Below are 142219 nucleotides of genomic sequence, written 5' to 3' on the forward strand. Positions count from 1 at the left end.
GTCCTTGAAACCATCAATTGACAAGTGGAGGGTTAGGTCATTGGAGAGATGACAAATGGCGAGAGTCGATTCCGATCCTCTACGGCTGGGCACTTGACGAGTACAGAGAATGTTCACATACGTAAGCGTACATGAACAATTCACACCCGTTCAAATGGAATCTATTATGTGGGAATGTTCCATTTGAACGGTTACGAATCGTTCACATACATAAACATTCACCCCCCTTGCAGACGATTGGCCGTTTGGCGGCCTCACATAAGCAGAGGCGAAATGACTGCCCCACCCATTGCCCGAGCATCCTGTTCAGGTGGGGTCCACTCCCTGGCTGTGTGAGCCGCCAAACGGCTGCTCGACTGCCCAACCGTAGAAGATCCAAATTATACGAGCTGGATGTGAGTGAAAAATGGAGAACCCATGTTTTTATTGGTTTTGGTTTGGTCCTATGGTGTGGTGGATAGATATCACGTGTTAAAAATTTTTCGCTCTAGCCATCAAACTTGCCAAACACATGAACGTTTAGTTCAAACTACCAATTGCTACCAAACCTAGTTATATATGAGATAAAAGGGAAAATGCTATGTAGCCCTCAAAGTTTGTACAACACTACAAGCACGGGCTGTCCTAGTCTTGACTCCTCTAATCCTCCTCGTGAAAAATGGTGGGATCCATTGTGGCTATCATTTCAAAAATTGGAATTGAATCGTAGAATCGTTTGGGGGTCAGACATGGCTGATCTTTGGTCCAAACTCCAAAACCGTTGAATCGTTGAATTTTCTTATCTGAGAGTTGATTCTAGGGTTTCCATTTTGGGGACTGAGCCGATTCTAAATCTGTGTTTTGGATCCTAGATTGTGGTGTGCCGATTCTACTCGATCTATTGATGAAAAATATTAATAAAAGAAAAGGTTCTCTACGCCGTCAAGGGAGGGTATGCTAGCACCCTTTCTCTCTGTCTCTCTCCTCCTCATATGGAATTACCTTGTTGCCTTCTTATGTATGAATTTATTCCTTTACATCTCATTGGTGAGCTCTTTTATGCCGCTTGCTCAGAGAACCCTCTCCTTAATATTAATAATAGAAAATGAGTTTTTTTTTTTTTTTTTTTAATTAGTAAATTATATGGGAACTAAAATTTGGTGGGCCAGATGGAACCTCAGGTTCCTTATTCACATGTTAAGTTTGAGTAGAATATATCATGTGGTAAAATCGAGCAATAAATTTTTTTGAACTACCAAGAGAATGCATAGATCATCAAAGGATAAATAGATGTATGCAGGAGTATAACTGTTTGAATTTGGGTTTGAAATTTGATGCATAAGCATTCATTTATGTATTTATCACTTAGAATTACCACATCATCCTTGGTGTGTTATGAAGAGGATTATAGTTGACCCAACTAAGAACCTTTTTGTTGAATAATTAATTTTAAATAATAATAAATATAATGTTTTGACTTGGGATCCCTACTCCCCCTAGTGCCGGCCTCTCTAGTAATTAATTTAATAATAATAAAAAAACGAATATAATTTTTTGGATGAACATTCTCTATAGGGGGAGTGCATCCCTTATGCACTCATAGGGGCTAATGAGAGGACATGCTGGAGCATCATGGGAGGCGAGGTAGTCATTTTGCGCCCCACTGTGGTAGGCATGGGTAGTACACTTACACGGTACATTCCCATAGAAAACTTTTCTCCTAATTTTTTTCTCCCATAATGAAGGAAGAATCCCCTTTCAATCACTGATTCACCATTGCCATTGTTCTGTCTAATTAAAGTGGAAAGAAGTTTTTGATAATATGCAATATGATGCGAGAGTCTGCGACAATACAAGAGTCCAATTACTAAAAAGTCAAATCACCATTGATAAGAGGATTCTTCCTCGTCTACGGTGAGGAAAACTTTGTCCTAAACATAATGCTTTGACTTGGGATCCCTACTACCTGCTTCGTATTATTGGTATGAAAATGGAATCTGAATGCCACTCGATTCCGGCATGTGCTAGGGACCCACTCTTTATATTCCATTTTAACGGTGATCATAGGTTATTTGTACGGACAGCGTAGTAGGCATAAAGTTGTCACATGTCTGCTGGCCATCTCATTCTTCTGATCGCAGACACAGTGTTTTGAATATTCTTCTTCTGATGGGCTTCTCTTCTTGAATGAGAAACTCTCCATAATTGGCCAACCCGGCAGCAATCCTTCTGTTTCTCCGTCATCCTCTCTGAATCAGAATCGTAAATGGCGCTTTCTCGGCTGCGCCAACTGGTTATCTCACGGGCTTCTCCAGTCTTCAGGATTCGACCTCTTGTCACCACTTGCAGGTCCCTCACACGGTACTTCTCTAACCCTTCAATTCGATTCATGGCTTATCCCTTTTTTTTTGGGTGGTCATTTCCTGAAAATTCCTAAGGATTTTGCTGGAATTGTCGTCTTTTTCTCTTTTCTTCCACCGTCTCTGCAACTGAGAGATCCATAATGTGCTTTAGTGATTCCCTCTGCTGCTTCCATTTCTCTTACATAGTTTTGAAATGATCCATCTCTTATATTATACGACATAGGTGCAATCGACGGACCAGAGATTAAATTAGAATCACTTCTGAATCCTCCTAGAGAGGTTCTTTTGATGGATTGATTTTGCCTTGGGGGGTAGCCGGGGCAGCAAATCCATTAAATGTTATCGAGAGAAGGTGTATGGAAAATTCAATGTCAAGAGCAATTAAGGAATGTTGTTTCACGTAATTGATACTTCTATAGGATAACAACGTTTGGACTGGACAACACCTTATACATCATAGGTAGCCATAGGCATTTAATTCTCAACTGCAAACAGGGAGGGAATCAAATTTTTTAACCTTTTGCGTGGGTCTTTTCACTGTGAATTATAAACATCTTGTCCAACTTAGGGAGAATTTAAGCCATGCCTACTTATTTCTCGAGAACCAGTACTATTACCTTCGAGAGGGGGCAGATCTACTAATTTATCATTTAACTGATAGGTGGGTCATATATTGGCTCCTTAGTTCACAGCTTCTAGACTGGCATTCAAAATTGTTAAGACCATTATTGCAATTCCTTTCATGCTTTGGGCTGCTCCAATTAATGGAGCGAGGGGAAAACCAGCAGAAGGAACTTGATGCAATATATGTCATTAAAAGCTTCAGTCCAAGGGGGTTTCTCAAAACTTAATCCCAGTATTTCACTGGTATCTTCTGTTAGACCATTGGTCCTTCCACTATTAGAGCATTTGACTTGGACCATATTATTCCCTTTTTATGGTGCAATTGTTGGTCTTGTGTTCACATGACATGGAGGTATTGCTTGACTTGCCTTCATCTTTTACCTATCATTTCTATCACAAAGGTTCTCATAAATTAATTCAGTTCTAATTCTATCCTCTAGTTTTTTCCACCCATTCATCCCAAAATTTTTGCTGCACACACTTCTATGCATGAGTTGTTCTTTGCTTATTCAGAATTTCTTCGAATCATGGTTTTTATCATTGCCATCCTCTAAGTTTCTACTCGTTGTATGTATCAGTCATAAGGTGCAATAGAAGCACCTCTTTGCTTCATCCAACCAACTTTAATTTGATGGGGGAACCTTTTCTTTCTTTATATCCCTCAGGTATTGAAATTGCTTTGGATATCTCTTGTTCATCAATCTGCGCCCTTTTTTCTGTACCTTTCTTTGTTAGAATTGCAGTTCGTACAAAAATCTCATACTAGGTAAACTTCAGGTCAGGCTTACCCAATTACATTCCTTAAAAAATCCTGCGACATAAAGCAAATGCATCTTAACTTGGTCCCCATTTGCATCTGATGGGAAATAAACCAAGGGGACCTTGGGGAAGAATTGGAGGGGGAAGAATTTCTTTAAACACTTGCTATGTGTGTCCTCTTAATCTGACAGGTCAGTAAAGGAGGCAAAATAATAGCATGGTGAAGGAAAGCCAGGTTCTTGGTATATTTTGTTATTAATTTTTAAAATTCATAAATAGATAGGTGAAAAGGAAAGAACATATTTGGCTTACCGGTCATGTGTGAGGACGCACCTGAATCAAATAGTCAATGATCCAGGGAATGGAGGGTGAGGAAGCGAGACATGTGGGTAAACCTAAATGAGTCAATGTGGCAGTTGATGTGGTAGGGTGTAAACCTAAATGAGCCAATGTGGCAGTTGATGTGGTAGGGGATGTGACACACTCCACTCCCTAAACCTAGAGTAGTGTGACTAGGATGCGTACCACTATCCTATTTGACCTCTTAAGATCTCAAATGCAGTACCTTAACATCACATTCACCATTGAGAATCATAATAAAACAAGGCAGTGAAAGACAAATATACTTATCATTACCAATTCTCATATCTGGGAAACTAAGAATGATATTAATTACAATATACAAGTTTATTCTTGTTTCCACCAATAACCACAACATAATAATATTTAATACAACATTGTATCAAAATAACAAAAAGTAGACGCCTCGTCCTCGAATCATTGTGCATTATATGCATAGTCATCACAAGCACAGTCTGGACCATGCTCCTCGGACTCGGGCATCCACCAATCTTCGCCTACATCAGCAAAGGAGGGAGAGGCCGGTGCTCATGGACATCTCACTACCTGCATCATCATATAAAAAGAGCACACACGTGGTGTGAGCTTCACTAAGCTCAATGAGGGATGGGGGCATGTAAGCATACACAAATATTCTATGATGCGGTGTATGAGTTCATTTCATTATTATCCACATAACAACAAATCTAAGTCAGGTTGGCAATGCTACTGTAACACATTAGGATGTATCCGTGGTCCTTGAATGCGACATAGGCGACCCAACGATACATACCTTAGTTGCGAAAGGGAGCTTGCCAGTCCCTGAATGTGTCATGGATCTCCCAGCAAACTCCGTTGACCCCGCCGGTCTTGGAATTACCATCGGTCACCCGACTCGTTCCACCTCCGGCAATAATCACCTCGTACTACGGAAGTGGCATTTTTGAAAATCATCATCAAACATATCACAAAAAGGCCTTCCAACACGTAACCCCTGTTGGCTAGGGGTTTTAGCATAAGGTCAGTTATCCTAGCCTCATATTAATCTATATGGCAGTATGCTTCGTATATATACGTATATGCTTAAGGCCGACGATTATAGTACCGGAATCGTACATCGGCCACACTGTCCTCCTGTCTCCTCAAGCATACACATACACATACTATTGAATATGGTGAATACGGTACCGGAATCATACATCGGCCACACCACAATTCATTTCCAACCCTAATGCAATCATACAATTCTAATGCAGCAGTTCGTATGGCGAATACGGTACCGGAATCATACATCAGCCACACCGGATCCCATTTCCCACACATAGCATACATTTTAATCATTTACAGTTTAAAGCATACATGGTTCAATGGATAACAATTTATAATTGAAAATGCATGAATGCAACATTCAACAATAGAAAATAAGAAACACTCCTTAAAAGAATTCACACCCACACCCACTCACCTTGTCAAAAGACTCGATGAATATTTCCCAAGTTATCACCTGATGTGACCCCGAAAGATCTCACTGTGATAGTTGTCTTTGACCTAGTTTATGTGTATCAATATGTTAGATTAGGTCACTAAGAGTCCCACTGGAGTTTTCCCCAAAAAGGCCTGAGAATAACCCAGTCTGTGTCCACCGGTTGATTAGGCAGGTCCGAGGGTTTATGACACTAGTCCACCGATAGATGTCACTGGTAGATGGGGATTGGCCGGTGGTGATCAACCGATCATGGAGTCAGTAGACTCCAAAATCTAACTTTACTCCCCGGTAAGGTTCTAAAACTCGGGTTTCGACTAGATTTTGACCAGCCAGAAACCAAGTTCGTCTCGGTTTCGACCATATCTCGGTCGAAACCTAGGACTTTCTCCAGGCTAACTCGAACCTTGGTTTCGAGGCCCAGAAGTTTTTTTGCCCTGATTCTTCTTGTGCTGCCTATTTTTGACATTTTAAACCCAATCCATGCATTAGTTTCACATAGAGAACACTAAAAATATTACTTGTGGTTTTGATCCAAGTTTGATACTGTATATTGTTCTTGGACATGGTATCGAATAAGGTTTGACCAAAACATAACTCCTTCAATATAAATGAGATTTAAGCAATTTTGGATTTGTTAGAAAGCTTTGTTTTGATAGCTTTCCAACAAGTCCAAGATTGCTTAAATTGATTTATATTGAAGGAGTAATGTACTGGTCAAACTGAATTTGGTGTGCGTGAATGTTGTCAAAATTGTTCTGAATGAAAATATTTTTTTGGACATCAAAACAAATGAATATTTTACCGCACTTTTGGTTTTTAGTAATGTTTTACCATATTAAGATTTATGGAATTTTTAGATTTGAGAAAAACCCCAGCATTAGAAAGTTGAAAATTGCACCTACCGTCGAAAATCTAGTTTTTGTTCTTGAACTGGGGGGTTGACTTTTTTTCCTTTTGGAATTTGATTTTTTAACTATTTTTTATTGGATTCAAATAGGGGGTATTTGCTTATTTATGAATAATATCTTAAGTAAATGAAATACAAATACAAAAACATTTTCTTAAATGATATTAGACATAACTAAGTGTCTGTCCTGGTTTCTGGCATAAATACCTGTCTGTCCTAGTTTCGAGACCCAAGTTTCCCCTAGTTTCGATGGGCATATGTGTTGAAACCACTGAAATATGGTCGAAACCATCGAAACCGGGTCGAATCCAGGGATTTTATAAAATCCCCCTTCAACTCGTCTCGGAAACCTGTGAAACCGAGTTAACTCGGTGGTTTCAACAGGTTTCGATCGTGTTTTTCTTCCATGCTCACCGGTGATCCTCCCGTCTGATGGTGATCAACCGGTTGGGAAATATGGGTTATGGAGTTAGTAGACTCCAAAACACAAATTTGCTCATCGGTGGATCCCGCCGATTGATGATGATCAACTTGTTTGGATCGACCAGTTGGAGCTCCGAGAACTGTTCTTTAGTTTAGGTTTTGACTAACCTGAACTTCAGATCAATTCCATTCCATAGAGAATGTAGAGGATGAGTCCACCTATCTTTTGAGCCTAGCAACTAGGGGTGCAAGTTTGGCCCTGTCGGCCCGAACCCGCCTTGGCCCGCCCTAAGCCCGAACAAGGCCTACGCTGAGATATCTTGCCCCCAAGGGTGGGTCAGAGCTGGAAATTTCTAGCCTTGAGTCAGGTTCGGGTTGGGCCAGGGTTGAGGCCTCGGCCACAGGCCGACCCGGCCCTGTTTTAAGTTATACTATAGCATATGTATTGATATAATATATATATTATAAACTCTAAATGTCACCCACATTTTGTTATATATATTATATATGAAGATAATAAGTGATATCATACATTTTATTATAGTGTTATTTTACGTGAAAGTGACAGTTTTCTCCCCAGCCCAATCCAGCCCATGCAACTCCCTTGCCCCTTCCCATGATCAGGGTCAATCAGGGTTAGCCCGGCCCGACCTTGAGGGTGGGTTAAGGTTGGATTTTTCAGGCCTTGAGTCAGGGTCGGGTCGGGCCGGGCCTGGGCCCAGCCAAGGGGACTCAGGGTTGGGCTAGGGTTTTATAAAGCCCGGCCCAACTTGACCCTGTTGCAGCCCTACTAGCAGCATTGAGTTTCACCAGATGAAAATGGAGATACGAGCGAATCTCCGTTCGAAACCCTAAAAGTTAGGGTTTGGGCAGTTTTCATCCAAACCACTTAAGATTCGATTTGTAACGGGTTTGGGAGTATGCAAGAGGGTGTAGAATCCTTACCCAAACATACTCCAGCTGGCCTCAATGCCTAGCACTGGGAAATCCTAAATCCTAGGTTTAGAGAAATTGCAAAAATATGGAGAAAGAGGTGGGAATCGATGTTCCTACCTGGAACAAGGCGAGGGCAGCAAGTCCAAGCAACTCGAGCTCCTTCCTCTTCTTCTTCTCCTTCTTGGTTTCTTTCTCTCCCTTTGCCGGTTTTTGGTGTGAAATGAATGAGCTTGAAAAGCTCATTCCTTATATAAGCAAGAGCCACTGAGGCATGTTTGTTTGCGCACCTTAACCCAGCCAAACTCATTAATTTCCAGTTTGACTGTGTGGGCCCACCACCTTGACTCCACACTGGCTGTGTAGGGGTACAAGGGTAGCACAACATGATGGGACGCATGAAAGGAAGCTCGACCAGAAACACCGGGTCCCACAGACAGCAACTCCACACTGGGTGGTTCAACAAGCCACCGGCTGGTGTCACAGGCAGATCATTGATTAGCCTGTGATGATCAACCGGTTGGTCACACAGTGCTGGTTCAAAATGGATTTTCTCCACTGTTACTCACCCACTCTCAAGGGTGTTTAAGTAAGGTTTGTGCACATTAATGTGGGAATATTCTACCATGCATGAAGAGATTAAAATAACATGGTTAGGTTACCTATGACCACACATCAGGAAGTGGATTCGGATATCTCCTCCTACTTCCTTTGCACTATGAACACAAACATGGAGGATAGTCCACCACTCTACCATAGTCCAAATATCTGCTTGGTTCTTGACTGTTATAGCCCAAAAGTCATTGGTACTAACAGCCACAGGAGTAGTACCTACACACCAAGTTCAAGTTAGACCAGATTTGGGCACAAGTGTAACAGGATGTCTCAAGCTGTTGGACCTGTTTTAGTAGTTGATTGAACATCTAATCGCAAGATGAGACACCATCTCCAGACAAAGAACTCTGATTAGTGTCATGAGGTGACACTATTTCAGTACTCCCACCAGGGATAGCAGTATAAGCAAATTGTTGTTGTGCCCATTGGGGCTTACCATGCTTAACCAAACATTTCTCAACTGTGTTATTATTGAGACCACAATGAGTACCTTGTCTAATGAACTCATCTGATTGCTGGCCACCACAATCACCCATACCATATCCATGATCTGCCCCTGAACCATGACCTCTACTAGGAAATCTAGTGCCACGACTGCGGCCACCATTAACAACAATAAAAGTAGAGTTGTCTTTAGAGGAAGTGGTGGATTCATATTTAGACAAGCCGGGGGGGCGGGGGGAGAGGACGATCAGGTGAATCCTGCAGTAGGCCTCATTCATAGAGGGAATCTTTTCACCAGCTAATATTTGACTCTTGACAGGCTGAAAAATTCAGATAAAAATTTTGCACCCAAGCATTCAGCACGTTGAGATTTAAGAACTTCAATATTAGTAGAAAGAGGTTGGTACACATTGAGTTCTTCTCACAGGCCCTTTAGCGCACTGAAGTAGTCGCCAACTGATTTGCCATTTTGCTTAGAAGAGAAGAACTTCTCATATAACTCACTAAAGTAAGACTAGAACCAGTAACCAGTTTAGGTCTAATCCCAGGCAGGATCAAATAGAAAACCCTCCAATAAACAAGAAATCATATGAGGGAACCAAGAAAACAATGAGAACTCAAATGAGGGAACAATTTCCTTGGTTGAAGTAACAAATAAAAACCCACAAATTTGTAACTTGTTGAAGCAGCAATGATCTTGGTGTGGTAATCTTCAAGAAATCGATGTGACAATCAGTTAAAAGAAATCCCAGCAACTTGTAGAATTCTTGAAGTCGATTGGACAGCTTTAGGGTTTTGAAGCCTTGAATCGATGAAAGGGGATGGGGGGAAGGGAATGGGTATCTCACCCTAGGTCTCTCATCTATCCTATCTCAGGATTTTCACAAAGGCTGAAGCCAATATTTCATTAATCAAATTCGTTTACAATGCTGGCCTTTCTTACAAACTTAAATAGAACACTCAAAAATAAACTTGGACACTACAAAGGAAAGGCCTAATCCAATCCTTAACTAATAAGGTATCCTAGATTGACTAGGAAAGTGAAACAATAAAGAAAACAGACTCAAAATAGGACTCTAACCAAACTAATGAAGCAAATCCCGTTTCCCTACTTTCTACCCATATTTTAGGCTCAAGAATTGGCCAATTACAAAGTAAACCCATGGGATCAAAAGCCCAACACATACATAACCCAACCCAAAGCTTTTTTCCAATAAAATAAGCCCCGTAGATGACTTATTTGCATCAATCATATACTTAGGACATAGTCTTATCTTGAGAATAACTTTCTTTTAGATCTCTTCCCAGACACCCTTGGTTATGGTATGAAAATTGAAACGTTTCATTTGGCAGCCGCAGAAGGCTCCATACTGTTCCACAACCAATAAAGTAATGTAGCATTCTCCGTCTTCCAGTCCTTATACTGTGCAAAAGTCATAGCAGGTGGAGACGTAGTCAGATAGTCCATCTTCCATTTGGTGGTGATATGAACTTTAACTGCCTGTGCCCATGGAAGATAATTGGAAGCCCCATTCAGTTTAATAGATGTAATTTGAACGTTGACGTTATCCGTGAGAGGCTTAGAATCAGCCATAATGTTGTAGATAGTAGAATTCTTTCACAAAGAATAAACCAGATGCAAATAGTCACCAAAGGCACCACCAATAACAACAACCAGCAATTTGGAACAATAACCAGAGGCACGAGGCTCAAAGACAGCAGCCAAAAATCCCAAAAACATAAAATCGTTGAGAGGGTTGAAACCCTTAAATAGTTAAATCACAGATGCCAAACCCTTGAAATCGTAGATGGTTATGATTATCAGTTTGGTTTGAAATTTTGACCACAGACAGTATAGTACAGGGAGAAAACATCCTCCAAAAATCACAGCGATCAAATTTTGAAAAAAGTAGGGTTTTGGCAGGAATAAGGAAAATCTGGTCTTCCACAGAAAACGAACATGATCTGTCTATAAAAAGTATTTACAATGATGTTTGTGATTTACTAAAGGAGAAGAATAACCATCATCTTCTATCAAAACCCATACGAAGGCAAAACCCTAGGCGCTTGCAGAGAAAAACCCTATGCGCATAGGTCAAAAACAACAAAACCTAGCATGCTATTAGGGCACTTCAGATAAAGAGCTTCCTCCTCCAATAACTTCAGTAACAATAATGATGCAACCCTAGTTGTGCATGTTCAAGAAACTAGGGTTCTAATAGACAGAAAACAACACTGGTGGTTGTACACCAAAAGGTAGGGAAAACCCTAACCACACTCAGAACAGGAATCGAGAAGGAATCCCAGGTACTGAAATCAATGCTCTGATACCATTTAACATTAACAGAACGAATCAGTACTTGGTCATAAAAAAGAAAGAAGAGAAGAGAGGAGAAGTCAAAGAGAAGAAGAGAAGATGAGAGAAGGAAAGAGAACACAGCCCACAGTTTGAGTAATAGGCAGATTACTCAAACTGTGGGTAGGAGATTGTATTTATATTGAATAAAAGAAACAAATTTTAACCATGGGCTTCGGTGCAACGGTAAAGGTTGCTCCATTGTGACCAAATGGTCACGGGTTCGAGTCCGGAAACAGCCTTTCTGCGAAAGCAGGGGTAAGGCTGCGTACATTATGACCCTCCCCAGACCCCGCAGTGGCGGAGCCTCATGCACTGGGTACGCCCTTTTTGAAATAAACAAATTTTAAAAGGATCACCGGGTCCACAACTAATGACTAACTTTAAGACTTAAAGACTAGACATAAGTGACTTTACACTTAAATAAGGACATTACAATAATACTCCTTAGAGAACCGACACACTTAACAGAATGTATGTGCTAGAAAGCATTCATAAGTAACTTGATCAGGAGTGGCTGGAGGATGCTGATCAGGTGTCTGTTGTGCGGTCTGGTTCTGGAAGGTGCATACCAATTATTTTTGGGATGTCTATCTGTGATGAAGGTATGTTGAATGTTCCCTATTCTCAGCTGGCAAAGATGGAGGAGTGGGAAGGAGGCACCGTGGAGTGGATGGAGGCTGATGCCATTTGCTTTATGTTGGAGTATTTGGAAGGAAATGAATGCTTGTGTCTTTCAAACTGGGGTGTGTGGCTTTAGTAGTGGATAAAGGAAAGAGGCTATTAGCCAGCTAGAGCGCCATGGTTATAGATTTTAAGGGGGTGTCGATACTATTCATATATGGGGTAAGAGGGATGGATTTTGTGAGAGTCTGTATATGTCGTGTGGGTTTTTTTGTGTAATTAAAATTTTTTTTTTGTGTGTGTGTGTGTATGTGTGTAGGGTCCACTTTAGACCATAGCAATTATATAGCACCCTGAGGATACAAGTTGCTTTTTTGATCCTTCGTAATACAAAGATTCTTACCTTTTCAACCTGCCCTTGCACCCTTCCCATACGAAAGGGAAAAAAAAAGTTTATGGTAGGAGTGGGATTTGAAGCTTTTGAATTGGTTTCAACTCCAATAGTCTAAGATTTTTGTATTTTTTAGGCTTTAAACATAGCTTTTCACTAACTTTGTCTCTTTTTACTTTTAAGTAATTTCTTGGTTTCCATCCTTGTGTCTTCGTTGTTTTGTTGTTCATCTTTTAGAGTTATATTCTCTCAGCATGGCCCGTTCCTGAAAAATATAAATAGGTGATCTTGAGCATAAAACTGTTCCAGCTCTTGTCAGGTGGTAGTTTTGGCTATGTCCATGTGTTAAAATTTTCATTTCATTCTCACGATGAACCTTTTGTATTTTCCTTTATGTATGGTTAGTTAAATGGACAGGAGCACATTAAATTATTCTAGTAGATTAGGACTTGATATGGATCATAAATGGCAACGAGAAATGATGCGTTCATGTGTCCTATCATTTCTGAACTGACTTGATTGTGCTAATTCAATTTTTATTTTTGATACCAAATGTGTATTGGTGCATAAGAAATTTACAAAATTTTGCATCGACTTCTGGTAAAACTGCATAATTTCTGATTATATGCTTGGTTATTCTTGCTCGTCAATGCAGCCCGACTGATGTACAACGTCATTTTGTTGAGGATGATTGCACTCTGCTCAGGTCTGTATCTGATTATTTTCCTTGTTTTCTTCCTTCTTAAAACTTGTTATGGGTGTCCAATCTGTATTATCATAACTAACATACAATTTCAGAGTCAGTTTGGTGAAATGTGCTGAGCTGTTAATAAAGTTGGTGTTTTTCTTTGCTTCTCTAATCTCTAATAATGCGGGAGAAACAACTCTATAGTTTCTTGACATTGACTGATGGAAGATCATTTTGCGGAGCTCGCACTCGCACCATATATAACTTTTTTTTTTTGGGGGGGGGGGGGCAGTACTCGTTTTGCTTTCTGTGTCTCTCTTTTGTGCCTTTTTCCCCCTTCTTGAATTTTTCGTGTCTTTCTTTTTTATCCCACTATTTCACTAATAGTTAACTTAACACCAGGGGAATAACATTACCCACAATTAATGGAGTCTGTGCAAGTTCGAGGATCCTCAAGGTCAGTCTAAGATATGTTGTTAAAGCATGAGTTATTCTAGAAATGCTGGCTGACCTCTAACATTGGGTACTAATTTCAGTTGCAGCTTGGTGTTCGGAATTTCTCATCTTCTGGTATAGAATCTTACTTTTCTATTTCAAATTCCTTGTTTTATCTGTAATTACTGTTGGAAATCTTACGGATAAATTACTTAAAACAAGCTTGCTTAGTTTTCTCTTTCTTGTTTTAATTCTTGGTGGTGCTTATAGTGCAGCTGTTTGCTGCCTTTTGATTAGCCTGACAAGAATAGCGACTATCTGGCGCTAGTCCTGCTTTGCATTTCTCACAAGTGGCTGCTCTCAAGAACCCGTACCCCAAACCATTGCACCTAACTGCTGCTCCTGTTGGAATGTCTGTAGGGTACTCTGGGATTGTCACATAATGGGGGTAGAAAAGGAAAGAGTATTATGTAAGGACATTATTGTACTTACCATCTTTTTCTTTTTGAAAAAAAAATGCATAAAAGAAAGAAGGGGGCAATTGAGCCCGGACTCTTCTTTTCTCCATCTCACCTTTATCCTTCTTCTTTTCCAACATTGCTGGTACATTCTGCACTCTAAAAAACAGTTCTGCTCCAACAAACAGAACTGAACTGCTCCAAGCATCTGCCACCCTAGCCTCCTTAGTTTCTATGCTTGTTTTGGGAAATGATCCTCTAGAATCTTTGAACTTTCTTTTTCATGGTCTTGAGAGATTTGTTACCCAATGAAATCCATGGTTGGACCTGGAGTTTTGTGATGGCCCTTTAAGAGTTTTGCTTTTGCCTTGAGAAGCCAGGCCTTATAGTTTTTTTTTTCCCCACTAGACACCTTGTTAAACCAGTGCAAGCCAATGAATTGATGGATTCCATACTAAATGTCATTTTATTTGATCAAAGTTGTTTTGGTTCATCGTTGTAATTGTCCTTTCATTTGGGACAATGATGCTTTTGTTTCTGCCCCTTATTTGGTTTAGTGATATAGTGAGATTGTATTTCTTCCTTGGGGAGGGAACTTGTCAAGAAACTCTTTCAATTGTATTCCAATATCAACAATAGAGAGATCTGAGAATTTTGGTTTGTGCTGTTTTATTTGGACCATAGAGGTGGATTTCTGCCATCCCTTCAAGCCTTGCACAGATTTGAGAAGTTATATCTTTTTACCCAAAGCCGATTTCAGACACTGATAACCTGAAGTATAATTCTCATTGATGGAAAATGTTGCAGAACTTTTAGGCCATAAATTCATGATGTTTGACCCTCACCCATACTTGAAAACATATCTCAACAGTTTGCACTTGTAGTATGCTACAGCAACAATAGAAGTCAAGAAGAGAAGAAAGAAAGGAGGAGGAGGAGGAGGGAAAAGGAGAAGATGAAGAGAGGAAGAAGAAGAGGTTGCACAGAAAAGACTTAGGGGGCATTAGACGAAGCCTCTCCCCGATAGTCACTCACATTAGATGAAATAAAAGTAAGATTACATAAATGCCCTTTACTAACATGTAATACAGATTTGTGCTTATTTCCCATTCTACCTTCTCAATATGTACTCTTAACACTCCCTCTCAAGCTGGAGAATAAATGTCATACATGCCCAGCTTGCTCAAGAGGGTATGGGATTGCAGTGAGTTGATTCCTTTGGTGAACACATCAGCTAGCTGATTCCCTATCTTCACAAAGGGAGTGCAACTGCAACCGGAGTCAATTTTTTTCTTGATGAAGTGTCGATAACTTCAATATGTTTATACGATCATTTTGCACAGGAGTATGAGTTATGCTAATGGCAGCCATGTTGTCATAGTACAACCATATGGAACCCTTAGTCTCAATCCCCAATTCTTGAACTATTTTCTTCAACCATAGGGGTTCTCAGACTCCATGTGCCATGGCTCTAAATTCTTCCTCTGCACTTGATCTAGCCGCCACAGATGACTTTTTACTTCTCTAGGTAAATAGGTCCCCACTTACAATGGTGCATTATCCTAATGTAGACCTTCTATCCGCAAAAGAGCTTGCCCAATCAGCATCAGTGTACCCCTCAATTTTCATATGGTCATGTCTAGTGAACAACAATCCTTTTCCTTGGACTGTACTTCAAGTACTTGATAATCCTATACACAACATCTAAATGTCCACTCTTATGTGCATGCATGAACTGACTCACTACCCCAATAACAAAAGCAATAACCGGACGAGTAAGGGACAGAGATCAACTTCCCCACCAATCTCTGATACTTCCTTGCATCAATTAGAGGATGTCCACTGTCATCACCTAGTATATGATTTTGATCAATAGGTGAGTCGGCGGGTTTACGACCCATCATCCCAGTCTCCTTCGGAAGGTCTAACACAAGCTTTCTCTGACAAATAGTTATGCCCTTTTGTGACCTTGACACTTCAAATCGCAAGAAGTATTTGAAGGTACCAAGCACCAAGGTCTTTAATCTCAAACTGTTGAGCTAAGTAGGATTTGAGTCTCTTTATTTCCTCTAGCTCATTCCCAATTACTACAATTGTATCCACATAGACAATTAAGGCTATAATATTACCGCTATTTTGACGGATGAACAGTGTATGGTCAGCTTGACTCTGGTTGTATCCATTCTTCAAAATTGTCTGTCTAAACCTCTCAAACCAAGCATTTAGAGACTATGTAAGACCGTATAGAGCTTTCTTAAGGCTGCACACTTTACCTTCCGCTGTGGGAAACATGAAGCCCGGAGGAACTTTCATATAGACTTCCTTTACCAAGCCCCCATGGAGAAATGCATTCGTTGCATCCAATGGATACAGAGGCCAGTCCCAATTGGCAACCATTTATAAAAGAACTCTTATCAAGTTGTGCTTAGCCAATGTCTTCTGATAGTCAATTCCATGCACTTGACTATATCCTTTGGCTACCAACCTACCCTTATACCTTTTAATGGTTCCATCTGATCGGTAGTTGATTGAGTAAACCCATCTACAACCCTTCTGGCACCCTTACTTTTGGAAGGTCAACAAGATCCCAAGTACAGTTCTTCTCAAAAGCCCTCATCTCCTCACTCATAGCTTCCTTCCATTTGGGACTAGTCATGGCCTCGTTGACATTCTTGGGGATAGGAGTTGAGGAAAGAACGGCTGAATAGGCAAGACATGTAGGAGAGGTTGCATCATAGGAAACAAACTTGGTTGTAGGGTTAGTAGGGATCTAACTCGGAGGGAAGAGAAGAACTGTTACCTGATTCAGGAACGAGAGTTAGTGGAAGTGGGTTTGAAGAGGATTGTTGGCAGATCTTCCTCTCTTCTTTTGTATACGAGTACCTCCTCCTGCTTGTCATCCCCCTCAAGGCTAGGTTCCCCTTCTATAAAGCCCCTTTGGTTTTGATGTTTTCATATCCTTGGGTTTCCCCACATCATAGAGAAAGGGAGGAATAGGCAATGGGTGATGATCAACCACCTCTTCACTTTCACACCCACGCTCCCTTGAAGAGGTAGTTTGGAGGGAGAGCAAAAAGGAATTGACTCAAAGAAGGTGACATCCCTGGAAACAAGCCTCTTTCGGGAAAAGGGGTGGTAGCATTTGTAGCCTTTTGTGGCAAGGGAGTAGCCAAGAAAGATACATTTGAGGGCCTTCAGATCAAGCTTAGTACACACAGATTTGTTATTGTAAACATAGCACGCAGACCCAAACACTTGAGGCGGGAGAGTAAAATGAAGGCAGTGGGAGACAAGATTTCCATAGGGGATTTAAAGCCAAGAATAGTCGAAGGCATACGATTAACCAAGAAGGTGGAAGCAATAAAAGCATCAGACTACAAAGTCTTAGGGACATGCTTGCCAAACAACAAGCTTCTTGTGGTTTCTAACAAATGACGATTTTTCCATTCAGCCACCCTCATTCTATTGGGAGGTATCAACACATGCAAGCTGATGAACAATGCCATTATCAGTAAAAATAGGTTTGAAGGCCCCCATACATGTATTCATCCTCATCAGATTGGACAATCTAGAGCTTAGTGTCAAATTGGGTGCATACCATATGGTAAAAGTTCTTAAAATCATCAGAGACATCATTCTTGTGTTTCAACAGAGATACCCAAGTAGTACGTGAATAATCATCAACAAAAGTCACAAAATAGCGATAACCAAACAAAGAAGTGGTGTAAGAAGGTTCCCAAACATCAGTGTGCATAATATGAAAAGGAGTTGTATACCGATGACCATGATAAGGATAGTGTGACCGACTATGTTTAGCAGACAAACATGGTTCACATTGAAATACATGGGAACTAGAAACAGGAGAAAACAAGTTGGGCAATTGTTTTTCATAACTGTTGATATATGGGCTAGAATACCGTGGGGGTATTCTGAACATTTTTGCTCATTATTTCATTGTTTTATGTATGTGGTTTAGTCCCACATCGCCTATGTACTGTTTTTATTCTTTTCTATTCATTATAAATATATGGCTTGGGGTCTGCCTTAGACATCCAAACATCGAGTTCTAAATCTGGTCCTCTTAACAATAACAAAAAAGGAGGGATGTCCCAAATGCCAATGCTAAAGCATCACAGTATCAATAGTATTACTGTCATGACGCCCACAAACAAAATGATTGTGCTTCTTTTAAAAAAAGATGGCCTGGGATCAAGAAGGTAGTGCTCGTTTTCCTCACGTCCACTGCCAATAATCCTCTTTGTTAACAAATCCTATTACAGACAATGTCAATGAGAAGGGAAGAAGGTAACACAACAGTTTAAAAATTTGCTTAAATGAATCATTGAGAAAAGATTAGTAGCAACATTTGGGACATGAGAACAGAATCAAGGGATATGGAGGAAGTAACACGAACACTACCCTTACCAGAGATAGAAGAAAGGGAACCGTCAACAATTTTAACTTTAAGGAGAGAGGCCAAAGACCTAACTGAGTGAGAGGAAGATGTAGCTGTGGGAGAAGAGCTGCCAAACTGTGTCATAACCAGTTGGAAGGCTGCAGTATCATGTTATGCGAGGGACACTAATCCATTCTTCTCACATGATATAGCCTCTTCTGGAACCCTCACCTGTTCTATGGTTCCGAGTCTAGAGGCAAAGGAAGAGAGAGTAATTGCTGATCGACTCTCAAACCCGCTCTGATAGCAAGTGCACACTTGTTGTATGCTACAACAACAATAGAAGTCAAGAAGAGAAGAGAGAAAGAAGGAGGAGGAAGAAGAAGAGGTTGCGCAGAAAAGAGTTAGGGGGCATTAGACGATGCCTCTCCCCTATATTCACTCACATTAGATAAAATAAAGATTGCATAAATTCCCTTTACTAACATGTAATACACATATGTGCTTATTCCCATTCTACCCGCACAATATGTACTCTAACGTCAACATCCATTGTTATATCAAAACAGCTTGATTTATATGAGCTGACTACCCAAACAGAAGGAGGTTACTGCGGTGACCAAGCAATGACTGCTACACATGCACGCAAGATTAGATAGATTAGTGAGTCCCTTCCCGTAACTACCCCCGTGGACGGAATAACGTATAGAAGTTGGAGTGCTCTCTTCCGATTGAAGAGGAGACGAAAGAGATGAAGAAGAAAAGCAAATAACATAACGAGGTAGTTCATTTCGAGATGGATGTTAGAAGGTGCAGAGCGTTAGAAGCAAGTGGACCTCCGGCCTCTACTAGCCCACATTGGTTGCGGGGGGTATCTGTGAGAAGGCCGGGCAGGTTCGATATAGGCGCCCGTGCTATTCCACTCTCGGCTTTGGAATTAGAGTAACCTTGTTTGTTTTACGAGCTTATCGACGAATAAAATGAGCTATCAGCGCTCTTTAACACCATGGATAGGATTTAGGTACCTTTCTTCAAGTGGATTAGAAGCAGTTATCTCACGTTTTAACGAGCTTCTAGCGGGTTTAGCCATCATTCTCATAGGAGTGTGCAGTTTTGGGTGTTGTGACGCTTTATGTGGTGGTTTACAATACGAACGAGTAGCTTCTAGCCCTCTCCTGTTCCTTCCCAATATGCCCCTATTTTTATTATGCCAATTGAAGTGACTATTGACTTTGCTTCTTATTTATACTATGAGATGAGACGAGCTACTCCATTGGCTTATCTAAAGTCTTAACTAAACCATTCTGTGAACTATTTAACTTATGTACCAGAAAGGATGTTGGTCCTAACAATCCAAACCAGTACTTACAACAATTAACAATCGATCGTCCGTGCGGGAAGAATGACTATATGGAGGCTGTCCAGGGTTGTCGATCACAGGTGCTTGGAGTTTCAGAATAATCTGGTCTGATTACAGGTGTTGGAAGTTGCATGTCTTAGGCATCTACCTTGCAACTCAAGAGATACATGTGCACCACTTTTGCCTCGCACTACGTCGTTGAGGCATCTGTCTTTTATGTGCCTGTGTACTATTGTGCACCTATATCGTTGGGTTGTTCCATTCAAGCAAACAAAGCGTAACTTTACTTTAGGGGCTTGTTATAGTTGAGCATAAAAAGCCTGCTGTTAATATTTGCAAATTGGTTAGGTGATGAATCTTAGCCCTTAAGCTTTTTTTATTTTTTGTGTTTGGTTAATGTATTTGTCATTGATTACTTGTAATTTTGAATAATTATGTGATGTTATTTGCCATACTGTTTATTTGAGCCTCAGTTTAATTAGATGTGTCCCTGGCCTGGTGCTTTGTGCCTTTGGCATTAAGAGGTCTTGGTTCTTTGCATGTTCCTCTCACTTTAACTGTGGTGGTTAATAAACATTAGTTGGAGTGCACCATGGGCTGGTTCACAGAGCTCATGATGGCAGATGTTAGGAATTATTGAACAAACTGATTTTTGGTATGTGGTGCTCTGGATTCATGTAGGGTTGGTAAAAACATCCAAAGCGTTAACAAGCTAAAAGTTTGCCAAATATGTCCCTTATAAAGGTTTCCCTATGCTGCATGTAGTAGAAAACAAGGTTCAAAAAGGTGGATTTCGATCTCGGACCTTGGTTGAAAATGAAATATTTCACGAAATGGAGAAATTTTGGTTGAAATATTGCACATTTCGGTTATGTGCATTTGGGGGTCAAACAGTTGAATTTTGCCTTGAAACTTTTGGGCTAGCCTAATTAAGCATGAGTACACATATGCAAACCATTAGATTGAAACACACACACAAAATGGTAGTTTGGCTTCTGACCCTAGGTTGCTACTTACATTGTAGCCTACTGGATCTTTTCTCTTATATAACCTATTTAACTTATAATTTATTACTAGAATACACAACATTAAATAATAGCAATTGAAATATGTATTAAGAATGAAGAAAAACCATTTAATAGTACCCCATTGTCAAAAAGTGTTTACGACATAAGGGTTTGAAAAACAAAATGAAGGCCATCCTATACAATATTTACCCTCTTTTTTTTTTTTAGCAAAAATTAATTTTGGAGAAAAATTTTACCTTTAAATTTGAATCTTGTGCACATCTTCACTCAAATCTAGCAAATTATCCATGTAGATGCGTTGTACTACCCCACAATGCATTGATACAGCCAAAGATTGGAGTGTTTTTTTTTGCAAAAAATTGGATTTCCAAGGATCCTGAGAGGTTTCAGTTGATCGTTATGAGGTATATATCATAAGGGTTTGTAATGTTTTGCCAAAACTGCTGAAACATTTCGGCATTTCAACCGAAATTTTTATCAAAACTGTGTAACATGTGTGATGCCAACGTTGTTTCGTTTCAAGCCAGCTCCAAACCAAAATAATTCGTCAACATTTTGGTATTTCAACTGAATTTTCAAACCATGGTAGGAAGTATGTTATTTTTTAGCACCAGTTGATGCATCCAGTTTTAAGAACTTTCATCAGTTACAGAGGGAATGTTTTTTCTTAGTTAGACAACTTGATTGTTCTATTTTTAAGATTTTCCACTGAACTGTTTTCTTCCTGCAGAACTTCCTCCGCATAATGTTCTTGGAATGCCAGCACTATCACCTACAATGGTATGAAAACTGGGAAAAGTGCTTGACATGAAATTTTAAGCATGGTTCTTATGTTGCATTTCCTCTGAGATTTTGTTTATGTGTTAATCTGCAGAATCAAGGTAACATTGCAAAATGGAGGAAGAAAGAAGGAGATAAGGTAGTTAAATGTATAATATGATTAACTGCTAAGTCTTCCTTGTGATTGTGTATGCACCACTTTTATGTCTCTTAAGTTAATCTTTTTCTTTTCTGTGGATCATTTATTCAACCTAACAGATAGAAGTGGGTGACATCCTATGTGAGATAGAGACAGATAAAGCTACTCTTGAATTTGAGAGTCTTGAAGAGGGGTAATACTCATTTTACCTACTATGAGCTTCTATGCTGGATAGTACATACTACAAGGTTCATTTTAGAGATTAAGGCGTACTCTGGAATGCCATTGTTTCCTTGACAACTTGGTTGAACATTAATGACAAGAATGTTTTAGATGTTGTTTATATCAATAGCTCTGTTTCTTTTTCTTTTTTTTCACTTTGGCCACTATGTGATACAATACTCTCTCCCCCCCTCCCCCAACACCCCCATGGGTGAAAAGGACAAAAGGCTGTTGAGTATAGTGATTAAGTCTGTTTTCTTTCACTCCCTCTTCAGCATACAATTGCTTTCTTTTTTATCACTTTCTCTCTACCATCCAAAATTTATTGAATTAATTGGCGGGTTGGTGTTTTTCCTCCAGAATAGATATGAGTATAGCAGAATTAGTTGGTGAAGATTAAATAATTATCATTTCCGACGTTAGCCAACCCCATTTAGTTGGGATAAGGCTGAGTAGAGTTGTACCATTTTCAAAGTGAAATAAAGATAATTAATTGTAGGTGTCATTAGATAGATCTTGACCAGAGGTTTCCAAGGTTACCAGTTGTGCTGCAAAGAATTAGAGGTCAATAATTTCTATCCTGAGAAACTTTACTTTTGTGGAAGAATGTATACCACAATACTGTGGGGGTATTCTGGACTTTTTGGGTTTATTTTTTATGTACTGCCGACTCTATTAGTAGAGTTGGTTAGAGTAGGGCCAATTCTGTTCTTTGTAACTTCTTTCACTTATTATAAATAAAGGGCTTGACTGATCACTCTGATCATTCAAGCATTCAGTCTTAAATTGTTCTGCTAATATGGTATCAAAGCCAATTTTCTGATCTAGGTTACAGAACACTCCTCCCCATCGTCTCACTTCCTTCGCTCCCTCTTCTTCTTGATCTCTTCTCTCTCTCTCTCTCTCTTTCCCTTGGTTCTCACCATCCACATAGGGCAGCACTAATGAGGTGATCGAATGATCTAGTTGCTGCCCTCTAGCATACCTCTTCAACTAATGATCTAAAACGGGTGTTTCAATCGATAGCTGCTGCCCCTCTCTCTTCGATTTTTTTTAGTTCTCCCCTTCTTGAAGATCAAGCCTCTATCAGTGTTGGAGATTGATTTTTCTTGTTGGAGATTCGTTCTAGCAGCCTTGGACAGCATCTATCAAAGTTTTTCATCATCAACTGAAGACATCTCCCCTATATTGATCTCCCTTTCAGGGTTTTTCAAAACCCTGACACTTATCAATTTTGTGATTCAAGGTTTCAGCCATTGCTGATTTTTTTAGGGCAATTTTATCCATCATAAAGGCGTACTTGACCCTGCTTTCAGCTAGATTTTTCAAGGTTATCAGGTTTCTCTTCCAAGGATTGATTTTTGCAGGCATCGATCCCTTGCTGGTTTTGGTAATTTGACTATGTCAGTATGGCTTACCTTACTACTGCTACCTCCGGCATTGAAGGACAGCCAAGGAATGAGTATCTCCCTTTCGCTGCAGCTATTAAACTCGACAGGACAAATTACTTGATGTGGTCCAGATCCACTTATTTGACTGTTGCTGGTCGTGGCCTTATAGGACACCTCATTGGCACTGCTACAAAGCCATCTGACCCTGGTCCTCTTCAAAACCGATGGATTTCTAATGATGCTATGGTGATGTCTTTTTTGTTGCATTCCATGCAACCAGATCTCTCTAATGGATATTTACTATTGGATATAGCCAATCAGATTTGGACTGCTGCAAAGGAGACTTATGGACAGGTTTGGAATGATGCTCAGGTGTATGGAATCCAGAAAAGGTCCATGACACCATACAAAAGGAACTATCTATATCCCAATACTATGCTATCCTCAAAAGTTTATGGCAACAATTGGATCATTACTTTGATTTTCAGTCTACCAATCCAGCTGGCATTGCTGCCTATCGAAAGCATGTTGATAAGATTCGGGTCTATGATTGCTTGGTAGGTCTGAACATTTAGTATGATCCTATTCATGTGCGAGTTCTTAGTAGATCTCCTTTCCCTACACTGGAGCAGTCCTATGCTTTGGTACATACTGAGGAGACTCATCGGGCTGTTATGCTGCATATCCCACTGTAGATCGCTCTGCTTTACAAGCTGGTTCCTACCCTACTCCCATAACTGATGGATCTCCGTGTTCCAATACTTCTTCCAAAGAACTAGTTTAGTGTGAACACTGCAACAAACCCTATCACACTAAGGTTACCTGCTGGAAACTACATGGGAAACCTGCTGATTTTGAGGCCAAACGTGGTTGTAGCAAAACTAAAAACAAGGCTAATCACACTGAAAGTGTAGCTATAGCTCCCACTACTAACAATGGTCTCTCCTAGGAAGAATTATAGGCTTTTAGGCGTATGTTACTGGCTTCTGCTGCATCTACTACATCACTTCCTGCCACTTCTTCCACTCCTTCAGGTTCCAACTTTGCCCATTCAGGTATTTCATTTGGTGGTCATTGTGCATCGGCTGTCTCCACTCCATGGATTATAGACTCCGGTGCCACTGATCATATGACAGGCTCTTCCAGTCTCTTTCACAAATATTCTCCCACTTCTGGTAAGAACAGAGTCAGGGTGGCTGATGGCTCCCTCTCATCCGTTTCTGGAAAGGGATCCATTAGTTGCTCACCTTCCATTACTTTATCTTCAGTTTTGCATATTCTTAACTTTACTATTAATCTTCTTTTCATTAGTAGTCTTGCTAAAGATCTGAATTGCAAAGTAACTTTTTTTTGAACCCATTGCGTTTTTCAGGACCTGGTAACGGGGAAAATGATTGGATGTGGTAAAGTGCATGGTGGATTGTACCTGCTTGATGATGGTTGTCTTCCTCTAACTGCATTTTACCTTCTCAATTATGTCAGACTTCCTCATTCTCCTTTGACTTACACCAATGGCATTTTAGATTAGGTCATCCCCCTTTAGGAACTTTATCTCATTTATTTCTAGCATTAGTTAAACAATGTAACAAGGAAGTTTTTTTTTTTGTGAAGCTTGTGTTCTAGCCAAACAGACACGTTCAACTCATTCACTCTCTAATAAAAGATGTTCTTCCTCTTTTCATATGGGTCAGCCTGATGTATAGGGTCCTAGTCGCAAAGTTTCTCTTTTTGGCCATCATTATTTTGTTTCCTTTATAAATTGTCACTCTAGGAACACTTGGGTCTACCTGATGCATACTAAAAATGAAGTTTTTTTTTCTCTGTTTTCAGCACTTTCATAAAATGGTTCAGACCTAGTTTAATGCCACTCTCAAAGTTTTGAGGAGTGACAATGGCAAAGAATATATGGAAGGTTAGTTCCAAAAATACCTTGATGCCCATGGGATTATACAGCAGACCCGTTGTGTTGATACACTAGCCCAAAATGGTGTAGCTGAAAGGAAAAATCGCCATCTTTTGGAGGTGGCTAAAGCCCTAATGGTTGCTCGGCATGTTCCCTCCTACTATTGGGGGTATGCTATCCTCACTGCAGCCTACTTTATTAATAGGATGCCTACTCGAGTTCTTGACTCTTGTTCCCCAGCTGAGCTCTTACATGGCTCCTCCTCCTTTATAGTTCCCCCCTAAGGTTTTTGGCTGTGTTTGTTATGCTAGGGATACTAGATCAACTAGTAAGCTTGAGCCCTGTGGCCTCCGTTGCATTTTCTTGGGTTACTCTACCACCCAAAAGGGGTACAAGTGTTATTATCCTCCTACCAGACGCACTATGATGAGTATGGATGTTGTTTTTCATGAACTTCTTTCGTATTATTCATCCCCACATCTTCAAGGGGAGAGTTTTAGTGAAGATGTGCTGACTATAGAGCCCCCACTTCAGTATGTGCATGATGAGTCTGCTCCTGTTCCTCCCTCTACCTCAAGGGGAGGGGTTCCTGTACAGGGGGAGACTACAGATAATGGTAATAATGAAATTCCAATTCAAGGGGAGCTCACTCCAGTTCAGAAAACCATTATTGAATTTCAGAGGAGAATTGATGATTCTACTATGAAGGTCTATACAAAAGAGTCGTACCAGAAATAAGCAACTTCAATCCACTAGCACCAGTACCCATCCAGTTGCCAAACCCGGATCCAGAGCCTAGTTCTCCACCTGGTAAGACTTTTTCTCTCGAGTTAACTTTTGCTGTTCACAAAGGTGATAGAGCTTGTACGCAGCACCCTGTATCCCATGTTGTCTCTTATGACTCCCTTTCCCATCTTTTCGTGCATTTGTTTCTTCTCTTTCTTCTGTTCATATTCCTCAGAATTGGCAGGAAGCTTTAACAGATGGAAAGCGGAAGACAACAATGATGGAAGAAATGAAAGCCTAGAAGAAAAATGATACATGGGAGCTTGTGGTTCTTCCACCAGGGAAAAGACCAGTTGGATGTAAGTGGGTGTTTGTGGTGAAACAGAAGGTGGATGGCACTGTGAATAGATATAAGGCATGACTCATGGCAAAGGGGTTCACTCAGACATATGGGATTGATTATCAAGGAGACTTTTGCACCAGTTGCAAAGTTGAACACTGTCAGAGTTTTGTTATCTTGTGCCTTTAATCTTGGATGGGATTTATAACAACTAGATTTGAAGAATGCATTTCTCAATGGAGAGCTTGATGAGGAGGTATATATGGATATTCCACCAGGGTTCTCTTGTGACAAAACCCAAGGCAAAGTTTGTAAATTGAAGCGTGCACTTTATAGGTTGAAGCAGTCACCTCAAGCATGGTTTGGTAGGTTTCACAAGGCTATGATTTTTGTAGGCTATAATTAGAGTATTGTTGATCACACTCTGTTTATAAAAAGGGTTGGTAAAAAAAATCATGTTCTCATAGTCTACTTGATGATATTGTGGTAACCGGAAATGATGGTGATGAGATCAGTCGTCTGAAGAATTTTCTTGGACAAGAGTTTGAAATTAAGGATCTGGGAAAATTAAGGTACTTCCTTGGAATCGAAGTTGCTAAGTCTTCTAAGGGTATCTTTCTCTCCCAAAGGAAGTATATCCTGGATTTGGTTTCAGAAACTGGTTTGTTAGGGTGTTACCCTTCAGATACTCCTATGGATGCTAATGTCCGTCTTAAAGAAAAGGAGGGTGAACCTGTTGATAAAGTCTGGTACCAAAGATTGGTAGGGAAGTTGATTTATCTCTCACATACACTCCCATACATTGCTAATAGTGAGCATTGTGAGTCAGTTCATGCATGATCCCTACTCTTCTCATGTAGAAGCTGTTCTTCGTGTTCTTCACTACTTGAAGTCAGCTCTAGGAAAAGGCATTCTTCTGTCCCCTCATGATCACCTATGGATAGAGGCCTATACTGATGCTGATTGGGCTGGTTCTCCTGATCGAAAATCTATCTATGGGTACTGTACTTTTGTAAGTAGGAATCTTGTCACTTGGCGTAGTAAGAATTTGAATGTGGTTGCTCATTCTAGTGCTGAATCAGAATTTCGTGCTATGGCACTAGGTATATTGAGTTACTATAGCTCAAGGGTTTATATAAGACCTTGGTGGTTCCTATTCGTCTCCCTATGATATTGTATTGTGACAACAAGGCTGCCATAAGCATTGCACATAATCCAGTACAGCATGATCGTACCAAGTATGTTGAGGGGGACAGGCATTTTATCAAAGAGAAGTTGGAAGGATTAATTTGTATTCCCTTTGTGAAGTCTGCTGATCAGCTAGCTGATATTTTCACTAAGGGACTATCTGGAAAGTTGTTTCATCCTGCTTTAGTCAAGTTGGGCATGTTTGACATCTATGCTCCAACTTGAGGGGGAGTGTTGAATAATGTATACTAGAATACCCCCACCGTGGGGGTATTCTGGACTTTTTGGGTTTATTTTTTATGTACTGCCGACTCTCTTAGTAGAATCGGCTAGAATAGGGGCAATTCTGTCCTTTGTAAATTGTTCTGCTAACAACATCCTTAAATGTTTGGAAGTAATCTTGCAAACGGTTTGGTGGGTATTAGTTGTGAAAATAGGAAAGGTCTGTATTACTGAGAAGATGAGCAGGACTTAATGTGAAAAGTCATTGTTTAACATCACATAGGAATAGCTTATCAATAATAGCCTATCTTGTATTCCATGATCCCCTTTAGAAATCAAGCCAATGATTAAAAAGCAACACCCATATGGAGAACCCTATTTGAATTAGGATTAGAGAGTCATGAAAAAATAATACTTCTCAAGTATTAAAAAAAAAAAAAAACCCTTAAAATTTAGAGCATTGTACTTAAAAATAAATCATGTAAAACCAATCAAACAGACTGAGCTTGGGGCCTACGGTTGTATTGGTCGCACTAATAATGGCTTGGTTGTGTTTGCCAATGCTGGCGCTTGCACATCTACAACATCGAAACAGGCTGAGCTTTTTGCCATCCTCATTGGGCTCCAGACTGCCCTCGACATGGGCCATCTCGAAGTAATCATCTTCTCCAGCTCCCAGGCTGTGGTCGATTGTATTAACGGGTAGGCGTTGACTCATTGGGAAACTTGGGATATTCTACATCATATCCAGTATATAGCTAACTCCTTTCGCACAAAGTCCTTCCATTTTTGTTATAAGGAAGGAAACCACTGTGCAGACTGCCTTGCAAATTATGTAGTCTCCAGCTGAGATTGCATTATGTATAGATTCCATTCCCTCGCCCCTGCAGCACCTTACCTCTAAGGATGCTACAGGTTAATTTTGCTTAGGTTGTAAATTCCTTCTATTAATATAATTCTTTCCTTATTCCAAAATAAATAAAAAAAAATCAAACCAAATGTGAATTAACATAATCATTGAAGATTTTGGTGAAATGATATTAATGTGTCTGGTTGTTTGCATGCAGAGGTAAATTTCTTGTGCACATGTACTAGTGCATGTGTGTGTGTGTGTTTGTTACGAAAGAGAGGAGAGGGGAGGGGATTGCTTGAAATTTTTTGGAGTCTGTATTACTGAGAAGAAGCTTATTGAACCGTAAACTATGGAAAACATTTACCAATTATGGTTAAATATTCAAGAGGCAGCAAAAATAATATTTGTAAATAGAGCCCAGGGTGCTGAGTTGGTTCGACCCAATTTGATTGTTAGATCAAATTGGCTCAGTGCCAAGAAATCAGGAAAGCAGTTATGTGTACTTGTGTTATTAATGGGGTCTCAATTCATGATTAACCTCGTCTTTTTTATGATAAAAAAATGTACACTAAATCCAATAGTAAGTTAAATTATATGTACCCTAAGTCCCAGTAGTTACTACTTTTCTGTCATTCAATAAACTAGTCAACTCAACTAAACCTTATCCCTACATGGATCTTCTTTCTCCAATCAACTCTATTCAAAGCCATTCTTGTTACTAGTCCTAAGCCATGCATGTCTTTCCTTATCACTTCTCCTGGAGTCATTTTAGACCTACGTCTGACACTTAAGTTCCTCCAATCTGAATCATACACCCTTCTTTTCTGGAGCATTCAAAGGCTTCCGTTGCATTGTCCTTAGCTCCTCCAATGACTTTCTCTCTATCAAGTATCGGAGCTGCTCCTAAATTAGCTCTGACTAGTTCATTTCTTATTTTATATTTTCGAGTTTTGCCGCTCATCCATCTCAACATCATCATTACAGCTATACTAAGTTTGTTTATCTGTTGTTTCTTCACTGCCCAACATTTTGCTTCATACATCATTGCTGGTCGCATAGCTGTCCTATAAAAATTCCTTCAAATTTAAAGGAATACAGATCACATAATACTCTGGATGCACCTCTGCATTTCATCCACCCTGCTCTAATTCTTTGTGCAACATCATTCTGTATTTCTCCTTCTTTGTTTATGTTTGAACCTAAGTACCTAAAATTATCACTTTGCGGTACTTTCACTCCTATCTTACCAATTACTCACCACTTTAGTGGGCGAGCCTTGGCGCAACAGTTAAGTTGTGCCATTGCAACCTGTTGGTTGTGGGTTCAAAACTTGGAAACAGCCTCTCTGCGAAGCAGGGGGTAAGGCTGCATACATTTGCCCCTCCTAGACCCTGCAGTAGTGGGAGTCTCGTGCACTGGGACACTCTTTTTTTTATAGTTTATTTTTGTCTACTTATTTTAAAACCTATTGATTCCAAGATGGATCTCCATACTGCTAACTTGGCATCAACCAAAACTATATCTTTTTTTCAAAGCACCCAGGGACCTGATCTTGAATGTCTCTAGTCAGCTTATCTATGAATAAGGCAAACAAATAAGGGCTCAAAGCTGATCTTTGATGTAGTCCAATTGTAATGGGGGTTTCTCTACTTTGGCCCTCCCACAGTTTTTACTGTCCTTAAATGTAGATATGAATTCCTAAACAGGAGTTCAGACCTTAAAATTTTTAAAACTATTGCATTTATGGTCCATTTAATTAAGGTACCTTTCAAAAGCTTGAAAATGTAATAATCTGTTACTTAGGTATTGATTAATATCCATCAATCAAGGGCCTAATTAACAGCCCATTAATCGAAGAGGGAAAGCTGAAAAGTATTATCTTCATCCCCCCCCCCCCCCTCCCCTTTTTCCTTGAAAATTTTTCAAAGCAAATGATATCTATCATGGCCTAACCCAGGCTGAGTGGTTCAACCTTCCAGGGTAAGCAGTTCACCATAAAACTGGACAGTTTGATTGGTTATTGGGTGGAATAACCCCACTTACCCAATGGTATGTCAGGTCGACAGTTGGATTGGTCTCATTTTCAAAACAGTGTGTAGTAAAAACTTGGCCCCGACCAAGAACCAGAGGAATTTCCTTAGGAACAATAATCTTTGATTTCATAATCAGGGAACTTTGAATCACAGTATTTCCACTTTTACTATTAATATTGGTACCTTGATATTTAATTTCCAATCCAAGACTCCTAAGATGATACAATAATCCCATGAGGGCTTAACATTTTTTTAAGGAAATTAAAATTTCAACTTAAAAATAAATTCTAGATCTAATTTCTAATTAATATAAATTCATAAGCTAAAAATCCTGTCATAGATTAACACCCTATCAATAAATTTGTCACAACTTTCTGATACAACTTGGAATAACTTGATCTTGGTCTCATTGGGAAGGTGACTGAATAAGCTTTCTCAAAGCACCAAATTCACGCTAAATGGACAAGTTTTGATCTGTCAAAAAAAAAAAAACCAAAAAGAAAAGTAGCAGAAACAACCCATATAATAACTTGAAGTCAAAAAGAAACATCCATGTTTTTTGCTTGAGTTGAATACAGGCTTCTTAAAGAAGAAACATCATGGTTTGAAACTTGGGATGCATCACTGACTTCACATTGACCTAGTTGCATTTTATTTTTGTTTTATACAACCTTTTATGTATTTATTTTTTTTTTTAGGGAGAGAGCATGCTGCTTGGTCACATGGCCCCTGCACCAGCGCAGGGGCCAATGGGAGCACATGCCCAGGCATCGAACATGGGGGTTGCGGTGGTCATTTCACAACCCCTTGTGTCTTGGCATAGGGGTGCATGACCAAGCAGCGTCATCAAGTCAATTGGTTCCATAATTTCTATTTGAAACTCTTGGACTTGGAAGAAGGCGTTTAACTCTTGCTTTAGAGTAGCACTAAAAGTCAACAGAGAGAGAGACTGAGAGTTATTCTTGTGGAAAGCATTTCCTCTGGATTTGTCCTCATAATGGAGTCGTGAAAAACATTGAATGGGTACTTTAGTAGATACACAATGGAGTCACAAAAATTTTAAATTGCTGTTTACCAACGCACTAAAACTTATTTCATGGCCCAGAATAGGGGCAGCATCAACCACAATACAAAAGGAGCAAAAGTATCTGCATTATTTATTCTGCCCCTCCTCTCCCTACACCTCTCTCTCCACCCCCCTTCCCCCCGAAAGGAAAAGAAGATAAAATTCTTGGGCCTGCGATTTCTATAATCCCTTATATATGTTCTATATTTTGATAGTTCGGCTTCTACTTGATTCTACATGCTTCAGCTACCCTTCAGAATTGTATTGATTTTTTGAGGAAATTTTTGGCAGGTTCCTTGCTAAGATACTAGTGCCAGAAGGTTCAAAGGATGTCCCAGTGGGAAAACCTATTGCAATAACTGTACGTTATGATAATTATTGTACAAATATTACCTTTTCCCTAGTAATTTATTCTTCTTTATCATGGAGTGTTAATTGCAGCAACTGTTATTTCGTTGGTCACTTTACTAAAGAAGGATTTGCTTGGAGGAGTTATGACTGCATGGATCTTTTTTATTAGAATACACTACTCTTCTATGTTCTCTACCTATAATATGTATGAGGTCATGGGCGTTCAAGGTATCTGACATGTTTTAAACATTAACTCCTGCTGGTTTACAAGGTTGAGGATTCAGATGATATTGGAAGTGTCTCTGCTTCTGTCACCAGTAGTTTCAATGCCAAAGAGGAGAAATCAACAGAGACACCTGTCAAGAATGAAGATAAGGCACCCAAAACAAGTTCTCCCGGGTTCAATCCGGCAGAGCTTCCTCCACATACAGTTCTTGGCATGCCTGCACTATCCCCCACAATGGTGAGAAATTGGGAAAATAGTTTGACATGGGGACTTCTGCTACATTTTGTCATTTGCATTTTCTTCTTTTTCTTGGAAGCTTATACCACACTTGCATCTCTGCCTTTGCAGAATCAGGGAAATATTGCAAAATGGAGAAAAAAAGAAGGAGAAAAGGTCAGTATGTCTAAATTTGATATTATATAGAGATTATTGCAGTTTGCATTGCAAGTACTTAGGCAGCCTTTGGTGTAGCTTTTCATTTCTCATTTGGGCCGGGAATGGCTTCTGGGTCCAAAATAGATTCTTTATTGCAGTTTTTTATTGCTCATTCTGTAAAATGGAAATTTAAAGGCAGTCAAAATCATTCATTCTCGGAATTGATTTAAAAATGACTGTTGATATTGTAGAGCTGGTTCTGCTGGGTGCAATCTACCTCAGCCTCACACATGCAGACTTTGAAATCCTGGACATGGCACTCAGGGAGTTGGCTTTGCTGTTGGAAGCCCCTCTTAGGACCAAGCCTGGGATTCTGAGGGGGCTTACCATCTATGAGGCTGAAGCTATTGTTATTGGCTGTGAGGGTGGTAGAGCAGTTGTTTAGGAGGGAGATAAAGATGGTGTCAGAGGGATTTTTGTTATGCTGCAGGAGCAGTAATGGTAGTTGATAGTGCTTTTGGTGATGGGATGTGGGTGGGATAGTTGGAAACGAGCAGAGGTGTCTTGGGCAGCCCCCAGCAGTCAGGGTTGAGTGGAGAAGGTGTATACACTTCTGCTGTCCTTGAATCCCACTTGTTCTCTGGTCAGATAAAAGTGAATTCTTTGTTAGTATGGCTGAGATCGATCATTGGCAATAGGCCTTAGTTTTTGGTGAAGTGTAGAAGTGGAGGTTTAGTCTTTTGGGGAAGGGATCGGGAGATGGCTCGCATAAAAGTTTTTGCCTCAAGGAGGAATCCTAGAATTCCGTCTGAGGAAAAGGGAGTTAGATCCATTTTTAATCAAAATTCATTTTACATTGTAACTTCGACCATATAAAATTTTCATTTCAGGAACTTTTTTGCATAGTATTCATTTTAGATAATGAATGAAAGTGAAGAATGGGAAATGGGAAGCTATAACAAACACTTCCTTAGTCTTGCTCAGGAGGATAGCTAGATAGTGGTTGCTATCTTTTTCTATTGATTTTTTGGTTGTCACAACAGATAGAAGTGGGAGATGTGATATGCGAGATAGAGACAGACAAAGCTACTCTTGAATATGAAAGTCTTGAGGAGGGGTAATTATGTTTCTTATTGCTTTAGCTTATACATTGGACATCATATAAGGTTCATGTTGTAGGCTACTGTGCTACTTGCTCTGGTCTCTCAAGTCTCAACTTGCTTCTCCATTCTTCAGATTTAACTTGAACCATACATATTGAGTGTTTTTCCATCGGCAGTTTCTCAAGATAAATATTTTACAGTTGTCTTCTTCCTACTTAAACTTGAGATGATATGAGGAATTTTTTTTTTTCAGGTTCCTGGCTAAGATACTAGCACCTGAAGGTTCAAAGGATGTGCCTGTGGGAGAACCTATTTGTATAGTTGTAAGTTTTGATCATTTAATGCATGCATGCCCTCATGAAAGACTATGTGCAGTTATTCTCGGTTATATTGAACTGCAAGCATACTATTTCTATTAATTTATGTTTGACCTAATCATGGTAAGAGTCTTTATCTGTCCAAAGCATCATATAGGTTTTAAACTCTATCTCCTGCTGGATTGCTACTTGCCAGGTTGAGGATCTGGATGACATTAAAAAAGTTCCAGATGTTTTTACCAGTGGTTCAGGGGCTAAGGAGGAAAAGGCAACTCATCAAGATGAAAGAAATGAAACAAGAGAACAGAACACAAGTGCTTCTAGGATCAGTCCATCTGCAAAGTTGCTTATTACAGAATTTAGATTAGATGCTTCATTATTGAAGGCAACAGGCCCTCGTGGAACACTTCTAAAAGGTGATGTTTTGGCGGCAATAAAGTCAGGAATCGGATCTTTAAGAACTTCATCTTCCTCCAAAGAGAAGCCAGTTTCATCACCTCAAACACAACCACAAACTTCCCATGGACCATCTTTGGAGGCACGCTCTCCACTGCATTCGGATACTTATGAAGATGTGCCAAACAGTCAAATTCGCAAGGCAGGTTTCACAAAACTGTTAATCAGCATTGTCCAGGTTTCCTTATATGTAGTAGCATGTCACTATCTTTTTGCATTTCTTTATCTTAGTACATAAAGAATAGAAATCGAGGCCCTGAAATACCTACAAGGTGACTGCAAGTAGGCTATACAAGACTCTAAAAGGTATCTAAAATGCGTAAAATCCAAACAAGGTGTTCTCACTGGTTCAAATATTTGTAGGAGGTGAACCACCCAGTTCTTGGCAATTAGCCCCTGGAAACACATCAAATCCATGGCCCATTACTTCATAGAGTTCTGGTTCCCTTTTATCAGTTAGAGCTTTCTACCAGTGTTGGTGTTCATGACCTATACGTATGTGGCATGAGGTCTCATGTTTCTAAATTGTGCAAAGCAAGAACACGGAGAAATATATATATATACTAGCAAACTTACATGTGCAAATGCACATGTGGTCTTTTATGGAGAGAGAGAGAGAGAGAGAGAGATAAGATGGTAGTTGAGGACAAATTGTAGGGATTTGTTAGAGGGGAAGGTGGACGAGAGAGATGTAAGAGAGGGAGGTAATGTTTCATTGAGGGGCTTGTGAGTAGTGTGACCAATAGAGAATACAAAGTAGTACTTTATAATCCACATATTTGGGTTCTTCTAAGAGATGAACAAAGTTTAGAAGTATCAAGGTATCAGTCAATAACAAGAGTTTAACCATTAGCAGTAGTTGTTTTGCTGGATTATCTGCCAAGTCCTGTCTCTTCAGACTGTAATTATTCTTATGCACTAGTCAAAGATGCTTTTACCCTTGGTTATGAATGCTGTTCTGGAAGTTCACGTTTCTTTCTCCTTGTCAACTTGACATGTACATTTTGCCATATGGAGAAATTTTTTTGTGATGGAAATGCTAAAACTAGATTTACTATAAGTGGAAGGGGGATATTTCTTTCTAGGTTCTACAGTATTATTATCAATATCATTATCCTTATCAATTATCATTATTATTATTATCCTTCAAATCCTTTTGCTGAGTTCCGTAGTTTTGCAGGTGATAGCGAAAAGGTTATTAGAATCAAAGCATGGTACACCTCATTTATATTTGTCCTCAGGTTGGCCACTTTCAGGTGTAGATACTTTTTTTTTCCCTAAAATTTTTATCAACTTTTCAATGACATGGATATATCTGGTGTTTTCTGTCAGATGTTATACTTGATCCTCTCCTAGCTTTTAGGAAGTTGCTTAAAGGTATGCGTTATAAGTGTATTTTTCTTCTGTATATTGTCACTGATCTCCATAAGAGAAACTTTATGGATACTACTCTCGTTAAATCTCTGTGCAGAGAAGCATGATATTAAAGTTTCAGTAAATGACATTGTCATCAAAGCTGTTGCAGTTGCACTAAGGAATGTGCCTGGAGCAAATGGTAAGACACTCCTTAAAATGAATTTGTACTGGAAAAAAAAAAAAGAATGGCACTGGTTGCTGCTACCTGGTTTCTGGGTGTTGAAAATTGCTTGTTGTAGACTAGAGGAATCAAATCATTAAATCCTTACTATTTTGGCTGATTTTCTACAATTGATGTTGTTTGTATGCTTCATATTAGAAATGATACTAAGAACCTGAAGATGTGTAGCCACAGGTCCAAGAAGGGAAGAAAGAGGCCTATGTGGGTCCATGATTCTGAAAACTCAACTTTGTTGACATAATGTGGATACTAATTAATGCTGCAATTGAATCTTGCTGAATTATTGTTATCACCCAAGTTTAAAATTATAAATGATAGGACTGTGGCTGAACTTTGTCTCTGTGCAGAATTCTACTTATTAAAAAAACTTTAGGGTTAAAATTATTAGATATTGTAGCAAGTGTTGTGGACGCAGTAGTACTTACTAGTGGAACTTGAAGAATATGCAGTATTTTGGATGCTCCCATGAGTCCCATCGACTCATCATGTAAAAATCTTTATTTCAATCAATTGAGCCTCATCTCTAAAGCTTCTTAGGTCATTTCATATTGAGGAGTTGAAAGCTGGTTCTTTGGTTCTCTGTTTCCTATCGCTTGCAATTTAATTGCCCGAGTTACTAATGCAAAGAATTTCTAATTTTTTCTTTGTGAAATGGGTTTCAAGGTCAAGTCCTAAATTAAATTGTAGATTGTCATAGCCTTTCCAGAAGTATCGGAGTTTGATCCCAAATTTTTTTGATAGGTAATTTTGTCACTCCATTGTCATATGATTGTAGATGGAACAAGGTTTATGTGTTTATGACCATAGTTGTCATGGTGCCAAGGCGAGCCCAGTCAGTGGCAAGGGTGTCGTGATGCCTTGGTGTCTAGGCGATTAAAGTGTCATATACAAAAGGGGGGAGATTAGATGTAAAATATAAGACTTTGACCTTTTAAGATGTAATTCTTGAGTGGGAGGAGGTATATAAATTAAGAAATAAAACCCATTGAATGGATTTTCATTATAGTTTCTTCTTCCTCTTCGACGCCAGAAGGTGGAGGCAGCAGTGGTCGTTGCAGCGGGACAGGTAGGTAGTTCTTTATCTTCTTCTGGCAGTTCCAGCAGTGGCTGCTTCTCCTCTTTTTTGCTCCTTTTCTTCATCCTTTCCTCTTTTCTTCCATTCCTATCCTCTCTCTCTCCACTCACTTCTCTTTTTTCGATGGATTTTGGGACCTAGGCGCCCAGAGAACTTGGCGGCCAGTCACCTATGACCTGAAAACTGCCATGGCATCGCCTAAGCATCGCCTAGGTGACGACGCCTTGACAACTATGTTCATGACAATGGTTTAGTCAGAGGAATTTGGGTTAATGAGGGTTATGGGCTTCAATTCTAACAGGAGATACAGTAAGGTTGAAACAACAAATGCAGTTAATTGGACAATTTTTGAGTTTGGGTTGAAATCAATTTCTTACAATTATTATCTAGGTCTGGATGAAGTAGCAGAAATGCGGAGGAAAAAAAAACTGAGGCTAGATCTAAAGGTGCATTTATTCAATTTTCTAGGCAGCTGGAGAATTATATATCATGGTTAACCAACTCGGATATACTCAAATCATCAAAGAATATATACTGAACTCATTAAAGCCTTATTATGACAGATGGCTAATAGGATGTGTTTGAATGGTCTAGTATTCAGGTTCATGTTTTATGTGTTTGCGAGCCTTGGCGCAATGGTAAGGTTGCTCCATTGTGACATAGTGGTCATGGGTATGAGTCGGGAAACAGCCTCTTTGCGAAGCGGGGGGGGGTAAGGCTCCGTACATTATGACCCTCCCCAGACCCCGCAGTTGCGGGAGCCTCGTGCACTGGGTACGCCCTTTTTTCATTTGAAGTTTGGGTTGCACCATAACATTTAGCACAGTCTCTAATCTATCTTTTTATTCATCTTTCCCCTTTTTTTAGTAGTGAATCTCTTCTCTCATGGTTCTTTATGCCTTCGTTTGTGGTTTGGATTGGGCATCAGGTGAGGCAAAACTGGTAAAGAGCCCAGCCTCTTGAAATCCCTGTTCACTCCAACTGTGTGGGTAGACCACGAAATATTTTCTGGCATTGCGTTATATCCATGCGAGTCTTTTATGCTAAATCTCGATAGCTCATGTCTTCTCTTGTTCCTATCCTGGTCTTCACCTTAACCAGTTGAAAACCGTACTGGCTCAATGCCACGCAAGTGTATAATTACAATGATTGCAAACTCACTTGTTTTTTGCCTGGTTTAAAAGGAATGAATAGGAGAGAGAAAAATTGGGGAAGAACTAGGAAGAATGTCTTCAGAAAAAAGGAAAAAGTTGTCAGCATGGATGTGCTTCAAATTGTCCCAATTGCAACTTGGGAAGTGTCCAAGGAAATGAATTGAATCTTGTTTTTTTTCAGTGTGAATCCGACATTATTATATTTTATTTTTCCTTTCTTGATCTTAGGATTGGACTCTGAAAAATTGATTCATGTCTTTATGTACCAACAATTTGTTTAATTCTGCAGTGTTGAAGCCAATAACATATTAAGTGTGCTCTTTTAAATGAATACCCTTCTTTTTGTTGTGAAATATATATAAAAAAATTTGGCTGTGCCATCTTTTGGGCATGAAAACAGCTTTGTTAATACTTCTTCGCTGTGTTAGTATTTGTCTAATCTTGAAAATTTAGTACCATGATTTGGTGAGTCTTGCTTTTTTATCAGTTAATTTTCACTGTTATGCTGGTAAATCTTGCTGTGATACGGTGGGAAAATTTTCTTTTGGGACCACAATCTATCATATCTGGTTGGAGTGCAACCTCCGAAGATGGACTTCTAAGTCTAGATCTTTTCAGCAGATTTGGGACTCTATCCTCTTTGATGTTAGATCCAAGCTAGCCATATAGCCCCTTCCCGGTGTGCAAATACCCCTAGAAATAGGCTGACTAATGATGCTTGGGGTCTTTCCCTTCTATTTTACAGGCCGATGCCTCCTCTCCTCTGTAAGGGCAGGGCCTTGTATATTGTATTTTTTTTTGTTGTTTCTTCCTTTCTTGGGTAATGAATTTTTTATTCACCAGGAAAAAAAATTATTCTTCCCTGCTTCTCATCTTTCTCCTTGAGTCCTTGACAATGGCTTCTTGAGAGTATCTTTTCCCTGGATTTGTAGTGTTCCATCTGCTAGACTTGTTCTAAGTCATTCTTTTATTAATTAGATTTCTAACCAGGATCTGACATTCTGGGACAAAATGGCAGCTTATTGGGATGCTGAGAAAGAAGAAGTCATTTCATGCGATTCTGTTGACATATCGATAGCAGTAGCTACTGAGAAGGTAATATTCAAATCTTTTATTTAAGTAAAAAGGGCCATTACCCAGAGCTGGTCCCCGCCTATGTGAGGTCCTGGGATGGGTGTGGTTGGAGTCAGTCCTAATCTTTGGCATTTTTTGCACAAAGTGGCTGTACTCGAACCCATGCATTTTCCCTTGCAGCCTGAACCTTTTAACATTGTTCTAAGCAATGGCTCCTTATCTTTTATTTAAGTTCTTTTTGAAATTACCCAGCTGAAATTCTGAGATGCAGGGCCTGATGACTCCAATTGTGAGGAACGCTGATCAAAAGACTATATCAGCGATTTCCTTAGAGGTAAGAATTTTTTACTGACTTTAATTTTGACCCCTTTGTTTGAGGTACTATATCTAGTTACAGAACTTCCAATTACATTTTGTGCTTGTCCTTTCATTTTTTTGATTGTCCTTTGTTTAGAGAACTATGTAGAAAACCGAGGACCTGTAACCAGTAACTTTAGAGAGGAGAAAAGAGAGAAGAGAAGATGGAAGAAGAACAGATTGTAATGCTCGAGTTATTTAATTGATAGGTAAGCCCCTCTATTTATAATAGAAGGGAAATTACAAAGTGACTAAACTAGGCGATGTGGGACTAAAACCCACATAACCGACATAAACTTAATAATATAAAATAAAATTATCCCAAAAAGACCAGAATACCCCCATGGTATTTTGGATTACATATTCCAACTCTCCCCCTCAAGATGGATTATACAAATAAGAGAAGAAGGAAAATCCAGCTTGAACTACATAAAAAAAAGAACTTCATAATAATGCTAACGCTCCCCCTCAAGTTGGCGCATACAAGGTACTAATGCCCAACTTGAACAAAATGGGAAAAAACTAAGTTGCAGCAGAATCCAGCTTGACATATGAATGCAGCTCCCAAATAAACCTTCAAGAACTTGAAAAAATAGATCTTCAAAACTTAGACAAACATGATCAGCAAACCGGGATTGGAATGTCTTCCAAAAAAGACTGCTTTCAACAATCTTCAATAGCTATGTAGTGATGAATCTCAGGTTGCCATAATGACATGGAATCTTGAAGGGAAATAACTAGAGTCGCAAGCAGCGAAAACAAACTAAATCAAGCAGCGGAAAAAAACTGTATCAACCCAACTGAAAGTCCTCAAATAGGCAACAACCAAATATCTTCAATACTCTTCAATACTTCAATCTCCCCCTTACTGCAAACTCAATCCAATAACGAAGGATACCCAATGGCAATGATGGAGAAAACTGATCTTCTATGTTTTGCACCAATGTTCTTGCAAGTTCTGCATTCTGCAATGTCTGTAGGTGTATTGTCCATAATCCCCCCCTCACGTGTAGTACACATGGACATAACAGAGATGATGTAAGAGATAGGGCAAAAACATAATATTACAGAATTTTCCAATAGGTGCTAAGGGTAATGGAAAAGGAAGAAATGGCAAATTAGAGAATACCATTATCGTCCAAAGTGGTTATGGGTATATGCCAAAAGTATGGGTTATGAAGGGAAATAGAATTATTGAAAGGGAACGGTGTTGGAAAAAAAGGATGGCATGGCTGTAATTTGGTGGAAATCCACTTTTAAATACAATCTAAGCCAAAGGGCAAACTGGTAATAAATCAGAATTTTCAAGGGTCAATTGGGTAGTCAAATAGGGGAATGTATGAAAAAATAATGGCAGTCCCGTAAATAATCAGAATTTTGCAAGGGCTTTTTGGTAAACAAAACGCAATGGGATGCAATCAGTAAAATAATGGCTATGGAGAATGGCAATTTGGTAAATAACCAGAATTGTCAAGGGGTTATTGGAAAATAATGAAACAAGGGGACATGAAGGGAATTAACATTTATTAGTTGGGGAATGGCAGAATTGCAATTAAATTGAAATCCAATTATAAACCCAACTAGGCAAAAGGGTAAACTGGGAATGAAAAGTAAAATAAGGACAAGGGAGGATAAGTGAAGATGGCAGAATTGTAAATAGCACAGTTAAAAGGGATGGCATAGTTGTAATTAACCAAACAGTAAAGGGGAAACCAAATAACTAAAGGATTAGTGGTTAACTACGTAAATCTAATACCATAAGAGGGTGAATAGGACTCTACTCATAGTGAAAATGGGCATACTTGTCATTATGCTGAAGTACCCTTCTTCTCCATGACATAACACCCAAGGCAAACCCAAACACTTTGCTGGAACAGAGGCTTGAACACCACGGCAGTAAGATTGGGGGCGGTAACCAAAGTAGTAAGTGTTGAGGGAATCGAAGCCAACAAGAATCAACCCTTGCAACCAGATCATCAATAGTAGCCATCAACCAATCCTTCAAACCAGGAAATACCAGAGCTATAGCAGCGGCAGCCGGAGATGTAGAACCAGAGGCAGAAACAGCATCTCCTCCTTGAGGTTGATTGTAGCAACGATACAAGGGAAGGATTTTATAGAATTGTGGACCAAGGCAGGGTTCGTGTAGGAGAAGACTGCTTCTTCCTCACGATTTCTTCTCAGCCATATTCGAAACAGACCTGGCGGTAACCAAGAAACCATAAAAAATCGACTCCCTGCAACTGAATCTGGCGGTAGGATAGAAGTTTAAATCTGATCTGTAGAATGATGACCAGAATCAATCTCCACTAACTGAAGAAAAAAACTTCGAATCTGAACAACCGTGATCAGCAACTTGAGATAATCTGCAGAAGTCGATCTTCAAGAGGGAAGAATCGATTCTTGATAAGGCAGAATAATCTTCAAAAAACATACGTTCATCGATCTTCATTGGCTGGCCAGCAGATAAATACGTCTACAAATCCGAAACAGATCTACAATAAACAGATTCTGTGTCTTCAATGAAAAAAATCCAAATTGAATCTGGGAAAAAAGAAAGAACCGATGCTGGCTTTTAATCTCCTCAAAAGGGAAGAATCGATCTTTAAAACAGGGAGCACTTGTAGCAAATCGAATCAGCAACTCCATGTACGAAACCCTAGTTCTTCTTCTTAAACGACTCTCAAAACGGCTATCTTGGAGAGAATCAGTCATTGGTTGCCTAGCTTTGATACCATGTAGAAACCTAGGACCTGTAACCAGTAACTTTAGAGAGGAGAAAAGAGAGAAGAGAAGATGGAAGAAGAACAGATTGTAATGCTTGAGTTATTTAATTGATAGGTAAGCCCCTCTATTTATAATAGAGGGGAAATTACAAAGTGACTAAACTAGGGGATGTGGGACTAAAACCCACATAGCCGACATAAACTTAATAATATAAGAAGAATAAAATTATCCTAAAAAGACCAGAATACCCCCATGGTATTCTAGATTACATATTCCAACACTATGCTTTGGGATTGTATCCTTTGCAATGTAGTAATTGAGCATTTCTAATTTTTCCCTCCTAATGAAAAGTATAGCTTTGATATTTCTGACTTGCAAAATGAAAGCAAATTTTAATTCCATGAATGTATGTAGAAAATTAGTTTAGCCATGCTATGTAATGGTTGGATTTTGCTATACATATTCTTTAACATGGGATTCCTTATAGGTTGTTAGGGGCTGTTTCGGAAAACTAATTTTACTGAAAATTTACTGCTATATTAAATTTTTCACTAACTTAAGCTGGAAAAAAATTTAGGAGTAAAGGAAAAAGGAATTCTTCTTCACTTCCACTTTATCTGTCGAGTAAATTTAACTTCATTCTTTAATCACTAATTAAATTTACCTAATGAAAGCAGAATAACTTTTCTCTGTTTTAAAAGCCTCCAATCTGTCTGGTGTCTGTACTTCAGGTCAAAGAATTGGCCGAAAAGGCTCGAGCATCGAAGCTTGCTCCTCATGAATTCCAGGGAGGAACCTTCAGGTGATTTCATTGTACTGATTCAAATCCCTCTCTGTCTGTACTGATCATTTGTCTTGGAATAGAAGTAAAACTTTTCTTCTACATTATGCAGCATTTCAAATTTGGGAATGTTCCCAGTGGACCAATTTTGTGCAATTATAAACCCCCCACAGGTGCATTGCTCTCTCTCTCTCTCTCTCTCTCACTCGCACACACATACACATGCATATATAATTCAATCAGGGGAAGGGTTGTCAAAGCCCTTCCCCCAATTCATTGCAAATCTGCATCATCATAAGAAACTATGCTACATATAAGTACAAAACTGACATTTTAGTGGCAATGATAAAGGGCATACCCAGTACACAAGGCTCCCACCACTGCGGGGTCTGGGGAGGGTCATAATGTATGCAGCCTTACCCCCGCTTCACGGAGAGGCTGTTTCCAGAGACTCGAACCCGTGACCACTTTGTCACAATGGAGCAACCTTACTGTTGCACCAAGGTCCACCCTCTTTTTAGTGACAGTGATCTGCCTAATTAATTTTCAAATAGATTTACTAAACATATATTTACTAAAAGAGCCAGGGGCAGACCTAAAATGACCACTAGGAGAAATGGTGAGCAAAGACATGCATAGCTTAGGCCTTGTATCAAGTATGGCCTTGAATAGTGCTGATTGGAGGGCAAGGATCCATGTAGCCGATCCCATTTAGTTGGGATAAGACTGAGTTGTTGTTGTTATTGTTTTTATTTACTGAACATCCCTAGCCTATAAACCAATTGAAATTTGGCAGCTGAGTCTAGAACTCGAAGCAACCAGAGGGTTTATGTGCATTGCAGTATACTGGAAATTACATAACCTGTGCATGTCCTCTGTTAAGGAGACAACACAACTATCTCGGTCTTTTCTAATGAAGATTCTGGAGCCCACTTTAAAGACTTGAAGTCGAGGTTTCGTCAAACCTTCCAATTCTAGTTTGGAAGATATAAGTTGTTGCCAATTTTCTGTATCAGACTACAGTTGCTCCAGTTTCTTATGTTCGTTTTCTGTCCTCAATTTCATTTAACTTTCTTCTTTTGCTTTAGGCCTGTATACTGGCTGTGGGCAGAGGTAACAAAGTTGTTGAACCTGTAGTTGACAGTGATGGTAAGATGTTGCTCTCTCAACAGGGCATTATCGTTGATGCTTTTGACCTGATTATAACTTATATGAATTACTTCTTCCAGGAAAAGAGAAGCCTACTATCGTCAACAAAATGATCCTAACACTGTCCGCTGATCATCGTGTTATTGATGGTAAAGTTGGAGGTATGTACGAGTAAAATGAAACAATTGCACATCACAATAGCGAATGCATGTCGGTCATGGCTTCTGTGCACCCTTGGTGCTAAAAACCATGCAGGCTCCTATGTACTGGATCTTTTTCCCATCCTGTTTTGCTGATTCTTCCTTCTATGTGTCAATTGGGATACTAGCAGTAAAATTCAGGTTATTGACCATTGGGGGGGGGGGGGGTGTTGTGATTCACTGATTAATTATCTTGGATTGATGTTTTGGGTGGCACATAAACTGAATTTCCATGCCTGACCGGACTGAATCCTACATTCACCAGATGAATAATAGTCAGATGCCTTGAGCCATCATGCCATGGGTGCTACTTCTTGTTGGTGTCCAGGAAGTATGGTTCACATTTTTTGACATATTTGGCCCTAGTAAAGTTTATGCTACTTTGTTTGCAGGAGCATTCCTATCAGCTCTACGCTCAAACTTCAGTGATATTCAAAGACTACTGCTATAATGACATGGGTAGACTCCTTGCGTCGATGCATGGGATTGCCAAGAAAGTGAGACCATTGAAGTGTCAAGTTTGTTAGTTCATGGAAAATTAAGGCCTCTTTTCTTTTTTTCTCTTTTCCACTTCAGAATTATGTTGTGCAATATCTCAACAAAATTTTGTTATTCATTGGATCCCAACCTGTTTCCTAGATATAAGCCTGAACACATCCAGGTATCAAATTTGAGCTGGGGTTGGGGTTGAGGAAAGGAGCAGGAAAAAAAAAACAGTGAGTTAGAAGAAATAAATTGGGAAAAATGAGGGGTCTTCATGTATTTGTTGGAAGCATCACAGTTTATGTTTGCTCTTCATGAGAATTTCGATAAGAAAATTAGGAGTGGAAACAAAGCTATTGTCTTTTGCATCTGACAAATCATTGCTGTCAAAACATTCCTTGCCCAGTTTTCAAATTCAATAATCAGATCAGCAAATGGTTTGAAGCTGCCGACTGCTTTCCTTCTCCAAACACAAAAAAGAAATGTCGAAAAGTAAGAAGAAAACTGCAAAACTACAATTGATTTCTGTAAGACTCAAATCTTAGACAAAGGTAGAATAAAGCTTGAGTTGCTATTCCGGCCTTTCCTCTCTGACAGCGAGAGGTTCATACCATCGGGTGCCAAACCCGGCAGCTTTCCTGGCCTGCTCGTTGAAAGGAGGCTTCAGTGGACCCCTGAAGTATTTTCTTACAGTAGCATGAAATGTCTCGATCACTTCCACAATCTCATCTTCCCCACCATCACCATCTGCCATTGTTGTTCTTTCTTCTTCCGAGACTCCCACGCAATCTGGTGTGCTCTCGCTTTCTCGGGTTCCACTATCGCTTGATCCCAAGCAGTTGACATCCAAGGTTGAGGATGGTGGATTCCTGGATCTCAAGCAAAGATACTTGAACCATTTTACTCCCGCAGCACAGTGAGTAATCTCTTCTGGGTACACCACGGTCTCCAGTAAAAACGCTGTTTTTTCATCGCCTCCATTGCGGAACCGAGTGATGGTCGTTGGTAGCACGTCGAGTCCTCTGGCCTGTGCTTTGATCAATTCAAATACTATCATCGATCCATTTAGAGACAAACTATAACGCAGAAAGTACAGGGGATGGTTTGATTTGAAACAAATTAGTCACCTCATGGACGCAATGCTCGATCGCTAGACGAGCCAGAAGATTCTTGGAAGTAGCGGTAGCCGAGTCCCAGAGACCATCGTGAGCTGGGAGTGCTCCATAAAATGAACCCAGTTCTTCCAGGCGTGCCACGAGGAGAGTGAAGTGTCGACCTTCGTCCTGAGCTACCTTCACGAAATCGGTGAAGAACTCTCTTGGCATTGCCTCTTGTTTACCGAATCGGGCGATGATATCCTGCATGTGGATATCGATACAAGAGTAAAGACTTGATTCGTTAGAGATGTAGAATTAGTATAGGAGAGGGATTGGTTTTTAGTGATACCCAAGATAAGTCGATGGCCCAGCTCTCCGTATGAACGAGACTATGGACGATGGCTTGTCTGCTCTGCAAGCTGCCGGCCTTGCCAAGCTTCGGCATAAGACTTGGAGAGACCAATTTGACCTGATTTTTGGTTGGCACATTCTATCAAACACATTGAAGAGTAACAGAGATAGCCTTGCCTTCCTGTGTTCGTGTAAATTACTGAATTCAGAACTTACATTGGAGAGCCTGGCGGGTCTGTCAGGGACAACGAAATCGAGAGACGGGTGGTAACGTTGGGTAATAGCTCCCTGGAGCCATCGCGTGGCCGTGACATCTCCGAGTCGAGCCTTCTCGAAAGGATCGGCGGTGTTGAGGACTCTCAACGCCGCCTCAGCCAGCGTCTCCGCGCCTCCGGTCCGGTCTTCGTATTCGTCATGAGGGCTCAAACTCGACCGGCTGCTCATCGGATGCTGCTTCTCTACGTCTCTCTCTCTCTCTCTCACAGATTCGCAGCAGGTGACCTAATAGGTGTGGGAGCCGGCGGTCGGACCAACTGTTGACCCGTTTAGTTAAAGTCAGAGACTCAGAATTAGTCTAATATGCATGCCATCTCATTGTCGTTATGTTGTCCAACCAACTAAACGAATGATGACGATTTGACAAATGAGCTTGGGAGGTTTGGATCGTTTGATCAGTCAACTTCTACTTTCTGGAGTTACCGGACAAAATTGTCCCAAATGTCCAACTCTGGAATATGGATTTTTTTGTTTTTTCCCTTCTCATGTAATGGGGAATCGACTGTCAACCTAATTAGGGGTACAAGTTTGGTCTCGTCGGCACGAGCCCATCCTGAGCCAACAGAACAAGGGCTGGGATACCTTGGCCCTGAAGGCGAATTAAAGTTGGGAGTTTCTAACCCTGAATCAGGTCTGGGTCAGAATTGAGACCTTGGGCAGAGCGCGGCTCGACTTTGTTTTCTGCCCAACCCTTCCATCTCCCTTTCCCCTCCACCGTGGTTAAGGCCAATCAAGGTCAGCCTGGCCCTACCCTGAGGGCAGGTCAGGGTTGAATTTTTGAAACCCTAAATCAAGGCTAGGCCTGAGCCCAGCCAAGGGGACTCAAAGTTGGATTAGGGATTTATAAAGTCTGGCCCAACCCGACCGGGTTACAACCCTACTATCTATCAAGTAGATTGAACCCAAGGACCCCACAATCCATATAGACCTGAAAAAGACTTGAGGCAATGAAAACCCGACAAACTCAAAACTCTACTTCTTGAGGTGTTGTCAAGGTTTTAAATCGGAGATTTGGATTGGAATTGGTTAAAAAAATAGAATTGGCCTTCAAATTTGATAAATTTAATGATTATAAGGTTGTGGATCATGAATTGACCATAATCAAGATTGGTCATGATCAATTACGATTTGAATCGGCGGGTTCACAATTCTAAGTTCCTATTCATAAAACAGTGAGGTGTGCCCCCTTGCAAACATTGTTTAAGCAAGCAGAATTAGCTACGTAAATTGCCTTCATGGATTTCACTTACAATTTAATCAATCCGATCCCAATTTGTATTTTGACTCCATCTTTGGATAATTAAATTTTGGATCGAGTTTTTCTTAAATCACGGTAAATGAGTAAATCATTCACTAAATTCTAAGATGGTATGGAAAACATTCACTGTATGGTGAAGGAAAACTTTCTTTTTATAATTTAGTTGTGTTGATTCTTGAAGATATGGCTGTGTTTTTTTAACAAGTGGCAGCATAGTGTTGGAGGGCTAAAGCATGCCACGTAAGCAGTGAGTGGGCTAAAGGGCCTTTTTAGGGCTTAACCAGCTGCCACGTCTAACTAAGACAAGATATGAAAATGAAAATGTTGAAAATATCAATCCCTCCAAAAGAACCCTATTTTTGGCAAAGATTAAAGACTTTATTCTGGATATGTTGGTCATTTTATACTTGTATATATGAATTACAAGAATTTCCATATAAATAAAGACTCTAGTATAGCAGGGATTCTTGTGGGGTGTGTCAGAAACCTGGACACGCCTCTCTCTAATCCTGTGGATTTCCACCAAACTCAAAACCATGGGCAGCACATTTAAAACCCACTTTTCAATACCAAAACCATCTATTTGCTCTCCCGTTTCCGTCCACTGATCCACTCTAAATCCTGTATATGTTTGATGGTATCTACTTCAAACTTCTTTCATTCATTCATTGTCTCTTTCCCACATTAGTCTCGGGTGATGTGATCCACCAGCATTTTTGCTTCTTATTATATAGCCTCTCTCCTTCTCTTGCTTTAAAGATTTCATTTTTAATGAAATTTTGATCCGGATTTTAGGTGGAATCGTGGGGAAAGATCTTGGAAAGCTGATAAAACCCATTCAATCAGAAACCCAGATGAGGATTTTCTGCAATTCTGGTCAATTCTGGTCTCTGATGAAGATTCCTTAGGACCTGTAGCAGCTGATACATCTTCACTTTCTGGGTTCTGGAGCTAAATTCCATTCTCTTATTATTGTTATTATGGACACCAATAGAATGCCTGGAGGAATGATTCCGGGCATGGCTTCTGGAATGCTGGGTTTAGAGGTACCTCTGCATCAAAATCATCCACAACAGCAGCAACAGATGATGAGCTTCTCCACTCACGACAATGATCTTCACTCGCAATCTCAACAAACAGTAATGAAACAGCAATCCTATCCTTACAACACCAAAGACAAGCAGCAGCAGCAGCAACAACAACAACAATGGAGTGACGAAGATGAGCCCGGCTTTACCGGCGACGATGGCGGCGGAGGAGATGCGAAGAAACGAACATCGCCATGGCAGAGGATGAAATGGACCGACAACATGGTGAAGCTCCTCATCATGGTTGTCTTCTATATCGGCGATGATGCTGGCGGCGAAGCCTCCGACCCTTCCGGAACAGGGAAAAAGAAGTCCGGTGGGTTGTTGCAGAAGAAAGGAAAGTGGAAAACTGTATCCAAGGCGATGATGGAGAAGGGTTTCTATGTTTCTCCACAGCAGTGCGAAGACAAGTTTAATGATCTCAATAAGAGGTATAAGAGGGTTAACGATATCCTCGGAAAGGGAACGGCTTGTAAGGTTGTGGAGAACCAGAGCTTACTAGATACCATGGATAATATATCTCCTAAGATGAAGAAGGAGGTAAGAAAGCTACTCAATTCCAAGCATCTCTTCTTCAGGGAGATGTGTGCTTACCACAACAGCTGCGGTGCTGTCGGTGGCGGTGCCGCTTCATCTGCCCATCAGTCTGCCGCCGAGGCAGCCGTGGAACCTACCCATCATCATCCATCGCAGCAACGCTGCTTACATTCTTCGGAAGCTAATGCCATTCTTGCTAATTCAAGAGTCAGGGTTGAAGCAGAGGGATTGAATTTGAAGGTGGGTAGGGGAGGAAGCCGGGAAGAAGAAGGGGATGACGAAGATGACGACGACGATGATGAGGATGACGACGAGGATGAGGAGGAGGAAGAAGAAGAAGAAGAGACAGAAGAAAGTAGGGGTCACAAGAATCAGAATGGATACAGAGGAGGAGCGGAAGAAGAGGTATTGCGGTCGAAGAAGAGGCAGAGAAGAGGGGTTTTTGGTTCTTCTGCTTCTCCTCCATCTTTGTCGCCTGCAATGCAACAACTGAGCTCGGAGTTGTTGAATGTGCTTCAAGATGGGACAAAGAGTGAGTGGGAGCAGAGGCAGTGGATGAGGAACAAATCGTTGCAATTGGAGGAACAAAGAGTGAGGTATCAATACGAAGCGTTCGAGCTGGAGAAGCAAAGATTGAAATGGATGAAATTTAGTGGTAAGAAGGAGAGGGAGATGGAGAGAATGAAGCTTAATAATGATCGAACGAGACTTGAAAATGAGAGAATGGTTCTTCTCCTTCGTCAGAAAGAGCTTGAATTGCTTGATCTTCAGCAACAACAACAACAACAACAACAACAACATCAGCAACTCTCATCCAACAGAAGGCCTGACCCATCTTCCATCACTGGATGATTTTTGTTCCATCTTCTATTAAAGATTATTTTGTAAACATTTTCTTTCCCTTTTACTTGCAATAGCTGATTACTTAGGCATGAAATTCACGAATTTCAGTACTGTTAATTGAAAAGCAACAGTCAAAACCTGGGAAGAACGGGAACAGGTGAGGGGAAACACAGTGGTTTCAAAAATCAGAATCTCATCCGTGGAATCAAAGCTTTACCCTGGCACGAGGAAGTCCTTTCTTGACGGCTTTGGGGAAAAACAATCCTCTACAATGCCCTAATTTTGTGGTGCATTGTTGTTCGGGCCTAAGAGCTCAATACGTGGAAGGTGCGATATCCAATGATGTCGAGTTCGAGAAGAAAGAAAAAAAAAACTGTTTTGTATCGAGCTCGCATTGTTGGATGAAGTTTCTTCCACGTATTGAGCTCTCAGGCTCATATTACAGTGCACCGTAAGATGCCCGCACTGTAGAGGATTTTAATCCATGGCTATCACTCTACTCCTGGAGTAGACGATATGTCAAAATCTCAAGAGTTAATACAACTCATTAAATCAAATCCTTTAGTATATCTCATACTAAGTTGTCCAATTTAGCGGTCATACATTGGATTCAAACCCCATGAAGCACGCAACAAGATCCTCCATTTTGGATTTAAGGGTGTTTGGTTGCGTAAATCTGTTGGAGCTGTCATTGATTCTGAATGGTCACCCATAGAGTTACCATATGTTGATTCGTTATTCTAGAAAATAAACTGTTTGATTATTATGATTCTGTGACGTGAATCTTTTTGAAAAACTGTTTGGTTACCCTAAGTTTGCCCGTTGGATTCATCCTGAATTTATTTGAAAAACTGTTTGATTTCCAATCCAATTCAGAATCATGATTCCACAGAATTACCATATATGGATTTACACAACCAAACACACCCTAAAATTCTACAATGGGCTTAGAGTTTTTGGGTTCTACATTTGTTTCTAGACTATTTTTTCTTTCACCTAGGGTGAAAAAAGAATCTCTAAATCCATAAGATTTGACATTTTAATTTAATTGAGAAAGAATATTAAGTGAAGGAAAATTTTTGCCCACGTTTGTTGTATAGCTTTTACTTAATTTGGGGGCACAAAATGGAATTTTTATCCGCTGCTGTGTCATCGTGCAGCGCAGCAACGGCCATGTGTGCACAGCGGGCCCCATTGTGCACAAATGGCCACTGCTGCACTGCGCAATGGCACAACAGCGGATAAAGGTCCCACAAAATGACTAGCATTTGTTCCTCATTCCAGGGTATTGTACTTTAAATCCGATTATGTCATCAATAAGAAAATGTATTAATAATAATAACAACTGGTAGTTTTTATTTTGATATTTTTTTCTTGACACCCTTCGTTAAGTCTCATTATATCGCAGGAGAAGTCAAGTTTACTACTCAATTGGAGGCCAATATGTGAATGTTCCGTGAGCTTTCTTTATTTTTATTTTTTATAGTTGCATCTCAATCATACAAATGAATGATTATCCCTTTCAATTCACGGGCACCTCCAATTCCTCTAATAGGGGGGAGTGGATCCCATCTTAGGCAGTGTCTTCGGGTAGGGGGTAGGATGGTCATTTTTGCCCCCATGTGAGGAATTGGAGGAATTGAAGAGAACATCGAATTGGAGGGGATAACGATTCATTATATTCATCGCTTTTAAATTTACACCCTTAAATTTTCAATTGTGGATGGATTCCATGAAAGGAAATAAATGACCCAAATTGAAACCATTAGTTTAGTTTAATTGAGGCCAAACCACGAATGGTTTTATGTTTTAACTCAAGAGCACAATGGAGAAGTAATACAATTGAATGAGAAAGAAAAATGTATAAATGAGGGAAGGGGTTAACTATATGGGAACAATTAGGAAATTTTACATATGACCATTATTTTTTTTTTTCTTTTCTTTTTTTGAATATTAATAATGAATTATATTAGTGCGCCCCATAGAATGTAGATAGGGACCACTTTTCAAAGGGGGAGTCTCCAAGAAAAAAAGAAAAAAAAAGAAACATACAAGGAACAAACAATCTTCAAATAAAATAGTCTCACTTGGCATGTTGGATGAAACTAATTTTTTGTGGCCAAGTAAACTCTAAGGTTTCGTTGCTCAAATGCCAAGTTCAACTCATGGAATTCGTCAAGTGATAAAATAAATCAGTAAAAATTAATGTCTACCAAGAGAATGCATGGTTTACCTAAAGAGAACAAAGACTTCCTTTTGTTTGTTAATGCAAATACTTGTGGGCCACACATATTTTTTTTATTGGGTAGTTCTTTATCTAAAATGGTATAGGGAAAAAGAATTTTGTCCGAGAGTGTGGTATCTACACCCACACATAAGATGGGGTGAAATGCCTGCCCCCCCCCCCCCCCCCCAAAAAAAATGAAAGGTTATAATCTTGTCCATGTTGATGCTTCTGTGCGTGTTTCCATTGGACCCTATGCCAACGTAGGGGTCACAATCTCAGATAAAAAACTCTTCCCCATGCAATTAAAAGGCTTTCAAGTCCTTTTTTTTTTAGGGGGATGTTTTCCCTATACAATCCATTGAGGAAGCTTTCCTAAACGACCTTAAAAATCTTCCATGTGGCATGTTAATTGAATCTCAAATTTGTGGTCATATTGTTAAACATCTCTATTGACATGTATGGTAAGTTTCAACTCAATTGTTACGTGTATCCAATCGTAGGTCAAGATTTGAACGTTTAGGAAAAGAAATCCAATATATTGTGGATCACATTGATTTGGCCATTAAAAATGGATGCTCTACATGGCCAATTGTTTGAGCCATCAAAATCAACCATAATTGTCATTGTAGGAAAACCTTCCTAGATGGGGCCATATGAAGGAGGAGAAAAATTGTTTGAGCCATCAAAATCAACCATAATTGTTATTGTAGGAAAACCTTCCTAGATGGGGCCATATGAAAGAGATTCTCCTCCTCCCCCCCCCCCCCCAACCCCAAGGCGTCCTATGATGGAAAAACTCAACTAAACGGTTGATGTGCCAATTATGATGGTTGGATACATAATCAAATGTTATAGTCTAATTCAATCTAATACTTTCTTGTATATTATTTTACATCCTCATGTATTTGTATTAATACCTATAGTACTTTAACCACAACTGTGCACTCTTTCATATTCTTATTTTAAACCTATATTGTTTACCAAAATCAAAAAAAATAAAAAAACAAAAAAACATGTAAACCTCTATTTGCCACTAAACAAACTATGTTTGGATGAAACTTTATTTGTAAGCATGGGCCATTGGGGTCCACCTATTTACAAAATTTGGGATCCACCTCGTCATGCAATAAATATCATACCCAATAATTAAAACCTACACCTTCCACAATTTATAACTCAAAACTACAAATAGGATTCAAAGGGTATCCAATATATTTGATTTGAAGAAATTATAAAGTTTTTGTGTATACATTTATAATTTTTTTGTGGTTAAATTCAGACAAAAGCATTGAGCAATGTAACAAAATCACTGCATCAACCTTGACCTCTGCATCTTTATGATATTCTACTAATGTATTTGTTTGCATTTGTGTCCTTCAGGTTTAGAGGTGGAAAGCTCAACTTTGAACCACAAAAAAAATATTTGGGTGCTAGAACACATATTAGGGCTAGATAAGGAATCATTAGGGTCAGATAGGACCCAGAAGGGGCCAGCAAGGGGGTCCATTGGGACACTTTTTACTACACTATTATATTAATGCTACTATTTCAAAAAGGGTGGGGATAAGAAGATGAACGCTCAACTTTCTCTGGACTTACGTTAGACCCCACTAATACCACCTACCGCTGAGGTAGAAATTCATTCTTAATCATATCATATTGGTTTAATCAACCTTTCAAACCGCAGAGTGCAAATAAACACGAACACACACACAACCTACCCACCCAATGTGAGACTAAATCCCCATGGCGGGGGGCAAGCCATATCTTTTTTTTTTAAATAATCATATTGAGGTAGCATTCTTGGTATCTCTTTGCTTCAAGTGAAATACGCTATTGTGATATGGGATTATGTATTTGAGGAGAGGGGTCCACATGTTGTTTGCCTATATTAGTATCTAACATGCAAACCCAATAGTAGGGAGCAAGGCATGTGACATTTAGATGTTGGACTTCCCATCCCAACTTTACTTTCCCTGCCCTTCAGGCTACCAACATGTGGGACTCATCCTGACAACTATCCCACTCCACTATCTCTCTTGATCTTGATTGTAATAGAAGGAGATGGTGTAGAGGACACATTAACAAATAGAAAAACCTGATATGCAGATGTTGTCTGGGAACTTTTTCACCCAATTAATCAAACACTTGGAATCTTATCCCACAAAAACCCTTCTAAACAAATAGACTATTAGGCTACATTTCGTTGCAAGGGAAATTAAAGATAACGGAAGTGAAAATTTTTAAATCTAAAAAAATAAAATTTTTTGTCAGGAAAAAAGAATGGTATCGGTTGCATGGTTCATGCACCCTGACACAAAACCGCATGAAATTGTTGTTCAACCCCCAATGAACTACAGTCAGATGCTCTTGTACACGCTCTTATTCCCCCCCGGTGTTGGTGCAGAGGCTACACAATCAGATATTGATATGTTGACCTTTTTTGTATTCATTACTCAGCATGTTGTATAAACTACTTAAATTTATTCCTATATTTAGTAATGATACTTTTAGATGTAATTCTTATTTTACTTTTCAAAACCTCTCTTTTTTCTTTTTCTTTTTTGTAAATTTTTATTTTTCAAACCCAAGGAATTTGTTTTTTTTTTGTTTTTGTTAAACAAAACCCAAGGAATTTAAACGTAAAGTAAAGTGTTTAACAACCAAATATATTATGGTTTGGAATTAGTAATTTTTACCCAAAAAAAAAATTTAGTAATATGATCATATGAGATAATGATTACAAAGTTTTATTTTTTAAATTTAAAAGGGTAAATGACATACAAGGTTCCCAATGTTTAACAAACGGACATTTAGGGTACATCATATTTCAAAATCGACGTTTGAGGTGCCTTCTAAACTGGTTTTAATTAAAATTATTTTATTTTTCAATTTTACCCTTCTATGTCAATGTTTGGGTAGTTGCAACATCACCAAGGCCTAATGGCATTCTCCCTAGCAAACTCCTCCCGTGTGATCCTGGCGATCAAGTTGGCAACCCAAATGGCAAATCTGAATCATCATTAGGGAATCGATGACAACCTGCACAAAATAATTGGAATCCCTTTTGGGTTGAGCAAGGCAGTAGCAATGGCAGTTTGGGCGTGGAGAGAACCTTCTTCCTTCAAGATCTTGAGGAGCGGAGGGACTCCATTCTCGTTAATGATGATCTTCTTGTTGCGATCGTTGTCAAGGGCGAGGGAGGTGAGGGATTTAACGGCCTCGATGCAATAAGGCAAGGGACCCATTTTAATGAAAACCACTTTTGGACCAATATTACAGACCCAACACCTAGGATAGGATTGGGTCGTTGCTAGCGATGGCGCGAAAGGGAGTAGACAATGGGGCCTTGAAAGCACCACTTATGGCAAGGTCCTATCCCACTGTCCCCACCCCTGTCCCGGTCTCTCCTCTATGAACCATAGGGCCCCTTCCACCCCACCTTTATCTGAGTTCAGATCTGTTACTCACATGGGGACGGGTGGAGATAGATCTGAACCCTCCATGGGGGTGTGGGACCCATGCCCTATGGAGGGGTCAGATCTGTCCCCACCCATCCCTTTATCCTCATCCCTCTTCTACGAACCCCCACCCCAAACCCGATGCAACAAACTTCTTCCCCACCCTTGTCCCCGCCAGGCAGCCGGTGTTAGCAAAAGAAGAGTAAGGGACTTGAGGGTGAATAAGAAAAAAAAATAGAGCGTTGAATAAAGAACCTGAAGCGTTAATAGAGATAAGCAATACAGAATAGAGTTCAATAAAAAAACAAAAAAGCCCGTTTGATAACACTCCAAGAAACGTGTTTTTGCATTTTTCTGTTCTAACAAACAGAAAAACACCCGAAATAATGTTTGATAAACTTGTTTCGTTTCTATTATTTTAAAATAAATATTAAAATTTATGGACCAAGAAACAGGTTTGAAGAAAGAAGTTTCACTTGTTTTTTTGTTGCTTGAAACAAATTGAATGAAATTGTGCCTGATAACTCTATCGACTCCAACTCAAGAGATTTTGTGCTCTCTCATTGTCCTCATGCCAATGAAGGAAATCACTGCCCATTGGAGCTCACCGTTGCGTGTCTATATCCACCGTCCAGGTACCCTCTCTTCTCTGTAACGCTCGCCCATAAAATTTCTCTCTCTTGTTCATGCTCCTTGGTCTAATCTTCTTCAACGGAAGAACCACCCTGCTTGCTGTTGATTTTGGCCGACATTATTGGCTTCAACAACCATTCAATGAGATTTGTACGTCATTATTGGCTCCAACTCTGTAGATTTGGAGCATTTCACCCTTCATTCTTATCTCATCAATAACCTTAGAAAAATTAAAGGGATTTTTTTCCCTTACCAAATCTCTAAAATTTTATCTTTGCTTTGTATTGTGACGGTCTGATTTTGTGCAACGGAAGGACTTCGCCACTTATTTGGTCACCATTCTTGACTGCAGCGACCATTCGGTAAGCAATAATTGCGAGTCACCATGAACACAACTTCTTCCTTGGTGTTGCAATTGTATTCTGAAATAGTCTGCGGAATAGGTTTACCAACCACCCCAAAAACTGTTTCTCAGCATAGAAACGAAAAAAATTGTTTCTATTGTTTTCAGCACAGAAACAACAGAAACGTTATCAAACGATGTCAAAGTTAATGGAAATAAACAAATAAAAAAATTGGAGGTTGAATAGAAAAAATAAATAAAGGGAAAAAAAAGAAGTAGGGTGGGATTGTGGGCAGTGTTATTGGTGAAACTTGATTTCGATTTAGAAAGTGCAGTTGGGATCTTCGGAGGGTCTTTTCTGCCTCGAAACGACTTTGGATGGCCTAAAAAGGGTGTAAAACACCGCCAAAGGTTGTGAGTTGTGTTGGGCTCGTCAAGACATTTCGAACTGATATGTTTTAAGACATATGTTATGTTTTGGTCCTACCTTGTCTGGTTTGGCATTTTTGGGTCTGGGGGTATTTCTATACTTTCTTGGGTTAGGGCGTCTCTATGTAATGTTCTTATCTCTGGGAGAGCTGTATGAGAGGTTTTGTAACATTTCCAAAAGATAGTGAATTTTGTTCTATTGCTCGACTGTGGACGTTGCTTCCCATCTTGGGGGTGAATCACATAAATCCCTAGTGTTGTCTGTTGTGTCTTCTTTGTTTTTCGTTTTCTTCTACAAGTCGCCATTCTATGCATTGTTTTCCTAACAGGAAGGACTCAATAGGAGGTTATGGTGATGGTGGGGGTAGAGAGAGAGAGAGAGAGGATTTTAAAAAAGGGAAAATTTTCTCTGTGCCGTAGCGTAGCCTGTGCCCAGGCACATGGGCAGGCTGTGCAAGGGGGCAGGGTGGTCATTGCGCCCACCCCCATGTGCCTAGGTGCAAGCTGCGCTGCGACATAGAGAACAACGCCCCATTTAAAAAAATATCATTTTTCTTCCTTCTAATTTCTCTTGCAACCAATTGGGAACTTAGGCTATGTTTGGATGCCAAGAAAAGAAAAAAAAAATTGAAGAATAATTGATTTATGTTTTCTCTCTCCACAAATTCAATTTTTTTTCTTTTCTTGGCATCCAAACATAACCTTAAGGATTTTACTGCATCTGCATTCTGCAATCTGCTTGTGAATTAATAAGCAAAACGTTACCTACGCGACCTTGTTGAGGGCTCCTTCTCTACACGATTTGGATTATCCCATGCCGAAAATGTACGCCGTACGCGTGGCATGTTGAGGGGGTCCATGGACCGTCCAGACTTTGTGTACTACCACTTGTATAGATAGGTAAAGTCTTATTGTTGCGCCAAGACTTGAAGGCTTCACGCCTTGAAGCCAAGCTTGGTGGAGGACGCAGGAGTGTAGCTTGAAGGCGGGAAATTCCTCTCGTCTTCTTCGAGCTGATCTCCGACACCGAGTCCCATTGAAACGAACCAACCAACGATGCTGAGTTCATTCCAATGCCCACGGACCGAGTCCACTCACTATCGTCTTTACGAGTTCGCTAAAACAGCCCTTATCAAGATTTTCGTCTCCCCTTATGCCACGGTTTGTGCCCTAGGTTCTTCTTTTTCTTCTTCTCGTCCTCTGCTTTTGCTCTCAATTCTCAGAACGTAGTATCTTGATTCCTCTCTGTCTCTGTCTGTCTCTTTCTCATTCGTGTTGTAAAGGTCTGCGATTTGTATTGCGGAGGTGGAGTAGATTTAGACAAGTGGGACGAAGCCCAAATCGGTCACTACATTGGAATTGGTACGCTAACCTCGAAAATTGAATCTCCTGGATAAGTTTTTAATTGAGAAATTCTGGGTTCTTCTTTTTTGTGCATTTGTCTGTCTTTCTGTTTTCGCCGTTTTGTTCCATTTTTAATTGTAGACGGAATGTTGTAGATGTTTCGGTGTCTGGAATTAGCGAAGCTCGCGAGCTATGGGAGAGTCAAAGGAAGTCTTATACTGCAGAATTCTGCGAAGTTGATCCCTGCATGGTGAGCTTTGCATGCTTTTAGCCGTATTTCATAGTGGAATTTATGTTACCATCACTAACTGTTGAGAATGTTGTTGTTAATGAAATCCAATTACAAGCAACTAGTGTTCTTGAGGTCCTAACTGAGGTGGACATTATCTCGAATATGAAATGGACCGCAAGCTGGGAAGCTAACTCTATTTATGTTTGTTTAGCCAGAAATGGAGAGAGAAGAAAACAGAAAAGAGGAGAGAAAGACAGATTTTGTCCTTATCATTTTTTTCTTTTATTTTCTTTACGTTTCTTGCCAAACAAACATAGCCCTAATATCAGCATCTATTATATGCATTGCATACTTGAGCAAAATCCAGAATATGTTCTTGGAGAAATGTTCTCTATGGGGGGAGTGTACCCGCTGCGCCCAGACACATGGAGGGGCGGGGTGGCAAAATTACCACCCTGCGCCCCTGAAAGGAGATAATGACTGCCCTGTTGATGCTGCCGTGCGTTCTTCCATTGGCCCCCACATGCACGCAGGAGCCACGCTCCCCCACAGAGAACTCTTGCCCTATGTTTTTAATTCTCAACTTGTATCATTGGATTTTAATCTTAAGCAATATTGCTATTGCCTATGCCAGCTATCATAATTTTTAATGATTAGCAATGGGTGATAATATGACTGTAAGAGATGCTATTACTTGTTGTGGAAATGGGAGGTAACAAAGCAGAAATCAAATGGTTTGCATATTGATGTTGTCAATAGCAATACTATTCCTGCCCCAGATAGCTCTTGGTGTGTCCAAATCATGGAACCTGCACAAGAGATCACAACATAAAAAAGGGCATACCCAGTGCACGAGGCTGGACGGTCATAATGTACGCAGCCTTACCCTTGCTTTCACAGGGAGGCTGTTTCCAGACTCAAACACATGACCACTTGGTCACAATGGAGCAATTCTAAACAAAACTCTGCATCAACAGGTTTTGGTGTAGCCTGTTCAGTTGACAAAATTAGAAAAGAAAGTCCAGCTGTCATGATGGAATGTGTTTCATTACTGAGTATTGCATTCCAAACTGTGGTACATGTACACTGAGAAATATGAACCATTTGCTATGTGCTCTGTGATTGACTTTTTTATGCTGCCTTCACAGGAAAACCTGGAATCATTGTTGCAGGAAAAGGGTATCCCAGTAGATATTGTCTGCTGTTTGCAACATTTACAGGTGTAGTTACCCTCTTTCGCTATTTTCTTTTCAGATTGTGATGAATTCCCTTATATGCATTGTATCTGAGGAATATCTGTACCAGTTGTGTTTCGAAACTGAGGAGCGAGCAAGGAGGCTTTTGCATAATTTGTCATCTTTGCTGAAACCAGGAGGTTATTTTTTTGGTATTACTCCTGACTCCTCTACCATATGGTATGGAATTAAAGATCTATTCTTCTTTATCGATTGGACTGAAAATTTTAGTACGTCTCTTATTTATGGATCGGGCTGCAAATTTTAGCACTTCCCAAGCATGTGACAGATGTATATATACTTATACCTGTAATTTTAGGCTTGTATCTTCCTGTTTTGATGAAGTAAATGAATGGACACCTGCCTTAGTGAAAAATAAAATGTACAGTTTAATATCCTATGGAAGGAGCAGAACCATAGGATATTTAATGATAACTCCTTGAAAAGAAGAGTTATGAAAATAGTTTTCAGTTTCTTTTTCATTGTCTTCAGTCTTGTCAGGCTTCAGCTCTTTTCTTTTTTATGTCTTTATTTATAAATTATAATTGGGATATGATTTTGCACGAGTCCTATTCTGGTTAGCTTTTGTTTTTAGCCCTGGTTTGGTCGTGCTTTGTTGTACTTGGGAACCTTAGTTGCTTACCTTCCTAAACCCTTGAATAAACATTTTTATCTTATATATGCATGTTGTAAGCTTTTACAACTTTGCATAATGGTCACACACACTTGTAAAGAGAGAAGATATACCTTAGGCCTTGAGCTCTATCATAACTGCAAATACTCAAGGTTGAATTGTTTCTGTCGAACTTTTCCAACCTTAATCCTAGTCTGCTAGGACTTTGGATGATCTATGTTGCTGAGTAGATGTAAAGTACTCTGGATAAAACGTATTTTGCAAATGATGTAGTAACATGTGGAACAGATAATTTTGACCACCTTATATGATGAATTTTGGGTTTCAAGCTTTTTTTTTCTTCCTCTGACCGTTTAGATTCTGGATCCCATTTCTGTAAATCTCTTGTTTTTATGACACTAGAAAATGTTCCAATTTCCAGCTTCTTAAGACAAACAACCATTCTCTATGATTATTTTACACCAACTGTAAATTGAATGCACAAACAAACCTCCAGGATCAAATAATATGTCATCACTGATAAAATCATCTATTCATACTATGCTTTATCTAACATTCTAACCATCACAAAATTAGGGCCAAGTACCAGAAAAATGTTGAAGCATACCACAACAGAGGAAGTGGTATGAAGCCCAACATCGTTCCCAATTGCATTCGGTCAGAGAATTACATGATCACCTTTGAAGTCGAGGAGGAGAAGTATGTATGCTACAAAGTTCTTCAACACAAAAATTTTCCCTGAGGTTTCTGCTTTCTGCTAGACCTTTTACCATGACAACTGTCTTCTCCTAATTGAATGTCCAAAAAAATTTCCAGGTTCCCATTATTTGGAAAGAAATACCAGCTGAAATTCACTAATGATATTGCTTCTGAAACCCATTGTCTTGTCCATTTTCCGAGCCTCATAAGGTTAAAAATTTATTTTTTGCTTTTCCTTCCCTTTATTTGGTTTGGCTGTTTCATCAGGTATTAATTGTTGATTATTTAACAATAAATACAATCCTTGATTATAACAGGTTAGCTAGAGAGGTTGGTCTTGAATATGTGGAGATTCAAAACTTGTCTGAATTTTATGATGATAATAGGTAATTGATTTTGCATTTTTCAATTTATAATTCTCATTTGTTTGGTTCTGATATGCTCTCGAATGTATAACCCCCCCCCCCCCTCGTTTTTTTAAACATCTAGATGTGTTTCAGTTAAGTCTTCTGTTTCCCTTTCAGCTTGGCTTCTAGATTGTGTATATTGATGTCTATCTTGTTATTATAGTGTCTGACTGCTGTTTGAGGTTTTATTGTAATTATGAATCATCAGTTGACTTTGTAAGATTACTGCATTTCCACATGGATCCACTTCCTCAGCTTATTTGGGGCTGAAAGTGTACTGAACTCTGTCAAGTTTGTGAAGGGTAAAGCAACACTACACTATTCCTAGTGTACTGAACTCTATCACATGGACCCTACCATGTATCGCACAAACAAGTTTGTGAACATTAAACTTCACTAGGAATAGTGTAGTGTTGTTTTACCCTTTTTGAAATTACTATGTCAAACTCTGCTTCTCTCAAATGAAAGGCCCTTATAAATTCCTTGCTGAACGAAACTTTATAAGAGGTCTAATGTATTCATGTTTTGAGAAAATGAAACAACCCATGATAGCCGGTAACAGAAATCAGCTTCAAATTAGTATTGAACTCACATCGTGATCCTTAAATCATTCCATAATCTCTTTTTATCCAACCATTTTTTTGTATATCATATAGGAGTCATGCTAGTCTCAATGATGGAGCATCAGTATTAAATTCTGTGTAGGACTTCGACAGTATATCCTTGTATTTTTCAGCCATCCATGGCCTCCCGCAGTCTCAGTATTTTCCACTTAGCAAACTCTGTTTGTGCTGAAACTTGACATGTAGGCAGGGGACCTTGGGATATATCTGTCCACCAAATTGGGGCCCCATCAGATCTCCCATGTGGCAGATATTTGGGCTGGGTCATTCTGGAAACCTAAGTCCATAAAGAGAACTTAACTAAAACAAGAAAGAGTGATAGAAAAGTCAGTCATACAACTTAACGACCACTCCTTACAGAATTCAATAAAAGAGCTTAAAGATAAGCTTGAGAAATAGTTTCCTTCTGACGTTCCTAATGCCTTCTGTGCTGTAATAAACACATGGTAAGTTTCCATCAAATTGAAAATTTAAAGTAAAGTTAGACTGACATGAAAGTAGCTTGGCAAGACTTCTGGTCAATTTATTTTTTTTCAGTAAAAACTTCTGGTCAATTTATTTTTTTTCAGTAAAAACTTCTGGTAAATTATATTCCATCCCCCAAACCCTGCCCTCCTTTGGGTCTTTTTGACCGTTTCCTAATGTCTGTCCATTGCAAAAATTAATTCATGGAATTTTTTTCACACTTTCCTATGATACCCATTGCTATAGTATATACTATTCAGTACTCTTCTTTCATGATCTGCCCATATATTTGATAAGTACATGTAGAACTATGTTGGAAAACAAATTTAGATTAGTGAAGCTTTGTTGCATTAATAACATTTTTCTTAAAATTAGATTTTTCTTCCCATCCAAAAAACAAAGTCGCTTTGGGAATGGGGGGAGTAACCCTTAAACGAAGTCTTCCTTTTGGTTTGATATCCAGTAGCAGATCATCTCCATACAATAAGTGATTTCTCTGTTCCACTTTATCATTATTAATAGAACAAATGCCAATTGGACTTGAAATATACCTTCTGACTTTTGGAAGATAATGAACCAAATATTCATTCCTTAATTCAGTTCTCTTATTGTAAATATTGATGATATTTTCATATTTGCTAAAACAATAGAACACAAGAAATGTCTTAATATAGTTTCTATGAAGAAAAGATCATACATATCATCATCCTTTTTTCCCAACTTGATGATTACACTATTTCAGGCAAAATTTGTAGGATGTTAAATTAGAAATAATATAATCACTCCAATCAGCTGAGTAAATCTATTCATAAATTCCTGAATGAATTTTATAAAAGAAAAAGAAACGAAGTTTTCAGAATGTCTAAACGCCATCTCTGATTGTTAAAACGATTTGGCTCAAGACCAATAACTTTGTACTAGACAAGTTGACATCTTGAAAAACTCCTGCATTATGCTCCACCCCTCATAGTAATGCTGTATAAAGAATCAAGTAGTGTGAAATCATTCATTTGCTTATGCTTAGCGAAGCAAAGGACCATCAGAGTTTGTTTTTATGATCATTATCAACATGATTGTCATTACGGGGCTAGGTTTGCACATCCTAGCCTGGTCCAGGTCTACAGGACCAACTTTCGCCTAAAGGTAGAGCTAAACCCTATGGAGCTTTTTCTACAATTTGCTCAAATTCTATGTTTATTTAATTCTCTTAATCTTGCTTGGTAACAAATATTCTTCACCCTTGGATCACTTTGGCTGCTGCAATCCTCTTGTCTGAACAAGTATTTGACATTTGTAGCATTCTTTAGTTCATTCAGCTTCTGTTATCCTTCATTCTGTTTGAGTTAATTCTACTGTCCTAAATTGAGCAGTTTCCAGCTTCAAGCTTGATTCACTTTTTTCCTTTTTTTTGTTGGAGCTCATGTTCTCAATTAATTTATTTATGGGCATCTCAGTGGGATATAATGGCTGAAGTGTTTTGAATTGTCTCCAAAAGAGCTCAGTTTGCAGGCATGCTCCACAGTTTTGGTCCAAACTTAGTAGATCCAAGAGGAAAACTTCTTCCCCGGTCTTTTGACTTATTAGGTGATGCAGTGAACTTTTCTTTTCTGTAATGACATTTTGCCATGTTTCCATTGAAGACAATTATCCATCCTTTCCTATTCTTGGCTTTTCCTATGTTGCAGGCCTATGTACGACTTTTATATTTCAAAAGCCTGATCCAGATGCAGCCCCTCCAACTTTGACCCCGACATTGCAGGATGGAAGTCACATTCATGAAGAAGCAAGTGTTTCTAATGAATTAGAGCATCATTTTGGTGGCTTTCAAACTTCTGTGTCTCTAATTCTCCCTTCTACTCTTATTATGTCGCAGAGGGAATGGCATGGAAGTGGCTGGAGGCATCAAGCACCTGTAGTCGATGACGAAAAGAGTGGCCATTTGGAGCCACCTATTAGCGTCAACAGCAAGGTACCTGAGGAGGCAAAAGGGATCCTGGGTCCAGGGCCCCCAGATCTACGGTTCTCAGAGCCATTATGACTTTGTGATATTACTTCCTAGGTTTGGGTTTTCCTATGTACCTTTACCTGAAAGTATCAAGTTGATAATGTTTTTCATTTTCAGTGGTGAAATCCTAACTAACAACTACTCGATGTGTAGAGAAACAGAAACATTCAAGACAAATGAAGAAAACATTACTTCAGTGTCACTAGTGTTCTTTGCAATAATGATGGTGAAGGTTTAGTAATGCTCCTATTCTTGTGAACTCTTAGAATTGTTAACTGAAGACTTCTTCCATATTGTTTATTTGAATACAAGCAATGGATACCTCTCTTTTTTTTGTTTTTTTGTTGTATTGTGGAAACCGAACGGATAAAATATCCAATAAAATTTAAAGTTAACACGAAGCTCTCAGATTTACTAAAGAAGAGCTTAGAAATTCTAGATGATTTAGCATAGTCATGAGCTAATTGTGCATGTCACCTGCTAACTTTAGTAATTACAACTCAAATAAGATTACTAAGCAAATGTTTTATATCAGAGGGCAAAACAAAAACATGAATCTGGTACTTGAAGGTGCCTAGGCCAGTTTTGAACGTTTTACGCTTACTTGTTTAGAAGCATAGTGAAGAAACAAAATAGTAAAAAGAAAATTTCATTCACTAGTAGAGAAGGAAGAAATATTTTTCCACGGCAAATGTGACCATATGATTGGATTTTAGGTTCATCGTTAACTTCGACTCTATTGTGCACGGTCACAAGCACCCCTCTTGGGGTTCAATGAAAGGGTTTAGATGTCTATGGTGAGGAAATTCTTCCTTCATTGCAAAACTTGGTACTTTAAAATATGCGAGAGCGTTCTTCGTGGGGGAGCGTAGGGATCACGCATGTGTGGCACAGCCAATGACAGCACGCTGGCATTTTGGGGGTAGAATTTTTGCCTTTCATGGGGGCAAGGTAGTCATTTTGCCCCCCATTGTGTCTAGGCGTGGCCGCCTCCTGCTCCATCCAAACCTAATCCAGCCCAACATTTTCCCATAAAATATATAGAGACTTCTTTTTTTTATTTTGTTTTTTTTTTTTTTTTTTTTTTTGGTAAATAGCCAATCTATTCAAAATAGTGAGATAGATACATTCCCATCAACAAAGACATGGATCGGATAAAGGTCAAGTTGTCTCCTTGCTAAGGACAAGGCCCTTTTGGCAAGAGCATTAGCAAGAGCATTACTAGCTCTTGAAGATACATAATATCTTTAACAATGGGTCGAATTACTACATGAGGGAAAGATAAAAAATTAAAAAAAAACAACTCTCTTTTGAGCTCTAATAATGTTGGTTGTATACTTCTATTAAGAAAGTTAATAGACATTTTAATCTTCGTAGATCATAATTTTGCGACAATGGCTAGGAGCAGTCGTAGGAAGGAATTCTTTTTGTACAATGTTATTAATATGCCTTGTTAGAAATGTTTCATGGGTCCTCTTGAAAAATACTTAAGAATGTTTTTAAGCTATTGTACGAGGAAATAAAAGAAAATTATATTTAGCAAAAACCAAAACACGCCCGGTGGGACTCGAACCCACAATCGCCTGATTAGAAGTCAGACGCCTTATCCATTAGGCCACGGGCGCTGGTTTGATATTAAACCCTTACCATAACATATCTAAACATGATCTATAATCTGTAGTTACACTCGCATAAATTCACAACTGCTTCACTCACACGATGTGATGGTCGAGTAACGGCTAAAAAGGGAAAAATTATCCTCTCAAGTTCTCTGCCAGGTACAATTCCCTAGTGTCTCTAATAACAAGGGGTGGACCCTGGACCCCACCCAAGCAGTGTGTTCGGGAAGGAGGTAAGGTAGTCATTTCCGCTGCCTGTGAGAGGAGCGGGCAGGGACTTGAGAGAATAAAGTTCCCGGCTAAAAGAGCTTAATTTGTTGGAATTTTTATCCGCTGTTGTAACTGGAGCGCTGCTGTGCGCATCATGCGGGGCAGCAGCGGCCATGTGTACACAGCGGACCCCACTGTGCGCACATGGCCGCTGCTGCGCTGCACAATGCGCACAACAGCACTCCAGTTACAACAACGGATAAAGGTCCAATTTGTTGGGCTTGAGCCTTGAAAATCTTAATTTACAAAACAAGAAAAATAGTAAAACAGAACACAGCCAGAGTGTGTGAGAAATCTATCACTTTTTTCGCAAGAATTGTAATTTTGGATACATCAAGTCTGAGCTGCTTTTGATATCTCCAGGATTCAAAGATGTATCAGATTGTTTTGATCTTCCTTTCACAGTTTTACATTTTTAAACCACCGAGAAATTCCCATACTCATTAAGTCCACTGATCAAATGGTCAAATATCCACACATGCTACTAACCGTCTCCCCAAGTCTTTTCCCGGCATAAATCCTAGGTTGTCTTGAGGGCCATGACCCTTTGCCTTCCTTCCTTCCTTCCAAGCTTTTAAGTGTTGGGGTTCAACGCAAAAGGCAGAAAAGTGTTGGGGTTCAACGCAAAAAGCAGAAAAAAAATCTCTCACATTGTATACGAATGGGGATATGATCAGTGGTGTTAATAGATACTTTGGTACCCTCTCCTTAATAACTAACTTTTGACGATGAATTCCACCCAAGTTCCTAACAAGTGGTATCAGAGCAAGGTTGTGATAGGACCAAACCTGAGGGAAAACCTGGTCGAGATACTCCTATGTTAGTAGCTAACTTTTGAGCATGAGTTCTACCCAAGTTCCTACCATTAGGTTGCGACTTAGTTTAACCTTCTACTTGGACTAGAGAAGGATATTTCAAACCTAGAACAACATAGGGGATGATAATGATCCTAGAGTCCAACAATGGCATCACAACACCATTGGTGAAGAGATTCTCTCCTCACTATTTGTGAGGAAAATGTAGTACAGGGGCTAGATAGGTTTTTGGATTTGAGGCCCCAAGTAGTTTGTATTGGGGAGCCTCAATCTGAAGTTTGTACAATTGAGTTCAAAGAGCACTGTAACTGCAAATCACTTAAAAGACATGAAAGCAGAAACAAAATCAATCAGTGCAAGAAAATCAATATTTGAAGACGCAGATTGATTCAATCAAGTAATCAAAGTATAGCGACCAAAGCTTTAAATTATGGTTGAATACTCACTACCTCGGTGTACACCCTTAATACATGTCACCTACAATCTCATATTTTGGCACCGGCAACTTGGTAAGCCCACAACAAAGGTCTACCGACCTCGGACAAAATGTAGAAACAAAGGGCAAAAAAACATAAGACAAGACGTGTAAAATTAGGGAGATGGAAACAGGTTTCAATCTTCAAGCTCAATAATCTTCACCACAGATGCATCCCCAACTTTCTGGCAAACAACAACACGATCATGTGGCTTTACGACACCAGATGCTTTGCCATAATCAAGAGCAACCTTCAGGACCGACTCATTTGTGGAGCTTGTCGACTCCGCCTGAAGAGTCAAATTCATGAAAACCAAATCTCAAGAAATTCTTAAAGGTCAGCATTTGGTTGACAAAGAGATACAAATTACAGTGGATTGAAACCCTGAAAACTCCATGATACATGTTCCCATTTCCCAACTAATGAAATGAAGGGGCAAAAAAAGTATGGAAGTATAGCATTAACAAAATTACAAAACTTCAACTGGTAGACCTAAAGGGTATTGTACATTTCTTTATCAGTGCATTAAGGACTAAAGAGCATTTTGGCAACTAAACACCTTTTTCTGTAAATAGTTGTCGTTGTTTAGCACATGCACATTACCCAATTACTATAACTGCAAGGTCTAGATGATGGGTTAAACCCTTTCATATCTCCATGCAGGAGAATTATCATCAGAAAAACAATTTTTCATAGACTCTAAACATATTTTTATGTGGGGGATCAGAGATAATTGGGGGAGAAAATGAGGAACATAGACAATACATACTAGCAGGCAGATTTATATCACTTTTTTTTTTTTTTTTTGTTGATGAAAGTGTAATCACACAAACCACACACCAATCCCAAAAGGTTAACCGACTTTTAGGACTGTGGAACGGTGGATATACACAACACACACCACACTCACACACCCCTTTTTCTTTTTCTTTTTTGATGAAAGTGTAATCACACAAACCGCACCAATCCCTAGATTTATATCACTTAATCAGAATACATTAACCTAGATTTTGCTTTGCATCAAATAATGGACCAGAGAAAGTAAAATAAATAAAATAAAGGATTTACCGGATGTCGGGGATCTGCAAGCATGGGGAAAAGACCTCTGACTATAAGTGATTGCCTTGCCTGTCCATTTCATTATCAAAATTATTATTCTTTAGTTCAAATATCAACTGGAAATATTGAAATAAATAAAATAACAAATAAACAAATAGATAGAATGGAATAGGTATGCAGAGGATTGCATGTTTTGAATAAAACACGAGTTATTGGCTATTAATTACATTAGTCATTAGAGTACAGTGAGAATTAATAATAATACTCAAGAAAACCACAGGCTTTACAGCTTAAAAAGACCATGTTACTTGCATCAGGTGTCAACTATATGGAAGGTAGGCCTGCAAGGTCAAAGCCCACCACAACGGAGAAGACACAGATAGGGTGGCTAAACACAATTTAGCTACTTAAAGTGTGCTACTTCTTGTTATAGATGCATAGTATATATTGGCAAAGCATAGATTCTCACAATCTACTTCCACACCCCAAGAGAAAGAGAGGATTCCAGCTTGAGAACCGAACTCCCTCGAATTTGAAGGTTGAAAGGAATGCATGGTTGACCAGCCAATGAGAGCATGCTGTTCCTTGTCTGTGGTAAGCCTTTCCATCCACCGTCCAGGAGGTCCAAGGGGTCAAGGAATAGAGGAATATGAGCCCACTTCTCACATTTTCTGGTTTAGAGAATTTGGATTTTCAGTTATGAGTCCCTATCAAAGCACACATTTTGAAATTCAAGGGGCAACCAATACCATATTCAAGCATTAAGACGGTAACCATTGACCCAGTTGCCGAGTACTTACAACATAGCAGGATAAATCAACTCACATAAATTGCATAAGACTAAATTACCAAAAAAAAAATGGAAAGTGGGAAAAAGAGGGAACCCTTCTAATCAAGATTCAAAAAAAGGGGGAGGCTGATAAACCGACCCCTGAGAAAGGTTTCTCAGTGGTAACCCCTCCCCAGCAGCACTTTGAACTAATAAGCCTCATTCAAGCAATCAATATCTCTCCCTTAAAGATCAACCCCCTCCTTCAATTTGCGCAACTTGAGAGACAGAATTCAATGAGTAAGAGCTCGTCCCCACTTACCCCTGGCGCAGCAGCTACATGGGCCCCTTCCTTTCTGTTTGCCAGCGCTTTCCCAGGCCGAGCTGGAATTCTTTATTAAAAGGGGGGCAGGCAAAGCCCAAAGGCTGCTATCCCAATAGGCCAGCGGGCGGAACAAGGAGAGGGCCCAGGTAATCAGTCTCTCTGCTGCCCTTTTCCAATTTGAGTATGCTACTTTGTTTGAGAGTGACGGGGTTGGGACCAAATTAGCTAGCGTATATAGAGGAACTAGCCTGTGACAAAGACGAGCAGGTTACCCTTAACTGGTTGTCAGTTCCTCCGCATTTGGATGAAAGTATATACTTTCGATCTGACTGGTCCAATTACCATGATCTAGATATATGGTCGGGAAACATTTCAACTAGGTCCAAGAGCAAAGGAGTCAAGGTTAATCTGCTGGATTTATCTCATTCTTTTAGAAGTTCAGAATTGTCAAAATCCACGAAAATTGGAGAATTACGGATTAAGTAAATAGTAGAACCAAAGAAACCAATATGCAAATGTACAAGAAACTATAAGTGAGAGATAGAAAACATTCAGCATGCCCGTCCACTAATGGGTGATGGATCAGATTAGGAAATACAGCTAGACATGACATTCTGCTCCCAAAGCAAGTGAAAAGCACAAGTCCTCCATTAGATTAGGAATCTCAGTCATAAGCAACATTTTGCATCCCAAAAAGGTGAAAAATGCTATGGGCAACAAGAAATGAAGCAGCGCAGTGGAGTACCTCAAAAGCACCAGTAAAGCTCCACTTGAGTTGATTTGTTTTCAGTCGAGGAATAACAACTGATATAGCAGGCATTGTTGGCCTATATTTCGCAATCAATCTGCATGCATGGGAATTTTACATTAGGAATTCTCATCACAGAATATGCACATTGAGAACTATGTAATTCAGCTGACAGAAACATGCACATATGACAACCTGTCCCAAAGAGACACACAATAGGGATGCATGTTTTTTCAGTCTTTGCACACAAAGAAAAAAAAGAAAATTACCTTGCAGCCCTTCCAGATGAGGTGAAGCAAATAATTACAGAAGCCTTCACTTTAATTGCTGCACGAACCTGAATTAAAGCAGAAGATTGAGAACCGAATGTTATACATAATTCTGAAAAATAATAGTCATAATAAATATCCATGTACAAGAATTTGGACCAAAAAAAGGTGACTGAAGCAGTGGTCTAACTATTGATACTATAGAAGCAGTGGTCTAACTATTGATACTATATATTTGATAATATCAAACAATTAAAAGTAGAGGCCCCAAAAGAAAATACCGCAGAGGAAGCAATTGATTCCAAGTGGGTCATTGGTTCTCCAACGTATTTGACAGTCTTCTTGAAATACAAATCTTGATTGTAAACCTTCTCCGCCTGCAGATATAGCATTTAAGAAAATAGCCAAGGATGAGATTACAAAGAGATTAAACTAACCATCTCCATATATTGTGTCAACCTGTAGAGCTCATATGATAATTAGCTCCACAAAGATGTAAAATTAGTCTCAAGTTGGGCAGAGGCTTAGGCAGTAGAAGTCACACACATCCACCATCAAAATTGAATGTTGTCCACAAAGAAATATAGGAGTAGTTGAGCTACATGTATAGAAATATAACTATAAAAGAATCAGTTAAATACCCAACTCCAACCCCCTCCCAAAAAGAAAGGAAATTGACTCAATGGAAGGAATATATTCTGAATCAATTCAGTACCCAACCTTCCCCCCCCCCCCCCCCAAACACAAAAAAAGGAATTAACTCAATGAACAAATATATTCTTGTAGTTCTTTGCAGCTTTATATTGATGTTTAAAAGATACCATAGGAATTGTTGCATTAGACATGACCATCGATATCATCTACTCAACATGACCATTGATATCATCCACTCAACAGAGAAGGACAAAACTTAAAGACCCAGGACAATGTTCAGACAGTGAAAGTGACAAAAGTAACAGCATGAAATTAATGTCGAATTGGACTGCTTCTGCTCAACATGAATAAATGTAATTTCTTATCGAAATAATTTGTGTATTACAGAAAATAAGAAAGTGCTCACCTCAGCACAAATTTTACCAACAGTGGAAATGGTCTCAACAGGGTACAATCCTCTTAAAGTCTCTGCACCTAAAAGAATTGCATCACTCCCTGTATCCATCAAAAAATGAAAGGAAACAGATTAGGTCCATATTGCAGCATGCCGTCATATTGGAACTTCTAGAAACATGGAGAAATGGAATAAGAAAAAAAAATATTAAGGACCTCAACCAATTTTTATGCACAAGAAGTTGTCAAGGTAACATACCATCTAATACAGCATTGGCAACATCTGTTGCCTCTGCACGAGTAGGTCTCAGATTGTCAGTCATACTGTCCACAACACGAGTAACCACTGCAGGCTTTCCAGCCATGTTGCACTTGTAAACAGCAGCCTTTTGAAATAAAAACACCTGTAAAGTTCATTTAAGACAATAAATAGCATGGTATAATTAGTTTGGTGTGATGAAAATGGAGAATAGCAGCACACTAGCACCTAAATAGACAAGGTTGACTTAAATGAAAATATGCAACAGAAATTATCAGAACAAGACAGTACAAGAATAATCATTTTCAACAACATAGAAGCATTTGATTAACTAATGACTTTTCAGTGGTTCTTGTTTCACAAATCACCAGCTCAAACTTTGCTATCAGGCACAAGGTCATCTTTTAGGCCAACTGAGAAGCTGGTTTAGATTTGAGTAATAGGCATAGTTCTGTATGGTTAGCAGGTAATCAGAACTTTCATCTAAGATGACTCCCTATGATTTAATTATGAAGAATATTACAAATTACTAGACAGCATTAGAAGATGAGTAACCAAAAAGATGATAAACCTTATAACACTGTAACCGTTAATGCTTTAAGTCGGAATAAAAATAAAAAGGGTAAAAACTTCAGTTGATATTCCCACAAATTAACCTTGGCCAACCAAAAGCACCATCAGGCATGAACCTTGTCATCAACCCAATATCTCATGCATGAGTATCATCAGAGAGATTTCTCTTACAAAAAAAACCAATGATGAAATTTAAGTAGATAAATTTGTTACCATGGTGGTTTGGTAAGGATATTGTATGCATATAGCGTGTCCCCTGAAAGAGTGCTGTTTTAAGTTGTCTTATGTGGCATGTGCATAGTGTTACCCAAAAAAAACCAATTTTAAAGTGGACCCATGAGTGAACATATTTGTGTATCCACTGGTATGGCAGGAAGAAGGCATGAATGTGCTGTGTCTGGGTGAGAAGGATCCAACTTTAAGGCATCATGATAAAATGGCCATGGGCCTAGCCAGCCAAGCTTAGTGCTAATAAAAAAATAAAATCAAATGGCATTGTACATTTTTGTGTAGTTGTTCAGATGGTGCAGTTTGTGGAGAGATCTGTCTTTACATACAGCACAACCACAGAAGTTGTCATCCAAAACCTTTTCAATTGTTCATCCATCTAAGTCCAGAAACCTGACCTTCTCAGGAGGAAGATCTATGCCCAGATTCCCGCGAGAGAGAATAATGCCATCTGCTTCTTGTAGAATCTCATCAAAATGGGTTAGGCCCTGCAAGAAATCGGAAGAAAAGAACACTGGAAGTTTATATTCTCGAACAAGCAATTGTATGGAAGTGGGTTAATACCGAAAATCAGATGTTTCTTTGTTTTTTTTTAAGACAAAATTGATAACCAGATCAATATGACCAACTATTTCTCATGCAGACTAATCAGATTTGCATCTTACCTCTATGTTTTCAATCTTTGCAAAAATCTGTGTCTGATGAAGATCACCCGATTTGGAAAGCAACTCACGGGCCTGCATCAGAAAATCATACAAGTCTGATTACATATAATAACAAGTTTGGAAGAAAGACATTAGCTTCATTTAAACCCCTAAAAGTAAACAAATTATATACAATTAAGAATCACAACCATAAAAATCAAAATTGATCACAAATTATGAGAGAGAATTTGGAAGATAAAAACAACACGCTCAAAACAAGGATTATAAAGTGATAAAGAACAAGAGGGTAATCATCAAGAACAGCCCTTACATTGCGAACATCTTCTGCATGCCGGGTATATGACAAGGAGAGGAAATCTATATGGTTGCGAACACCCCATGTACTTATAACCTGAAACAATAATTGCAATATCATGATACGCAGTAGGAAGGAAATCTGACACAAATATATTCAACAATTTTCAGGTTATCTTTATACTAACAAGTTTCAATATTTAAAAGATGTCTCGTTGTGATTGTTAGGTTGTGGAATAATTTTCTAAATACCTGCTATTGTTGTGTGTTGACATACATTCTTGGAACCCTTACTTAACAGCTTGAGCTTTTGGGATAAGTGGTTGTAACATGGTATCAAAGCACGAAACTCATTATGCTAATTAAACATCTGTGCATAATCACCCAAAAGAGGGGCCACACATGCCACATGTATTTGCCACCCAAAAGAGGGACAACACGTGAGGGGGGATTGGGAATAATCCCACACATTGGCAACTCTGGGACTGATGGAGTATAGGGCTAGTCCAAACAGACCCTTATTTAATTCACATGGGTCAAGATATATTCAGCTCAAACCAGGGCCTATTCTGGCCATCGCTTTAGGCCTATGTGATGGTGTTATTAAGTTATTTAGGCCCACAGGTCCAGCCAGGTTCTGCCCAAGATAGCCATCGAACAACAGGTCCAGTGGAAGATATTTGTTAGATTTTATGGGGCCCAATGGATCTTTGTATGGAGAAGGGATTCCAGAACTTGCTTATGGCTGGAGTGGGGCCCTCGAGGTGGAGATATGGTGGATGTTTGATGGAGACTAGCTAGATTAGTTGCTATTTTCTTTACTCGTTATTTCTTTAGTTTCCTGTCTTTAGTTTCTATTTTTACAGTTACGATTTTGGTGTTATTCTCTATTGACAGCAAAAGGGTAGAGTTTCTATTTTGATAGGTTTCTATTCTTTCTACTTTCTAATTTGTAGAGAGGGGATATCTATTCCTAGTATAGGCCACGCATTTACTGGTATCTATTTCTGGTTTTCTCTCTTTGTAATTGCAATCTATTAATACAAAAAAGGGAGAGAACCCTCCGAACAATTTGAGGGGGGGGGGGGGGAAAGAAGCTTTGTGCTTGTGCTGAGTGAGTCAGTTGCTCTGTGAGAGAGTTATGGCGTGAGACCCCTCCCTTCCTATCTCGTTTTCTCGTTCCCCCTCCTCTATTCTGTTTTTATTCCTTGTTTCTATTTCCATTAACCCTGCAACCTGTGTTCTATTGTGAGTAACTGAGACCCCTTTTGGCACTGTTGACTGCTGTTACAACAAGTCAAGGCTGCTTATTGATTCTCTAAGGAAGCTGGTGATAGAAGGCTATATACACCCTGCGACACCCCTGGTTTTGGAGTTCTCTGTCAGAAATTTCAGACCATCTGCACTGGCTGCATCTGAAAGTTGCAATCATGTGCAAGAGCCATTATTCTTCATCTAGCCATCAGTTTTGGCCGAGTTTTCTAGGAGTTATTCCCACCAACAGGGGCGATCTTCGACTGGAAGGTCTGGTCCATCAAAGTTCTCAATTTCTAAGTCTGGTATAGTTTCTAATTCTGGGATTTGGTCCACCGCTGTGTCCTGCTGACTATACAGGCTGAATACAGTCTTACTTCTTTGTAGTTGATGGACACCTAGCATTGTACTTCATACCCTTAGAGTGTTGGTGTGCTAAGGTGTATATCAAATTATCAATGCTTGTAACCGAGTGATTGTCTTGCTAAAGTATTGCTGGAATCCCTGGTTAATTTACTGTTAGACAGCACATTGATTCTGACTGTAGGATAGGATATCAGCACCCTATTCCTACATCAGGGACCTTGGATGACTTCATATACCAGTTGGGACTCTCCACCAAATAGCTTAAGCTTTATAGTTGGACACCTCAATATGGTATCGGAGCCAAGAGGTCAGGTGTTTGATCCCTGGTAAAAGCGAGGGATTTGAGTTATGGGTTAAAATGCCCTGACGCTTCGTGCCACTTGGTGCCATGTGATGGTGTCACGTGCAAAGCACTGTGTGTGTGTGTGGGCCAGCATATGCGCGGGGGGTTGTTTGGTATTGATATACATTGTTGTAACCCTGAGCGGTTGTAACACCTCCCTCAGTTTCGGAATGTTTGCATGCAGAAAGAAGCAAGTTGAGGGATCCTCTGTCACAGAATAACAGTTGAATGTGGAAAAATGAACCATCTTCAAATTCCATGGTTATTAGATATTTGATCAATTTCAGCATTCAGGAAAAAAAAAGTTTAATTGAAAAGGCATTCTCTTAGCTCTGTAGCCAGAAAAGAACTGTTGCAAACAAACTATCACTTACTTCTTTATCCTTTTCGGTCAGGGTAGGCAGATCAATATGGATTTGAGAAACATGCAAAGTGAACAAGGAACCAGTGAGAGTAGCAGTGTTTTTTATCATACAGACTACATCTTCATCCTTCACCTCAGATACCTGCAATTGAAAAAGAAATACATAAGGAAATTGTAGAAGAAGTATGATGCCCCATGAAGTAAAAGATGAGACCTACTTGAACCATCACACTCTGCAGCCCAACTGTTTTTAAACTCAAAAAAGTGTAATTGTCAAGCAGGCTGTCAAGCTGATTGACTCTTATCCAAATTATTAAGAGGTGACTGAAATTTCTTAATCCTTCTTTCCCCTTGAATGAATAATCTTAAGAGACCAAGTCCATTCTATCATAATGCCATGCATTCAGAAATTTGATCCAACTCTGCAACAACAATTGTCGTACCTCCAGCCAAACAGAAGTAGTTTCACTTCCTGTGAACAGGTATTGACCAATAAAAATGGTATCTCCTTTCTTCACTGCCTGCAAACCACACAAATGCTTCAGGTTAGGCAGAAGATTGTACAGAGAAAAGCATGATAACAATAGCACAAAGTTAGAAATACAAAAATAATAGAGTGAAGCATATTTGAAAAGCTATCAATTTACAAGAGAAAGGAAGAAAGTAATAGTCCAACGAGGTAGAAAAAACAGGAAACTTCAGGAATCAACGTTTTGATGATTTATTTTTTGTAATTGTATTTAGAGTGGTAAAGCTAATTTTCATTGAAAAAAAGAGAATGGGCAACCCCCCCCCCCCCCCCTCCTATTCATTCAGGTATCTACACCCTCAAGCATCCTCTTGAGGCAAAATGCAAAGGTCTCTTTGGAGGTAGGTTCTCTAGAACATAGGGCCCAGCTAACACTGGGAGAGCTAGTCAGCACAAAAACTGACCTCCTTACCTCAAAGATGGAATCTCCTCAAACTGGACCCTAAGGCCCATGATGGCACCAATAACGCACCATGAAACCAATGGGGAGGGGAGAGCTCATATTCATCAATAACCACTTTGGAATCCTAGAAACCCCGACGTACCTGGAATCCCTCCTGCTGCCCGTCAAATTGCAAACTATCATGAATAAAAGTTGACACTCAAGGGCCATGTAACCAGTCACAAAAAAAAATGAACTCACACAAGTGATTCTGACCAATGCACCCATAGCCTGCCACCTGACTCATCAAAGAGCTATCAACGTTATTGGCCCCACCAAACCCTGGTGGGCAAGGGATCCATGTAACCCATGTAACAAAATGAAGAGTGAAGTCTGCTTGTATGCACATTGGCCGAACAGTTCTCTTCAATCCAGGGAATCAATAAAAGTTGTGGCTTGCCTGCCCGATCTAGAGACAATTTAAGATCAGAGCTTATGAAAAGCTCTGAAGCCAATGCACTTCTGAGCCCCATTTATCTCTGACTCCCTGTTATGTAAGATATCACAATGCTCAAGAAATTGCAATATCAAACTGAAATCTACAAAGGAGCATCTTTGTAAGCTCTGCATCTTCTCAATGATAATGAACCAATTGAAGAGGCTTTCTAGATGAAATCCACAAAAAAGCATCATTAGAAGCCTCAGATCTATTCAATGATAGGGAACCACTTTCCGCATTCAAAATCCCCTCCAAAGGTCTAACAGAAGTATTCTTATGAAAATACAAATCCTCAGCAAGAGATAACATTAATGAACATAAATTCAGAACAAGGTTCAGGAATTGAAAGAACTAGTACGGAAATTGAAGATTACTTGGTAGCGCATCATACTCAAACTGGTTCTCTTTGACTTTGCCGATGTTAAATAAAAAGTGGATAATGACTCATATGAAACAATTTTAAAAGTATACGAAGGCCTTCCTTATAAGCTTGTCGGAATGGTCGGGATGGCCCAAGTACCTGCCACGCGGCAGATCGGATGGGGCCCAAATTTTGTAGACAGGTGGACCTCAAGGTCCCCAGCCTATGCGTCAAGTTTTAGCCCCAAAAAAGGAAATTTGATTGAATTAGGTTCTAAAATTTGACATGTGGCTAATCCAAATAGGGTATTTGATTGAATTAGGTTCTAAAATTTGCCAGGTAGCTAAAATTAGTGAGCCACCCTGCTAATCTTATTAGATCAGCCCGTCTAAAGCAACTTTTGACTTAAATAAAAATTCACCAGAATAACAAGAAAACTATGAAAAGATGGATCACTGAGAGAACTCGGTGATCAACCTAATATTTTCCCATCCTTGATTCTCTTTAATAGTTTGTATATCCTGAACATTCCAATATTGATAATACACATTCTGATGCAAAAGAAGTAAACATAAAATAAAATCACTGCTAACCTTTGCCAATCCAGAAAAGTTGATTGGCAATAGCTCTGAAGTGGCTTCCTTATCCTGATCAGGTGTTAGAACAACATAAGCATCTTCCTGAAGCGAAATGGAATGTTCATCTTTATTTATAACCTGCAACTCTGGTCCCACTGTGTCCAGCATAACCTAAAAGAGGGGTGGAGGAATCAATTACAAGTTCAATTCTTTCTTCTTTTCTTTATCGCAATTATTACTATTCCTGTTTTAGTAGAACTAGAAATCACATAATAAGAAATCAAAGTTGTCAAACCCAAGTTTAAAAAACCGTGGCTTCAAGCCAAAAGTGTCTGAAGAATTCAAAAGAACCTAAGATAAATAGGTAACTAGCGGAAAGAAAAAGGGGGAAAAGATCCCTTTAAACGTTAATCGGATGACAATACAATTGGAAGAGAGAGCTTACAGCGCAGAGCTTCTTAGTACTTTTGACAGCCGTCTTCAAATTTTCTAGAGTCTCTTGGTGATAGTCGGTGCCTCCCCATGAAAAATCAAAACGTGCAACTGCCAACACGAAAAATACAAAGCATTAAAAAAAAATAACTCCACCTTCTCAGGCCTTAATTCGGTGAGACGAAAAACTCCGAAAACCATTTCAACCCAGGAGCAAAAAGTCATTTTTTTATTTTCCCAATTCCTATCAAAGAATAAAACGAAGAATACATTGGAGTTATCTAATAAACAGAATCACAATCAAAAGGATCGAACAGATCATACCTGACATCCCAGCCTTGAGACAACCAGAAATAACTTCAACGGATCTCGACTTCGGACCCAGTGTCCCGACGATTTTTGTCATTGCAGGAAAGAAATTCTGCAAAATCCATGACCACAAGTTCCACGTCAAGATCAGGTAAAAACTCATCAAACAACCAATCCTGTTCCATCTCCAGCACTACTTTTTAAGCTTAAAGTACTTCCGAAAAATAAACAAAAGCTCGAAATATCATCCACAAAAAATACAATTCTGAGAAAAGGAGTTTCATAGAAAGTCAATGTTGCAGAGGAAACACTAGAGAAGATAATAAGTACTTACAGACTTGGATGGCTCGAGGATGGAAGCCATCCTAATGGGCTCCTCAAGAAGCAAGTGCGTCGAATGCATCTTCGATCTCCCTACTGATCAATGAAGGAAGAAGAAGAAGGAGGTCGGAATTCGCTTTGATCGAAACGAGAAGCAAAGCACAGAAGACAGAGGGAGAGGTTCTCTATTTAAGAGTTCTTCTCAGGTATGCTTCGTTGTTAACGCGACCATGAGGGAAATATGATTGTGAGCATATACCGGAGAATCCCAACGTGCCTTGGCTGGGAAGACCTAGGAACTCAAAACTGTTGGATTGGAATCTTTCTAGAAGATTTAGTTAAGAATAAAGTCTAAACTTTAAGATTCCAATCTGGCAGTTCTTATACACCAGCCTACAGTCATTGTTTTTTTTGTCCATTAGACTAACTGGATCGGCACACACTTGTCGAGAGGTCAACATATCGGGTTTCAAATTCTGACCCGGGCCGGCTAAACCCGACCAACAATCACTCAATGCATGGTTCAATGTCTCAACCAAAATTTCTAGTTTCGACAGAGATATCTTGGTTTCCAAGTTTTCGAATAAAAGTATTTTGACAATATTTTTGATCGACAACAAGATATCAAGTTTTGACTAGTTTCAATAGTTTCGATTAGTTTTGATCAGTCCATGTCCAAGATATGTCGAGTTTTGCTCAAAAAATATCAAGTTTTGACCCGATTTGTATTGAAACCTAAAAATTCTCGATTATTGACAAATGGACACTGACCTTGAAACCGAGATTTAGAACTTTGATATTAAGATGTTGATGGTCAACCTTCAAGTTTTGAAGCACGCACACAGTTTGGGCAGAGGAATGTGGCATGTGGGCCAGATTGGGAGTAGAATCAAGTATGGGTTGGGCTCCAAGAACTTGGGTAGGCCAAACCCATGGCCACACCTAACCATCACGGGTCATGCCAAGCCAAACCTAACCATCAAGGGTTTTTGAGTTTGATCAACTCTGCTCCTAGATCTACTTCTACAGGTTAGGTTGTAGACCACGTGGAAAAACAGTGGGTCCCACTCCATATATAATGCTCGTGTCCACAGTTGGATTGGAATCAGTAGGAGTACATACATTAGAGACTCCCACGGTGAGAGCCTTTCTCCTTTGGTGAATTAGTTAGGTAATGGTAACATGGTATGGATCATGGTTGGCCTTAAGAGGACAGTGCATGTCATTGCCAGTTATCATGGCGCGTGGAAAAAAGGTGGGATGGACCACACCAGCATAAAAAAATCACTGTCTGTGTTAATTTTTTTAATGGACTTCAACTACCTAAATGGTAAAAACAGTTTCTTTAACCAAGTAGTAATGTTTGATAGCTAATACATTTTTTGTCACTTAGGGTGAAGAGAGAATCTCATCATCAACTCACATCGTTTATTAATGAAGGTTCGAATTATCTTTTCTAGGTTCAATCAAAGGATCAGATCCAGAAGGAAAACTCATTTCACATGGAATCTTGAAACCATAGTTTAGTTATGGTATGGGATCGAGTATCGACCAATTTTGAAACTAATATTGATACCAGTATGTATCTGTCGTTATCGAGATTGTATTGGACATTTTTGCATTCAAGGATACCAATACCAAAATGGATTATTTTAACCATTTTCCCCTATCTCTATAACGTCTCATTGATCCGATATTTTTAGGTATTGGTATTGGTGTTGGCCGATTCCAACATGGCCGATTCCGATATTGATTCATAAAATCCTAATCGAAACTAATCAAGGAATGTTGTGCTTTCCATGTGGGATTGTGTTGAGTCTATCATATTAGTTGAAGTCTTCGATCGAATGAAACATGTTCTAGAAGAAGGCCCCTCTCCTCATCCCCAAGAAATAAAAAAATAAATAAAATGGCAAATGTATTATAATTATAAGTGTGGGATGTCTAAATGACATCTCTATATGTGTATATAGATTATAATCTTCTTTTGATTACCCCTTGTCTTATTTTCAACAATTTTTTTAAGTTTAGGATAAAAATGGCTTATCAAAAATAATTTGATAATGATTTATTGTTTGTCATTAATTCATTATCAAAAGTTGTCATTATGTTTTTATATTTTTTAATACACATGTGAAATGACAAAATGTACCCTCAATAGAAGAAAAAAATGTGTTATATTAAAAAGGCAAAAAAATAAGGTTACAAATTATTTGACACCGCAAGAAATGTCAATAAGAAAATCCCAATGAGTTTTAATGTAATGTAGAAATAGTCCCTTACTGTTTCCCTCTTTTATACATTTATTAATGTATACCTATATGTTATTGGTGCACCTCTTTGTCACTAAAGGTGGTAAAGAGAGAAGTTGTAATCTTCTTTATTTACTTCTTATCTTATTCCAAACATTATTCAAGTCAAGAGTATAAAAAAAAAAAGGATTACTCCTTATCTTATTTTCAAAAGTTATTCAAGTCATGAGTATTTTCAAAAAAAAAAAAATTAGAATAATTTGAAACTGACTTATCATTATGTTATTCTAAAAAATTGTTATTGTTCATGTGAAATAACAAGATTAACCCTCAATAGAAAAAAAGAAAAAGAAAGAAGTATGCCATACTAAAATAGCAAAAACGTATAGTAATAATTTATTTTTCATCAATTTTAGTTACAATACGATTTTCCCTATGTTATTAGTTTCAGTGTCCCCCTTCACCCCAAAAAAATTCTCAGGTCCCCCCTACAACAAGCATGAAAGGTAATTTTTCATATGTTATTTAGCCAACAAAAAAAAGGGGAAATTTTCCCTCATACCCCATAGTATCAGTTTACTTGCACTTTCAATTGTATATACCAAAAGTTTTCATGCACGGTCATGCATGTGCACAACCCGCATTAAATGCAATCAGATTGGCATAAATGCTTATCCAAAATGCATAAACATCCCTACCGTCTACTTGACAAAATCGATGAGAGAATCTCTTCTGTACGAATATCATCCCCTATGTATATTATAGGAATGAAGAAAGTCGCAATAAGAAAAGAAAAGGTTTAGCAAATGAAAATGGATGTTTCAGAAGTCATGTACTCTTTTTATTTGGCTTATGTTGAGGGCCATACATTATAATTCTATGAAACACAATAATATTTTTTGGGGAAACATGAAGCACACTAATTTATTAGAGAGAGAGAGAGACGTGCAATTGTTTACAAATACATGATATTTTATAGAGAAAAAGAACTCTGTCAGGGAGTGTGACGAGTCTATCTCTCTCCTCCTTGTATGAAAAGACAACTCTACCCCCTTATTTTTAGGAGAGAGATAGACACAAGGGAGTATTGGTGTAAGCCACACTCCCAAACAAAAGCTACTTGCCTATATTGTAATAGGACCAGGTTTTCCTCCACCCACGGTGAATGGGATCCGAAGGGTATTTTGAAAATATACTAAAACCTTATAGGGTTTGCTAACTTTAGGATGGTGGATGAATCGTACTCTATAAGTGGAGGAAAACTTTCTCCTTTTATAATATGTCAAATGTTTTTATGGGAAAAGGTACTTGAGGCGCCAAGGAGGGTACGCTAGCACCCTCTCTCTCTCTCTCTCTCTATCATTCTCCTCTTCACGTGAAATGACATTGCCATCCCCTATGTATGAAACCATTTCGTTGTTCCTCACTGGTGCACTCCTCTATGCCGCTTGCTCAAAGAACTCTCTCCGACTTTAACTTATTTTTTTTTAAGATATCTTTTAGTTTTAGTTTGACATTGTTAGTTAAGGGAAAAATAACTCTATGGGAGGGCGTGGCCCCTGTGCCTAGATAAAGAGGGGGTCAAATGACTACCCTGCACTCCCATGAAATGCGATATTGACGCCCCATGTTGCTTCCACGTACTTTCATTGGCCCTTCTGCGTGCACAGGGGCCATGCTCCCCTCATAGGGAAATACTTATCCGTAAGTTATATATATATATATATATATATATATATATATATATATATATATATATATATATGGAAGGGTTTGCTACCTTGTCATGTGGCCTTCGCAGAATGAAGGGGTGCATAGGGGCATCCAATAGGAAGGGTAAGCGAACATTCTTGTTCTAGTATTTGAATCATTATGACGTCAAAACAAAAAATTAGAGTGCACTTTGTGCAACCATACATGGTAATATAGTTGAAGTGTTTTGATTCATAATTACATAGCTTGAATGGTGCACGTTATTCAATTACTCGCTTGTAGTCATGCTTAACAACTTATAAACATAGGTATCAAATTTTTCCTCACCCATAATGAAGGGAGGATCCCTTACCCATGACCATCGGTGATGAACCCAAATTCATGCCAACCAATCGGAGATCGCCACGCTGCATGACCCAGAAGAGTGGGCCAAGACAGAATCAGTGAAGCACCATCCACCAACACCCATGGGCGCCAACCCCCTTGGGAGCGTGGACCTCCCTGGGCACCAACCCCCTTGGGGCGCAGACCCCTTCTCCGAACACGTCATCCCCGGGCAAGTCTCCCTCGAACACGACAGTCACCATCACCATCAACAAGGCACAGATCGCATCACCAAGGACTCTAGGCCACCGCTTATCGAGTCACGTAGTTTGAACGAACTCATGCACCAGAAACCCCATCTACCATGTAGATGAGGTCTATCCACCAAGGACGCCAAGTCTATCAGGACACTACTTCTTACAGGAAGACAACTACCAAGTCTATCAAGGACACCACGTCTCTCCGAAAGACGACTACTAGGTCTACCGTGACACCACGTCTCACAAGAAGACAACCTATCAAGGATAAGCCCTGCTACTCAGGGACTCTATCACCTATGGTAAACACTCTACATCAACTAGGACTCTCCACACCGCCATACACTATCATAAAAGGTAAGGTACACAACCCCATCAGGGGACATCTTAACTCATATTGAATACTACTATTCATCTGTTTGCTCAGGGAGATCTAACTTAGGCATCGGAGAGTCCTAGGCCGGAATCACACCGATTCTCCTTTATCACCCCAGGGTCTTTTGCAAGTTACGGCACTCGAAGGACAGCTGAGCGATTTCTTGACGCAACAATCGATACCGTAAATGATCAGAGAAGGATATATTCAAATTCATCAACGAGAATAGTGAGTTTGTTGATGAGACTGTTTGTTGACAAGATAAGAGTCTCATCGTATGATCACATCAGACCAGGGATTCTTTCTGTCCCAGTAAGAAAACAAATCTTTTGTCTAAACATAAAAACCAAAACTTCATTTTGACTTTTGAAGCCATCCAATATGTTTCACTTTCAATGGTAAAGGTGACAGACTTTTGCCTAAACTTAATATCTCAAACTTTATTTTGTCTTTTGATGCCATCCAATATGTCTCACTTCCAATGGCAAAGTGACGGTGGTTCATGCGTCCTTGTTGTGGGTGCTCAGTGAATGCTATGACCACTATGGGCATATTTGGAATTTTCTTCGAACTGCAAAATTATGTGTTGGATGCGCTAGTTGCGTCTCCAACTTTTATCTTCTCCTTTGGTTGATGTCTTGATGACAAAACCCCATCTCTCTCTCATTTATGTGTTTTTGACTAAGAGTATTAATATTTAGAAAAAAAAAAAAAAAAAAAAAAAAAAAAAAAACTAAAGGTGTTAATTGCTTCAATTTCAATTAATCAATTCAGATCAAAATACGAAGGATAAAAATCATAATCGAAGCGTTTATTAAACGATTCCAATATCTTAAGTCAAAATCAATTAATAAATAGCTTTGGTTATGCGTTTTTTCGTTAAATGTTTTTATGGGGTTCAGTTTCGTTTTTGTTGTGTGTTTGAGTTAACAATTTTGGGTCCAATTGAAAACGAACTTATTTTTTAAAACCCAAATAATTAAATTTTGAAGCTGCAAGCCTGCAACACTTGAACCACGACATCTAGGCCTAATTTGTGACTTAAGAAATAAAAATAATTTAAATAATGTACATGATGTAAATCATCAACAAAACAGTATAGAGTGTATAAAGAATGTTAGGAATAACCGGTTTTGTAATCGATTAGTATGTATAATCGGTTCGATAGCATACTAGTTCCAATTGATTTCTATCGGTTCAAAACCGATAGTTTAACCATTTTTTTTAACTGATTAAAATCAAAATCAAACCATTTAATGAAGAGTTTCACTTATTAAAACCAAAGCCAAAGCCATTTAATAAATATTATTTTTTGGTAGAATTTAATAAGGGGAATTATTATCGTAACAAGGGTCTGTTATTTATCCAAACATAACAAGACATCGATTACCCTTTAAAAAATTCTGTTAAGGATATGATTGAAAATAAATTTATGAGGATAGTTGAGTAAAATCATATTCCTAGTTGGAAAATTGAAAAAAACCAACAACTTCAACTAATTTTTGTAATAAAGGACTAAAACGTAATTGAGCACAATCCATCTTCCCAAAATCATCTACCAACATCTCTCTCGTCTCTCAACCCTGAACCCAATCTCTCTCCCTTATTTTTGACGGAGCTATCGATTCCCTCTCTCCCAGACTCTCGTTCCCTCATCCTTCGTTCCCTCCATATTGTGTGACATCCGATGTCAGACTCCAAACTGAGGCAGCAGTGCAGCATCGTGCCACGGTCAAGTCATCAAACTCTGAGGTTCCAAAGGAAAGCTTGTAATCAGATTTTCATACCTATATGTCAAGTAATACATACCCACCATTTCAGAAACAAATCTGAATAAAAATTCAGGCCTAATGAACATTGTAGGTGTGCAAATAGAGCTATCAAACTTGAGGTTTATACTGCTATTGCTCCTATGGTACATCATATCAGCTTGGAATTTCATCTATTTCTGAAGCTGAAGTTTTGTTGTTGCTAATGTTGGAAGATTTGATACCGTGTTGATGGCATTTGCTGAGCAAGTTAGAGAGGATTCTTAGAAGCCGAAGCCATTTCAAGCGCCAGGTTCTCAGAAGCAATTTTTGGGTAAATTGCATCTTCTAATTCTTAGCTGTTTCAGTCCCCTTGATTGGGTTGTCGAAAAAAATTAGTAGCTTTTATAAGTTGGAGAGGATTGGGTGAAGAGTCAGCTTTAGAAATTGGGGATTGAAATTTTTTTTCTTCTAAGTCTTGCATGACTCAAATTAGTACCGAGCAAAGACACAACTATCTTGTACTTGAACACAGCCTCCCCAGCTTCCACCATTATCTCTATGTCAGATTTGTTAGTTTCTTCAACCCCTACATGTCTCCCCCGATCCAAGGACCAAACCCTAATTAAAGGTGAAAAGCTGAGATAGAACAACACCGTGGGAGTCCCAGTCGCATTCTTGGCAGAGCACGAGATTGTCGCAAGAGCAATGCACAGATGCTGGTTCGGAACTGCATTCTTGGCAGAACACGAGATTGTCGCAAGTGCGACGCACAGATGCTGGTTCGGAACTGCAATTGTCACAAATTTGAGAACAAAGGTGCTTAGGAGATGGCATTAACTGAGTGGACTTGCTTGTCGCAAAAGAAACATAATTTATCTATATCAGCTCCCAGTACAAAGACCACAATCTCTTCGCAACATAAATTGCATGGAATCCTTTTGGCAATTCAAGGAGACCTTGAGCCCTGATGGAAACGAGAGGAAGAGAGAGGAAAAGCAGAGAGTATTTGATCGGAGACGGGAAAGGAATTTGGGGAGAAGAATACTCGCAGTTTACTATCAGGGCATAAACTAAGGTTATGAAATGACAGATATGCCATTTTACAATGTTTGTCATGAGATTCTAATTAAACAATATGAAATCTCTAGTTTGCCCGGCCTAATTCATCATTCAATATTGCATTGTTCATTGCCTATTAGTCTTTTCACTATTTTGTTATTTTTCCAAATGTAACCCACCCTTGTTACATGAATAACAACCCATTTAATAAATAGTTTCACTTCTTAAAACCAAGACTGGGGTAGGCTTGTATTTAGTATTTACTTGAATTCCAGGATGGGCTGGGTCTGGACAAGTCCAATATAAATTAATTTTCCAAGGTCAGACTCTTTGTCATAGCCCATGATGGCCCAGACCCAAGTGGGAGGCGCAGCTCGGCCCCTTGACCAGAAGAATTGACTCAGAACCCAGAGACTTACCACTAGTAAGGGTGTTAATCGGTTCGGTTTTGGTCATTCGGTTTAGTTTTGGTTTGGTTTCATGAAGTGATAGTGTGATCTAAATCCGAACCAAGAATTGCCTCGGCTCTAGAATTAAATCCAAATCCGAACCTACTTGGTTCGGTTCGATTACAGTTCCGATTCGGTTATACAATACGGTTCCAATTTGGGTCTTCGTATGATTTTAATTCGGTCATACAACTCGGTTCCTATTTGGTTTGCAAAACGATTCTATTATTTGGCTTTAAATTCACAACAACATCTGCTACTAAAACTCTTACAAATGCCCATCGTGTATTTTTGGACCTTACATTTTTAAATGCACAGTTTGAAAATCCATTTAATTACAAAATTATACAATGTTGGAACTTGGAACTTGGAACTTGGGAGAGACGAAGAGTCGTAGAGAATAGAGATAGTAAAACCTTTTATAAATAATAAATAAATTATAAAAAATTGAAACTTGAAACTTTGGAAGGTAAAGAGTTTCCTTCGACAAAGAAATGAAGGAATAAAGCATTAAAGCCTAGAGCCTAAAGGTCAATTGTCAAACGTGAAGTTGTAAAAGCAAAAAAACTAGGGATTTAAGTTCGATCATTCGGTTAGAACCGATGGTTCTCACATCGAAACCGTATTCGAACCGAATCAAATGTAAATAGTGTTTGGTCGTTCCAAACCGAATTAATTCGGTCCGGCCCTATTAATTCAGATTGTTTTGGATTCGGTATTCGGTTCCTGACTCACCAGGGCTCCCCTCGCGCGTGGGTGAGCACAGTTGTTCTTTAATTTAAGAATTTAAAGACGACAAAGTCGTTAGCTTCTCTGAACTTTGAAGACTCTTCTGCTCTGCAAGTGTTAACCTAGGCAGAAGGAAATCGCAGCACAGTTGATCGAAAAGGTAAAATAATCATCCAAGTATGGCGGAAGACGAACATAAAACAATTACAAGCACAGAAGTGGATACAAACCGAGGACCTCGCTTTGCATTCCTTTCAAATTTTGGTATAAAATTCCCTCCACCGAAGCAAGAATCCAAAACTGTTACAAAAGAGCTGAGAGCAGACGAAGTGGAAAGCGAAGCAAAGAAACCAGATGTCGTGAGATTTCCGGATACTCGGAGAGACATCCCTCCCTTGAAATTAGAAGTTGAAGAATCCGAACAGGGAATGGACCCTCGAAACATGTGGCAGGTCTGTTATTCTTCTCATATTCTATTGATAATAGTCCTCTGCTTGAATTTTCTATAATTTTCCTATTGTTTTAATGTTTAGTTGTTTAGGACTGTATTGTTGTTCGATCTTCAATCCGGAGAACTTAATTGAGACACCAAATCCTTCTCTTTGCTAGCATAAGTTTCCTTTTCCTTCAGATTCAAGGGTTTTTTGAGTGACTTTACTTTGATACTAGGTGATGGATTCTTTACTTGCCGAGTAATGAGGAAAAGATTATCTTGTGGCTCTGAATTAGTGTATCAATATCTGTTATTCTTACTTTTCTTTGGGAAGGTGTTGGTGGTAGTTTGGATTTTATTATTCTGCGTAAGTTTAAATTCACATTATCTATTAGCCCTTGACAATAAATATAAGTTGAGTCAAATTTAGAAGATGCAATTCTACTACATGAGTGTTGTAATCTATTCCTATCCATGTAGGAATCAATTTTGTATTGGCTGTGTCAATAGTTAATAATCTAGTCTAAATATAAAAAGTGGTGTTTCGGATTTCAAAATCTGGGCCTCTCTTCTCCCAATATAAACATCCCAGCAAGAAATGTAGCGCATGGAGTGAAATCTTGAGGAATCACCAATCACATTGATTATGGTTATGAGGCTTTCCAATGAAGGTTGGGGCATCTGTTGGTAGAACACTGGCCCTGATATATAGAATATTATTTTACTTGTTTGTGGAGCAGCTGTTTCCATGGCCAGTTCATTGATGCAATGTAAAGCTCAAGTTTCTCTCACTTCCCCTAGAAACTTTCTCATAGTTGTCAAGGCGCCTAGGTGACCCAAGGTGTTGGAGGACTGCCTAAGCGCTTAGGCGACAAGGCGCCCTGGTATTTTTTTCAATCATTTTATGTATCCATTTTCAGCAAGTATGACTAATTTAACAGGCCATTAAAGCTAGTAAGCTGCACATTCATGAATAAATTAACAGCCCATTACAACAATAACAAACTGAGTCAATATATTTCTCTGGTTGTTAACCTTGATTGGCACTTGTTTTAGCTTGATATTAAAAAAATGCTTTTTTATATGGTGATTTACATGAAGAGGTTTATATGGAGCAACCTCAAGGGTATGTTGCTTAGGGGGAGAATGCACAGAAAGTATGCAAGCTTCATAAGATGATTTATGGCTTGAAGTAGTCACCGAGAGATTGGTCTGATAAGTTCAATAAAATTGTTACTGGTTATGGGTTTTTAGAGTGCTACTCGAATCATTTTGTATTTGTTCATCTCCAGGACTCTAGGTGATAGTATTGGTTGTCTATGTTGATGACATTATTATTCTTTGGCACCGATTTGTCTAGAATTGATGGTGTTAAGGACTACTTACAACAACATTTTCAGATGAAAGATTTGGGTGCTCCCCAGAATTTGTTGGGGATTATGTCCGCAACAAGAAAGGGGATAGTTTGTCTCAGAGGAAATTTGTTCTTGATATTTTGTTTGAGACTGATATGTTGGGTTCTAAGCCTGTTGATACTCCTATTGATCCCCATAAAAAACTTAGTGTCTTTGAAGACAAGGATTGTGTAGATAATCATCTTTTAAAAGACTGGTTGAAAAACTTATTTACCTCACTGTCTTTTGATGTTGGTGTTGTTAGCTAGTTTATGGAAAACCCTAAACAAGCTCATTGGGAGGCGGCGTGCCATATTTTGAGGTATTTCAAGGGTGCTTTAGAAAAATGTCTTATTTATAGACCTCATAATAATGTTGACATTGTTGGTATTTTGATGCTGATTGGGTTGGTGGTGAAAGGGATGGACGGTCAACCACTGGTTCTTGTACATTTGTTGGTGGCAATCTTGTTACTTTGAGGAGTAAGCATGGTTCGAGAACTCGCGAGATCTCGCCGAGATCTCACCGAGTTTCTCGGTATTTAAAAAAACCGAGTCGAAACCACCCACGCATTATATTTTTACAATTTCTCGCCGAGATCTCGGTATCGGTTCGAACCATGGTTTTGACCCATATTTTTAACATTATATTTTTACAATTTCTCGCCGAGATCTCGGTATCGATTTTGGATATGGTTTTGACCCATATTTTTAACCCATTTTAGACCCATGTACCCCATTTAAAAGAACCTAACATGGACAGATCAATATGGGGAAGAATTCATTACTCGATCACATTTTATGTAACAAATTCAGAGAACATTGATGTAATGTACTTTTTATTTGAATGTTTTGATTGATATGTACTAAATTGAATGTTTTGATTGCTAATTTGCTCTGTATTACTAAATTATGTGTAGAGTAGATTGTTTTAGTACGACTCGTCGCCTACCAACCTATGGTCCAAAGTGAAACTCATATTTGGACTTGTTTTTTGGAAAATCTGGGCATGCCATTATGTTTAAATGGCCTGAAATAGGCTGAAAACCAAGTTTCAGACCCAAAATATGTGTAAAACCCACCGAGTGGGGGTCCAAGGAAAAAAAAAAAAATTTGTAGTAACTCATCTCGGCGAGATCTCGACTCGTCTCGGTTTTTGGCTGGGCCGAGATGCCTCTGAGACCCGAGTTTTCGAACCTTGGGAGTAAGAAATGAACTACAATGGCTAAGTTGAATGTTGAAGTTGAGTATAGAGCTATGTCTTATATTGTAAATGAATTGATGTGGTTAAGATCTCTGCTTGAAGAGCGTGGTTTTGTTGTTAATAAGCCTATCAATATGCTGCCATTTACATTGCTGGCAATCCTGTCTTTCATGAACAAACTAAGCATATTGAAGTTGATTGTCATTTTATGAGAGATGTTGTGCTGCAAAAGTTGATCTCCATTCTGCTTGTCAGTTTAGCTAATCAACTTGGTGATTTATTTACAAAGGCATTTTTTCGAGGTGTGTTTGTTCAAGGTTGGTCCAAGCTGGGCATGGGGGATACTTATGCTCCAACTTGAGGGGGAGTGTTAGTTAGGGGTAGTTATGGTATTCTCATCCTTTACTGTTAGTTTTAGTTTCTTTGTTATGTGCATTCCAGAATGTTCTTCTCTTTATTATAAGTAAAGATGGCTGTAGTCACTCTGACTCAAGCCAGAGCGAAAAATATTTCGGGAATATGGGAATTAAAAATTTTTCCTTTTTTTTTTTTTTTTTTTTTTTTTTTTTTTTTTTTCTCTTTCTCTCTTCTCCTTCGCAATTCTGACCTAAGGCCAGCCACCACCTCCAACCTCCTCTACCTTCCGCCAGCCCTCCTCTCCCTTCCGCCAACCCCCGTAGGGTCTCTCGACCTCTTCCACCACCACCACTGATCCTACTCAATCGGCACCTGTTCTTACTCCAAGTCTTGCTCCTAGTCAGATTTCTGGTAAGCCTTCTCTTAATCCCAGTCTTGATTTACCCATTGCTGTTCGAAAATCAAAGAGGAGTTGTACATTGCACCCTATTTCTAACTTTGTGTCATACAACTCTCTAACTCCAGCTTTCCATGCCTTCGTATCTTCTTTATCCTCTATTTCCATCCCTAACAATTGGCACGAGGCAATAGCCGAACAGAAATGGAAGGATGCGATGAATGAAGAAATGCATGCCCTTAAAAAAAACCAGACCTGGGATTTGGTGAGTCCTCCACTAGGAAAAAGACCCGTTGGTTGTAAATGGGTCTTTGCTATGAAGCACAAGGCTGATGGCTCAGTAGAAAGGTACAAAGCAAGACTTGTTGCCAAAGGGTTTACTCAAACCCAAGAAATTGACTATCAAGAGACCTTTGCTCCTGTAGTAAAGATGAATACTGTACGGGTCATTATCTCTTGTGCTGTGAATCAAGGATGGGAACTCCAACAACTTGATGTGAAGAATGCCTTCTTGCATGGAGATTTGGAAGAAGATGTTTACATAGAGATACCTCCTGATTTTACTTCTTCAGAAACTTAGGGAAATGTATGTAAGCTGAAAAAGACCCTATATGGTCTGAAACAGTCACCAAGGGCATGGTTTGGCCAGTTCCATAAGGCTATGATTGCTTATGGGTATATAAGCAGAGCAATGCTGATCACACATTGTTTGTTAAGAAGATAGGACAGCAAGTGACAGTGTTGATTGTCTATGTTGATGACATAGTGATCACAGACAGTGATGCACAGGAAATCAAGAAGTTGAACACTTATTTGGGCACCGAATTTGAAGTCAAAGACTTGGGTAGATTAAGGTACTTCCTAGGGATTGAGGTTGCCTATTCAGCTAAGGGCATATCTCTCTCTCAAAGATAATATACCTTGGATTTATTGAAAGAAACAGGGATGCTTGGGTGTAAACCAGCAGATACCCCTCTGGAGCCCAACACACATTTGAAGAGTAAGGAAGGTGACCGGTGGACAAAGGCCGTTATCAGAGGTTAGTTGGTCGATTGATCTACCTCTCACATACCCGGCCAGATATCACATTTGTTGTAAGCCTTGTCAGCCAATACATGCATGATCCTCACTCTTCTCACTTGGAAGCAGCCTACAGAATTCTTCGTTACCTCAAGTCATCTCCGAGGAAAGGAGACTTGTTCTCTCGATATAGCCATCTCCAAATAGAAGCATACACTAATGCAGATGGGGCTGGCAGTCCTGATCATAGGAAGTCCACATCTGGGTATTGCAGATTTGTTGGAGGAAACCTAACTACTTGGAGAAGCAAAAAGCAAGCTGTTGTGGCTCGATCTAGTGCTGAAGCTTTGTTCCGAGCTATGGCGCAGGGTATTTGTGAGCTTCTTTGGCTCAAGGGGCTTCTTCAAGATTTGGGGATGAATGCTGATCTTCCTATGCGGCTTTACTGTGACAGCAAGTCCGCAATCAGCATTGCTCACAACCCGGTTCAACATGATCGTACCAAACATGTTGAGATTGACCGACACTTCATCAAAGAGAAACTAGAACAAGGAATAATTTGTATCCCATTTATTCAGTCTAGTGAGCAACTGGCTGATGTTCTTACCAAAGGAATCGGTACTAAGTTATTTTTTCCTATAATTAGCAAGTTGGGCCTGTTTGATATGTATGCACCAACTTGAGGGGGAGTGTTGTAATATGGGTTCAGGGGTAGAATAGTCATCAGGGTATTTCTGTCCTTGTATTCATTCCAAAATGTTCTTCTCTTTATTATAAATAAAGATGGCTGTAGTCACTCTGACTCAAGCCAGTATTCACGGAATTCCATAGTAATATTGTAAACACCTTTATATTTTAATATAAATATTTGTTGGCCAGCGGTTAGGATATTATTCTGAACCCTAATCGGCCGGTTCTTTCTCTTCTCTTCTTCTCCTTCATCATCTTCCTTCTTCATTCTTCACGCAGGTGCTGATCAGTTCTGTTTTGATGCTGTAACAATATACAACATTACAACCTACAATCTATACTGGGAGATTTCAATATTTATACATAAAAAGAGCGTCTCAGTGCGCTAGGCTCCCGCTACTGCAGGATCTGGGAGGGGCAAATGTACGCAGCCTTACCCCCTGCTTCACAGGAGATGCTGCATCAGAGGCTGTTTCAATCTTTATATATCTTTAAAAAAAATTATGCATCGAAATCTCTCTCTTTTCCTCAACTGTTCTGATGCAGCTGCATTAGCTATGGGGCTGGACAAGTATGAGTCACATTGAAAGCCCATATCAAAATCTCTTCCTCAACTGTTCTGATGCAGCAGCATTAGAGATGCGGTCACATTGGAAGCCCAAGGAGAGGTCTACTCTATGGTTCTACCAAGTTTCATTTTAAAATTCATTCCCTAACCTGCTCCCATTTTGTCTCCATTTTTATCCTTAGCCCATTCCCTTTGACCTGAAACATTACCTTATTTCGCATATTCTTACTTTACAAAATCGCAATACAGTTGCCCAGCCCAAGGAGATGTTTACTCTATGGTTCTACCTGTAGTCTTATTGCCCAGAATCATAAGAGTTTGTCATCATTAATCATCACCTAGCCTTTGGGGAATATCCAATCCTACTTCACTTGCATGTTCCTTTCCTTTTTAAATATTTTATCTTTCCAAGTTGGCAACTCATTAATCTCAACTGTTTCAAGCTATACTCATTCAATGGAGATGTTGATTGTTGAAAATCTGATGTTCTGAGCAATAAAAAAATTTGCCCACTACTTTAATTTTCTATGCTGCTGTCGTTGTACTTGAGAAGCTCATTGCTATTTCATCAATTGCACTCTAATTTATGAGAGCCATCTCCTGAATCTCTCCCTCATAGACGATCCAACCGAGATTGTTGATTTTTATGCGGTCATTCTCGACCATTAAACTCATATTGGCTACTAATTTCGACAGTACATCTTAATTCCGTCATTTTCCTATACACCTCTGGATTCTCAAATTCTGGTTTTGCATTTATATCTCTCTATTCTTCCCCACTAGTTGTTAATCCTGTACAAGTCCTACTTTATGAGAGGGATGGGTGGATCCAATCTGTTCTACATGTGGATTGAGTGGGTGCAACAATGATGCGATAAATGACTTGCGTGCAAAACACGTACAAGTAAAACATCCTGATGATTAACAGATGAAGAACAACTTCTAATAAGTTATCTCGATTATATATAAAACCAGGAGCTATGTTTTGATTTTACATCTGCTGGAAAGAATCCTGATTTTATAAATATTCCTGCCAGTTTTTTTAACCCTAAAAATGTATTGAGTGAGTGCTTTATTGGTGCTTATAATCAATATATTCTACCAGTTTAGATGTTTGTCTCTAACTTTACATGCATGAAAGTGGGGAAATTGCTTATGATTTGACTTGTATTGAATGGATGAAGAAGCCTGGGGGCAGAGCCAGGATTTATATCTGCAGAAAGGGTGGGTGGGGGGTTTTAGGTTCGAAACTCTATTACCTCTATGAGGATGGGGTTTGATTGGACCAAGAGGAAATGCTACTTGGCTTGGCTGGATGGATGGGGTGTATATGACATTAGTTGCTCAGGTGGGGCCCTGACATATAATTAAGTAGGTGTTTTTTTAATGGAAACTTTTATTACAACAACAACAACAACTCAGCCTTATCCCAACTAAATGGGGTCGGCTACATGGATCCTTTCAAAAACAAAGTAAGAGGAATGAAGAAATGCAGGTTAAAAATGAAGAAATGGGATAAGAAAAGTAAGTAATGGAAAATGAAAGAGGAAAGAGGAAAGAGGATAGCCCAGGGAATCAGGAAAATGTCAGCTACATGGTGTCGATAACATGGATCCTTGCCCTCCAAAAGGCTCTATCTGAGGTCATACTTGGCACAAGACCCAGACTAAGCATGCCATTCTTCACAACCTCACCTATGGTCATTTTGGGCCTGCCCCTAGTTCTTTTAGCTCCTTCAATCGGCATCAGATCACTTCTCCTTACTGGGGCGTCCCCAGGCTTCCATTGCACTCGGCCAAACCACCTCAAACGACATTCTTGGAGGTTGTCGCTGATCGGGGCAACTCCCACATCAACTCTAATACTTTCGTTCCTTACTTTATCCTTCCTAGTTTTGCCGCACATCCATCTTAACATCCTCATCTCTACAACACATAGCTTCACTATATGGCACTTCTTAACTGCCCAACATTCCACCCCATACATCATAGCAGGTTGGTCAACAGTCCTGTAGAACTTTCCTTTATGCTTTAAAGGAATGCGTCGGTCACATAGTACTCCAGTCACACCTCTCCACTTCATCCATCCCACTTTAATTCTTTGCGAAACATCATCATCTATGACACCTTCTTTGTGTATGATAAACCTCAGATATCTGAAATAGTCACTTGGCGGTATCTCTCTCTCCTCAATTTTCATGACTTCATCAACCATCGTAGTGTGATTAAAGTTACACATTATATACGCCATCTTTGATCTACTAATCTTAAAGCCCCTTGTTTCCAAGGATGATCTCCACAACTTTAACTTAGCGTTAATCCCTGCTTTTGTCTCATCCATCAAAACAATATCATCGGCGAAGAGCATACACCACGGTATATCAGCTTGGATGTTCTTGGTTAATTCATCCATGTTAAGTGCAAACAAATAAGGGCTAAGGGCTGATCCTTGATGTAACCCAACCGTAATTGGGAACCTTGCCTCAGCCTCCCACAGATCTCACACTAGTCACCACACCCTCATACATATCTTTAATTACTTCTATATACTTACTCGACACCCCTCTCTTCGCTAGAACATGTCGGATTTAATGGAAACTTTTATTGCATGTGATAAATAGGAAATGCAGAAATAATGGACCACCCCACCCTAATATAAGTATGTAGGTGTTGTCCTCTACTTATGCAATGTTCTAGTTTATACGAACTTCACCAGAGCGAATTTTTCTGATTATTGACATAAATTGGGCAATTGAAAACAAGGGAAGAATTAAATGCATGTTTGACCTTATGACTGATGTAGGATCAATATTTTGACAAATAGAAAGGATCCTTTATTGTCTTTATTTTTCCAATGGCCTGCAAGTGGTTTAAGTCAGGTTGCTCATCCTATTAAACTTAGTAAGATTACCATCATGAGAAACATTCTTTTAATAAACCTAAACGAATTTAGATACACAGTGATGCACAGATTGTAGACGAAGAAAATGGTCTGGTTCATTTTTAGAACCAAATTTAGACCCAAGCCAGGCCATGCAATTGGGATGCTTTGTAATTTGACTATCTTTTATATGGGCATTTTATATAGAGTTAGTTACATAGGGATTTGCTTAGTATTAGTTTCCTAGTTTGTTTAGTTTACTTATTGGATGTGATTTCTTTTATTATAAATATGCTTGTAAGTTGTAATACGATGGAGATGAGAAGAATGAAGAGAATTTGAGTTTTTTATTTATTTTTGCTTTTTTTATAGTATCCTGTGTGGCCTTTTGAGGCAGCCGGTTGGTTGTGGACCGTTCTTCTGCCCTCCCCTCTCTCTCTCTCGCATCTCTTCTCCCTTTCTTCAGGTACAACCTTCCCCCTTTTTCTTCTTTCTTTCTCCTCTACTTCTTCCTGGTTATTCTTCCATATTAGGTTAAATTTCCCTTATGCCTTCTGTTATTGTCTTCTTTATCCCTTCCCTCCTTTACCTTATTCTTCTTCCTTTCCTGGTAGCCTTGCTGTTACCCTCCTCTGCATTCTGTGTTTGTGGGATAACTAGTCTGAGGAAGTTTGCTGAAACTCTTTCCCCGCAACACAGATCAAGCTGAAACTTGGGATACTGATTCTCTTCCCTAGGGCAACCTAAGCCCTAGAGTTTCAGTCCAAACCAGTCTCCCTTGTAAAAGAACCAAATTCCTGCTGCTGAAACTGAGATTACCACCCTACCTGATTTCTGCAATTTCTCTCAGTTTATTTATTGTTGCTGGAAATCGTTTGTTGGTATGATTCGATAGGGCTTTGGGTTGAGAACCATTCCCCAAAATTCCAGAACCATAGGAGATCCGACGAGGGATTTCTCTCCTTCATGGTGAACCCTGTTTTCCGCCTCCTGTTTCAGCTGGAGATAGAAGACGACTTCCCCCTCCCCACGATTTCTTTATTTTATTCACTCACTTCCACAATTACTCCTCCCCTTGTCTTTAGCCCCACATATCCCTTCAATCTATTTCATTCCAAGTTTATCCTGAATCTTTAATTCCTAATCACCTTGTATTGCTTCCCCTATTTACTACCAATAGCCTTTTATAATTCTCATTATTTCCTTTTTTGCACTTTGGCACAATTTAAAAGCTTATAATGGAAAGGGATAGAAATAAAAAAAATGTCACTTTAATTAACCAAAATTGCTTTGATATTTTGAATTAAAAATAGTATTAGGAAGAGAGAAGAGATACTATTGCTAGGGGGGGGGGGGAGATTTGACTGCTTACATCTGATTTTTCGCTCAATTTATTTTAGATGATAGGTCAAAGAGATTGTGTCAGGGAACCAATAAGAAAGTGGTTCAATAGGGCAGTGGGGCATAGATAATTGGATATGGGCCAATAGAGTGGTTTTTCAGTATGTTTGTTGGCCTTTTAAGTAATCCGACATAGTTCATTTAATGAAGAGAATCAAGCATAGTAGGTAGAGGCAGAGGGAGGGATTTTTTTTGGGGGGGGGGGGGTGGGGTGGGGTGGGGTGGGTGGACTTACTTGTACCATGTCTACCCTTCCGTTCTTCTAATATATCATATATAAGCGTGGAATAAAGTTTCAGGAGGGCATCTGCCCTATGCACCCCCCGTTGGCTCCATCCATCAAGAGGATGCGGCAGACTGAGATCTACTTTAACAAAAATAAAGAGGGGACTGGAAATCATGTTGCAAGCCTGAACAATAATAAGTCAAGAAGGAAGATGAGAGACTCCCCCCCCCCCCCTCCCCCCCTTTTAATGATAGAAGACAGCTGGTGCAATTAAATGAAGAAAGAAGAGATACAAAGGCTGAGCCCAACAAAACAATGCCCTGGAAGAAAAAACAGCCACCCCTCCAAAATTGTGCAACGGAAACTACAAGAACCAAATGTCTTGGAAAAGAAACTGGAAGATCCAGCTGTGAAAAAGAAATGAGGCATTAGAAATATATGATAGACTAGACATGGGGACTAATCTATACCTGTATGCTAATTAATTTGTATCCCTAAAAATCAAGTAGTAATAACAAAAATAAACCTCAGAAGATGGGGATAATTCAATCAAGATTTAGATTTCTAGACTAGAAAGCCTAGGATGTTGTGTTTGTGTCACTGTGAATTTAAATTCTTTATCAATAATTTGATGTTGTTGGGTTGTCTCTATGAACTCTCAAGTAAGGATTAAAAGGTAACAACGAGCCAGTGTGTCAACAAATTAGAGTTGGGGAAGATAAATGGAAGAAAAAAAATGTTGTTTTGCAAACCTAGAAGTTCTCGTGGTATTGATTTCATTAGCTAAAACTAAAATCAAGCCATGCTTTTGTAAATGGCTCTGGAGTCTTCTAGAGAAGCAAGATAGTCTGTGGAAATCTGTTATTGCAAATAAGTATGGCCTTTTGAACCATTGACAAAGTCTTCCACTGATAACTTCTCTTGGCCTGAGTCTTTGGAAAGGTGTTACTACAATGAAGATAGCTGACCCCTCTTCAAGGTATCTTGGTTTGGAGATGGATAAAAAAGTTGTCCTCGTCAGATTGGTGCTTGGAAATAAGCCTCTAATACTCTGCTTACCTGCTATCTACAATATGGCTATTGATAAAGAATCTTGGGATACCCATTATTTGGAGTTCTCAAAATTTTGTTACCTGTGTTGGGTTTTATGTTTTGTATTCTGTAGGGGTCCACATAATTATTATTGGGCTTGTACCTGTTTGGGTCGGGTTTTGGGTCCATTACATGTATAGGCCCTTTACATAATAGTTGTCAAGGCGTCGCCTAGGCGCCTTGATTTTGGACCCTCTCCAATTCCTTGGGTCACCTAGACGTTGTGACAACTATGCTTTACATGTAATTGTGTTGGGATTAGGGTTTTTAGGGTTTCCTATATATTCTCTATGGGGAAAACCCTAGATATACATTGTGAGAGTTATTCTCTGGCTTAGTGAAAAATCTTTGGTTCTCTCGGGTGGATGAAGGCATTCGTGCTGAACCATGTTAAATTCCTCATGTTGTGTGATTGTTTGCTTGATTTCTTCCTTGTGGGGCGCAATTCTTTCCTCAACAATCTGGACTCCAAGACTTGGTAAAAGTCTCAATGACTGAGAGTTTGGAGGTTTGGTTGCCATGTTCCAGATTGTTGGTGGGGTCAGGGTTCTGAGATGTAAATTTGATAGGAGAATTTAGTCCTTCCATAATTTTGTTTTTCTCTCTATCAAGTACCACTGTACTAGTAGAAGAAAATTTTGGTTAAGGGACCACGTTCAAAGGTGAAGTCTTTTGTTTGCTGCACTTATTGACTTTACCCTTACAACTAACCATCTAACTTAAAGAAATTAACCCCAATGCTTGCTAATGGTGTTTTAGAACTGGGGGACCGCGGCCAATCTTTTTTTAGCCGCCCTTACTCCCAAGATGTGTGGGAGTCATTTCTGTTTGTCAGGCTGTGATGTTTTGGCTTCCATTTGGGTGTGGCCGAGTTTATTGCAACTAAAGGATGCTGGTGGGTGGTAGAAAAGGCTGGAGTTTGTTCAGTTAAAGTTCCAGTGGCATTCTGGTCTATTTGGCTGCAAAAAAAAATACGAGGGTTTTTTATGGTTGTTTTCCCAATTGCTTCTAAAGCTATGGAGTTGCTTCATTTTAGGAAAGCAATATATATGCAAGGAGTTTCAGCATATACCTACAGCTAAAGCTTAGGAGCTGTTTCATTTTAGGAAAGCAATATGCAAAGGGTTTCTAAACCTATAGCTGTTTGGGGCTTTTGCCCTGGTTTATTAAAATTATAGTTATCAATAAAGAAAAAGGAATTTTTTTGAATTAAGTAATAAAAGAAGAAATATGGAGCAAGCCTATATTGGAGTATTAAATAAAATAGATGAAATAGTGGTGGAATTTTATGAGAACTTGTTGCTTAGAGAGAATTAAGAACCAAACTAAATAAGATGAAGAAGAAGAAAGGGGTTGGGAGGGAGAGAGAGAGAGAGAGAGAGAGAGAGAACCCAAACTACCTTTAATTTATTATTACTCAAAGCTATGCTCTGAAATGCTGCCAAAAGTGTGAGAATTTTCATAACTTCCTAAACTCTTAATGAAATCAAAGACTTTTAGACCCACAAACTACTGACTAAAGCCTAATGTTTAAGAGCATCCCCTATTAACATGCTTAAAATGCAAGTGTTTTTAGTGATTGCAGTTAGATATACTAGGATTCAGCTAATTGAAATTCAAAATTATTTGGTAAAGAATTATTGTTTTCTTTTTGTATTCTGTGACTCATTTTTCTATCTTTCAGGTGTATGCTCTTGGAGGGTTCTTGATTCTAAAGTGGATCTTGGCTAGATGGAATGAAAGGAGGCCCAAAGATGAGTCACCTGATGGACCATCATCTGTTGGAAATGACTAGTTCTTCAATTTTAGATTTCAAGTCATTACAGATTTGTTGGTTTAAATGAGTCTTTACATATCACATAGTTTTTGTTAACAGAAGCAATGGTGATGACCTAGTCATGAATCTCTTATGACTTTTCTTATTTCTATGCTCACTACTGCTGCTCAGATAAGTGAGTTGCATGTTTCCAAAACAACCTGCATTATAAGCTTATCAAGGTAACCCAAATATCTGCCAAGTGACACATGAGGCCTAAATTTTGTGGACAGAGGTAGACCCCAAAGTCTCCTACTCACATGTAGGTTCAAATAGAATTTGCCAAGTGGCAAAATAGAGGTCTGAAATTTCACAACTATGTGGGAGTTCACAGTAATGGTTGGAGTACTGTAGGCGTTCATGGACATACATGGAAAGGTATTTGACTTAATTAGATTCTGAAATTTGATCAGTGGCCAATCCGAGACATGTCGATCAATTAAACAATAAGAATAGCCACATCATCATTCAACGTGGCACAATGTGATGGCCTTGATAAGCTTATCAAGGTTGGTCCATTCAAATGAGTTGAAAAATAGAAATACAGTCCAGTGAATAATCGGAGAAACTTTAAGTACTGTGGTGGGGTTGAGCCAAGGAATGAGACTATGAGAATGGTCCACATTCTATACCTGTCATTAACAGCCATTACAGTAAGTCAATTAAAATCTTATGGAGAGCCATTCAGTTTTGAGTTCTTTTACAACAGAGATAATGTTGACTTTCCATGATTTATCCAGTGGAGTCTGTAGATAAGCCATGCACACACACCATTACTTTGATTCCCTCTTTTTTTAGATATGGTGATAAGACTCCCCATCCGTTCTCTTTGTTTGTAAGGCATTTAAGAGCCAAACCATTTAAAAACAAAAAGCCAAAAACACTGGGACATCTATGTAGCTGTAAAGTGCTGAACAATGAATCCTATTATTAATTCCAATTTCCAAGTGGATCTTTTGTTGATGTAATGTAACCTTTACATGTTTCTTATAAGAAGTGTAGTTTCTAGTTTGGAACTTGAGAATCCCAAGGAGAAGCTCTTTCCCTTTCTTTCTTCTGGTATTCCTTGCACATGTCCTCTTATGTTTCTCTGTGATTGATTACAACGCCCATTCCAACATTATTGCTTCGTGGGTTTGATTTGTAGTTGGTCTTAAGGATACATTGGTGCTCTTTTGATCAACTTTGTCTAACTAAAATTGTTGAATTTGTATTAATAATTTTAGAGGGTTCCATTCCAACGAGTTATGATTCTTTTCAACAATAGTTCTGATCTGAATCGGATGGATGGAAACAGTCCCAAAAACACCAGAATCAGCCCTTGGGTCTGAGAACTCACCAATGCTATAATTTCTTGGTATGAATCAACTGTATCAGATCAACTGGAATCAGGAATAATCACGGTCGATTTCATTCTGAATCAGCCAATTCACCGATCCAATCACCCATTTTGGAAACCTTAGATTTTACTAACTAAAACAATGAAACTAATAACCAAAAATGAAGATCAAACACGAAACTGGAGTGATTTAAAGAAAGTTCATAGAGTCAATAAGAATTGAAATTGGATCATGGGAGTGGGCTCCCTCCTACGCCTATGTGCAATTTCGGGTGAAGGAGAGGACTAGAAAAAGTGATCATGTCCAATAAGGGGTGTTGCTAACGTCAACACCAAGAAACACAAAGAAACAAAACAAATTTATACACGAATGACGCAAAGATTTAAGATGGTTCACAGATCAATTTGATTTGTTACATCTACGTCCCACGAGACCATCAAATTGAAGATGATTCACTATGTGATAGAAGAAATATACAATGGAGATGGTTCACAGATCAACTTGATACTAAATCTACGTCCCACGAGACCATCAAACTGAAGATGATTCACTATGTGATAGAAGAAAAATACAATAAAGATCTCTCAAGAACATCACAGGGTACAACAAGAACTCTTGCTAAAAAACCCTAACACGAAAAATGCTCAATTTACATTTCTCTCTCTTGTTTACACAATAAAACAATAAAATATGATAATTCCTCCAAGTTAGGTCAATCCATCCGGTCTAGCACTCCAAACCCCTCCACTTGACAAAACTTTTCCTTCTGAGTCGCCACAAAAAATGTACAAATGGGACAAACTTTAAAAAAGATACAAGAATTCAAAAGAATGTAGGACAATTCTTACGGAAAGCTCCATTATTTTGGGTTTTAGCTAGTCTTGTGAGAAACTTTTTTCCTTGGGTCATTTATTTCTATTCAAATGGGACAATTCAACTGGTGGAGGTGCCCCCCTACTTCCTTCTCCAGAAAGAAAAAAAGCGAAAGTTTGGTAAGAGAATTTTAGGAGACAAAGAAGGTTATCATTAGAAGAGCGCGCAGATCTGTGACCCTGTGACCCTGTGCGTTAGAGGATGGCTCAGCCTGCCGAGCAACCCAACGATCACCCCTGTTGGTGCCCTACGACTGTTCATCCTGTGCCTTTGTGTATGCGTGTGGCCGTGGCTGATTGGCTCCACTACGATTCGAAGTTTCAGACACGCATTGCCACACAATGGAGTAGTATATATATTTCTTCCATGAGAAAAGCGAAAAGTGACAACGAGTTGTGTAAGCATTACTAATTCTAAATTCTAGTGGTGATGGTGTTTGTGCTGACGCCTGGCTATTAGAGTTTAGAAGACATTCCTTCCTTCTCTTACTGGTTAGTTATATGTCGTGATCTGTATACCCTTTTGCTTCCTTGTTTTATTCTTTTTATTCTATTCCTTTTTTTTGTAACTCTCCTGTTGGTTGCTCCTTTTGTTATCGTTGTTGGGGTTGGCTAAGGCATGGCGTTCGCCTTTTCACAAACACTTGGAACTCATAGCTGTAAAGACCTTCTAATACACCATCCACTGACTCAGTTAACTCGATCTCTTACTCTTTCTTCCTCTTTTTTTCCTATTTTTCTCCAACCCATCTCTTTGACGATTAATGGCACAAACCCTTTTCCTCCTCCATCCTTGATACGGCTTCTTACAGTGTAGGGTCTCTGGCTCTGGGTCGGACCAGTCGGTCATGGCTTCCGCTGGGAAGATTTCTTCATTCTATCGCGAGGGAAATGATTGGTACGTTCTTCTTTCTTTCATTTCTGATCGCCAAAGTGTGACTTCTGGTTGAATTATTGTTCTCTTATAGGAAAGAAGTGGCAGGGACAAAAGCGTTCATCTTCGCTCTTGCTTTGCTATTCTGAAATGCTCCTGTTTTGTGATATTCCCATGTTTATGTTCAAATTGAATTGAACGCTTTTGTTGGTATTCTAAAGTTCTCTTTCTAATTAAACAAAGAATGTGGCTTTCTAGTGCAGATGTGATTTCATACCCTCCCCTCTTCTCTTTTCCCATCACATTTGAAATGCGTCTGTAATGTCTCTCTAGGATTTTATTGCAGCTATAAACCTATCACCTGATGGCTCTTTTTCAAACGAACTTTGAGAACCAATGATTGATAGGCCACCCCCCCCCCCTTCTAGAGAGAGAGAGAGAATAAACAAATGTGATTTGAAGATATTTCAATAGTCTATATAGTATGGTGAGAGAAAGCTTATGATGATTCCCCCCCCCCCCCCTTGTACACCAGGTTCTGTAATGCAACTCTGCCCAGTGATATTACTATTGAAGTAGAGGGTGTATTCTTCCATCTTCACAAGGTATTTTTTCCCCTCATGAATTGCTGTAGATTTTGAAATTTGACAAACGAAGGTCTTCCTTTTATGATAGATTTTGCTGCAACTTAAAAAAAACACTAGAGGGATTTTCATGTGTAAATCCAACTTACTAGGAATTTGCATACATAAATGTGTTGTGCTTGTTAATCTGCATTACTCAAAGTACAGAAGTTCTATTGTGAATTTGATGGGTTCACACAAAAATTGGCCCATTTTTCCCAATGCATCCATAAAGAGTTTATGGTTACTCCATGGAACATTCTTTAGTTGCAGAGTCAGTTTTTTTTTTTAGAAATATTTTGTAGGGTCTCACATTAATCCATAGGGACCTAACTCTATTGTTTGCCTTGTTCATTTAAGCCCCCATTCTTCCACTTATTCTTTTATAATTCATAGATGAGAAAATCAGATGTACCCATCTAATGACCACAAGCTGCAATATACTGTACAGCTTTTGTTAGCTGCACAGAGTCACTTGGACTCTTTACCTAGATGGCCCCAGTTTTTTGGCTTCCAAAGATACCATAGTTGTCAAGGCGACAAGGCAACAAGGTGACCCAAGGTGGTGGAGGGGTGCCTAAGCACTTAGACGACAAAGCGCCCAAGTATTATTTTTTATTTCCTCTCTTTTCTAACATTATTTAGTATGCTACAATATATATCTTATATCATCAAAATTCAACATTAAGCCACATCAAGTCATCAAAAATCAATATAAACTAGAAGACAACAGAACTAAAGAAGCAAGCTATTGAAAGTTTGAAGCAATCAAAACATACATTTAGTTTATACTGTTCTTGGAAATGATTATTGTCCTGGTATACTTAGTCTCACATTTGGTTTATACTGTTCTTGAAAAATATGATCTTATCTAATAAGTAATTAAATTGCTCTCGATTTAGAGAAATGTTCTTGTTCTCTAATAAGTTTGACTGGTCAAATGATTTTATTTTTACATGAAACTTTTTGTATTAGGTAGAGCACAAAATCAGCTGTCCAACAAATCCAAGATTTCTTAAATCTGAAGGAATTATGTTTTAGTCAAACCTTATTTGGTGTGCGCGAATGCTGTTTAAAATCGCCCTGAATGGAAATAAATTTTTAGGCATCAAAACAAAATATTATTTTGCCGCTCGTTTGGTTTTTAGTGATGTTCTATCACAATAAGATTTATAAAATTTTTTAGATTTGAGAAAAACCCTAGCATTTGAAAGTTGAAAATTGCCCCTACAACCGCAAAAAATCCAGTTTTTTTTTTTTTTTGAATTGGGGAGTTTGACGTTTTATCCTATTATAATTTGAATTTTAACTGTTTTTATTAGATTCATTTGGGGGATGTTTGCTTATTTATGAATGATATCTTTAGTAAATGGAGAGATAATTACGAAGTTATATACTTAAATGATGTTTGGCATAAATCAGTGTCAAACCTAGTTCGATACCAATAGAAACGAAATAAATCGAATAAAAGAATAGTAAAAAATTAAACCAGCGTCTTGTACTAATACGACAGTCGCCCCAACCCCCCCCCCCCCAAAAAAAACCGCTTGGACGCCTTGGACGCCTAGGTGACTCCTTGACAACTATGAAAGATACAGAATTTTGGGGATGGAATTGAGTATTTCCTTGGTGGAACTGATTGGATGGTGGGTCCCTCCTGTACATGTTTATGGATTATGGAGCATGCAAATTTATTTAACAAGCTAGTCCCCCCCCCCCACCCCCCACCTGGTGGATCGCTATTTGCTCCCTGGATGAACTGATAATAAGTGCTGTGTTTTCTTGTTTAGGGTCTTTCCACCCTATTAATGATAGGTTGGTATTTTCTATTTTTTGGTTAATTTATTGAATGTGGTTCACTTTTGTGTATGCATGTGTATCTGTACGCCTGTGTGCATCCTGTGAACTTGCAACTTTTGTTCCTCCATGCTTCCCTTTAGTTAATCGTAGTGCAGACATTGTTAATAATGAGTATGGGCTTTTACATGGATGTAGCTGATAAGGTGATATCCAACAGTGTGCCACCAAAAGAATTTCAGCCAGATTGTTAAACTGCACTCCATCTATTGTCTTACGTTCTTTGATTCTCCTTTTTATCATAATAAGCATCTTGCTTTAGCTTGTGTATTCTTTACGAAGGAAGAAAGCTGGCTCTCATCCCCCCTTGTTCCTATATTCAAATAATCTTTTATCTAACAAAACTTTCCTGCTCAGTTTCCACTCATGTCTAAATGTGGGAAGATGGCAAATATATTAGAAGAATCCCAGAATAAGGACAGCGGTACTTTGAATACGGCATTAAGTGAATTTCCTGGTGGGCCCGACGTATTCCTGGTTGCAGCCAAATTCTGCTATGGGATCCGGGTGGAATTGACATCAAAGAACATAGTAATGGTGTATTGTGCGGCAGACTATCTTGAGATGACAGAGGAGTATGGAGAAGAAAACTTATTGGCCAAGTCAGAAATTTTCTTTCATAAGAACACACTCCGTAACTGGAAAGATTGTATTTTGGCTCTTCAGAGTTCTGATTCTGTCGTTCCAAGGGCAGAGAAGCTCCAAGTTGAGAAAAAATGCCTGAATTCTATAACTATGATGGCCTGTACCGATCCGAGTTTGTTTGGATGGCATATGATGATTTATGGTAGATTACAGAGCCCTGGTGGAAGTATCCTATGGAACGGAATAAACACTGGAGCAAGAATCCAGAGCTCAGAGTCTGACTGGTGGTTTGAAGATGTCTCTTACCTCAGTGTGCCTTTGTTTGGAAGACTTATTCAAACAATGAATGCGAAAGGGATGAGACCTGAAAATTTAGCAGCTGCAGTAATGTACTATGCAAGAAAATATCTACCAGGTCTTGGCCGGTGGCAGAGCAGACAAAGTGGAAAACCAAGAACCGTCGCAAGTTTCAGCTTGACACCTGTGACCATTGATCAGAGACTTCTACTGGAAAGCATCGAAAAGCTGCTTCCAGAAAAAAAAGGAAAATCATTTTGCCGCTTCTTGTTGGGACTTCTACGTGTTGCTATGATTCTGGATGTTAGTCAACCATGCAAGGACTCTTTGGAGAGGCGAGTAGGGATACAACTAGATCTGGCTACTCTTGATAGTCTTCTCATTCCTAGTTATTCGGATTCTGATACTCTCTACAACACTGATTGTGTAGAGCAGGTTATTCAGCATTTTCTGTCAGAACCGAGTATAACATCTTTTTCTCCATCATCATTTGACCAAGATTTATCCCCCACATCATCTGAACCATTAAAGAAAGTTGCAAAGTTGATCGATAGCTATATTGCAGAGGTGGCTGCTGATGTGAATTTGAAACCTGAAAAGCTACAATCTCTCTTGGAGGCCCTTCCAGAGTGTTCAAGGTCCTTACATGATGGGCTGTATAGAGCATTGGATATCTATTTCAAGGTTTGAGCAGTCACTCTACTGAATCAAGATCATTGTGTGATAGTTCTTTTTAATGATAAGTTAGCAAAATTTTGCTGACCTTTAGCCCCAAAAAAATAAAAAGTTAGCAAAATTTAGCATAGATATTCATATGTATATGTTCTCAATGTCTATTTACTCTTTCCTGCCTTTGTGAATGCCAAATTACAGTTTCTAACTGTGCTTTTGACTGAAATAATCCTAGTTTGGAGTCACGTGGTAGTACTAATTGTAAGAGAGCTTTGGATTTGTGGTTTTTGTGTAATAACCATCAGGCCATCTAATGTTGCAGAAGGCAAGCTTGAGTTTAGTTTAACCATCATATGGTACTTTTAAAGAGAGGAGAAGTAGAACAGCCCGTGGCACCTGGAGTCTAGTGTATTAGTATATATGGGTATTTCCGTATAAGTTATCTCTTGGGACTCTAATATTGTCAGGTTGCAAATTTGGGAAGACAATTAATATCCTTTGCTGTCCGTTATGAGTTTCTAGGAAGGAGAAGACATATTCTTCCTATACTATTTAGTTGTATCTGCAACCCAAGTTTATATGCTTGTTGCTTCAATCATAATCTTGGAACCCAACAATCACTATGTTATGGCCATTGTGCAGGAACATCCATGGCTTTCAGAGAATGAGAAGGAGCAACTCTGCAACGTAATTGACTACCAGAAGCTCTCAATTGATGCCTGTGCGCACGCATCCCAAAATAAGCGACTACCACTCAGAGTTATTCTTCAAGTCTTGTTCTTTGAGCAGTTGCAGTTGAGAACAGCTCTTGCTGGCTGTCTTCATGTCTCAGACAATGAAGGTGCTCCTACAGGTGTTGCTACTGCCACCAGTGACATGGCAGGGCAAATACTGCAGAGAGATGGATGGTTCACAGTTGTTCGCGAGAATCAGGTATTGAGGGTAGACATGGAGAGGATGAGGACCAGGGTTGGGGAGCTTGAACGGGAATGTGGTAGAATAAAGAAAGAAATGCAAAAGGTAGCTAAATCTCATAGCTCTCTCAGTTCTCCTCATCTATTGGCAAGGAGATTTGGGTGCAAGCTTCTACCACGGTCACAAAATGTGCAAGCAGATACCATTGAAAATGTTGGTCAGAGCCCAAGAGTACCGATTGACCAGGCACGCTCTTCTCGCCCTTCCAGACACCGTAAAAGCTTCTCTTTATTCGGAGTGCAGTGCAAAGAACAAGTATGCTGTATGAAAAAAATGGGGAATGGCAACACTTGCAGTTGGGCTGACATCATAAAGCAACCATTCCTGCCTTCCACTGATATTAACATACTGCCCACTAGCAGCAGAGTTGGACCTTGTTTGTATATGAGTCGCCATTGAAGATGCTCTAGGACAAAATTAAAAGGTGATTTGACTCTGATTTATTGCATTTCTAGAGGATCCATAAAAGATACATTGGCAGATATCTGAAGTCAGTGATCTGATGTGTTAACCTGGTTTCCCATATCCCTGTACATATCTGGCGTACATCCTCCTTTTAAATTGTAATCTGGTAGAATCCTGGGGGGAAATTTGTTAAAGTTCAAGTGTTGCCACTTGCTGGAAAGAGTGCAAGTCTATTCTCGGATGTTGCTATTTGTGGGAGTCCTCACCTTTGGCCAATCAAATCTCCAGATCAATGAGTTCATATAAACAACACTGCTCGGTCACCACTCTCAAGAAAAACACAGGAAGTTATCATTGCTATACAAATGTTCATTACTGAATTTAGTTGATCAAGTGTACAGCCTGTAAATATGTATAGTTTCAGATACAGTGGGAAGCTATGAAAGGTTTGAAGCTCCCTTCAATGAAAACTATTCTGAGAATGTTTCATGTTTTCTCTTCACTTTCCTTTTTCTTGAGCGGTAGAGTGGAACTTGCAAACTCAAGGTTGCTACTGCTGATTTATTGCAATTGTCCAGTTAATCCATTTCAGATGGATGTTATTATTCATGACGAGGTTGTATGCACGTATACTTCTTCCCTTATGTGAAGAACATGATCAGTTTGAGAGTTTTTTTTTTCTCTTCGACTGATAGACAGATGAATGGTGTGGGAATATTAATAGCATGGATGATTATTATCTGAAGTTAGAGACAGCAGTTGGTACATGGCATTGATCAGATGATAAAAACCAAACATATATGGTTATTGCAATAGAATTGAGAAGACCAAGCAATAAATGCACCAAGTCCCATGTCAATGCATGTTGAAAGCTGGTATGGCCTTTTTCCCTAATTTTTTTTTTTTTTAAATCGCACTTGCAGAGTTATAAACTTTTCTATTTTTTGGGTGTTTGGGAAATTTTTATGGGTTGACGGATATTTCGAGCAGAAAAATGACTTGATTACACAATAAACTCTTCTAATTTGAGTAAGACTACTAGACTAGACCGTAGCATTTATTTGTTAAATACAAGATGTTATTCATATTGAGGGATGTGCGGAAAAACTAGGAAGGATACAGTAAGGAATGATCGTATTAGAGCTGACTTGGGAGTTGGCCTGATCAATGACAAACTCCAAGAGAGTTGTTTGAGTTCATATGATCATGTTCAACGGAGTCCTAGGGATGCCCCATTAAGGAGGAGTGATTTGATCCCGATTGAAGGACTTAAAAGAGCTAGTGGCAGGCCTAAAATGACCATAGAAGAAGTTGTGAAGAAGGACATGCATAGTCTAGTTCTTGTACCAATTACCAAGAATGTCCTCGGAAAGAGCCTACTGGAGGGCAAGGATACATGTAGCAAACCCCATTTAGCTGAGATTCTCCTGACTTGCGGGGCTGTGCCTCTTTCCTCTTACCTTCATCTTTCATTTGTCTTTTTCCATTTTTCATTTCTCATCTTATTTCCATCATTCTTTCCCAATCTCTCTATTCCCTTTTTTTTTTTGGTTTAGACTTCAGTTTTCTCTATTGTGTTGTTTGGATCCATGTAAATGCTATAGATTGTATCATGTACTTATCAGAGAAAATATAGAAGGTCCTTAGAGCTCAAGGATACAGAGGCACAAACCTATAGAACAGATCCTGTTCAAGTAAGGCTGTAAAGTAAAAAAAGTCAATGGAGAACTGTAATGTAGCATTGAACTTGATAAATTAAAAGGTTAATTGAAAGACTGTATAGTATTCTGCACTTGAGAAATGTTGTAGATAATACATAAATGAGGTATAAAATTAAGGAAATCATTAATCTACATTAAATATGTTGCTGGAAGAATAAACTCAAACCCTCCCCTCACAAAAAAAAAAAAATAAATAAATAAAAAGAAAATTCCTTTCTCTTTTCCCTGAAGACTTCAGACAAATTGATGGTGGTGCAACTTTTTATGCCAGAGCAATGCATGTACTGCAAATAAGATGCACTCTAATAGACTGAAAAATTAGACCTTTCTATCATACACTAGCTTTCACTCACAATCACTTTGCTTTACACTCTAGGGTGGATACTTGCCTAAGTGGTGATTAGTAATTATGTAAGGTTTTTGGACTAGAAAAGGATAAACCTTTTTCATCTTGAAAGAACAACATTAGCTTCCAGCATAGGGAAGATACTGAAATAAAGACATAGCTAATAAGAGATAATCAATGTAGAGGGTGACATTATTAAATGGAAAAGTGTCAAAAACTTGATGAAGATCCATATTATAAGAACTGGAAAGAAGGTAAGGTGGGGGTGGGGGAGCTTTGGATGTTTCAACACTTAATGAACTCATGATTCAAATGGTGTTATAGACTAGTTTTAAATAGAAGTCACTTGAAATAAAAGATATAAATGGCATCATTTCCCCTGACTAAGTTTTTCTCTTGAGAAACATTAGAAAAACTTTCTTGTGATTTTGTTTTATTCCATTTATGGTACAGGAAAGGGGATTCCCACCCCCTCCCCCTACTCTAGAGGGGAAAAAGAAAAGGAAATGGTTAGGCTCAAGAGGTTGGTGAAGAAGATAGGTTCAAACTCTAAACCAAAAAACTCAAAATCAGGGGTTTATTAAGAAAATTGGAATCTTTAATAGTAGATGTTGACCACTGGCACACAAAATACAAATTTGTGAGTATGTGGATCTCTTTCAAAGTAATACCTAGTCTACAAGATAATGGTGGATTGAAACATGAATATGATGTTGACTTCTTTTTATGGTGAAATTTGATTAGATGGTTTTAACTTTGGAAAAGGAAACTTAATCAAAATGAATTCTAGGGGGTTGAAAGAGATCTTTAACTAAGCTAATATTTGATTTAGTTGATCTCTTTTTATAGGCTTGAAAATTGAATGCATTGGATTTGTAAGGATATGCACTTGTGCATAATAAAGGCTACTGTGAGAAAGATTAATGTTTACCCAAAATTAAGAAGAAAATACAGTAAAGGATAGTGGCATATCCTCTCAAGTTCCCTGCCTGATACAATTGTCCGGTTCCTCTCATAGGGGGGGCGGAAATAACGACCTAACCCCCTGCCCGAACACATTGCCTGGGTGTGATTAAATCGTCATTTCCGCCCCCCTATGAGAAGAACCGGACGGGACAGGGAATCTGAGAGGAAAAAAAAACTCGACTAGCTAATGCATGCCAAAGAAAAATTGAACTTTGGTTAAATTACTGGTTTTGGAAAACCAAAGTAAACCCATAATATAACTCATACATGACAACTTTAGGTTGTTAAATTCTGTCAGGTGGGCAGCAAAAAAAAAAATCTGTCAAGTGTTTGGTTTTGGAACTGACTCAGGCAGCAAGAGTTCATATTTTCCTCAATATGCATGGATGGTTAGACAAAAACTTGTTAAATTCATAGTAATTAAAATTTAATTCACTTTTCGAAATAATTTATTTGGAGTTGAATAGAAAAATATGATAGGGTTAAAGAATCTATGTTCAATACTTATTACCATATTCAGTAATTATTAAAATAATTATACAATTACTCTTTTTTTTTTTTAAATAATTTTATTTCTCTTTATTTTTCTTTAATAGAGCTTTAATGAAGAAAATCAAGAAGTCATAAAATTTTCACTTTCCATAGCAAATAAGTGAGTTAATATTCAATGAGCATAAACAATTTTAAATTTAGAACCAAACCCAATTCCATATTCTATTCTTTGTTCCTCAATTACACAACCCATCAATTTATCAATCTTATCTTGTAAAACGAATTAAAAGATATGGTATAGGGACTTTGATTCAATTACTGGTTTTGGAAAACCAAAGTAAACAGATAATATAACTCATACATGAAAGCTTTAGGTTGTTAATTCTGTAAAGTGGGCAGCAAAAAAAAACGTGTCAAGTGTTTGGTTTTGAAACTGACTCAGGCATCAAGAGTTCATACCCTCCTCAACATAAAGATATATGGTTTGCCACCAATGTATCAATCAGGAGAAGGGGGAGAACATCAAAAGAATATGAGTATTGTACCAAAAAAGAGTTAGTATAATACACTTTCCATAAATCAATACATGCTCCCTTCTACCCTGAGCACTCATTACTTTTCCCTTCATTATTTAATTTTTGTTTTTATCTTAAACTTTTTGGTATTCTATATTTAGTCTTTTAGATCCCATCTCTCTCTCTCTCTCATAAATGATAAATATTCACAAGTGATGGGCAACTGATACTCATTCAAATGTTTTGATAAGGTTAAAAAAAAAAAAAAAAAAAAACTCAAGCAACAGCATGATTTATGCATTTTAAATTTTTTTTAATATGAAGTTCATTGTACAGTTTGCAATGATAGATTCCATCTATTTGAAACTGATGTGAAGAACTGGAAAAAATATTTAAACAAAATTAAATGAGACTTTTTTGTAATTTTTACCAACAATGATTACAAAACAAACCCAAAAATTTATAGTAATTAAATTTAATTCACTTTTCGTTCTAATTTGTTTGGAGTTGAATAGAAAAATATGATAGGGTTAAGGAAACTATTTTCAAAACTTAATTACCATATTCGGTAATATATTAAAATAATTATACGATTACAAAAAAAAAATCTATTTTTTTTAAAAATAATTTTACTTCTCTTCATTTTTCTCTAATACAAGAATAAACCATCTAATGAAAAAAATCAGGAATTCATAAAATTTTCACTTTCGAAAGTAAAGAAGTGAGTTCATATTCAATGAGCATTGAAAATTTTAAATTTAGAACTAAACCCAATTCCATCTTCTATTATTTGTTCCTAAATTACACGACCCATCAATTTATCAATCTTATCCTGTAAAACGAATTAAAAGATATGGTATAGTACTTATAGATTTTTTTAATCCTATTCCTCCCCCCCCCCTCCCAAAAAAAAAATTATTGTAAGTACCTTTATAATCCCAATCTAACCAATGAGATAGTTGTTAGCACCTAGTCTTGTTCACATAAAATTATTAATTCATCATCCATGTTTAAATAGGACCACATCCAAGTCCCCTCCCTCCCCCACCCCTTACCAAAAAAAAAAAAAAAAAAAAAAAAGCAGATGGCCCTAGTGACATCAAGGATTTAGTTCACAGTATTAATGTATCTGCCACCGTTGATACTCATACCAATACCAATATCGATATGGATCGGCCGTATTAAGCCAGATCAGATGCTTTTGCCCTATTTTTTTTATTTACTATTTGATATGAATCACAATTATACGATGAATCCGATCTCGACACCTTAATCCATGTGTAACATGGGCTATAGGACCACAAACCTCAATTTTATTCCTCTCTATTCCATTCTTTGAATTAGATAGGAGTATAGGACAGCAAAAGAGTTGAGTTGGTGACCAAAGGATCACTTGGGGTTTGAAGTTTGGACCATTTGGTTTCTATTTAAAGGAAAAACATTGCTTTAAAGGAAGTAGGAATGGGGTTTTCATGTTCTCTTTTTTTCCTTTGGAAGCTTCACTTCTCACCAATAAACCAAACCACAACCTTTGTAAATACCTAACTTCTCACCTAAACCCATCACTCAAGAGTCAAGAGACTCTCTTCTTACCCAAAAAAAATAAAAACAAAAAACTCTCTTTAGGTCCCTTTGGTGGTTTGGACCGTTTGGTGTCTCTTTCCCTCTAAGAAGGTTTCAAGAAAGATGTTGTGTTGTTATCAATATCATTGCCTAAGTGGGGCCCAGCCCTTCGGAAGTACAGTTTCATTCTAAAAAATTAACGGAGCCGTAACACACTGTCACGGTACTGGTGTGGATAGTTCACCTTACCCAATTACCGTTACTAATTTAAGTAAGGTTTCTTCATTTCCTTCAACGATCCTTCACTGAAACCTAACGTCGTCTACCTCCCGTTCCGTCTCCCTGGTTCGAAAACCCTAACCCTAATTTCTGCCCCCGAAAATCTTTCCTTCTTCTTCTCTCTCTCTTCTATGGCCTCCTGCGACGACGATTTCAACCTTCTCAGTGACGATAACCAGACAACGCCTCACCCTCACCACCACCACCACCAACACAACCTTCATCACCCCCACCCATCATTCGTTCCTCATCGATTTACAACTGCTGCTGCTAAGCCCATTCCTATCCACCCTCCTTCTCATCCTCTCAACAACCTTCGTCCCACCAATGCCGCCGGAACCGGCGGCATAAGTCCTAAGAAGGTAGCTGGAGCCGCCGCTAATGCCGCCGGAGATGAAGACGATACAGACGCATACAGCGACGCTGCCTTCTGCTCCCAGGCTGACCCCAAGTGCCCTCCCCCTTTTCACGATGTTAACCCTAATTGTTTTGTTCCCGAAGACGATCCCAATCCCTTCGCTGCGGAGGAGGAGTCAGACCCTAACAAAGCTCAACCTGGTAATGTTCGTATCGATAAGCGTAAGGATCGTGACGAACTTAGCGATGGAGGTACCCCTTACAGCTACAGGAAGTCCAAGGCTGGTGGTGGTTCTGGTTCCGCTACGGGTACCTCTGGTGGGGGTGATTATAGGAAGGATCGTGAGGAGTGGAGTGATTCTGCGATTGGTTGTCTTCTCGACGCGTATTCGGAGAAGTTTGTTCAGCTGAATCGGGGGAATCTGAGAGGGAGAGACTGGGAGGAGGTGTCGTCGATTGTGAGCGATAGGTGTGAGAAACAAAAGTCTTATAAGAGTGTGGAGCAGTGTAAGAATAAGGTGGATAATTTGAAGAAGAGATATAAGGTTGAAAGGCATCGGATGACTAGTGGTGGTATGACGGTTAGTCACTGGCCTTGGTTTAAGAAGATGGAGCAGATTGTTGGGAACTCTGCCTCGTCCAGGGCTTTGTCTGATGAAGACAAGTCCATGGGGGCCTCTTCTAGTATGCTTAAGCAAAACAAGAGGTATTTCTTCTTTTTAGTTTGAAGTTTCTTCCTCAGATGGTTTATTCTTCTGGTGGCATTATTTTGTTCTGATAGCTAAGTTATCGGTGGATGCATGTTTTAGGTTGTTCTCCTGCAAGTTAATGGGAATTTAGTTCTGGTTGTATATTCTGTTCCTGATTGACTAATTAGCGTTTTGTATCATCTCTATACTATTGGCGTGTTTCTATTAAATTCCCTTCTAAAAGCTGAGATGATAACTTCCGATTGTGCTCATTGCACTGTTTTAACCTTATTTCATTTAGGTTACAGAGTCATCTTCTTGTTCCACGTTTACATCTAGTGGGGTTCTCTACACTGGCCATCTCTCTTGGTAAAAAAAACTAAATGAATAAACAAGGTTGTGTGGATGCTATAGATGACTGGTAGTAGTTGAGGACTTAGTGGTTTACCATGAGGGGGAGAAAAGGACCTAGCAATGTTTGATTTATATCACATTGACTATAGTCTCTTTTGGGATTTTAAACATGTGCTTACTCCTTTTCTTAACCACCTCTTAATTTGGCAATTGAATCTGTTCATTTTCCCTTTCCTAGGATGAATTTATTGTCAGCAAAAAAGTGGAAAAATATTTTACCCCTGCAAATGTTACATGTTATCAACTTAAATTATTTAAGTTGTAGTTGCCAAGTTCACTGCAGTAGGATCAATGTACTGATATTCTCAGGCCTTCATGTAACAATCAAACATCAATTCCAGCGGCTGATTCTGGCTTTCGAATGGTCTTCTGCAGATCAGTAACTTTCAAAGCAGAACTCTCACTGACATCGATTGGAATAAAAGATAATAAATAGAAAAAGATAGAAGAATGATAATTTGGATTGAGCCTCTCACTCTCTCCCGGGCATCTCACCTCTCAACTGTATCTAACAGCAGTCTCAGTTTTTCAAAACAAAACTTAAAAGGGAAAATGGAGTTCCCAATATGCAAAAATTTCCTACCTAAATGGCTGTTTCCTGAAATGTGATATATGTATTTTATTTCTGTTTTTTTTTTTTTTTTTTTTACTTCTTTCTTATGGACAAGAGTCGTGTCTGTCTTGGCATTTCATATGAGTGTTTAGATGGAGAGGGCAGTGGAAACCCTTCACTCATTTCTCTGATATGATCAACTATGATGTGTCTAATAAATAATGATCACCTAACCTAGAGGCCTATTTAATCATGCTTTTATGGTCCTCATTTGCTTTCAAGCCACCTGCAAAGTGGTTCCAAAGACTAGTGCTCCTTTCAAAATCATTTGAACCCTCCAAGCTACCTGCCTTAAATTGACGTAGCAGTTCTAGGGTATTGAAAGTGTCTGATGAACTTTCTAATAATGTGTTTCAGAAACTTCAGAAGTTTCATCATAAGCTTTCAAAGCATTTTGCTTACGTGTAAAATTATTTTTTTAGAAAACAATTATTAGTAATCTGATAGATGTGGAATTTTTAGTTTGAAGCTTCTATATTGTTCGAGAAAGTTTCTCATTTTGAAGAAATAAAGGTGCCTTTTCTGTTTGGTCCATCATGAATCTTGTGAATGAAAAGAATATTGTTGTTTTATCCTGATCAAATATTTGTTATTTATATGCAGATATGGAATTTCGGCGCCTAGCCCAGGTAGCTTGCCAAATACCATGAAGTCCAAATCATTGACAAATCCTAGATGGCGGAGAGTGGTTTTTAAAATTAGTGGTGCTGCATTAGCTGGGACTGGCCCTCAGAATATTGAACCAAAGGTTTATTACTGCATTGTTGATTAAAGTGTATTGCTATTATAATGTGCATGCCTTAGCATGAAATGAAACAACATTTGTGGATGAATAAAGTCATCTCATTCCATTGTCTGGCCTGGAGTCTGTAAGTTGAATTGATTTCTTCTATTGTCAGGTGACCATGCTGATTGCTAGAGAAGTTGCAGTGGCTTCCCGCCTTGGAGTGCAGGTATTTCCTAGACTTTCCCAATTTTCTGGTCAGAAGTATCCATTTTTGAATGTTTATCCATTACGACCTGGTTTTTGGATTTGTATATTTGATTTCTGAGATGCATATTATGCTTTAAATTAGGTTGCAATTGTTGTTGGGGGTCGTAATTTCTTTTGTGGAGACACATGGGTAGCTGCAACTGGTCTTGATAGATCTACGGCATACCAGATAGGGTAATGTGATTATTTTTATATCTTCACGGTGATACTTCCTTTTCTTTACATCTTTTTATTGGTTCTATTCCCGTTGGGCCTCTATATGTTTATAAATTACTGGGGTTCGTAAGTTTATTTTATTGTGATAGTGACACTGCTTTGACTTGTGGGCCGGGCTGTATGTTCATTCGGTTTTTGGGTTGACGTGAAATTGATCTGCTCTGTTCATCCCTGAATAGCGACCTTGGAAATATCTAGATCAAATTGCAACACTAGAAATAGGGCCAAATGAAATGGTTGGAATCAATCCTCCAGTGGTAGCCTTATTCTTTTAATCGGCCATGCCCACTGATCTGTCTGTATGGTCCAAGCATGTACAATCTAGATTTCATTTATAATTGGATTATTGGAAAGTTTTGATGTTTATATCTAGTGTATGACATTGTTATATTGGGTGCCTGATCTTGCTGAGATCCTCGTTGGGAATATAATGAGCTGGGCCAACCTTTTTCATAATCATGTTTAAGAAACAGGGGAATGAGAGAGAAGGATTCCTCTTCTGTTTAGACTTTAGATGACTGCATAGTGGTTGTCATTCATGGAATTAGAGTGAAATTTGAGAAGGAATTGAGATATTGATCATTAATTGAACTCAATTCTCTACCTATCTCTTAAAAAAAAGGGGAATGGTTAGCAAAGAAACGGAGAACTCAGTTTTCTTGTGTTCTATGACTTGCATATGTTTATTATGAGCACATAACTTGGATCCTATTTTGTGCAGAGTTTAAGGTATAATAAGTTTCTTAACTGTTGAAAGACACAGAAATAAGATCAGAATGTGGTGTTAAGTGTCATTCCAACATACCGAGTTTTAAATCCTTAGGGTGAATGGTTTAGATGATTGATTTTGACTTGGGAGTGATGCAGATTATCATCGAAATGGGCTTATTTCTTTAGAAATAAGTCTAGGGTTGGGATATATATATATATATATATATGTTGGGCCTTTGATCCCAAGGGTTTTTTTATGTAATAGGCCACTTTTATGGCCTAAAGTTGGAGTACATGAGTTACATACGGGATTGGCTGTATACTTAGTTTATTTTCATGTTTTAAATTGAACCGGTCCAAAGCTGGTTTCAACCAGTGGTTCAATTTAAGTGATTTTATTAGTTTTTCTTTTAGTTGTTTAGTTGGGCTGGATTAGGACTCTATTTTGAGTCTATTCAGTTTCCTAGACAGTTTAAGTTAGCTAATAGGTTAAGGATTGGGTTAGGCCTTTCCTTTTTGGTGTATGAGTCTAATTTTGAGTTTTTTATATAAGGTTGTAAGGGGGCAAACATTGAACACGAATTTGATAAATGAAAAAAACTTTTGTTTGCTGCCATAGTTGCTGCTCTGCTCTGTTGAGTGTTGCCTTGTGAGTTATATCAAGGTGAAGGGACTGGTGGATCTCCAGTTGAGTCCTTGCATCTGGTAGTACCGGGAGGATTGGTTGTAAGGGATTGGTGGATCTCCAATCGACTTCTTACATCTGTTAAGATCGGGAGGCTCTCTTATCCATCTTCAAAGCTGTTGCTGCCATTGAAGACCAGTTTTCAAGTAAGTAGTTTACTGTTACAGCATTCAACCTTATTCTTCTCATCCTCCAACCTAAGCCCTATCCATCCCCATTGATTCCCCTTGTTATCTACCATTAAAAACCTAAAACCTGCAGTTATTCTTCTCCCCTTCTAGAAGGTCACATGCAAGGTGATTTTCGTGAGATTTCTACCCAGCTAAATCTAACCGTTAGAACCTGCTAATAATTTGATCGAATCTTCCTCAAATCCGAAGAGAGACTCGATTCAAATTTCAGCACAATCCCCAACCGATTGTCTGAAATTACAGTTTTACCCCTATCTCCTTCGACTAGGAAACCTCCATAACTCCAGATTTAACCATCTGACTTAGCTGTAACTTTCAGCATATATTCCCCTCCACCCTACCCACACTCGACCTAAAGCCCTTGCCCCAACTCCACCTCTAAACCCAAGGTTTCATCACTTCCCTATTTCCCAAAACCCTAACCCTAGTTGCTGCCCAATTACTTCTAAACTACTTCTACTCCTCCAAAACCAATAAAACCTAGTACATTAGACTCCCCTAAACTTGCCTAGCTTTATCATATTAGACTCATCCCCATTACCCTAACCCTAACCCTAAATTTGACCTAAAACCTAAATTCTGCCCCCATCGAACCAGCAGTTCTACAGACCCTGGTTGTCTGGCTCCTAGCAGGTCTCCTACCTATCTAGGACTACATTAGGGAGTTGCCTTGATCAATGACAAGCTCTGAGAGAGTCGTTTGAGGTGATATGGTCATGTTCAACAGAGGCCTATGGACGCCCTAGCAAGGAGGAGTGATATGATCCTGATTGAAGCAGCTAAAAGAGCTAGTGGCAAGCCTAAAATGACTATAGGAGAAGTTGTGAGGACATATATGCATAGGGATCCAGATCCTATCCAACGACCTGACCTCCCTTCCTCCCTCCAACCTGACACAAGCAGGGGTGGACCCCACCCGTGCAAGGGGTAGGGCGGTCATTTTGCCCCTGCTTGTGTCTGGTTGGAGGGAGGGAGGTCAGGTCGTAGGAAAGGAGCCGGATCCCATGCATAGCCTAGGTCTTGTTCCAAGTATGACCTCGGATAGAGCCTATTGAAGGGCAAGGATCCATATAGCAGATCCCATTTAGCTGAGATTCTCTTGTCATGTTGGGTTGTGCCTCTTTCCTCTCACTTTCATCTTCATTTTTCATTTTTCTTTTGTCCTTCATCTTTCTATTGTCTCATTTCCCATCCCTTTTTCATTTGTCATTTTCCTTTTTCTTTTTTTTTTTTTTTGTTTTAGACCGCAGTTTCCCTACATTGATTTCTGTGGATCTATGTAGCAAACCCCATTAAGTTGGGATGAGGCTAAGATTGTTGTTATTGTTGGGGAATTTTCTCACTCCACCATACAACACCCTTCCCGCAGCTCCTTTCCTGGCTCCTGCATCTCCCCTGCCCCCTGCTTATCCATCTCACCCCCTCCCGCACAACTTCGGAAGCCCCTTTTGCTTCCTTTGTTCTCCGCTTCTCGCACAAATCATTGTGGGAGTGATCCAGTAGTGGGTTTTTCAGCAATGAGGCCAAATTCTATTAAACCCAGATACCTCTCTCTCTCTCTCTACCCCTCAAAGTTCCACTGAACCTTACATGCAGTCTCCGACAGTAGCTAATTTCGTCAATAAGGAGAAATTTGGCAGACCCAAAACCTTTCTCTCTCTCTCTCTCTCTCTCCACGAATCTATAAATATTTTTGTTGCTGGCTATAAGCTGAAGTATAGTCCAAAATCAGTATAGAGTGTCTTCTCATATGTGGTGAGCAAGAGCTCGTGTTGGGCCTAGAAGGTCAGCGTCTCCTCGCGACTTCGAGACTAACCGATCGCCCTGCATAAGGAAATAAAGTCACGCCCTCTCTACCACCAATTGGTTTTAGAGTAGCAGTAAGCACTGTGCATTTCCTAAAGAATGGAACTTAGCTCAGCTCTACTGAGCCAAAAGAGAAGAACCGCCGGAGGCAGACGGTAGAGGATCTAACAGAAGACCGTGCTTCGAAGCTATTGCACTGAGATTTTTGTTTTAAGAACACTTTACCTTACCCTTCTGATCCAAAAGACCAACAATTGGTATCAGAGCCAAGAAGGTCAATGTCTCCTCGCAACTCGGGGACTAACCGCCCGTTCTATCATCAAATTTTCCTATGTTGTCATCCTCCTTTTGATTGTAACACTTGGAACCAAGCACTTTAAAAACTTAACTGTAGCTCTCCTTCAAACATAGTTGTCACAACATTTAGGTGACCCAAGGCGTTAGAGAGGGTTCATAATCAAGGCGACACAAATTAGGCGACCAAGGTGCCCTCCTAGGTGACCAAATCGACCAAGGCGCCTGGACGCCTAGGTGACACCTTGACAACTATGCTCCCAAACCACTATTTCATATGGAGTTTTGTTTTCATGAGGGCTCCAAGAACACCTGTTTTGAATGTAGATAGAGGTGAACAGTGCTTCTCTCCAAACTCTTTTTGCTGCATTGCTCTCAACTAGCATAGATCATGCCATTTCTTGAATAGTTATGTTCTTTCTCTCTATTACCCCATTTTGTTGAGGGGTTTTGGCTGCAGAATGCTGGATTCTAATTCCATTCTCATCACAAAAGGTAGAAAATACATTCTAGGTATACTGACCTTGATCTGACCTTAAGCATTTAATAGTTCTTTCAGTTTCATTCTTAACCCCTTTTTTTTAAAACACTTTAAAACTATCCAGAGCCTTAGTTTTGTCCTTGAGAAATGTAACCCATGTCATCCTTGAATACTCATCAATGAATAGAATGAAGTACCTCTCACCTCCAGTAGCTTGGATTCTCACAGGACCACATAAATATGTGTGAATCAACTCCAAAGGTTTGCTTGAATAGTGCTCCTTGAGCTTATAGGTTGCCTTTGTGTGCTTACCTTTTTGACATGAACTGCACACCTGATTCTTGGGGGTTTTGATCGTTGGTAGATCTCTAACTGCTTTTCTTATACTAACTTTGGCCAAACTCTTAAAGTTTAAATGCCCAAGTCTTCGATGCCATAGCCAGTTTTCATCTTCTGGACTCATCATGCAAATGTTTTCAAAACCTTCATTTAAAACATACAAGTTTCTAGCTGTTCTTGTACCTCTTGCCACTGTCTTTCTACTAGTTGCTTTCATGATTACATAACCCTCCTTTGTGACCAAAATCTCTTTTCCATCATCACAAATTTGACTCACACTTAGCAAGTTGTGTTAGTCCACTCACATACAAAGCATTGTCTGACTTGATCTTGCTTTGATCTAAATTGACTGGTCCCTTTACTTCAATTCTTTTACAATCATTGTCGCCAAACCTCGCTGACCCACTGTCAACCTGTTCAAGACTTAGAAATCTTGCCTCGTCACCTGTCATGTGTGAGGAGATGGCCTACTATGTGCTTTAAAATCTGTTTGCACTACTAGAGATATGTTGTTATCTCTCCTCCTTTTTACAGTCCAAATAGTTTTTTCAGCTAAACTAATAGGCTGTGGCTTTGGTTTTCCTCTGCTCTTCTTATGATTAACTCTTCTTTTCTGTTGTTGCTCTTGTTGGGGATATCTTGCAAACCTTCTCTTTGCTTGCATTTGAGAAGGGAGTAGTGTGTTGCAATTTCTAGTAACATGGCCCAACCTATAACATTTGTAGCTTTCAACTCTCCTGTGCTAATGCTGTAATCCTGTTTCTACGGTCGAATGTCATAGGCTTGACTTGCCTCCTACAATCTGCCAACCTATGGCCAAAATTGTAACAGCCATAACAATATCCATAGAAGTAGTTCTGTCTCTGCCAAGTGTTACCTGTATATCTCCTGTACCTCTGGTACAATATGATGCACAGAATCACACAATTTTTTTTAAATGGAATAAAAAGCCGAAAGAAAGAAAAGAGGGGAGAGAAGAGGATCCTAAAGAAGAAAGAAAGTGGAACCTTCTCTGATCTACGACGGTCAACAGACAACTCGTAGGTAGGTTCTCTACTTCTTTTATAGTAGCAATGGTGGCGGAGCGGTGGCCGCTGCTGCAATCTTCTCTTTGTCAGCGGTGACTGCTGCTGCTGCCACTGTTGCTTCTTCTTCCACCCCCTCCATCCCTCCTTTTTACTTCTTCTTCTGCCCCTCTTGCTGCTATTGCTGTTTCTGCTTCCTTCTTACTAGAGGGGAGTTGAGTCGCGAAGGGAATTAAGTAGAGGAGGAATTTGTCTTGTGAAGGAAATAGTTAAGGGTTTTGCATGTCTCTTTTCTTCTTCTTCTTGTACTGCCAAGTTCCTGGATGGGACAGCGAGACAAGGCGGCCTAGGCGACACCCATGTAACCAAGGCAGTCGCCTTTTGTGTATACAGCGAAGTGATTAACTTCCCAACCCCTCTTGCAGCACCTGGATGCCAAGCCGCAGCATAGGTGACGCTGTGACAACTATGCTTCCCATAACAATGTAGTTGCTTCATTTATCTCAGATCTGATCATAGATTTGATCATTAGGCCTGTTTTCATCTGAGATCCATAATCTGGATTTTCAGATTGCATTAATTGGTATCAGAGCCAAACGTGGCTGTTAATACCATGATCCTACCCTTTTGTTTGCTATCCGTCATCAACTTCAACTCGTGCAAGAGAACTTGCAAACGATTGAAGCGAATATTGAAGAAACTCGGTGACAATGCATAGAATTTAAGAACAAATTGTTGATCACATCCAATCGTCCAATCGTATGAGATCTTTGTTCAATAAATTGATCTTAGTCGTTGAACAATAGGTGGAAGAACAAGACGACGAACCAGCTACGATGGAAGACGTAGTGGCTCCAATTATCATTGAAGAATCACCCATATAGGAGCATAAACTTGCTGCTCTTTTGATCAAGCTAGTAGAATTTGTGCTTCCACATTGCGACTTCAATAACTGATTCCTTATCGCTGATTTTGTACCATTGGATCGTGGTCTAGTCGTTGACTTCAGTAGATCAAGGAAGGTGGATTCTGATCGTGTGTTGGTAATCCTCCCATTCTACAAAACTTGAGAATGAGTTTTTCTTAACCGAGGGGGAATTGATGCAATTGCATTAGACATTAATCCCATATGAAGGCCTATGCCTAAGCTTGGAAGGTCCATAAGGTGGTTGCCGTCCAATGGACTGAAGTTGACCATTGGGTAAATTATATTAAAGGTTGGGCCTTTTATTTTTTTTGGCTTTCATTGGAATGGCCCTAACTTATAAGCTACCCATAAAATGGGGATAAAATTAGTGGACGGGATTTGCAATTAAATATTTGGATTAAATTAGGATACTTAATAGTTAGAGTTCTGTTTTGAGTTTATTTACTTTATTGATTATGTTAGAGTGATTAGGAGTCCTTTTATGAGCCAATTTAGAAAATTTAAAATGTATTTATATATGTAATGCGCCCCTCTTCAATTGGAGATGATTTGAGTATAGAATTGGAGTTCTTTTAAAGAGTTTTGGTGTTGTTGAGCAGTACATACGGGATTGGTATTCTATACCTGATTTCTTCTTTTCTCTCTTCTTCCACACGTTTTCTCTCTTATTCCTCTGAAGCAGATCGATCACATCTCTTTTCCGTCCCCTTCCATCCAAGGTTCTAAAACTCTGGTTTCAACCAAGATATGGTTGAAACCTCTGATTTTCCCTAGCCAACTCGAGTTGATGGTTTTGAGGCCCAAAATTGTTTTTTTAATCTGATTTTTTGTAATGAGCCTATTTTTGACATTCTAAACACAATGCATGAACTATTTTCACAAAATGGTACTTGTGGTTTTAGACCCAAGTCTGATAGTGTATATTGTTCTTGGACATTGGTTGGAAACCAGAACAAACACTTATTTATGCTAAATATCATTTAAGTAAATGAATCCTTTTTTAAAAATATTATTTATAAATAAATAAATACCCCCTATTTGAATCCAATAAAAATATTTAAAAAAATCAAATTCTAAAAGTATAAAAAGGCAACCCCCCAGTTCAAGAACAAAAATTGGATTTCGGTGGTAGGTGCAATTTTCAACTTTCTAATGATGAGTTTTTTCTCAAATCTAAAAATTTCATAAATCTTGATATGGTAAAACATTGCTAAAAACAAAAAGTGCGGTAACATATTCATTTGTTTTGATGTCTAAAAAGTATTTTCATTCATACCGATTTTGATGGCATTCGCGCACACCAAATTAAGTTTGACCTCGTTTATGAAAGCTTTCCAACAAATCCAAGATTGCTTAAATCTGATTTATATATTGGACTTATGTTTGGGTCAAACTTAATTTGGTGTGCGTGAATGGTTTCAAAATTGGTTTGAATTTTAGTATTTTTTTAGACGTCAAAACAAATGAATATTTTACCGCACTTCTGGTTTTTAGCAATGTTTTACCATATTAAGATTTATGAAATTTTCAGATTAGTGAAAATCCCCATCATTAGAAAGTTGAAAATTGCACCTACCGTCGAAATCCAGTTTTTGTTCTTGACCTGGGGGTTTGACTTTTATCTTTTAGGAATCTTTATTTTTAAATATTTTTATTGGAGTCAAATAGGCAGTATTTGCTTATTTATGAATAATATCTTAAGTTTTACTTAATGATTTTTGGCAAGTGTCTGCCCTAGTTCCTGGCATAAACAGTCTATCCTGGTTTTTAGCCAGGTTTCCTCAATTTCGATGGGGATAAGTGACACTTATTTAGGTATTTAGGTCGAAACTAGTGAAATATGGTCTACAAATGTTAAAACCAACCGAAACCCTGTACTTTTTAAACTCTCACCTTAACTTGTCTCGGTGGTTTCGGTTGGTTTTGACCGAGATCTCTTTCCATGCTTCCATCAATCTGAGTTCTTCCCTTAATGACGCAATTGCTTTCTTTATCTTAGTTCTGATCACAGATTTGATCATTTGGCCTACTTTGCATTTGAGATTCATAATCTGGATTTTCAGATTGCATTATAGATATTGTTAGTTTAATTATAATGGTTGTAATATCTAATGAATGCCCATTTTTTAATGCCTTTGTCTGATGATCATCTTTTGTATAAATAATTTTAGGGAGAGGTTTCCTTCGACGGCCGTGTACTAATTCGGGTGAAGGAGGGTTCCCCATTTCGAATCTTCCAATTGGGGGGAGGGGGACAATGTTTTGTGTGTTGGCGTGCAGAAGTGTTCCACACACTGTCCATGAGCAGAACCGTTTCCCATAATTTAATGGAAACATATAATTATGCTCGAGGACACCTTACTTGAGTATCTTGTTGTACACTAGCCATGAAGAAAGATGGATTAAAAGTTGTAAATGGATGGATGGTGGTTGTTAATGCATAAAAATGAGTTGCTTCGTCCAACAGTCTCCTGCTTTTTGGTGTCCTATTTTAAATTTCTAAACATATATTGAAGATGTATACATATTTTTTCGTGCGGGAAATAGTGATAAATTCTTCATTTTTTTCTAAAGAAAATATCTATAGAATTATAATTATGTGGTTTCTCTGAGCTCGAACAATTGTTGGAGACAGAAGTTGATTGTGTGATGTTTAATGTTGTTCAAAGAGTGATCCATTGGAGGTCTTGTTCTTTAAATTTCTCCCTTCACTTACATGTTGCTGCCAGATATAATGATTTATCAAAGTTCGTTCTATGTTGATTAATACCTGGCATTGTTGGAATTTTATGCTATCAGGATGATGGCGACTGTAATGAACTCAATTTTGCTTCAGTCAGCTTTAGAGAAGATGGGTGTTCAGACTCGTGTACAAACAGTATTTCAGATTCCAGAGGTTGCTGAACCATACAGCAGGAAACGGGCTGTTCGGCATCTTGAAAAAGGAAGAGTTGTTATATTTGGTGGTATTGGGGCAGGCATGGGAAATCCTCTCTTCACAACAGATACAGCAGCAGCTTTAAGAGCATCAGAGAGTAGGATATTACCCTACCCGGAAAATCCCAATTACAAACCCTTTTTTGGCTGTTGCTCATAGTCAGTGTTTGCTCTTATTCAATTCGCTTGCTCTGAAGGGAGTTCTGATGTTTCATGTCTCAATTGTTCTGACCAGTAAATGCGGAAGCAATTCTCAAAGGTACCAATGTTGAGGGTGTCTTTGACTCTAGAAGCAACGCCAATGTTAATTTTGAGCACATTTCTTTTCGGGAATTTGTCACCAGAGGTGTTTCCTCCATGGACATGATGGCAGTAACATTCTGTGAGGAGAATGGAATCCCTGGTAAGTTGATGTTCCTATTTCCATGTTGTGATAGATGAATGTTTTTCCCTCTTGCTCAAGTGTCCTTTCCTGTCTTTCCAGTCGTCGTCTTCAATCTAAATGAGCCTGGGAATATTTCTAGAGCATTATGTGGAGACCAAGTCGGTACCCTGATTGATCAAGCAGGAAGGATCAGCTGATGCATAATGAACCCATCTTTGATGGTGGATGCTGCTGAAGCCTCAGAAGCACGAACAATAAGAACATAAGATACAAACTGAGCATGATGTAACCTTGGTTCACTCAAATTAAGCTATCATGGTCAATTTCCATCCATTTGAAGCCAAAATGGAATCCAGCAAGTCTGTTCTTTTAATTTGAAGCTACTACTGTGGATACAGGAGTGTAGTGGAGGTTTGGGTTCGTTCTTTGCCACTGGCTATTTTTTAAGTGGCAGAGTTAGGCAACAGCCCAATTTGTTATCTGTTCAGGTTTGCAGAGGGGGCCACGTTTGTTGATACAGGATTAGTGGTATAATTGGCTGATGTTGTGTGCCCTTTGTATTTATTTTAAGAGTAACTGTAAATTGTTGACAGTCCAGGTCATATAGTTTATTTATCTGAATATGAAACGAGTGCGAAAAGAGAGAAGAAATGCACACAAATTGTTTTTGATAGCAATGGTCATTGTAGTTCCAAGTCCTAACAGCAATGCAGTTGAGGAATTGAGGAAATGTTTTAGGTAGAAACTCTTGGTGAGATTCAGCAAAACTACAATTTTCTCCTATTGTGAGGTACTAGCAATAAAAGGCTGCAGGTGCTTTATGAGCTGCTGCTGCTGCTGCTTGTTTGTTAAAGTTAAAATTTCTGATAACACCAACATAATCTGCAACCAATAAGAGTAGGATTACAGTTAAAGAAAATAACACATTCATACATAGAGAAATACATCATCAAATAAAAACTAAAAGAACCCATAAATCTAAAATAAGGGAATCTAAGGAACAGTGAGATTCTGCAGCAGTAATAAACTCCGGCGAGTAAAGCCCAGCTGAGGGATGAGAAATCAGAACTCAGTAGGCGGCCATGGCGTCTTCAGTGGTGGCAAGTGAAGGCGATAGGGAATTGCGGGATTCGTCCAAATCATCTCCCAGTGGAGACTGCTCCACCCCGATATCCTCTATCATCTTAGCCACCTCAGTCATTGTAGGCCTCTTCTCTGGTTGCGGCACCACGCAGGCCATTGCCACTTGAAGCATGGCCACCATCTCCTCCTCGATGTTCTTGTACCTCAGCAGCTCTGGATCAAACACCTCTGCCGTCCACTCATCCCTCACAACAGATCTCACCCATGTCGGCAGATCCAAACCTTGGTCTTCTTCCTCCCCTCTTGGACGAGTCGGCGATGGATACTGAGTTGGAGCTCTACCAGTCAGCACCTCTAACAACAACACTCCGAAACTGTACACATCGGCCTTCTGAGAGAGTCTCTTCGTCTCTGCCTGCTCTGGAGCCCTGTAACCTCCCAATCTCGCCGTGGCATGTACTGGATTCAGAAGCAGCGACAACCCAAAATCAGAGATGCAAGCCACGCCGTTCTTGTCCAAGAGCACGTTCGACGATTTCACATTCCCGTGGGGAATCTTAGACACATTGTATTCCTCATGAATTCGAGCGAGCCCACGAGCAGCTCCTAATACCAAGCTGATTCTCGTCGTCCAGTCCAGTGGAATTCTTCCCGGGCCTCGATTTCCTGAAACGCAGTTCATCATTAACAACAGAAAAACAGGCGAACGAAGAAGGGAAAATAGAGGATTCGATTGGAAGTCATACCATGGAGAAGATAATGCAAGCTCCCATTGGGGAGATAGTCGTAGACGAGAAGCTTCTCCTCCTTGGCATAGTAGTATGCTCTGAGACGAACAATATTGAGGTGTTTGAGTTTTCCAATCAAATCCATGTACTGCTCAAACTCCTTCTTAGCACAAGGGTTGGCGTCTTTGAGCCTCTTCACAGCCGCTGTGCACCCATCTTCTAGCACAGCCTTGTATACAGTCCCCAAGCTTCCTTTCCCCAACATCTCCGCAGAGGCCCTGAGCAGATCCTCCAGCTCAAACTGTTTTCTCCTGTCAAAAAACACCAACTTACTCCGATCGGTCGCCGTTGTTTCATCACTATCTCCACCACCACCACTACCACCATTGTTGGCATAAACCTTCTTTTCACCCGTGAAGCTCTTCTTGCTCCTCGAGTAGTCACTACCCGCTTTGGAGCTTGAATTGTTATCTCCAGGGCATCTCTTGCAGCAATGAGCGACTACAAAGGACACAATGACTAGTACAACCACGCAAATCGCCACCACAATCCCAACAACGGCGCCTGTTCTGAGCCCCTTCCGCGGTTCTTCCTTTCTTGTCGGATCGGTCAAGATAGTTGTAGGCATGGAGCTGGGGTTCGAGGGCACCACCGTCTGATCCGGCGACGATGACGCTGAAGCCGGAGGAGAAGCATCTGTGAAGGAGCAAACAGGTAATGGGCTAGACCCACATAGCCCTGCATTGCCTGCAAAGCTTCGCAAACCAAATTTTCTCTGTAACCCAATCGGAAGTCTACCAAACAACTCGTTGTTTGATACATTAAGCTCCTTGAGCAAGGGAAGAGAAAAGGAGAGATCAGGGAGTTGGCCAGAGAAGAGATTGTTTTGGAGACGCAGAGTGAGGAGACGGGTGAGGTTGGAGATGGAAGCAGGAATGGGCCCGCGGAGATTGTTGTCGGAAAGGTCGAGTCTCAGGAGACGCTTTAGGGACGCAATGTCGGCGGGGATTTCGCCAGAGAAGTCATTGTTGGAGAGGTACAGGAGCTTGAGGTTGGAGCAATTGGTGATGGAGAGAATGGAACCGTTGAGACGGTTGCCGTGGAGATCGAGGAGGCGGAGTTGGTCAAGAGAAGAGAGGGAGTCGATGGGGCCTCGGAGGTCTAAGAATGGGAGGGAGAGGGAGACGACTCTGCCTGCTGCACTGCAGCGGACACCGTGCCATAAGGACGTGCAGGCGTCGCTGGATGTCCAGTTGCTAAGAAGGTTGCCGTGGGCGTCGGCTTCGGTGCGGAATCTGAAGAGAGCCTCGGTGTCATTGTTGGTGATTAGAGCAGCTGAGAAAGAAAGGGATGAGAAGAGAAAAACAAAGCTAGCGAAGAAGACAGGAAGGAAGGCGAGGGCAGGAGCCCCCATTGGAGAAGAACAATAGACAGGACTCAGGAGTGAATGAAACTCAAAAACTAACCCAAACTGATTTGTTGGTTTGGGTTGGGTTTCGTTTCAACTCTGATGCAAGTTTTCAAATTTAAATTATGGGTAAGTTAGTATTCGCCGTTCTGGTGAGCTTCACACTGTATCTCACTCCATTCTCTGCTATGAAGCTAAAACTAAGACGAAAACAGAGAGAGAGAGAGAGAGTCTCTCATATTGACTTCACTCTTCTTCTGCTATTGGTCTCTAGGTGGGAAAACTAAAAGGAGGAGAGGAATGATTAAAAAGTGCAAAGAAAAGAAGGAAGGAAGGGAAGGGGTGTGAGGGGGTGTTGGTGGTTTGAATGATTGCTGCCTTCCACTCCCCCTTAAACGGAATGAGTACTGAAGCTATCACCTTTATAAATTCCTCTTTTTCGCTTCGCGTGTCCCCTCTTTTTAGCTCTCAACTTTTACTTTCTTCATCTCTCTCTCTCTCTCTCTTTCTTTCTTGCTCTGCAAGTGTTGCTTAGGAATTAGGATTGGGGGTGGGTTGATAATAGATTTATTAGATTGGATCCTACACTACTTGTGCCAATCTGATGCTTCTCAAGAGTCACAGATTTTCCAAACATGATCTCGTGCTCTCTCCCTCCCACTGGTCTATTGAGTTTCTCTTTTTTGAAAAAAAAAATGTAGCTTACAAAAGTATGGAAATGGCTACTTGATGTAACCTAACGGTTCTCTCTGTAAATACTACAGATGGGCAAGGAAGGAAGAGAGTAACCTACTTCTTTTGGCCTTTTCTTTTAGGGGGATCGTTTCCTACTCTCCTACTATTCTCTGACAGTCTATGGATTCAAATAGCTGATGAGAAGTGGCACTTTCTCTTCCTTCGTATCTTTTGCTATTATATGGGCAGTCTATGAATGTAAATGGCAGATAAGAGATGGCATTTTTCTGTTTCCTATGTCTCTTGCTAAAAAGACTGCACCAATAGTGTTTATAGCAAAAGATAGTTTATGTCGGCAATAGTTTTCATCCATGGCTCTCATTGAGTACAGTTGGATGGGTATAACTGTTCATTATCACCTATAATTCTGATACCCTCCAATTCTTCTACAATGCCTCACATGGGAGATAAAATGACCACTTATTCATTGTTACTAGTGAATAAGTGGTCATTTTAACTCCCATGTGAGGCATTGTAGGAGAATTGGAGGGTGTCAGAATTATAGGAGATAACAATTTGTTACAAATGGAAGAAATAGAAGAAGCACCATCACTTTTTATTATAAAAAAAAAATTCTGACTGGTACCCTTATAAGACTTTTACGTGCTGTGTCTTTGTTTTTTTTGGGTAAATCACGCTCATAGTTTGAGGTATTGGTATTGGATGCTTGATACGATTGATACCTGATTGATATCGTATTGTGAAACGGTACAGATAATGGGTAAAATGATCAAAAAATCTGTTTTTAAAGAAAACCTAAAGGTAATTTTGTTTGATACAATCGATCCATGATATTGTATCTCTATCATTTCGATTTTGAATGCTCTAAAAGTCTAAAACCATGATCATGATGTGCCTCTCATAGTCTTTGTATTAGGGTAATACACATTTTTGGTAACCTGTAAGAGCACCTTGCGTGCGATTAATTGTCTTTTATTAGTGAATTGAGGGAGAAAGAGGAAAAGAAAGACAGGTGGGTGATAATAAAATACATCTGCAGGTCCCGGTTTCCAAGAAAGAAAAGGTAAAGGGGAAAAAAAAGAAAGAAAAAGCACAATAATAAAGAAAAGAAAGAAGAAATCTGGGGGTGGGGGTGGGGGTGGGGGTGGGGGTGGGGGGCTATTCTTTCAAAAATTTGAAACAGAAACATTTAAAAACAAAAAAAAAAAAACATCTTTTTGACTTCAAAACAGGAATGAACTACTGGCCAAGTGGCCAATAGCCAACAGAAACAGCAGAGGCACAGAGCCAATGGAAATCTTTTTTATATTCCAATAATAATAATTTATGAGAAACAGCAGAATCAATGCAAATCCCTATTTTGGGTGGTTGTCAACTTTTTATTTAAGGTTTAATGGGGAGGCAGAGACCAGAAAGTAGTAAGAAACACCAACTTCACTTTAGCTTCACTTTCTATTAGCATGATAGGTTTAACAGTAATCTTCTCTTTCTCAAAATCTCAATATAATGGTAAACTTTGTTTTTCCCTCTTTCTCATCAATCTAATAACCCCTTTTTATTGACTTCTTTGTCCAAAGCTTCTGTTTCTCAAATCTTGACTCCAAAAATCAAACTCATCTCCGGTCTCCCATCAATGGAACACAGCTCGGATGAAGTTAAAACTACTCCCCCTTTGTTTTCCCTAATTTTACTTGACCCTTATTCTACCTCTGTTGTTGCATTGGACCTTATTTGCTTCATCTTCATCTCTCTTTAAATAAATAAAAAAGATGTGAAAGAATCCCATTAAAAAGAGGAAAAAGAATGTTAACTGGTTTGTATATACGATTCATATATAGGAGGATTTACATAGTAACAAAGAAGAAAGAGAGTGTAAAGGAGGAGAGAAAGTGTGTGAAAGGCTGCATACTAATTTTTCCATAAAAAAAAAGGAAAAAGAATATTAACCGGTCACGTGGTTAGTCGAAATGTTTAACCGTATTTTTGATAATCTCATTAGAATTTTGAGCTATTTTAAACACGTCATACCAATTTTTTTTTAATTTTTTTATTATTTTCATTTTTTATTAACTATGTCTCAGACTATTTTGGGCCTTTTAGCCAATTCAGGCTATGGATGGTTAAGAAACCTCTGGAGTCGTCTACAAGAAGCTCTTATATTGCTGAGGTTTTACCTACTGGCCTTAAGTGCAAAATACCTAAAAAGAGTTGCCTTATATAATGTTCTAATTAGTTTATTTCTTATCATATTAAAAAAATAAAAATGAGTGGGCTCTCTAAGGATTATAATTTTTATAAACATGGTTTAACAATTATAATCTATGGTGTGGTATAGAATCTTCATTTTCTAATGACATAATCCCCTAGCAGCGCCGATGGTCTTAATTCACATTAGCATTATAACTATTGCCATTAATATATGAAGGCATCAAAGTTATTAGATAAGCATAATGATGGCATTTTCTTAACCCCACCACCCCTCAAAAAAACAAACGATGCCCTAACTTGAACTTTATTTAACCCCCAATAATCTAAAAAATACTCAATCTTCTTAAAATTTCTCACAATTCATCCACCATTTCACCCCTTATGGTTTACTGATTAACAACATCACCATAATGCTCATTTCTCTAAAACCTTTCCTCCATACACCCAAAGCTATGGCTATTTTTTCCCCTATTGCTACACAAACCATACTCCATCAGATTATGGAAAAGGTTTATGCATTGTGTAAGTGGCAATAAAACATTCTTCTAGCCAAAAATATATATAATAAAGAATGACAGAAGTTTTTATGCACGGCCAAGCACATGCACGGCCTGAATTAATTATTGTTGGATAAGCATTTATGTCCATTCAAATTGACCATAAAGCCCCCACACCCCCCTATTGAATGAATGATGTATGGAATCTACCGTGCATGAACTCCTTTCCCAAAAAGAATTAACTGAAGAGATGGCATTATCCTACTCCACTTAGTACTCTTTCGACAATTTGGTTCTTTTATTTATGATCCATTAATTTATGGAGAAAACCCAGGTGAAGAGCAAATCTCTTCATCCATCGTGATTTGACGTTATGATTGGACTCTTCGAATAATAAATATAATCATTGATTTCAACTGTTTTATTGACAAAGGTCCAAAATACTCTTTCTCAGTTCAATCGGAAAGTTAGATCCATAGATTAAGAGATTCTCTCTTCACACAGGGTGAAAAAATAAAAAACCCCCGATCCTTAATTTATTACCCATGTTGATGTTGTGATGTTCTTACAGATATAATACAGGGAGGGCAATGTAGTAGCTGACCTATTAGCTGATCATGTACAACAAACATTTGAATCTTCACTTTGATTGTCTCCTCCTCTATAGTTCTAACTTGATGTATTGTTTGTGAACTATTTTAGTTTTAATATTATTAGATCTTTAATAAATTTCCTTTTTACGGGATGAAATTGGGTTTTGATCCATAAAATTTGCCTTAATTTGGGGTTTAGAATTGCTGGAGAGGAATTAGAAGGAAAGAGTATTTAATCATATAGTTGGTTAGCCATTAAATCATCTTGTGGACAATCTTTTGGGGATATAATTAAGGTTTGTTTGGTTGGAGAGATGCATAATCACATAAAGGCATGTGGTCTCTTACTCTTGATGATAAAAAGGGGGAAAAGAAGGAAATAATAATAGCTTTAAATTGAAGTCATCGTTCATTAGAATGGAGAGCTGTTACCTACCATTCGTTGACCTGATAAGCAGAACACATGACTCCAATGTCACTAAGTCATGCTCTTGGTGATGATTGTTCCCTTTCATCCCTAACCTTTGATGTATCTGTTGGACTGATGTGGTCCAAATTGCCACATCAGTGTAGATTCTTTTGTAATGTTGCAAGGTGGTTAGTCTCTTTTCTTAAATTGATAATTGCCATGATGGGCAGTAGTTATCAATAGAAGATAAAATAGGGGAGAGGGTTCTTGCTTTAATCATGAGAACACTAATCTCCATCTATTAGTGTGTGATAGTGAAGAGACTAAGAAACAAGATAACCTTTCCTTCGCCTTTGACATACATATTGTAGAAGAACTGGAATAGCTCAGAGACTACAATGGCAACAACGTCATCCTTGTATTTGAGACAGAATGGAGGTAGAGTGCACACCTCTATAATTTCATTCTTGCCATAAATTAAAATGATTTATTAGTTTCTTCTTTATCTCATTCCAAATAACTTGTTATCTATGGCCATGGCCATGGCCAGGTCAACTATGAGAGAGAGAGAGAGAGAGATGCCATGAAGGTAGAAGAGCTGTAGTTTTAAGGTGAAATTGGGTCTTGCATTCTTGCTTTATAGTTCCATGACCATGTTTTATGATCTAAAATGAAGGCAAAGAATTGGATGCTCTGGATAATCAACCTGAGAAGGAGTGGGAGGCAATAACAACCGATAGTATCCAATAGTATATATTGGGAACGAATGCGCAACACCAAGGAAGAAACCAAACAAATATCACATTATTCTCTACACCACTCTCCGCCTCTCATTTGCTTTTAAGTTTTTTCCATTGAGATAATATATAGGAACCCAAAAAAACCCTTGTCACGCACAATTATAATTTTACTCCGTGCATGTAATGGACCCAAAATCCAACTCAATTATAAAGACAACCCAATAATAGTTATGTGGACCTACAAAATACAAGACACACCCAACGCAACTAAAATTGGAGAACCTGTATTTTTTTTGGGGGTATCATCTAGGGTGTCAATGGTTGGGCGCCACCCCCCCCCACCCCCCCCCCCCCCCCCCCCCCCCCCCCCCCCCCCCCCCCCCCCCCCCCCCCCCCCCCCCCCCCCCACCCCCCCCCCCCCCCCCCCCCCCCCCCCCCCCCCCCCCCCCCCCCCACCCCCCCCCCCCCCCCCCCCCCCCCCCCCCCCCCCCCCCCCCCCCCCCCCCCCCCCCCCCCCCCCCCCCCCCCCCCCCCCCCCCCCCCCCCCCCCCCCCCCCCCCCCCCCTCTTGATTTATGGCACCGCCACGTGTCTCATTAGACCATGTTTTTGTAACATAGGATCTCAACCTATGGGACAACTAATAAATATGTTGAAAAAAATGGCGTGTGTATAAACTCTCTCTCTACAGTTGTAAATCGTGTCCCTCAATAGGCCTGGAAGCTTATAGGGGCTACAACTAAATAACAATCATGTCGTGACTCTTTTTATGGTCCTGATCAAAATAGTAGATAATCTACTCTTTTTATGGGTTCCCACTTCATGATGATGACAAAGCTAGTAGTTATCTCTGTACAATTCTCTTCTGTTTTTTTTTTGTCAAGAAAATACTTATATTAAGTATATAATATATATATATATATGTAATATTATATACCTATAATTAATACAGAGTCGGGTCGGGCGGGCAGCTAGGCCGAGGACACCCCTAGTATCATCAAGGTAAACTTCAGTTTCTCTGATCAATTAATGCTATGGATTAGAAAGTAGAATTCATAAAGATCTACATCGATTGAAGATGGACTCGGCTCCTGTTAATCCGGGCAGCTGGGCTGCATGTCAGTGCCAGAGGTAAAGTGGCGTGCATTTACCGCCTTACCCCTGTCCGAGTGCCTTGCCCGAGCAAGGGATAAGGCGATCAATGCGCACCACCTCCCTCTGGCGCTGCACATGCAGCCCAGCTGCCCAGAATGACAGGATCTTTTTCAATTGAAGACTAGCAAAGTTAGAGAGCTTCTGAGTATCTTAAGACCTTTTGTAGATCAAGTATTTAGAACTTTGTATGAATGCTTTCATGCTAATGCAAGTATTTTTTCTCTTTTTCTTTTATACTTTTTTTTTGTTGTTTACAGAAGGAAAATTGAAAGTCAGGCATAAAATTCAAAGGACCGAGTTTCCCTCCACCTACAGTGAATGGGATCTCATTCACCAAGGGGCGGGAGAAGGTGGAAATGGGTATCGTGAAGGTCTTTTGGAACATACAAAACCCCTAAGATAATGGTTGAACCATCCTCTATGGGTGGAGGAAAACTTTATCCAAATCCAAATGTGTACCGTTAATTTCTATATTGCCAAGAAGAAGGGAGAAAGAGAAGAAAATTCTTATTTACAACAAGCTCTATAAAAAAATGTTCAAAGTGAATTACATAGAACATCCTATACCCCACTGATCGTTTTTCCAATAAAGAATGAGAAGAATATCCTAAATGATAATGAACAGTAATGTCTCTTCCCAGTTCCAATGCTTGAGTGGATTTCCACTACTAAAACACCCAATTTAAGATCAAAGAGAGGCATCTGTAGGGATGTTTTGGGCAAGAGTCACTGTCTAGTCGTGTAGCGTCTACACCAGCATGGGGGCCAATAAGAGTGCATGCAAGAGAGCTACAATCCATACGCTCTCTTAGAATCCCTAGATTTTCAAAGATTCATTTTTCCACTCCGACCCATCCACAAATTTGAATCGGATGACACCTATCCTGATTCCTGATTTCTTTCTTTCTTTCTTTCTTTCTTTTTTTTTTTTTTGGGAAATGGGAGTTTTTTTATATATATTCATTTCTATAGAGGGGGAGGGATTGAACCGGGAAGGGGGAAAGGTACCAGCCAAGAGATTCGAACTCGAGACCTCCTGGAGAGCATGTGCATGAAGCGCATCATGGCTCACCAACTGCGCTAGACAGATGTTGGTACCTATCCTGATTTCTGCTAAACCTAATCGTTAATGCTTGAATCGAAATTGGATTGATCGGCCTGATGCCCAGTCATTTTTTCATATTCCAACTTGAATCAGACCGATTCTTGAGCCGATCCCATTTTCACCTCCAAATAGCTTAGAATTGGCTAGATCAGATCAATTCGGATATTGATTCCATTTTTTATAACCCTGTTCCTAACTGTAGAATCTAAAATCTAAAACAATGCAGAAAATGAATGGAAATTACAAACAAACAATTACATAGTACAAAGATTTACGTGGTTCGACAATATTCTATATGTCAACGGTGAGATGAAAAATGCTTCACTAACATTGGAGAATAGAGTTATAGTCATTCATCCTCATGCCTTCTAAGATTAAAGAGAATTCCTCGTAACAATTCATAGCAAACATATATATGTACAATTTTACCGAAATACCCATGTAACCCTAAAACCCATATGATAGAATACAAGACATCCTAAGCTGAACAAACTTTTCTACGTATTGGGGGCGTATTCAGAACCTGCAGTGTCCCACCCCCTGCCCATAGGCGGGCCAATTTTAGGTATATCACATTTCTTTCTGCAACTTCTCAAATATAAAAAAGGCTAAGGATATATTAGTGTGTTCAGGAGAATTTATTGCATATGTTTCTTCAAATGTGGAATCCAATAATTGACCAGTAAACACCCCTAATCATTATTCTCATTGTTTCTGTTGTTGTTACACACTCTCATGTATGTCTTTCTCATATTTTCTACAGCATCAAAGACTCTCTGGAGGGACCCTGATCCTCTACTGCCGAGCTGTCCAGTAGGACCGTACTGCTAAGACACACAGCAAGGCGGTAAATGATCGCCTTACCTCTGTTCGAGCACCTTGCCCAAGTCGGGGTAAGACGATCATTTACCGCCTTACTATGTCTTGACAGTAGGATCCTGCCGGACAGCTCGGCAATTGAGAATCTAAATTGCTATCTGGAGACCTTCAAATCTTGTTGGAAGGTCACCATTACTTGAAGCCGTATAGGGCGGCAGACCTTCCAACAAGATTCGAGTCCCATACAGTGAACACCAAGTAAAGACAGAACAGAGACATCCATTGCATGTGTGAAGGCAAATGTATTACATCATTAATAACTGGAGTCATCGTCTCCATAAAAATAAAAAGGATGGGGATCTATATGCTGCCCATGTATATTGGCATCTCCCACAGTAAGCCAATGGGTGCACGGGAAGGGATATTTAATGATTCGTATACAGAGGGACCCACATGAAGGAGTGAGAGGGCATGTACTGCCGATAGTATCTACATCAATTTTTTTGGAAAATTTATCCTATCAAGTGTGGTGTATTGTCCACCCAACACTTGAAAGGATAAAAAGATGTCATTGCTCATGTTTTTATGGTTAGATTCTTAAGTGTAGTGCAATGGATAGTGCATCATACTTGAGACGATGAAAACCCCATTTTTCTCCTAAGAGAAAAAGAAATATGTTAAATCTACAAGTGGAACCAGTTATACAAG

The 142219-nt window shown here is 39.2% G+C and overlaps 9 protein-coding genes and 1 non-coding gene across 18 annotated transcripts; 6 read left to right on the forward strand and 4 right to left on the reverse strand.

Annotated features, from left to right (window-relative positions):
* Window positions 1-2094: 2094 nt before the first annotated feature.
* On the forward strand, window positions 2095-62963 carry LOC122671587 (dihydrolipoyllysine-residue acetyltransferase component 1 of pyruvate dehydrogenase complex, mitochondrial). Of its 3 annotated transcripts, XM_043868889.1 has the most exons (24): window positions 2095-2340; window positions 12899-12949; window positions 13334-13388; window positions 13468-13501; window positions 21339-21388; window positions 21483-21527; window positions 21647-21720; window positions 31763-31832; window positions 32094-32285; window positions 32397-32441; window positions 33467-33540; window positions 33780-33849; window positions 34040-34441; window positions 35480-35540; window positions 35632-35676; window positions 35771-35854; window positions 39144-39220; window positions 39471-39533; window positions 43015-43085; window positions 43177-43237; window positions 44153-44213; window positions 44294-44374; window positions 44806-44910; window positions 62924-62963. In XM_043868889.1, the coding sequence occupies exons 1-23, from the start codon at window positions 2246-2248 to the stop codon at window positions 44862-44864; spliced, it is 1920 nt and encodes a 639-aa protein (XP_043724824.1). In that variant the 5' UTR covers window positions 2095-2245; the 3' UTR covers window positions 44865-44910; window positions 62924-62963. The 3 variants fall into 3 exon arrangements, with proteins under 3 accessions (XP_043724824.1, XP_043724826.1, XP_043724825.1); XM_043868891.1 differs by lacking the exons at window positions 32094-32285; window positions 32397-32441; window positions 33467-33540; window positions 33780-33849; XM_043868890.1 differs by lacking the exons at window positions 31763-31832; window positions 32094-32285; window positions 32397-32441; window positions 33467-33540.
* On the forward strand, window positions 44539-50380 carry LOC122671588 (chromatin-remodeling ATPase INO80-like). 2 transcript variants are annotated; one of them, XM_043868893.1, is made up of 2 exons: window positions 44539-44543; window positions 48884-50380. In XM_043868893.1, the coding sequence occupies exon 2, from the start codon at window positions 48886-48888 to the stop codon at window positions 50353-50355; it is 1470 nt and encodes a 489-aa protein (XP_043724828.1). In that variant the 5' UTR covers window positions 44539-44543; window positions 48884-48885; the 3' UTR covers window positions 50356-50380. The 2 variants fall into 2 exon arrangements, with proteins under 2 accessions (XP_043724828.1, XP_043724827.1); XM_043868892.1 differs by lacking the exon at window positions 44539-44543 and having other exon boundaries at window positions 48693-50380.
* Window positions 45412-46855, reverse strand: LOC122671594 (uncharacterized protein HI_0077). Its single transcript, XM_043868901.1, has 4 exons — window positions 46561-46855; window positions 46343-46462; window positions 46024-46254; window positions 45412-45923 (listed from the first exon to the last, which is right to left on the reverse strand). Exons 1-4 carry the CDS (start codon window positions 46786-46788, stop codon window positions 45468-45470), a joined length of 1035 nt encoding a protein of 344 aa, XP_043724836.1. The 5' UTR covers window positions 46789-46855; the 3' UTR covers window positions 45412-45467.
* On the forward strand, window positions 58370-65152 carry LOC122671593 (mRNA cap guanine-N7 methyltransferase 2). Of its 4 annotated transcripts, none has more exons than XM_043868899.1 (11): window positions 58371-58600; window positions 58723-58801; window positions 58939-59033; window positions 60188-60235; window positions 60321-60430; window positions 61461-61583; window positions 61701-61793; window positions 61901-61969; window positions 64574-64662; window positions 64764-64861; window positions 64952-65152. In XM_043868899.1, exons 1-11 carry the CDS (start codon window positions 58496-58498, stop codon window positions 65114-65116), a joined length of 1074 nt encoding a protein of 357 aa, XP_043724834.1. In that variant the 5' UTR covers window positions 58371-58495; the 3' UTR covers window positions 65117-65152. The 4 variants fall into 4 exon arrangements, with proteins under 4 accessions (XP_043724835.1, XP_043724834.1, XP_043724833.1 ...); XM_043868896.1 differs by having other exon boundaries at window positions 58372-58600; window positions 60164-60235; XM_043868900.1 differs by lacking the exon at window positions 64952-65152 and having other exon boundaries at window positions 58370-58600; window positions 60164-60235; window positions 64581-64662.
* A 1483-nt stretch (window positions 65153-66635) lies between these two features.
* On the reverse strand, window positions 66636-66708 carry TRNAR-UCU. The gene has a single exon. It is a non-coding gene; the product is annotated as a tRNA-Arg (tRNA).
* A 1448-nt stretch (window positions 66709-68156) lies between these two features.
* LOC122671637 (pyruvate kinase 1, cytosolic) lies at window positions 68157-80417 on the reverse strand. Of its 2 annotated transcripts, XM_043868972.1 has the most exons (16): window positions 80251-80412; window positions 79932-80028; window positions 79621-79718; window positions 79191-79346; window positions 77270-77347; window positions 76837-76968; window positions 74516-74596; window positions 74206-74277; window positions 73939-74028; window positions 72740-72884; window positions 72494-72582; window positions 71715-71810; window positions 71434-71501; window positions 71162-71261; window positions 69332-69391; window positions 68157-68552 (listed from the first exon to the last, which is right to left on the reverse strand). In XM_043868972.1, exons 1-16 carry the CDS (start codon window positions 80317-80319, stop codon window positions 68400-68402), a joined length of 1584 nt encoding a protein of 527 aa, XP_043724907.1. In that variant the 5' UTR covers window positions 80320-80412; the 3' UTR covers window positions 68157-68399. The 2 variants fall into 2 exon arrangements, with proteins under 2 accessions (XP_043724907.1, XP_043724908.1); XM_043868973.1 differs by lacking the exons at window positions 68157-68552; window positions 69332-69391; window positions 71162-71261; window positions 71434-71501 and adding an exon at window positions 71604-71638 and having other exon boundaries at window positions 71669-71810; window positions 80251-80417.
* An 8811-nt stretch (window positions 80418-89228) lies between these two features.
* Window positions 89229-102720, forward strand: LOC122670466. Its single transcript, XM_043867349.1, has 2 exons — window positions 89229-89599; window positions 102493-102720. Exons 1-2 carry the CDS (start codon window positions 89327-89329, stop codon window positions 102601-102603), a joined length of 384 nt encoding a protein of 127 aa, XP_043723284.1. The 5' UTR covers window positions 89229-89326; the 3' UTR covers window positions 102604-102720.
* A 2572-nt stretch (window positions 102721-105292) lies between these two features.
* On the forward strand, window positions 105293-111736 carry LOC122672625 (BTB/POZ domain-containing protein At3g44820-like). The gene is made up of 4 exons (XM_043870084.1): window positions 105293-105734; window positions 106246-106315; window positions 108548-109756; window positions 110387-111736. Exons 1-4 carry the CDS (start codon window positions 105685-105687, stop codon window positions 111116-111118), a joined length of 2061 nt encoding a protein of 686 aa, XP_043726019.1. The 5' UTR covers window positions 105293-105684; the 3' UTR covers window positions 111119-111736.
* A 5133-nt stretch (window positions 111737-116869) lies between these two features.
* On the forward strand, window positions 116870-137890 carry LOC122670802. Of its 2 annotated transcripts, XR_006334254.1 has the most exons (8): window positions 116870-118069; window positions 119683-119827; window positions 119979-120032; window positions 120156-120247; window positions 129549-129784; window positions 129922-130089; window positions 130171-130365; window positions 137879-137890. XR_006334254.1 is itself a non-coding variant. In XM_043867790.1 (7 exons), exons 1-7 carry the CDS (start codon window positions 117138-117140, stop codon window positions 130266-130268), a joined length of 1725 nt encoding a protein of 574 aa, XP_043723725.1. In that variant the 5' UTR covers window positions 116870-117137; the 3' UTR covers window positions 130269-130695. The 2 variants fall into 2 exon arrangements, 1 of the variants encoding a protein (XP_043723725.1); XM_043867790.1 differs by lacking the exon at window positions 137879-137890 and having other exon boundaries at window positions 130171-130695.
* LOC122670801 (leucine-rich repeat receptor-like protein kinase PXC1) lies at window positions 130958-133471 on the reverse strand. Its single transcript, XM_043867789.1, has 2 exons — window positions 131901-133471; window positions 130958-131820 (listed from the first exon to the last, which is right to left on the reverse strand). The coding sequence occupies exons 1-2, from the start codon at window positions 133294-133296 to the stop codon at window positions 131141-131143; spliced, it is 2076 nt and encodes a 691-aa protein (XP_043723724.1). The 5' UTR covers window positions 133297-133471; the 3' UTR covers window positions 130958-131140.
* Window positions 137891-142219: the final 4329 nt, after the last annotated feature.

Source organism: Telopea speciosissima, chromosome 8 (assembly GCF_018873765.1).
Source record: "Telopea speciosissima isolate NSW1024214 ecotype Mountain lineage chromosome 8, Tspe_v1, whole genome shotgun sequence".
NCBI classification, from domain to species: domain Eukaryota; kingdom Viridiplantae; phylum Streptophyta; class Magnoliopsida; order Proteales; family Proteaceae; genus Telopea; species Telopea speciosissima.

What these genes read in the sequence shown, in the direction of transcription:
- LOC122671588 (XM_043868892.1), top strand. Translation starts at nt 48,859, where the DNA reads ATGGACACCAATAGAATGCCTGGAGGAATGATTCCGGGCATGGCTTCT.
- LOC122671637 (XM_043868972.1), bottom strand. Translation starts at nt 80,319, where the DNA reads ATGCATTCGACGCACTTGCTTCTTGAGGAGCCCATTAGGATGGCTTCC. An exon ending in TAGATCTTCCTCCTGAGAAG is followed by an intron (nt 72,885 to 73,938) that starts GTCAGGTTTCTG and finishes TGAACTTTACAG; the next exon opens with GTGTTTTTATTTCAAAAGGC. An exon ending in TGCCAATGCTGTATTAGATG is followed by an intron (nt 72,583 to 72,739) that starts GTATGTTACCTT and finishes TGATGGATACAG; the next exon opens with GGAGTGATGCAATTCTTTTA.
- LOC122670801 (XM_043867789.1), bottom strand. Translation starts at nt 133,296, where the DNA reads ATGGGGGCTCCTGCCCTCGCCTTCCTTCCTGTCTTCTTCGCTAGCTTT. An exon ending in CTTGCATTATCTTCTCCATG is followed by an intron (nt 131,821 to 131,900) that starts GTATGACTTCCA and finishes ACTGCGTTTCAG; the next exon opens with GAAATCGAGGCCCGGGAAGA.
- LOC122671594 (XM_043868901.1), bottom strand. Translation starts at nt 46,788, where the DNA reads ATGAGCAGCCGGTCGAGTTTGAGCCCTCATGACGAATACGAAGACCGG. An exon ending in GACCCGCCAGGCTCTCCAAT is followed by an intron (nt 46,463 to 46,560) that starts GTAAGTTCTGAA and finishes ACCAAAAATCAG; the next exon opens with GTCAAATTGGTCTCTCCAAG. An exon ending in TCGAGCATTGCGTCCATGAG is followed by an intron (nt 45,924 to 46,023) that starts GTGACTAATTTG and finishes ATCAAAGCACAG; the next exon opens with GCCAGAGGACTCGACGTGCT.
- LOC122671587 (XM_043868889.1), top strand. Translation starts at nt 2,246, where the DNA reads ATGGCGCTTTCTCGGCTGCGCCAACTGGTTATCTCACGGGCTTCTCCA. An exon ending in ACTTGCAGGTCCCTCACACG is followed by an intron (nt 2,341 to 12,898) that starts GTACTTCTCTAA and finishes TCGTCAATGCAG; the next exon opens with CCCGACTGATGTACAACGTC. An exon ending in TTCCAGGGAGGAACCTTCAG is followed by an intron (nt 43,086 to 43,176) that starts GTGATTTCATTG and finishes TACATTATGCAG; the next exon opens with CATTTCAAATTTGGGAATGT.
- LOC122670466 (XM_043867349.1), top strand. Translation starts at nt 89,327, where the DNA reads ATGGCGGAAGACGAACATAAAACAATTACAAGCACAGAAGTGGATACA. An exon ending in ACCCTCGAAACATGTGGCAG is followed by an intron (nt 89,600 to 102,492) that starts GTCTGTTATTCT and finishes TCTATCTTTCAG; the next exon opens with GTGTATGCTCTTGGAGGGTT.
- LOC122670802 (XM_043867790.1), top strand. Translation starts at nt 117,138, where the DNA reads ATGGCCTCCTGCGACGACGATTTCAACCTTCTCAGTGACGATAACCAG. An exon ending in CTCAGAATATTGAACCAAAG is followed by an intron (nt 119,828 to 119,978) that starts GTTTATTACTGC and finishes TTCTATTGTCAG; the next exon opens with GTGACCATGCTGATTGCTAG. An exon ending in AGCTTTAAGAGCATCAGAGA is followed by an intron (nt 129,785 to 129,921) that starts GTAGGATATTAC and finishes TGTTCTGACCAG; the next exon opens with TAAATGCGGAAGCAATTCTC.
- LOC122671593 (XM_043868896.1), top strand. Translation starts at nt 58,496, where the DNA reads ATGCTGAGTTCATTCCAATGCCCACGGACCGAGTCCACTCACTATCGT. An exon ending in TCGTCTCCCCTTATGCCACG is followed by an intron (nt 58,601 to 58,722) that starts GTTTGTGCCCTA and finishes CGTGTTGTAAAG; the next exon opens with GTCTGCGATTTGTATTGCGG. An exon ending in TTTGAAGTCGAGGAGGAGAA is followed by an intron (nt 61,584 to 61,700) that starts GTATGTATGCTA and finishes AAAAATTTCCAG; the next exon opens with GTTCCCATTATTTGGAAAGA.
- LOC122672625 (XM_043870084.1), top strand. Translation starts at nt 105,685, where the DNA reads ATGGCTTCCGCTGGGAAGATTTCTTCATTCTATCGCGAGGGAAATGAT. An exon ending in TATCGCGAGGGAAATGATTG is followed by an intron (nt 105,735 to 106,245) that starts GTACGTTCTTCT and finishes CTTGTACACCAG; the next exon opens with GTTCTGTAATGCAACTCTGC. An exon ending in CATTGGATATCTATTTCAAG is followed by an intron (nt 109,757 to 110,386) that starts GTTTGAGCAGTC and finishes GCCATTGTGCAG; the next exon opens with GAACATCCATGGCTTTCAGA.